Raw genomic sequence first — 135,727 nt, forward strand, 5'->3', positions numbered from 1 at the left:
CTGTTGTATCACACAGCTGCTGACATGAATTCTGCACACCAGGGATATGTCAGAGGCTGGAACTGGTCCATCCAGAGCTAAAGGAAACCCACTTTGGTGGCAGAAGCAAATGCTGCCTCACCTGTAGCCGGTATCCACTGGAGAAAGCCACCACACTAATCCAATGCTGCTGCCAGTTCACGGCGGGGGGGCAGACTGACAACTGCTACGAACCACACCAGAAGCTCTGCAAGCTGGGAATAGCTCACAGCCATGGATCTCCCTTGGCAAGCTGCCTGCAGCCAGGACACCCTTGCTTTTGGGCAGAGCCTGCTGCAGATGCTTGGTTTCCATGCAGAGGAAAAAAAGGTGGCTGGCTCTTGTTGCTGCTGCCATATCCAGTCTTAGGAGCACCACTAAGGTGGTGCCCAGTGCCACCTATTCCCCTTCAATGGGCTGCTGCTGAAGCATAATCATGTTTATGGAGAGTGCTGTCTAACTCCCACCAAGAGACTCCACACTGGATGAGGTATACCCACCCTTCCTTCTCCTTGTCTACATCTGGAAACAGAGACTTCATAGCATGCTCACACACTCCCCAGTGACAATGTGTTTGTCATTGGCAATACAGTCGGTGGCAGAGTAGGAGTCCGATGCTCATTCTGTGTTCAGATGAGAACAGGAACAATATGCAATCCCACTGAGCCCCTCTGCAGAGAGGGTAATTAAAACACCACTGGCTGCAAGGAGGCATGCTAGAAGCTACAGCCCAACCACACTCAATAGCTCATTCCCCTTGAGGCTGGGTAGGTTTCCTGCCAAAACATCCACTCCCTCTCCCCAGAGCTGATGTTCCTAGCCTGGGAAAGGTGAAGCATCATTGCAATTCAGCAGGTTGTGCTGCCAGGGGGGACATGCCAAAGTCACATTTTGTAGCAATGGTTTCCAGCAGGCATTGGCACGTTGCTGTATTTACTGCTGATCCCCCTCTAGCTGTTTCTGTGGAGTCTGAAATGCTTTTCCTTTGATGTAAGGATGCAGGAAACTTAATGCAATGGCAGCACGATGCAACTTGGAAAGCATCCACCCTCTTCTTTCTCACAACAGCTAGCAGGGAGCCCTGGATCCAGACTGCCGGTGGCTCTGATGAAGGGTGCTCACTGGTGATGGAACAGCCTGAAGCAGTGCTCCTTGGTAGGCAGGCAGGCAGGCAGGCAACAGCACAATCACCATCCTGCCCTGGCACAACTCACCTCTGAGCTTCCCCTTCTTATGAGGACAAGAAGCTACACACAGCAGTACGGGGGGGGTGGAGAAGGGTTTAGGGTCCCAACCATTACTGGGAAAGGGGCTGAAGGGGTGGGGGGGAAGGGGAAAAATCACGTGGACTCTTTTTTTAGCCCAACCACTGCTTTTTGCCATTATGGATTTAGTGAGGCTGCCATCTGCTATGTGGGTAATGTCTTCCCACCAATTCCCACAGCAGCCTGATGAAGCTGGGAAGCGTTCCGAAAACAGCAAAGTCAGACCATTTCAACTTGCTATCCCCTGTGTCTGCTATCTAATATTAAATACATTTCCCTGCCCTTCTCAAAAATCAGCAATGGTATTATTGGAACAAGCTGTGTGGGTCCTTGAATTTTGTCCCACGCTAATGAAATCCCATCAGTCAGCCACAAAGCTTGTACATAGCTGAGATTACTGAAGCTCTTGCCTGCAGGTTCTTCCGTGGCACGATGTGAGGGATAATCTGGCATTGTGAATGTATGGTGAATAAATCGAGTTTTATTAAAGAAATCAATACTTTTGGCCTAAATTATGCCTCCTGCCAGGGAGGTAACATTATCACTAGTCCAGGTATTAGTATTCTGCTGAGCTGGCACCTGAAATAGAGCTCATGCTTTGCTAGGCTTTTCAGAAACTTCCATTCAAAACCTCAGAACACGAATATAGTAACTTCAGTGTTTTCCTGGGTTTTTACAGTGCCGCTCCCTAACAACACCAACACCAGCAGCCTGCACTGTGCTTTATCTTTCTAAATGTGTTTAAGATTACTGTGTGTTTCTTTCATTTTTACGGGGTTTAGAGAAAACTCACATCAGACTGAAGCGTTGCATGCAAGACCCTAGGAATGAATGGGAGCTCTCTGCAGGAGTCCAGATCCATCTCCCCAGTGGACCAGGAACACGCTGGGTCCACAAATCTTTGCTGAGCTGGAGAGGGGTCTGAGAGCCTCTGAGTCACAACCCACTGCTCAGTCTCCTTAAAATCCCACTAGCACCCATACTTTCAACAGTGGGCAGCTCCACAGCTGCCTCCATTTTTGCTCAGAGCCCCTAAAGCAAAGCCCACAGGGAAGTGGGACCCTGGAAGACAGATACTGCTCTGCACCTCGGCCCAACTGAGGCATGTTTGGGGCACGCCAGGCACGGGAGGGCTTGCACATCCCCATCTCCCAAATAATTTGTTATTTGCAGCATTGACCTTGGCCACATGAAAACCAGGTTTAAATCCTTGGGCTGCAGCAGGGGTTTGAGCCGCAGCCTCCTATGTGGCGGGAGACAGCCCTGGCTGTCAGGAGGCCATTGGATGTGGTGGGTGGCTCCCCCTCAGCCTCTCCCCACGGTACTGTTGTACTGGGAGAAACAACCTGGATGCAAGGGGAGGGGACCAAATGCTCTACAGCAGGCATGTGGTCAGTGCCCAGCACCCTGCCTCCTCTGCACCCCTCCGCCAGCTGACCAAACCAGCAAGGGTGGGAAAATGGCTCTGCTGCTGTTCCCAGACAGGACCTTTCCAGCCCTAACTTCTGGAGAAAGGGAACTCTGTCAGCAGTGAGAAGTGGTTGCTCAGCATCCCAAACAGCAAGGGGTGCTCACCTCCCCATCAGACCAGACCCTGAGCATTGTGTTATGGCCATCCCTAGGGATGAAGGATGGAGTGTGGCAAGGCATGGCACTCTCCTGGCATGTCTGCACAACTGTGCTTCCCCGCTCAGAAGTAATCTGGGTGATTTACTGACCTCATATCACACTGGGATACGTGGTAGATGTAGCCTAAGCAGTGATGCAACCTGGTGATGCTCAATCTCCCTGTGCAACCCTTTTTGTGAATAACAGTAGATCTTTTAAGTGCTTAAGGTGGGATCAAGAGTTCCTCAGTGTGGGAAACACCTGGGATGCTGCTTAATATTTTCGCGGACCTGTGTTGAAGCACACACTCCCTTGGCCATGATTTAGAACAAAGCAAAGTCTTTAAATTTAAAGTTTAAATTTTCTTTGTTTCTTAGTTTTAAAATTTCGATTGCAGAGAACTCTTCAGTATCAGTCCCTATACCTTAGGAATCAAATATCATGAGGTATAGTATTAAAAAATGAACATTCTATAAAAAGGAAGATCTGGATAGATTTTGAATAAGGTCACAAATCTGACTATTGCTTTCTATGTTGAGAAGCATCACTGATATAAAGACATAGGTCAACAAAGATGAAAATACTTACAGGTTTCAATTATGCTAGCTTAGATCATGTTGTTCATTAGACACCCAAACAGCTACTTCTTATAATCACTAGGCAAATGAAAATTTTGTAAATAATTGTACCCTAGAATTAAAATTTCCTAGAAATAAAATAATTTATAAATATGATCAATGACGAAGAAATCAATGAGCTTGGAAAGCACAGTCTTCTCATACTGAAGGTCTCTGAGATCTGTACTTTGGATTTAAACAGCGGATTCAAAAAAAATCACAGCTCTGGTAATCTCTAGAATTGTCACTCTATTTTCATTGATTTGAATGAATTAATTAAATTTCATTGATCTATCATTGTTCTATTTATGGTAGAATAAATGTATAGCACTCTTGAGATGCATGAATGTTTAGATAAAGATATTAGCTAAACACATTCCCTTCTAGGATAAGGCAAATCCGGGTATAACTGACCATGAATTAATTTTTCACTAGCTGATATTGCATAGAGCTCTCTTGAAAATCCCTTTTACTAGAGGCAAGTTTGGGGGTTGGCCAGTGAGAAATTAACCAAGGTACTACATGAACCACTGCATGGTAGCCGACTTGAAAGTTTGTTAAATGATAAGCTCTGATGCTAGCTGTAAACCATCTTTTGTAATAGGAAAATTAGCTAAATTGTGCTCTTTCAAGAACACAATTAAGGGAGCTCTATCAGTAGCAGCAGTATTTGGATAAAACTAGGTCTGACAAAAATTATATCAGAATATGCCTAAATCCCCTGCAAAGTAAAATCTGGACTATCTAGAATAAACTTTCATAAAATAATAGCAAGGATTACCAGCAGAGCAAGCAGATTGACTCTGCCGTAAGCAGACGTGTGGGACCATGCTTACAAGATCAAATGAGGATATGATAATCCCAAGTGAGTGGAAGGTATTTAGTGGATGTAAAAGGCCTGAGGACACTGATGTACGACAAGTCTTTTGAGAAGTAACTAGGTCAGACAAGCTGCTGATTTACTCAGCTCCTCAAAGCACGGAAAACAACTGTTACATAAAATTATGGCATAGATAAACCCTTGAGAATTTTGTTCTGAGGTGATAAATGTGCTTGGGGTCAATTTCACAAGTGAAGGGAGAACTGGTTTTGTGTAGAGCCTGCTTTCCCATGGCCAAGGAAGCAGAAGAAAACAGAGGCACACTCCTCCACTCACAGAGCTGTAGAAATCAAGAGAGGAAATGAATGGGAGCTGTTAATACAGTTGAATGCTGTTTCTCAGAAACAAACTGTCCTAATTATAAGCTGCTGAGCTCAAAATGGTAGAAACCAGACAAAAAACTGGCAGGCTGCAGGAGCCCAGCTCCTCTCAGGGACCTGGCGTGGTGGTTAGTTGGGAGCTCCTCCCTAGGCCGGTGAGAAGAGGCAACATCTGAGACTTTGGGCAAGTGAGTCGAAAAGAGGAATTTACGGCAGGTGTTAGGCAGGAACACGGGGAGGGATGGGGTCGTGTCAAGAGAATGGTGAGGAGGGTTAAGGGGGCAGTGGGGCTGCTTGGGCAACGGGAGGGATGCTCAGGGTAAGAGTGAAGGAGTGCAGGACAGCAAGGAGGAATGCGGCAGGGTAGGATGCAGGCTTTATCTTTAAAAATTTCTGAACTATGCCCTCAGGAGAGAGAGACAGAAAAGAGATCTTCTGAGAAGAGACAATATGTATGTTTATATATAAAATAAGTATGTGTTTATAGATAATAAATATACAAAACTAAAATATATTGATAGAAATAGTACTTATCAATAGAAATAAAGTAGATGGTGAAAGTTTTCATTCTTGCTTTTGTTGTCCTTTGTTACAAGGCATTATTCCCGAGTGTCACAGTAATGTGTTCCTTAATATCGTTCCAAAAGTAATGGACTTACCAACATACTTATGTCTATCTCTCCTAGTTACCCTGCTTCTGACAGACTGGTTAATTATTAGACATGAGAAAATTAATTCTTGGATGTCAGACTGTCTTTTAGCTCACTTAGCAGTGCCTCACCGCTGAAGAGTGTTTTATTTCATGCCAGCCATGGCCCCTTACTCACAGCGAGAATTTCCTTTCTTTGAGTGTGGTCAGATCTCGCTAGAACTGCAATGCTACTCTCTTCCCTTTGGGAATGTTGCTGTTTATTTTTTATAGTCTGTAGGAAATGTTATCAAAAGGGAAAATCTAATAGCTTTGGAGACTACCTGAGGAGACATGGTAAATAACTTAGCATCATCACACGCAGTTCCCAGCAGGGCTGGGAGCAGGACAGGTTGGGCAAGAGAGCACAGGCATTTCACATAGCAAGCGGAGTCAGCCTGCTCTGACTCACATGCCTCTTACCTGTCTGACTTGGAGAGATCCTCTCCCTTCCTGTAACCTCCAAGCTGTGAAACAACAGTCGCTAATACTTCTGCTTCTCGCTGTGCTCCCTCCCCTCAAAACCTAGACCAAAATTTTTGCTACAGTACGTGAGGTCAGGCTCTTGGTCTTGCTCGTAGTGAACACCACCTCGTTCCACAGGGATTGATCCTGGCTTTGCCTGTGGAGCAGGGCTCCGAGCCGTGCATAAATTGTGCACAACCTGGTCAGTCACAATTCATTGCAAATGAAAAAAGAAAATCATAAACGGGAAGGAAAAAAATCTCAGCGAGTTGTGGCTGCCAGCATGCGGGCTGCAGCACACTGAAAGTACATTTTACGGGAGAAGACAGCTTATCTTTCTCATCGCACGCCTGATGCCTGACGGGGAGGTCGCTTTTAATCTTGCGGTACAGGCGATTTGCCCCCACATACTGGCCACTGGACAACATGGTTGCATGCCACCCATGCTAGCAGTCCTGTGGGACCCGTTTCACGCCTGACCTGCAGCCAGACAGCCCTTTCGCTGTACGGTGCTTGTGCTGGAGGGTCTGTAAGGGGCTGCCTGCACCCGGCTCGGCGGGCTTCACTGCTGCTGCGCGCAAAGAAGTCGTTCCTGTGCTGAAGCAGAGCAGCTTGGCACTTGTACGGGGAATGAGTAGCTGATTTGGTATTTGAGTAATAAAGGGGAGGAGATAAGCCTGCATCTCCCACCTAAACGCAGGGAACCCTATGCATAAACCCAACCCCAGCCAGCCAGCGCGCAACGGCCCTGCGGACTGGGGAAACGGGGCCGCTTTTAAAAAGCGGCTCAAGCACGGAGCTGTTTGCTACAGCATGAACTGGCTGGTGCCGACAGGTCTAATTGCTGGCCTTTTGTGAAAACTATTTAAGTCCTTCCTAACTAGTCCGTGCTGGAGCAATGGCTCAGCGGGGAGCTGCGGTGCCGACTCGTCCCGGGGGTGCCTGCAGGCTCCCGCACGCCCGGGCACCAGCTGCCGCCCCGGCCGCCTTCTCACCTCCAGGGAAGCGTGTGCCTGAGCCCGGCGTGCCCTGCCCTGTGTCCCCGGTGCAGCGCCGTCACCATGCCGCGTCGACCTTACGCGGATGGCGAAGAAGTTTGGAAACGATACGAAAATCCTAAAACCGAGTAAAACCAGGGGCTGGGGTCCCATCCGAGACCGCAGCTGGGGTACCTCCTCTGCCTCCCCGCCTCTCGGGGTGGCTGCAGCAGGGTCGCGCCCCACGCTCCCTCCCACAGCGCTGCAGGGACGGGGGGTCCCTGGGCGCACGCGGCTCCCCGGCCCCCCGCGCTGTCGGGGTCCGGCTCCAGCTGGGACGGGCTCAGGCCCCGCGGGTGGGGCCGAGAGCCGGGCTGGGAGCGGGGCTGGGACGGGCCCGCCACGGCTCCGCCCCGGCTCTTTAAGCCGCTGCGAGGCCACGCCGGGCTGAGACGCGCCGAAGCGAGACGGGCCCTGCGGTGAGTGGCGGGGCGGGCAGCGGGCGGGCACGGCACGGCACGGCACGGCACAGCCGGCCCCGGCCCCGCGGTGCGGGATGGGTCGCGCTGGTCGCTGCTGCCGCCGCCCGAGGCAGCGCCCCCGGGGCCCGGCCCGCCCCCCCGTGCGCGCCGCGGGGCTGCAGGGGCTGCCGGGGGGCGCCGCGGCGGGGCGGGGCGGGTGGCGGGCTGGGGGCGCCCCCTCCCGCCGCGACCGCTTGTGCGGGGCGCGGTGTCCGCACCGGGCGGTGCGGGAGCGGCAGCGGCAGCGGCACGGCCGGGGCTGCCTGCGGGGGCGGGGGGCGCCCAGCTGCGGTGTCCCCGGCGCGGCTCGGCTTGCTGGGCTCGACGGCGCTCGGCTGCCCGCCGGGGGGCTGGGGAAGCGCTCCGGGCGGCCCGCAGCGCCCCGTGTCTGCCCCGGGGCCCGTTCAGGTTTCCTGGCCTTAAACTGGCCGTTCGCTAACGGGCTGGAAGGGACTTGGCAGCCGCCGCGGCTCGGCCCCGGTGCTGCGGGGGGCGCCCGGCGAGCCGCCCTCTCGGCTGGGTACCGGCTCAGCACAAACCAGGTTTTTCTCATTAGAAGGGCAGCGGCTGCCAACAAACCTGCAACCGAAAGTCAGAATTGTTGGTACTGTTGAGTGAGATCATCTGGATGTTTAATTACTGCTCACGAGCTCCTTGAAGGCCTGCCTGAACTAGCCGAGAAGTCTTGAGGGAGCAGGGAGGGAAGGCTTAACGCAGGATGGGGAGACTGGATCTGCCACCTGTGGAGCGCTGGAAGGCGACCTGGGCGGCACGAAGCCCCAGGGCGCTGACAGGAGCGGGCCCTGGGCAGGCGCAGGCTGGGGTGCTGTCCTGCCTGCCGAGCTTTGTCCCCTTCCCCTCGGGTGTCCCCCAGCACCGCCGCTGCAGGTGGCCGGAGAAATACTGCTGTTCTTCCCACACAAGCCATAGTGGGAGTGTTACGGGGAGGGTAAGTGGAAGTATCTTCTGTGGAAGATAGTAAGGTCACCTTCAAGTACTGGCTTCAATTCCTTTTTGCTTTTCACCTCATGAATTCGCAGAGCCCTTATCAGAAGATGTGAACGGCTGATGGTTGCCGATCTCTAATACTTTTGTTTCCCTTGGGAAGAAGGGGTGTGGAGCTGCACCCCGCGCTGCCCGGTATTACATGGGAAATCTGGGGCAAAGCTGGAAACCTGATCCAGGTCCTCAGCTCTAATATGCATGGGAAACTAAATAATTGTTTGCTAACAAATGGTTACAATAACTTAGACTCATAAATGCACAAAAGAACATGAGCGTGGGGTGGTGAGAGGGAAAGACAGAAGTAGTTCTTGCAGTTAATACCATTTACGTTTTAGAAAGCATACAAAGTAGAAAGGAATCTCATCTTTTTTCCTTCCTTTTTTCCCCTCCTTTTTTTTTTTTCTTTCTTTTTTTTTTCCCCCTCCCCAGACCATGCATTCCTTTTCCAAAGCTTTGTGCAGCCTATATTCTCTTTAACTAAGGACGCTCTTTGCCATGATTGATGTCAGCTGCTGTGCGGTAGCACAGCCAAGCACTTGAATAAAAGAAATGGAATCTTAATTTTTAGACTCTACAGTTGTGCCAAGAATGACAAAGGCAAAGTGGGAAATGTCATAAACCTAATTTTATGGGCTTGGTCAGGGTATTAGCGCTAAACCATGGAGAAGTAATGGTGCTAATCCCTTGGAAGTATTAAACAAAGGGATATCTCAGTAATTAGTGTCCGTGTGCAAATGGCACTGCTCAGCCGCTCAGAGGAAGTTTCCTAAGCCTTTGCTTAGGAATGTACCTAAGATGCCCCAATTTAGGTTAATAAACTAATCTTGTTTTCCCACATGCCATGAATGGCTGTCTGCTTGTCTCGGACGAAGCTCTTGTAGCAGCTACTTGGCAGCACGTCTTCCTTGGGAACCATGCGACCTCCCCTGCATCCCTAAAACTGCTGAGCTACTGGTCAGGCTGCTTGGGCAGAAAGCTTGTTTTAGCGGCACTAGCAAGATGGGTCACTGAATTCAGGCTTAGCCAAAGCCGCTGCTCCGAGATGTGATCTGTGGGTCTGCGCTACCTCGCCTGGGGAGTGCGAGGCAGCAGCCTGGCGCCCACGGGACCCCTCGCTGTGCAGCGAGGCCTCTCCCACACGTTGGTGAGAGCCCTTAGAGAAAGGGGGATCTTGAAACAAAGTGCTTCTCTGTGGCTCCCTGTGTTGTGGCAGCACTTTGTTTCTGTTAGCCAGGGGGACAACTGGAGATGGGTAGTCCCCTGCTTCTGGCTCAGAGGGATGAGCAGCGAAGCCAACCGCAGGCAGCAAGTTGTGGGTGTTGTGTAGGGATGCTGTCGTGTGTCTCTTCTCCCTGTCTGGGCAGCATAGGAGAGCTTCTAAGGGTAATCAAAGGTGAGTTGTGCTGACAGACGTCAGAAGCCTCTGACAAATTCCTGCCTGCCTGCCCTGATAGCTGACCCATACCGCAGTGCTGCTGTGGGGAGCCTGCGGGGAGGGAATGGTGCTGCTGGTGGGGTGGGATGGGGTGACAGGTTCCGGTGGGAGAACCTGTGATCCTTGCCCAGAAACCCTGTCTGAAACAAGGGTCAGTAAGGAGCAGGAGAGGTGATGGGGCCTGAGCAGCTCCGCTGGGTTAGACTCGGGGAATTGATAGCCCTCTCTCTCCGTGCCGTTGCCCTCTGTGCTTGGGAGAGGTGGTCCTCTGGTCGTGAGCCACAGGGGAGCGAACCGGCATTAACCAATGGTTTCAAGTCAAGGGCAGTTCAGTGATGACTGGGAGATGAGCCTTCCACAAACCTGCTATGTTAGCTCGTGGTGGTGGTGGGAGGAGGAAAGCCCCAGAGAAGACGAAGGTGGCAGGTAGCGCTCTGCTTGGGGCTTTAACCCAGGATGGTTAATGGGAGAAGCAGGAGGAGCTCACAGTCGAGCTGTGTGGGAAGTGGTGGTGGCAGGAGTGCCGGGGAGCTCTGGAGAGGGAAGCTCAGCTTGAAATGGGAGACTGTTCCCAAGGCTGTAGTTTGACACAAGGGGTGATGGTGTCTGTCCCTCCCCATTAGCCTTCTGAGCATCCGTTGTAAGTAGTATGTGACAGGGACTTTGACTTTTCTTTTAAAGCCGCTGTGATTCTTTGAGCAGTTGGGTTTGGTTCATACACCTGCCTGGTAAAGGTGCAGTCCATGTAATAGTGGTGGGAGTCCCTGGGAAATAATCCCCCTTAAACTTCTTTGAAGTGCAGGCGTGATCTCAAAGGAGTTCAGAATGTCCCTGCAACCCTAGTAAGTGGTTCTCCAGTGAGGTGAACTTTGTCTCGTACTGCATCCTGAATGATAGGGCCTGCAGTAAAACAAAATGCCGTCGTTGGCACAATCGGTTTGCTTCCATCAGATGAGAGTCCCAGTGTTAGTGAAGAATAGAAACTGAAATTGTACCCATCGGGGGGGGGTGGTGGTGGTTTACTCATGGTGCAGTAAAGCCCTGGTGCGTGAAACTGTAATTTGTGCATATCCAGTTTATGTAACTTCCAAAACCCCGGGTAGGGACAGGAGGACACATCTTGTGAAGGCTGTGCCTTTTTTTCTTGCTGTTCAGCAGCAGTGGCCTCTGTTCCTCTTGCCAGTCCATCTGCTTTTACAAATAGCCGTAGAGAGCCTGCCTAAGCCTTTAAGTCTGGTCTGGGCTCTGAAGGGCTGAGAACTTGATCTGAACACAAAAAATTCTCATGCAGTGGAAGGTCAAGTTTTTAAACAGTTGGTGAAATCGCAGGCTTGTGCTCTGGTATGCAAACTTCGCAGACCTGGTTTAAAGGAGCCTGTAACCCCAGCTGTCCTTGAGCTGGGGTGATGGAGGGCACTGTGGTTAACAAACCTTTCCCCTTCTCCCCTCCCATCTGGCTGGGCACGCAGAACCACCATGCCAAACTGGGGAGGCGGCAACAAATGCGGTGCCTGCGGCCGCACTGTCTACCATGCCGAGGAGGTGCAGTGTGACGGGAGGAGCTTCCACCGGTGCTGCTTCCTCTGCAGTAAGTATTCCCCTCCCGCTCCCCTGCAAAACCTCTCCTGGCATAGCTGGGGGTAACACCAGCAAGGTGCTGGTCCACAGGAGACGGTCCAGGCTCAGCTGGCACCTGTGACACACCAGGGATGGCAGAGGCCAGAGATGTCTTTGTCCATTGTGTGCTGGGCTTCATTCCTGCTTCCTCCCCACGTGCTTCCTGGGCCCAGCAGTGCAGAGGGGAGGTACTATCCTGCCTGTCCCGCACGGGAGGGGTGGGATGCGCCTCCCAAAGCAGAGCACATCATGCTTTTCTCCTCCATTTGTCCCCCTCCCAGCCTTCTCCTCTGGAGTCTAAGGGATCTTTAGGATGGGAACCTGGCTTAAATGTTGCTCGTGCGGAGGAAAAAGCCCAGTGCCGAGCCCTGTTTGCACTGATTGGAGCTCAGCTGGACTTCTCCCGGTGGTCCCAGGGCCAGCAGCAGCTGAAGGAACAGTTATCAAACCTGAAGTCCCACGCAGACTGGGACACCAGTGAGCCTGAGCACAGCCGTGTTGTCAGTGCTTCAGCACAGCCAAAAGTCTAGACTTTCTTGGCACAGGGGCCTGTGGTTTATTTCAGATGACAGGAGTCCAAAGGATTATTTTCCAGCCCAACCAACAAGCCCAGTGAGGCATTGAAAATCACTTTCTCTGCTGAAAAGGCCTCTGCTTAGATGAAGGGAACAAAGGGTTGCTGTGAATCGGAGGCTCCTACTTTGCAAACAAACAGCCTGTCTGTCTGAATCGGAGAGTTTTACCTTATTACAAACACGAGGTACTGTTTTGTCCCACTTGCTGGTGTTTAATACCTGTAGGCAGAGCTAGGGGTTTAACTCTTCATATAAGCCCCAGTTAAACTGGCCCTCTCAAACTAGTTTGCTGTTAGTCTGCAGCATAACGTCAGTGCACTGTGCTGGCATGTGAGCCTCAGTGCACCTACGCTCCTTTCCCTTAGCTCTACAGCAGTCACAAAAAAAGATTAGATGTCTCAGCTGCCTCATTTTCAGCCTTTTATGGGAGTTTCTATTAAAAGAAACCTGGGACTTACAGCGAAACAATGGCTCTAGTGTGTCTGAGTATTTGCTTTTCCTTAGTGCATAGTTCTGTTGGAGTTTAAGTCTGTAGGCTTAACAAACATGCATTACTTGATTTACTTATTGGATATTTGTGTCTTATAAAAAGAACTTTGGAGCTAATGAATGCCATAAGCAAAGGTCACTCTGTATTTTGAAGACCTTCTTTTCAAACAAAAAATGCATAAGGCTTTTTCTTTTTTTCTTCCCCAAATTCTTTATCATGGGCATAATGCTGTTGCAGACGGAAAGAGCGTGCCAGTTGGGATATAAAAGGAGTAGGAAATAGTTCTGCCCTCCACTGTAACCTTGAGCAGAGTGCTTACATTGTGCTGAAGGACAATGTAGGAATGCCAGAAAAGCATGGCCTCTCCAGTGACAGCTGTGAAACTGTCCCAACTCTGCCCCAAACCAGCACTGAGGCGAGGGAAAACCTTCAAGGTCATGGGGTTTTTTCCGCAGCCCCACCCTGGCCAAAAGGGCAGGATGAGGGCTCTTCTGCCCTGGTAAGACTTTTGCTTCATACTGTATGGCATCTGTCAAGGGAAACTGCTGACTGCGCTATCTGGGTTTCTGAGCAGCCTCATTCATCAAACCACAGCAAGTTTCCAGGCTTTAAATGTCATGGTCATGAAGAGGTGGGAGGGAATAAAGCCCTTTATAGGGCTAAACATAATTTACTGATTCAAACAACGACCTGCTCCCTCTAATCTCTGGCAGTCCCACAGCCTAACAGGAAGAATTGTGGACAAGGAAACACGTAGCATCACTTCTCACTTGTTTTTTGGCTTACTATGTGTGCCGATGGAAATGGTCCCTTAAGGCAGTGTAACTTCGTGTTTTCCCTCCAGTGGTCTGCCGAAAAAACTTGGACAGCACAACAGTAGCGATTCACGATGCTGAGGTTTACTGCAAATCTTGTTATGGAAAAAAGTATGGCCCGAAAGGTTATGGATACGGCCAAGGAGCAGGCACGCTGAACATGGACAGGGGAGAGAGACTAGGCATCAAGCCTGAGAGGTGAGTGGACTGAGCTGGGCTGTGTGTGACCCTTGCCCTTCAGTACTTTTTTTCAGAGGAGTCTTTCAGGCTAGATTTCGTTTAGTTAACAGAATTATTTGTAGCTTACTATCTGATAAATCCATGTCCTGAAACAGAATTGAGCACTTCCCTGGAAGTAAAAAGGGGCTGGCTCCTCAGGAAGCTAGCTTTTACAGTAGCTTCTTTTTATCCTTTGAAGCATGGCATTTCTCATCTTTGTTTTTGGTTGTTTGTTGGTTCCCCCCCCCCAAGTGTAATTGGATTGTAATTATTGGATAGAGTTGCTGGTAACTTCTCCAGTTTTGCAAAAGTACTGTGTTCTGTACTGCGTGTTGGATGCTGCTCTGTCAGTGTTGTTAAGAACAGCAAGAGGTCATTTAGTAAAAGAGTAAAGACAACAAATGTCCTGTTTCTTTCAGCACACCCTCTCCCCACCGACCCACAACAAATCCAAACACTTCAAAGTTTGCTCAGAAGTTTGGAGGGGCAGAGAAATGCTCTAGGTGTGGTGATTCTGTTTATGCAGCAGAGAAAGTAATAGGAGCTGGAAAGGTAAGGAACTGCGTGTGCTGTTTTGTACCTGCTACATGGACTTTAAAGTGAGCAAGGTACATTATGCGGGTTCCAGTAGGGAACCAGCTATGGGGCAGTTACCCTAAAATTGCATTTCTTAGCATTGGAAATAGTCGTCAATCAACTTAATTGAACAAAAAGCACTTGAAATGCAGGGTGATGAGTGCTCACCTTGGATTTCAGAGGTGAGGCTTCAATAAAATCTTGTCTGTCAAGCCAAATGAGTACCAGAAACTGAAACTGAGTACCAGAGCACTCTCCCCCAAGAACAGGGAACTGTCTTGGGGTGTGCAGCTTATGATGGAGGCTGAATGTTTCAGCAGAAAGGGGATGTTCTCTGAAAAAAACATGTAAAACTGTGTGAGTCTGCCAGCAGTCTGAGTTGCTGCAGAGAGCCAAGATCTGCTCTGAATTGATTAGAGCAAGCCCAACCCTTTTAGAATGCTGCCCTGAGGGTGCTCTATGGAATTCAGGGCTTTGGGCCACTCATGGAAATGAAAATACACTAATCTGTTACTGGTACACTTGAACTGGTTTTTATTGCAGCAGTCATCTATAAACAATACTAACGCAGGCATCTCCAGTTAATGCATTTTTTACCAACTCAGGCATGCTGTGTATTTGAAACTGTGTGTGTTTGGTTTTTTTTTCACCTAGCCGTGGCACAAAAACTGCTTCCGATGTGCCAAGTGTGGAAAAAGCCTAGAATCTACAACCCTAACTGAAAAAGAGGGAGAAATCTATTGTAAAGGTGAGGAAAGAAACAAAGATCATTTGTTTATGGTTCAAGGTGATGTGTTGCAAGGATGGATGCTGAATTTATTCCTGGTATAAGAAACTTTCAGGCTCCCGTCAAGATGCAAGTGCTCTGTAAGTCATAGGAACACAGCTGAGAAATTAAGTATTAATCAAGCTGCTGATGTAGCTCACATTTGCTTCAAGCAAAACAGTACGTACTGAGAAATGCAGCAGCAGCAGCCTGTGCCCTCTGCCTGGGCCAGAGAGCAGATCAGAGTAAGGCAACAAGCTAGGAAGCACCCTGCCGTGCCTTCTTGCGTGGTATCACTCATGGATGTGTACTTGATCCACCCAGTGGTTTGATGGCAACATATGCCTTAACAGATACCTAGCCACGGAACCAATGTACAAATTGCTTTCACAAGGTAGGCTGGGAACTACAAAGATCGAACAGCTGTGGCTGTTGCGTTCGGTCATGGCAGTCACACAGCTTAAAACACTTTTAAGCATTGCTTCTGATGGGATGTTCTGGTGACACAACAGGGAAGCGACTGAGGGCTCGGCCTAGACAGTGCTGTTCTTAATTAACGAGCCAGGAGCCTCAGGTACTACTACATGATCATCTTTCTTGCAGGTTGTTACGCAAAGAACTTTGGCCCCAAGGGATTTGGTTATGGCCAGGGAGCGGGTGCCCTCGTTCATGCCCAGTGAGGGGGCACAGCTCAAAACCCCTCATGGCTCTGCTGAGATCCTGCTACAAGAAACAAGAGAATTTCCTAATTGTTACTAACTACTGTGAAACAGACACTAGTTACTGTAGTGCTTGGGCATATGTGCAGCAGATGATTTTTTTTTTAAAATGAAAAAAAAAAAAGGGCACTGCTTGTTTCCTTGCTTTGTGTATCACACTGTAACATTATTACTGAGTATCAGTTCAATAAAGCTTTGCTTGTTGATATATCCTAAAGCCAAGCGTTACTTATCTTTTATTGCTGTCAAAGCATGTAAGGGGAGCATTTTTGGGGTACTTCAGAGATGCAGGGGGGGAGGTATTGAATCACTTAGGTTGGAAAAGAGCTTTAAGACCACTGAATCCAACTGTAAACCTAGCACAGCTGAGTCCACCACTAAACCCATGTCCCTAAGCACTGCACTGATGCATCTTTTAAATACCTCCAGGGATGGTGATTACACCACATCCCTGGGCAGCCTGTTCCAGTGCTTGACCACCCTTTCAGGGAAGAAATTTTCCCTAATACTCAATCTAAACCTCCCTTGGTACAACTTGAAGCCATTTCCTCTTGACCTATCGCTTGTTACTTAGAAGGGACTGGCTACAGCCTCCTGTCAGGCAGCTGTAGAGAGCAATAGGGTCCCCCCTGAGCCTCCTTTTCTCCAGACTAAACAACCCCAGCTCCCTCAGCTGCTCCTCATAGGACTTGTGCTCCAGACCCTTCACCAGCTTCATCGCCCAAAGCTGTATGATGATATAGACTTGGTGCAGACCTTCACTGTAAGCCCAATGTGACTGAAAGCTGGACATCCATAAGTCATGGCCTTCAGAGGTGAATGACTGTTCTCCAGTATCACAACATTATATGCACGTAAAAAGCAACTAGCAGCTCACTCCACAGAAGTAAATCTTGAAATCTACTGCTGGGTGCAGCGACACAGCTCTGAAAACGATAGCTTGTACATAGCGGTGTGCCTAAGTGGCTGGCTGGCTGCCACACAGTCTCTAGTGAATGGAAAACAAACTTTTTTCACCATAGTATTTTGTGGGATTGCACCTGCTTTGGTATTGAGGTGTTGTTATGCACAGAATTTACTATGCACAATGAGTACTCCAAGACAGCTGCAGATTAATACCATCCCTACTCAGCCATTGACCAAGCTCAGGACCACCACATCAAACTCAGGTTTACGAGCAGCTTTTGATCTTCTCTTGATTGTGCTAGGATATAGTTCCCTGAAGATGGTGGAGGAGCCTCTTGAGGATGGCACCTGACAAGCTAGCTGCAGCCCAACAACAGAGCAGAATAAAATTCTGTCTTTAAATACTCTAGTAGAAAATGTGACTTGAACTCAAGTTGATGAGCAAGGAGTAATAACAATTAAACACCTCAAATGCAGTGTAGGCCAGTCACCAGTTGGGTGAAAGCCATACTAGTCAGGGACCTTGACTCTGCTAATGCAGCTCTTCAGGAACTGCTGCTGATAAAGGTCTATGATTAGGAGACAATTACTTTTGCCTTAGCCAGATCTTGAGCAGAAAACTCACAGAAGAGCTTGGCTTCTTCCAGGGGCTGGAGCAGGTCCCAACACAAGCCTGCAAGGCCTGAGCTGAGAGCACCTGCAACTGCATTTCTTGTGAAACAAATGGGAGCCACCCCCTCACCAGGAGACCCAGGACCAGCCCACCACAAAGGCCTTGTGTGAGAACACGGTACTTAAGCCTAAAACAGTTATGCAAAAATCACCCCTTTAAGACAACTTGCCTTATTTTTCTGCTAGTAACCAGCATCTAGTATAAGCAGTTTCGCTATTTTAATTTTTTTTTTTAAAAAAAAATCTAATTCTGAGTTTCTCGAGCACCTGAAGCAGACCTTCACCAGCGTGCTCAGGCTCTTCTGCAAAGCTCCTTTTCAAAAGCTAAAGGCTTTGTTGCCTAGAATAAGGAGGGGAGGCACACGGTGTCTGGGCAGATGCCTCTTCACAGCACAAACCGTGCCTCAGAGGAGCATCCCTGAGCTCCAGCAGGTTGGTTGTAGGAGCGCCCTTCCACCCCTCCCAGCAAAGGGCATGCCCTTGCACAACAAGGGCTTCACTAGACGTCGACTACATCCATGGGGAGGCACAAGCTCTGTCCCAGTAGCTACAACCCACATGGTGCTCCAGGGTGGAGGGGGAGGTTCAGTTTCAACTCTCATTGTGCCCAACAGAAGTTAGTTAAAGAAAAAATGAGGTTTGAAACTCTGTCTGGTTTGGGAAGCAGGCAGGCCGATACTTTTTTTGGAGAAAAAAACCTTCACAGAGTGCATTTATGGAGATGTATTCAAGGCAGAGAATACTGGAATAAAATGCTAAGCAAGTGGGTCGGTGCAGTCTAAGGCAGAGTTTCAAGCAACATCTGTGACTGCAGTCTGAGGCGGTGAAGCAGTGCAAGCCAAAAGCCTAATTAGAAAAATACTTACTAGTCAAAATAATACACAAAGAGCATTTTGTACAGGTTACAAAGGAACAATGTGGTTCTGAGGAAGGACAGCCAGCTCAAAATGTGAGCCAAGAGCTTGCACAGTTCACAGAGAGGGAAAGATTACAACTGAAAAAGACAACAGTAAGGCAGAAGCAGCACACATTTCAGGTGGGAGTGAGACAGCAACAGCGCAGCCCAGGAAACCTGGGCAGAAACCTTTGGTCCTGCTACTCATACTGGTGATTCCCAATACGCCCCAAACAACAACAAAAACCCCCAACCCCGAAAAAAGTACTTTTCTCCTTTGCCAACTTGGCAGTTGTGCAGGAAGGGTTGATCCCCTCCAACTCTTCCAACCTGAGCAGGGACAGCTCTATCTTACAAGCGGTATCCAGGCCCCAGCAGCCAACAACATGAAGACAATGACCATATTCCCTTTCCATAGCCTTGCCTTGCTACCTGATGGAAGTGCTTCCTCTTCTGAGGAAAAGCATTGTAAAATGCTGAGCGGCACTGTTTGATAGACAGAAACTAAGATAATGCTCCTAACACACTACTGAGCTGATGAAACACCTCCCCATTAGTTGATGTAGCTACTGTAGTGGATCGAATCCCACGACATTAGCAGAGTTGGCAGGTGCAATTTATGCTGACAAAAATGGGCATCTAACACATTACTCATTTACCTATAAAAAGAGAGCTTTAAGTTCCTAGAAAAATGAACTGTAGAAGTGAGTGGAAGTGATGAAAACTGCTAACAACCAAGGGCTTTCATTTCCTGGAGGGAGTCACAGCGATACCTCGCAGCTCCATACTGCTCTACACCTCACTAGCTAACTTAACAACAGAACAATAAAGAAATGAAGGAAAAAAGGAAACTTGTAACCATGAAGACAATATACCAGTCAAGAGAAATGATTACCCTGCACTGAAGTGCTTTCACTTGGGTACTGTCAACTCCTCAGCTGCAGCAAAGCACTGGTGAATAAAAAAACTCAGCCCAGGCTGGAGTAACGCTTTGAGTTAGTCTCGGTTTGGAGCCCTGATTCCAGGAGAGACTGGTTCTCAACAGTACTTTGACTTCATGATCGGGAGATCTTAAGCAGTATCTAGGATTGGAGGCCATATGGATATAGCACTAAGTTTGTAAGATGCTGCAAAAAAATTCAACCTGGAATTAGCAGGTGCAATTTTTACTGATATCCATGCAGCAGCCTAAGGTGGGTAAAATCCAAACACAAGCATTCACAAGTAGGCATTGCTTTCGTAGCAAGAAAAATCTGATTTTACTTAAAGGCAGCTCATGGGAGGTACAAAGGAGTGAACTGTAATCAAGCCATAATGAGGGTGCAGAGGGCAGGTTCCTCCCGAGTAAACAAACCCAGTAACCAGCTTTCAAGTCATCAGGAGCCCACCCATACCTCCCAGGAGCAGCAGCTGCTCTGGTGGAGCACTGCAAATCTCCGACAGAGACCTTCAGCACAGAATGTCTTTTTTAAAAACAGGAAGTACCTTCCCTGATCTTTACCAGACAAGTCAAAGGGTGGTCAGCAGAGGCAAGCTTGGGCCCAGCCTCACCAGAACCATTGCTTGGGGATGGGGAAGGGGAGAAGAGCACCAACAATTCTCAGTGTCAGTATTGAACCCACAACCATCAGAAACCAGAGAGACTTTTTTTTTTCCTCCCCGTTAGGTATGCTCTTACGTCCCAGCCTCATACTTTTAACACATACTGCTGGTTATAAACATCCTGATTAAAGCCCAACTTGGATGGTTACCTTGGTTCTACTCAAAATCTGACCTTCAGCACAGACCAGAAGAGTCAAGGTATTCTGTCTCCTGCAAGCGCAACATAGAAGCACACATCTTGGTCATATCTCCCAGCCTTACCTGGATGTTCTGTTTACCCTTAGAATACCTCAAATGTCATTTAAATATGCACATTTGGCCACCTGAAACATTCCCTAGAAGGAATTTCCCCTTAAGAAACATTACCTTGCAAGCATGTTTTGCACAAAAGAAAGGACTATCTAATTAGTGAATGGTAACTCTATAATTGGTAGTACAAAGGGCTTCACCGAAACCCCGTTCAGTGGTTCACAGGATTTCACACAGGCACAGACCTGGGTACAAACTACCTTTCAGACACCTGTAAATCTTTCCGGAAAGACTTTACTAAAGTAAAATGCAAGATAGCAGCTAGTTTTTCCTGGTGTGGCTTCTGAAACTGGACAGAAACACCACTGTGTGAAATCACATCCCAAGTCAAGACAAACACTGCATCTAAGAGTCAATATTTATTTGATTAATAACTTACAAAATTTAACAGATTTAATTTATGTAAGGAGAGCTAATTTATTAAACATTTTACAGATTTTTTTTTTTTGTTCACAATGTAATACATCAAGATCTCGACAGTATTAAAATAATACTTGGCACAGTTATAAATAAAGAATATACAAAAAAATCCATAGCTTAAAATGTAGCGATGCTGTTTTACACATTAATTAAAAAAAATAATCTGGTGGACATCAAAGAATACAGAAACCTGCAAAGAAACAGCACATGTTTAGGGCCAAGACAAAATTCCCATTTATTCTACCTATGCCAGATTAAGTTAGTCTGATCTGCTGTTGGTCTGGATCAGCTTTGTTAAGTTTCAGAAGCAATGCAGTTTTGGTTCAACAAGTAATTTGTAAGTTTGATAACTTGACAGAAAAATGCTGCATAGTTGGCTCCCCCCTGCGTGATTTTATGATTTTACATCAAACAATTCAGTGTTACTCAAGACAAGTTACATTTTGCACTGGAAACTTCATACATCCCAAATCCATATAGCAAATTAATTTTCACAACTACCTACTATTACCCAAATTCTGCAGGCCTTGAGAGAACTGTCACCAGAGAGCTATTAACAAGTAAATAGTGCAGAACTCACTACATACTACCAAAGATCACCTCTTCTTTTGCAAACATTTTTGACATGGACTGCGTGACAATTCATGGCAGTTAATGCTACTGGGCAACTAAACCCAAAACTTGTATCACATACTGAACTGCTCTCCTGGTGCTAGGCGATGCTTAATAAAGTGTATCAAACTTCAAGTCAGCTGACCCCCAGCAAAAATGTGGGAAAAAAAAAAAAAGAACAAATATGCAGGACATTACTGGTGATTAAAATAAACATTGTAAATTCTTCATGCTTTTTTCTGATTAGAAAAAATAGGAATAACTGATATTAACTGTTTTCACTGAAAGAGAATGTGTCTTCATTAGGATTACAAATTTTGTCTGACAAAAATAGTAAAAGCTTCTTGCCACCCCTACACCCAAACTTCTCCCATTAAAACTGTGTCCAAGACGATGTTGACTTTTCCAGTATTAAACATTCAAGTACTCTAAAGCTGCACTTCTGTAAATCCTGATATCTGGTACTTGCAAACTAAGTGTGTGTCTTGAGATCAATGAACAACTACAGAAAAAATGTTTACTTGCAAATACTGAACATCAACTATTTACAGTTTCACTGCTCCTCTTACTAAGGCAAGGGCCGGGAATACCACTAGATTGCTTTATTACCAGTAATCTGCATATTACAGAAAACGCTAATTTTGCCAAGCATCAAACATGCAGTGAATTTGCAGGGCATAATGCCTATTAACAGCAATATTGAACATCACTAAAAGCTCATTAGATATCTTCCTACACTTTTTTTGGTTGAATAAAATGAAAATGAGCAGCTTTGAATACACTAAACACACCCACAGAGAGAAAACTATTTGATAAATTATTTATATACAGATACACATTCTTTACACTAGTCTCAGACATCTGCTTTCAGGTCCCTCCCCAAACTCCCCTCACAGGTTTCTCGAACCACTGGGTTGCTACAGCACTTAGAAGAGAACTAACCTGATTCTCAGTCTCTCTGTAAACAATAGTTAAGGAAGCAGTGAACAATTCACTATGAGTTTATGAAAACACCATAACAAAAAATCAGTGCATCACATTCAAGAAAAGCCCCTTTGGAATGCAATTTCAGGTCATTCCTTACCTTCCAAACATATCTGTAGCATGAGAACTTAAAAAACCAGAAATTAAGGGTGATTTCCACGTGCCAGTACACCATCATCTTCAGAAGTTGCGTTACATTTTCTGTGTGTGCGTGCTATCAGGGCGATTTTAAATTATTTGTTTTACAGATTGGTTTCCATTATTTTACATCCAAGCAAAGTAAATATTTCAGACAACATTGGGTTTTACTTCTGCAGTTGCATTCAATTTAAAACTGTCTTGTCTTTTTATAACTGAGATATTTGCTTTCACATCTGTGGTTTCCCCCATGCAATTTCTCTTCCAACAGTTCTCCAATTACACTACGCTGTACTGTATGAGGACCAAACCTAATATTAAAACAATGCTAGTTTGTAAGTTGCTTATATTAATTACTTCATAGTAAATGAATTTTTTCCCCTTTCTTCCTGAACATTATATGCTGTGATTAAGTTTTACAGGTGTATCATGCATTTAAACAGGGCTTTAATTTTGACAGAAGAGCTTTCCTTATTTTTGTAATTGTTTATTTCAGACTATATGGTCTCAGAACAGGGTTACTACAAGTATTTAGTTGTACCACTAGCTGGTGGCAAAAACAATCACCATAAAATGTGGGCAAAGTATTTTTTCTCAACATTATCTGACATGCCCTACTGCTAAAACTTAACATGTTACAGGGGATTCCCACCACGTGATGTAACAGTACTGAAAAGCACATTTTTCAATGTACGAAATACTACAGAAAATCTGTATTAAAAAAATCACATTACAGGGACTACAACATAGCAATCAGTGAACTCTGCATCATGAAATTTAGTTTTATACTCTATATTCTTGTTTCAGTGGAATTATATTGGGAAATAAGTTTTTCTGCTTAGCACAACATAACTACTTATGTCAATACTTCAGTAACCTCATGCTCCATTGTGAAAGACCTTAAATAAAAACCCCAGCAACAAATACTGTGAATATGCTGTCGCAAATAATTCTCATGTTAAGAACTGTTAAAATCCCTTTTTGATCTTCCTCCTCTTCCTTATCAGGTTTGGCAGTTTATTCTGTCCATTTTTACTTTTGTTAATAAAATTCTGATGAAGAGAAGGTACCTTATGATTCATCATCAGCCCTACACATAGCATGCTACTCTTCAAGGGATGCGGATTCGAGAGAGAGAGAAAATTTTTCAGGCACCACTCAGATATGATATGCTCACAGGATGAAGGTGGTGCTACACTAGCTGGTAGCCTGATCCTGAAGTTTGATCATATTCTATTGTATACTGCCTTGTCCAGTCCACGATAACAGGCCGAAAAAGACCACAGCATCTGAATTCAAAGAAGTCTATAACGTTCCTTATACATCCATGGCTAAAAACAAACCAAAACCACATGTTAGTAAGCAGTATCACAGCTGATCTAACAAAGTACAACATTTTTCGTCTACCCACAAATCCGATCCTTCACCCTTTAAGTTCCTAACTGTAGAAAACCAATTCAGTTAGGAATTATCTTAGTGCTTGTTGATGAGCGAGTTCTGAAATAAAAGTAGTCACCAGACCTGGACACAAACAAGACGCTAACTTTTTCTCTACTACCTACAAAACCGTATGGAGAAATGTAACATGTTATTGGCGATGCACCATCATGTAGCGTAGCGTGGCAATTCAGATCCCTTTCTAAGGGGTAAGCTGCATTGTACGGATGGATGCAAGGCAAAACAGCATGGCCTGGATGTCTTCCTAGAATAATTTCCATTTTTATTAATATCTATTTCTGCCACACGTACCAATCCACCAGCTGCAAGTCTAAGATCAATTAAGTCCCTAGGCAACACAAATTAAGAAAGCATTATCTGAATTAAACGAACTACTCAAGTGCTTTCCACTGCTGAATCAATTAATTGTCAAATATTTAAGATACCTACATCAAAATTCCAACATGTTGGGTTTTTTAAACTTAATTACACATGGGCTGGATAGATCATGGTTTTCTGGAAGAGAAATTCCTGTTATGACCTGCAAGAGCAAGTCTAAGCAACCACTTGATGTCAATTCTTCATCTGACAGGTGATGCCAAGCAGTTATTTATTATATTAAATATTTATTATATATATTATCTGGTGTTATTTTCAGGAGTCTTTTTTATAACAGCAGCTTCTTCAGTGAAAATAGTTTGTGAATGTGACTTTAGTTTGGAGATCAAACCAGTGGGGTTCTCCTATCCCACGCACCACCCTGTGTTCTTCAGGCAAAATGATTATCTGGTTTTCTTACAACTCTAATCTGTAGGAAGACTGCAACCATACAGAGATGCTTATCTGCATCTTACCAGAAGTTTTGTAAGGAGAGATACTAAAAAAAAAAAAAAAATAAAAATCACACAAACTTCTAGCACAAAAATCAAACTGCAACAATAACACCAATCTTCTGTGTGCCACCTGAAAGAACAGCAGCCCCCAGAGGAGACGCCGCATACACAGCAGGATTGAGACATGCCTCTGTCCTTTCACTGCTCCTTTTGTAACGTGCCCATAACCCACCGACATACCAGCCTCATGCCTTCATTTATTTCCTGCTTTGGCTCCACAAGCTGCTCCGTGCTGCCGTATTCTCATCCCCGTGCTGTTTCACCCCCAAGCACCCCTCTTTCAGCTTGCACCCTCATTACTACAGAAACCAGAATGCCAAGCTACCCTTCACATACTGATAACCAAAAGCCCATGCCTCACCCATGCAACACCCACTTCAGTTCCTGGGGCTGCCTGCTCCCTTCCCCACAAACAGTTTTGCCCATGCCCTTCCTCCCGAGCAGGAAGGAAGTGCTGCCTCTTTTCTCGCGGTAAAGAGAGCAACTGGACAATGCAAATTCAACAGCACATTAAATATTAATCAGGAGAAAGTGCCTGGCGTGAAAGTGAAGATCCAGGTCCACATCGACATCATGCAATAAGCAACCACCTCTGCTTTGGGCATCTGATTTATAAAGAGGATATTTATTTCCCCATAAACACCACAGCAAAATATGACCACTGCTGGAAACCATTCTTTTCTATGTTTATGCATCCCTGTCTACAGTCACTACAAAACATTTATCACTTCCTTTAACTGGACAGAATGTGTTACTGTAAAAATAGCTGACAGATCCAGCATTCCAAGTACTGAAAATACTCTGAAAGTATTTAGCTATGTTCTGTTTCAACAAGCTGCACCATTCAGATGTATGCAAGGCTACAAAAATAAGAAATATGTTTACACTTTAAAACTTACTTGAATGGGCTTTCAATAGATGTGGTTGTAACTTTAAAGTGCTTGTATCTTCTTGCATTCATTCTTTCATTTGTCGTGATACCCAAGCAAGATATCTGAAGACAGAAGAAGAGTAAGCAATTTAGCACATGTAAAAGACATGCAAACAAGTCCTGCATGAGCCAGACCAAAACAAGCCCTAGCATGAGGATCAAATGTATTGTTTAATACTCCTTCTTTTGAAGAAAGAATTTTTGTCTGGGGAAATTACCAGGTCCTGACATAAAACACCATGCAACAGGTGTACCAGACTGTCCAAACAGTTTAATTTTGAAAGTGATCAGAAATAAATCACGATCACTGAATAAACTGTGACTTCTTGGTTCGTAAGAAAGAGATGCCTTTACTACATTGTCAGCTGAAGTGTACTGTAAAAAAAGATTCCAGAGTTACTTTATACAGCATTTGAATGACTTTGGTTTCCTCCTGACACTCTGGTTACAGCTCCAGCAATACATTTTTTCCCATTTATAAATTTGTTGCAGTAACGTAACTTTTCTGTCTGCAAGACAAAAAGATGACAGGAAAAAAACATGGGGTTTTTGTTGTTGTTGTTTTTTCCCTTTTTAGAGAACCATTTGGCCCAAAGATTATTTTCTGTAACAGCTTTCCAGCTATGTTAGCCTAAAAGAGTATCTTAAGCAAAACTGGAGTTTACTGTAACGTGATGTAATTGGAAACAAAAATGTGAGAAGTCCCTTAGCGACCTTGTACTACAGGAAGACAAAATCTTGTAATTCCTAGTGAAATATAAAAAGTCAACTCTGCCGCATGCTACAAAAGCAACATTTTAAAAGTTAAGTTTGGGCTGGCTTGCCTCATTTAGATGTACTTAATATCCTAGTGAAGTTTCATGTCTATGTATATAAACGGACTCTCAGTGGCCAACTTCTGAAGTAGGAAATACAGGTTTTTAATTATTTTTCTTAGATAGTAGTTAGTGTTTTGACAATAACTCTGACCAGTTCAATAACAAGTCCAAATTTTATGATGGAGAGGAAAAGTAAAAGTAGTAAGAGCAGGGGCTACGCAGTTGCAAAATAATCTCTATCAATTTCATTATTATAGCAAGCTCCAAAGATACTTGCCCAGAACAATCCTCAGTTTTCTGTGCATAAAACTCTTGAGAAATTTAGTAATATGACTGTGTGTTTGGTTTTCATTTTTCAAGGATGATTATAAAGAACTCAAATGCTAGGATTATTTTGCTTAATTACACTAACAATACAAAATACTATGAGACTTATTTTTCCAAGTGGCATAGTTCAAAGATTAACAGGAATCCTCAATGGGGAATTTAATGGACAATGATACAAGTATGATGGAAGACTCTCTGGAAAGTTACATGCTTATTCTGCTGAAGTCTGGTGGGTTAGACTGCTTTGAAAGCCACCTGAAATACATGTAGTTACCTCTGCTCATTTGTCTTGGGCAGGAAACACCTCTAAAAGAATGAACAGCTCTCACTGATGCATAGAAGATTTTGAAGTTGATGTATGTTGTAAATGATGAATATTGTAGAGAAAGGAGGAAAACCTTAAATTTCCTGAAAAGTTTTACCTAAACCTTAGAGGATTATTTTTATTTCCAGGATCTCTGGAAAGATTAAATCAGTAAGTCTCATGGTTCATTAATGACAAGTCATACTAAAAGACTTTCAAGTCATACTTGAAAGCTTTCAGTATGACTTGTCTTTCCTTAAAGAGGATAATGAAAAACTTGGGTTTTGTCAAATTACACTACAGTGATGTGACCTCAGATCACACTGAATCAGTGTAAGAAATTACTGCATCCCCTTTGAAGTCACCACCCTCCTTCTGCTAATGACATACTGCATTATTCTAAGTTTGACCCACACATCTTATCCTTTATTAGTCTTCATTGCCCTTCCCTGAGAACGGAAAGCAGGAAGTAGGCATTTCAGCCTCTTGGGGGAAAAAAAAGTGCAAGTGAATGAGAAGCGAACAATGCCTATATCCACAGACAACAGATGCCTGCCTCCTCCAGCGTGGCTGAGACACACTTGGTCTTGCATAATGAACATTAAAATTTAAATGACAGAACTATGTGATATTCTTATGTCGCTCCCAAGACTCAGCATTACAAATGAAGTGCTCTTCCATACCTGATACATCTGACACATGAGTAACACAGCCACCCACATGAAGTGAAAAACACTGTTTAGAAACATCCAAAACATCCACGGAGAACAAGTAGCAATCTGTGTAATATAGGTCCAAAATCCATCCTTTGCGTAACTTGTCTCACAATGGAAACCCCAGTCTACAGAAAAAAAACAAAGTGTCAAAAACAATATAAAAGATTTAAGATATGTTTACCGTACATCAACATGATGCCCACATTAGAATGTACTAAATTAAATAAGAAAATGACAATGTGCCAAAAAATAGTTTTACATGCTCTCTTTTCCTTTCCCAGTGCCATAAATATATAACATATGCACACACTTGGCTGTGATAAAGAAAAAAATTTAGGACAAAACCCCATCATCTTCTAACTTAAAATATCCAATACAGTAAATTATTCATACACAGTTCAATTCCAGCATAAAAATATCCAAAATTCTGATACGCCAGAAATCGGTAAAAATCCATACAAGGAGATAAAGTACTTATAAACAATTTTAAAAAAGCCAAAAAACCACATTTACTCACAAGAGATACATCCATAAATCATCCAGCAGATCATAAAAAGCAGGAAGAACAGGTATCCCATAAAATAGCGATGGTTCCCTGCTCCTAAATTTGCACAACATCAGGGATCAAATTACTACACTTTCATAAGAAAGACAACACTACATCAGAAAGTTTAATTGCTCGCTTAGAAGTACTGCTTAGTATTGTGTACAGAAACATCACTCTCCAATACTAAGCCAATGTTATTTCAAGACAGTGAAATCAGCTAGTTTACTTATGATTTTTTCTTAGACAGCAATGTCTTATTTTCTTCAATTTCTGTCACATTACAGCTGCAATTCACACAAATGCATTTCATCTGTAACCTCTTTCATGAGCTAATAAAATGGATAGACAGTATTTAGGACAATGTTGGTGACAGCTGCAGCAGCGCCCTGAACTGCCAAGAATCACACATCAAAAAATATTTTTAAAATTCCATTTAAAAAATCAGACTACAGAGTTCACTTTCTTAAAAGAAATAGAAATACGAATAAATATACAATCTCCCTTGATAATAAGCAAACTCAAGAAGCTAGCTGAAAATAAAATATCTAACAGAACTTGTAAACCAAACACATGTAACTGAACAGATGAGGCCTAACAACCTGGCTAAAATAATGAATGGGATAAAAAACATTCTACTTAAACCAGAATTTAAATGCAAGAAAATTCAGTTACTAAAAGACTGATTTATTTTTAACATTAACAGAGCTAAAAAGATGCCTCTTATGTGAGTACGTCATAATTCTGAACTACTCAGCTTCCTTCTGTTTGTAAAATATGTCCACTGTTGCAACCTTCCAAGAGCTCTAGGCTGTAAACTAAACCCACAGAGATGATAATGGGCTACAAAAGATTTGGCTGTCATCATCTACCAGCACAGCATTTACTCCTTCATTATGTCAAATGTTTTGCCTGCTAAAACAAGAGCATCCTCTGGAGGCAGAAAATAAAGTGCTTTCAGCAAGTGAACTGAAAGACTATATAAATAAGAGATGAGGAAAAATACACATACAACACAAGCTAGACTAAACACAAGACATTTCCCTGAAAATCAAACAAGTTCCTGCAGACATAAAATATGTTGTAACATTGCCTTCAATCACCTAACAGCATATGAGAAACAGTGCTGGGAATGTCCCTAAGGTATCACTTTCATTTCCAGTCTATACTTCAAAACTGTTACGTTTGAGAAAAGGTATTTTTGTAAAAAACTGAAGTTAAACGGTGTCCTAGGGGTCCATCTGAGAGGCACATGATGAGATGCTACTTTCAGCCGCATCTTCAATGATACTGAACAAAACTCTAGAGGAAATCCATCTGTATTTGGTAAAAACATACATATAGCATTCAAAACCATAAATCCATAAATGAGAGGGGTACAATCTTAGTCATAGGTTAGAAAAAAGACTTTGGGAAAGGAAAGTGGAGAAACTGCCTTTCTTCTGTGTATTAAATAAGATCTGGCAAAACTCAGCACCATTCTCTACAGTTTCACCCTGGACTGGCAGGAACACAGTTATTCTCCACAGTTTAAACAATGCTGTAAGAATTGTTGCTGATTTATTTTATATGGTTGTGCTTATATTATACATAGGTAATAACATAATAAAGATCACTGATTTTTTACTGATGGAGTTATATTGCATGATTTTGATGGTCTGTTTATTTCTTAATTTTCCTACTTTCAGCTCCTTGGAGAAGAATCTTTACTGGGGGGGAAACAGGATCATTATTCTAAACTGTAAACAAATTTCTCACATACACAAGACCTACCTTCTGCATCACTGCTATCAGAACAATAATTCAGTACAATGTCAGCATAACCCACATGACACAATGGTTTAAGATTTGGCTTTAACTCCTTCCATACTGTTACTTCTGTTGCAAGCCTGCAGTTTGTGTTTGAAACGTAACTACAAGTTTAACAAAATCTGTTGGGTTTCATTTTCAAACAACCAACTTTAAGAAGCATAATGCTATTTTGATACTCCATTAAAAGGGTAAGTAGAATCACTTTTGGAGACTTGCTCACTGTAATTTTAAATAAAATCTTGTGGGTAGGATGAAAATAATTTGCCCAATTGTCAATTTATTTTCCAAATAGCTGCACTTCTTATCAACCTCTTCAGAATGGTGAAAATATTCTCTCTCAATGTCTTTATGTGCCAAGATTTATCTCCAAAGGATTTATTTTAGAGTGTCTGTACACGCTCTTACAATATTTCTCAGTCCTATCTTTAGTAAAATTTCTATCCTTCAAACACATTCAGAGGAAGACTACATAAAACATTTCCAAATTCCACCTTTTCAGAAAGGCTCAATTCATGTTTCCCTTTTTGGCAAACATGCCATGAATGCTATTTTAAGAATGGATTCTATTTTGTGATCCTATAATCAAGAGTCACCACGTACCAGTCTGAGAGAAACAGAGAAGCCGTATAAGGTCATTTAGACCATCACTCCCTCCAGTTCAGGGCTGCTCTCATAATGTGATTTCTAATGCTTTTTTCCCAGCATACTTTCAAGCGTCTGAATGTTTACTTTTATGTCCAGTTATCCCAATCTGTACAAGACCACTAGTGGACAGATTTTGCTTTTCCATCACCACTGTTTTTTAAAAAAACATTTCCTCCATATAACTTCATCCCATTACTTGTAGACTCTCCTATTCCATGCAAACTAAGGTCTTTCCTCCCCCTTCTGCTCTTTATGCTTTTCCAGTCACTGATTAAAATGCTGGATCTTTTTGTCCCATTGACAAGTACTCCTCGGCACTCTTGCAAAACAAACTGTCACTAAACACTCTCCAAAACCTCAGAGTCTATGGCCCCCTGCTTGTGTTAACTAAAAGTCTTAGTTCTTCATTGTAGAATGTCTAAAATACTAATCAAAAGTAGCTCAGGTAGTAACATCAGTAGGAAATACAAAATAGAAAGGAGTGATAGAAGTCCATCTCAGGCTTCAGTGATCTTCTATTACAATTCAAATGCCAGCACTGACTATTTTATTCTTGATCATAATACCAACCTACTATGACTATCCATTATTATATATATTTGGAAGGATGGCAACAAAGCATTTATTGGCTGTCAGCTGTCAATGAATCCAGGTCCTAATTCCTCCTCAACTTTAAAGTTACCTCTGCTTGTGTCCTAAAAAAAATAACCCAGTGAAGCAAGATGCACTCAGTTTCTTAGCTGTGAAGTCTTCAGTGCTCCCTGCATAATAAAGGCTTTTGAGTAAGTTTCTCAAAAAGTGTGACACGGAATAGTAGCATTTAGAGACCTTATTCCTGTTCTATACCCATTCCTTTCATCATCACTGGGGAGAATAAATGACTACCTGGGGGGTCAAAAAGAGGCGAATACCTCAATAGGAAGTCATTCTGTATCTAACTGCTATAATCATGACATTTCTGAATACATATACTTTCCCATTAAATTACTGAAAATTATTGGTAAAGAAGAACATTTTTATCCTATGTACTGGATAAAAATCAGTTGTGGGATCAGTACATGCCTTTTCTGCAGACATTAAAAAGCAGTTTAGCTTTGCATCTTTTAATTACTAGAGTTTATGTTAATAAAAATGTATACATAGGAAACAATTAGACACAGAACAATTTTGAGGATGGGCATATAACAGACAATACTAATGAGAATAATGCAGAGAACTGCACATAGAAAAAAGATCAAGCTCAAGACTGAAAATGTTTTCCCTCCTACCAAAAGTCCTCAACAGTTCTTCCTCAGACTTCGGCAGAAGCTAAGTTACTCTTACTGTAAAATGAGAACAGACAGAAACCTGCACAATACCAGTTTCAGAAGTTCTTCCCTTCTTTATCTGTTAAGACATCATATTTTAGCAAATTACTCACCTACACAGTTACCCACCCACGGGCAGTGGTGATCGAACTTTGCTATACATCGATTGCATACACCACAGTGTTTGGACCTCACTGGCTTCCGTATCTGTAACCGTTATTAACATTTGTTTAGAAAAGCAAAAACCACTGACATTTTAAATAGGACACCTCCCCCTCCCCCCATTTAAATTGATTTTGCTATTGTTAACCCTTTAGAGAACTTCAAACATGATGCTAATTTATAAAGCAATCTTGGCACAAACATCTATACAACTGCATTGAAATGACTTTCATGGTATGTTTGTTATATGCAGGATTTTTTTCCCCATACAAAGTTCTCCTGTCACCTCCAGCTATTGAGCTCTGTATAGCAACCAATTTCATTTCAGTCTTTTAACAATGCAAATGTGGAATGAGTGTGAGTTCTACATTTCTGTCAGTATCATTCATAACTGAGCTCTAACATAAACTCTTACAGCTTATTTTCTAAAGACAGGAATGTGACAAGTGGGACTCAGTGGAATGTAAAATGCTAAATTACTCCCAACAATTTTGTTTTAAAAGGTTATGTTTTGAAAGAAATATAAAACGGTAATAAAAAAAGAACCAATAACTAAGTATTTCGAGACATAAATGTATACAAACACACATAGATTTTAAGGTGCCACATCTGTACATAGTTTTCCAGATTCAATTTTGGGAATATTAGCATCATTAATGTTCTACATAGGTCAAAGCATTGTAGTGTAACACTGACAACCTTGATAATTTTATAATTTTATATTTACTAGTTAACTTTCTAAAAAAGAAATAAAAAAGAAACAGCATTACATTTACTATGGTTACTTTTTTTTTCCTTAAGCAGTTGTTTTCTTTCAAATATTTTGTGGTGAAACTAAGTATTAACTAGTCCAAGAAAAATATTTGCTGGCAATTTGGCAAGCTTTATAAAAATTAAGATTCCATTTCCCCCGCCCACCCCCCCCCCCATTACTGCCAAATTGAGAAATACACTTGCTTTTCGAAAAAAATATTTTACTAGAAGCACCACATAAATTTACTGTGAGTTACAGAGGTAGTGGAATGTCATCTGTGATTTTCTTAACTTGTTAGATATATAATCAACCATCTTGGTAGATATACTGGATACTTGGATTTTGACACTAGCAAGTTATTTTCCACAGTAATTTTTTTTCCCCTCTTATTGCAGGTTTTTTGTGTACAGATATATTATTTATTGAAGACAGTGCTTAAAGTAAAGATTACAAATAAATCCTGCCCTTGAAATTGCGCTAAGGCAAAAAATGTGTTCAGTACAGGAACGTCTAATTTTGGCCTAGCATTAAGTCAGTGCTGCAATTGATTATAAAATACACTACCAAGCAGGTACTGCAGAATATACTGAGGTCCAGACTTCCTGTCTCTGCAAGCTCTACTATTGTCTGCAGGGGAAAAAAAAAAAAAAAAAAAAAAAAAAGAAAAAAAAAGAAAAAAAGAAGGAATTTAGAATTTTGCACATAAACAAATGGTGACAACCATTGTAATGGCTGCTTTTCAGAGCCAGGGTTGCGAACTCTATTCATTTCAGGTACTTTCTACACACAGAAACAACTTAAATTCAGCTGAATGTTTTTAAACCTACTTTATTAAACCAGTATTTACATTTACTTCTAAATTAATTTTAGCTTATACTTATTCCTAATCTAGCTAGGTTTAATTAGAGAAAAGCAAGCTTATATTAATTTTGATACATACTTGACTTAGTCATCTGGAATTAAAAGAATTTTTTTTAGTTGCTTATTCCAAAGCTAAAGGCTAATTCTACATTAAACATTTTGAGAAAAATTATGAAAATATGAGAAAGCACTACATTAAGGTAAGACACCTTTTATGTGTTTATACCCCTGAAAACAGATCATTTCACAATTTAGATAGCTGCAATGTAAGAAATCCAAAACATCCACAGACATATGCATCTGCCTGAAGAAGCTGCATTTTACAATTCCCATCCAGTTCTGCAAGGCTATTGTAACCACATTTAACTACTTAAGCAAGCAGATCAAATGAAGTGCGTTTTTGTGCAATTTGCTGAATCCAAATCAAAGTGCAGTTGCTAACTATTCTATTTAATTTAGTCCAGTTGAAGGAGGAGAATTTAGTCTGGAATTTACTTTGGCAAATTTGCAATAACAGAAAGGGAATTTGCAGAGTAAATCTGCACACTAACAACTCAATTGTAACCTACTGGAAAATACAAAAATAATTTAGGCTATTGCAACCACCCTTTTAAAAGGCTCATGTATTTTCATTCCTACATAAGGCTTTAATTTGAAGTAGTCTCATGTCGATCCACACAAGTGTTTTCACAAATGACCATGAAATAGAAGCTGAAAATTTACTTTTGGTGGGATGTGAGCTTCTAGGAAACATAACCCAAACCAACCAACCAAAATGATTCTACTGTTTGTTTAAATTTGTTTAAATTAAAAGCCTGGAAAGTTTTTATAAAATTAACTATCACTTTTCCCGTAATGGGTTATTTGTTTCAGGCAAACCTCTGAAATGTCACATTTTCATTTTCACCCAACTGCTTTTTAAACTTTTTATCTTGAGAATTTAAGTTGCAATTTTATTTTCTTATTTAAAATGACTAAAATGCAACTTTGGACCAGTAAGACTTAAACAGATATTCCAAATGTAAAAAAAAAAAAAAAGAAACCTGGAAGATAAGACTCTTCAACATTTTAGACCTTTTGCTATACAAAAACTTACTGAAATTTTACTGAATAGCAAACTACTCTGACCAACCAGTGGAAAGCTGATGAAGAACAAGTTTCACATATCTCATGGCTTTACCTTTTTCTTTTGTTCTTCCGTGGCTTTGATGATTCCTGGGTCAGATTTCCAGGATTTTCCAAAATTGTAGAAAAGTGCAATGCTATTAGCGAGGAATGGAAGATGTATAAAGAAAAAATTCAAATGTGTTTAAGGTCAAGGAATCTAAAGTTTAAAACCAAGTTTCCTCTTGAAAATATCCATTGATAATTCTGAAAAAAATTTAAATTAATTTTTACAAATGCCTTTAATTCACTGTCTTGTGAATTAACAAAATTCAGTGCTGCTGTAAGAACGCACTCAGTACTCAATATTTTCTACTGCTCAAACTTGAAAACTTCCTTTTCAAAATGCTGTTCTCCATGAGGCACTTGTAAAGCACTTACCCTTCTAAAGATTGAATAATGATAGTTCAGTTTTTGTAATTATTTTCCCTCTGAAATAAATTAAATTCCATGAAATTTATCTTCTGAAAGTATTTCCTGTTTTCACAATAAACATTTCAGTGCCCTATTTATAGACAGACATTTGCCTCTGTCTTCAGTGGCTTGACATTCCCGTTAAGACCACAGAAAAGACTGTTTCTAGCCATAGAAGGAATTGCGCTGCAACGACCACTGTTGCACTGCAATCACGTCTCGAGACTACTAATCTCCAAGAAAGGTAGTCTGAAACCTGGTCCTATTATAAGGCAATACCCATATTTTACATCAATGAGTTATTTTTAACATACTAATACATCTAATACTTACAAAACCACAGGCATTAGTATTCTCTGGAAGCGTTTATAAAAATCAATTACTATATAAAGTCAGAAAATAACCATTAGTTTCAAAATACATTTCCTGTGTTGAATGACTTGCCATGGAATATGCCTAGTCTTACAACACCTGACATTTCTTCACAGAATTAAAACATTTCTTAGCAGTGATGTTGAAAAAACAAGTAATTTGGACATGCCTCTTCCACAAAAGGTGGAAAACTATTTATTCTGGCAAACCTACAAAAGCCATGACCAATTTGACTAAAGATACCTGTCAGCTGTCAGTCATAGCTGCAGGGAGATGCCACATTCGACAAAACTGTGGCAGCAGAAGCCTCTATAGCATTATCTGGGCAAAAAGGACACTTATGGCTCAGGCACAAATCACTGCACACCCACATTACACTATATTCTGAGTAACTTAGATGAATATTTCTCTCTACTTCAGTAGTCATTAGAAGTTTTACTACAATTAAAGTTTTATGTTGTGCATATACATTGCAAAACCCTGCATGTAAGACTTGAAACCAAGCATCTGTACTGAACCGGCATATAACACGTTAAACACAGCAAAAAAAAACACTTTTTGCATGATTTGAAAAAAATCGGATTTTGAAATTAGAATAGATGCTCAAATTCATTCTACTATATATCTACCAGTATATTCTATTGTGTTTGACTATTCTTGGGAAAATGTTTATTGAAATCATTATGTAGTATTAAGAAAAAAATTTACATACATTTACATTGATAAACCAATCTATATGGTACAGTTAGAACAAACATTAAACAAAAACCCCAGCATTTCTATAGAGTAACAGTAAGGATCTCAAATCCTTCTGCACTGCTCTTGTGATGTGACAGAACCCCAAAATATGAATAATCATAAGTAAGGCCTCTTTTTGACTTCTGAAATGCTAACAAAGTCTCACTGTTTATGTGAAGTGTATCCCAAATAACTTTTCCTTTTCCTTCTGTTGAGGGGAGGAATTGGCTGTGAATTTTGAAGTAAAAAATACCGGCAAGTTACATTACAATTTTAATCATATACCTTCTACAGTAGAGTGCTAGTATTAACTGACTAAAGGCTAATTAATCTTTCCTCTAAGAAGCTGTTTCCAGCAAGCTTATAACAGGGGGAAAACCCCACCAGCTGTACTATAACCTAAACATTCAAGCTCTGACTTAAGTATTTATACAATCTAATTTCTTCCTACTTTTCTTCTAAAATTACCTGCTGCCAAGAATAATCTGGTTCAACTTATTTTTATAGCTAGAGAGATTCTATTTTCTTTATTAATACTACAAGCATCACTGGGTGTTTGGCTGCAACAGTGAATTTTTTTTTCATTAAACATACCTTAATCAGACATCTGTTACAAACAAAGGTACAAATGAAAAAAAATTATATGATCCATTACTAATTACTAGACATCATGTCTGGACTGTTAAGAACATAGGGGGAAAGACAATTTATTTCTTAATCCAGTAAAAGGGTTTTTATAACCTTAAAAGTATTGGAATTGTTTTTTTACTGACTAAAATTTGGACAATCCATGCGATAAAGAAGCTGTTCATTTTCTGAGCTTGCCCTTCCCCCATTTTACTCCACAACATACAGAGAGCATGAGACTCCCCACAGAGTCTAAGTTTTGCCTCTACCATGGTTGTGTCAGATAGTGTAAATGACAGTGTAAATGGTGGTGTATAAGGTACTTCTGTGCTGAAGATGGGAGATGTTGGGAGATTACATGAGAAAGCAGAGATGAGCAGTAACTATGTAAATGAATAAAGACAAAGTCAGCAGTATTTTTCATTAGTATCTTCAAAACACATTTATCAGAAGTTTTTGGCAAAACTGGGGAGAAGGGATGAAAACCAACCACACTTTGAAGGAGAAAGGAAAGTTAGAATTGTCTTCCCAGGATATTTCTGGCATCTGATGTAAATAAAACAATTCGAACTGTGGGATTCATCTCACCTACCTTGTATCTACTCAGTATGCCTTCGTACACAACAAAGAAAAAAGCCACATCCAATCTATCTTCAGTAACAAGATCTTTAAATTAAGTCAGAGAAGCAGTGCTCTACAAGTGGCTATTTTTCTCTACTGGCTATTAAAAGAGCTTAAACAACTAACTTCAATGTGGATGTCCACACTAGACATATCTAAAATTATCTTGAATTCCCCTCTGAAGTTTACTTCCAAAAAAATCATAGCAACTTGTATCACAGACATCTCTGAAAAATCCCCCATACGCAAGAAACCCTTGTAGGTTTGCATTAGCTACCAAGTAGGGAATTCCTACTCCAGAGAGAGTGCCTTATTTTGTCCTAACATCCACATTTCCAACTACACAAAGATAAATACATGACAATATTAAGGGCTGCAAAATGCATGATATAGCAGACATTCACATTCTGCCCTGTAACTAATTTGCTGCCTTTTATGAGGTTTCCCCAGTTTGTGAGAGACAAAGCAGAAACACCCATGCAACACTTCCCACTTTAGTACTAATCAATATCCTTTTATTATTAGAACAAGTACAACAGGCTGAAAATTATTCCACAAAACCACTTGCAACCAAAAAGACCATCTCATTTAAAAGAAAATTTAAACCAGACAAGCACCTCACAACCCACGAATGAGGTAAACGTGATTTTCATCCCGAACTGCAGCCTATTTAGAAGGGCACAAACACATGCACCTTCCTGCTGTCACAGCCACATGTCATACAGGAGTCTGAAACCAAGCCAAAATGCACATTATATACCAAGATGCTCCCTTCCACTAACTAGAAATCCAGCAATAAATCCTTTTCTCCTAAAGTGAAAAACCTGCAGCCAGTGTAAGCTGTCGGAGATCAATACATGCTAATGAAGCTATCAATTCATAACTGCTGCACATTTGGATCCAAGAGTCCAGGTCAGTAACAGCAGATAGCTACATGACAAGCCTCATTTGACTAGGCACTTATTAGACAAAAATCCTTTTTTAATCAACTGAAGCTCTGCAAAAGCTCTCCACCTCCATCTTCTATCAAACACAAAAAAAAATCCCTTAGTTTGCAAAAAAAAAAAAATAAATTCACTGACATCTCCGCCACCCTGGAATATTTCTATTTTTTTTTTTAAATTTAGTAGAAGTATTTAGACATGGGAACAGCAGAAGCTCCAGATAGCTGGGTCTGGGGTTTGGATTTTTTGGGTCTTTGGCTCCTCTACAAACATGGCTGTTGGATTCTCTTTTTTGCATACAAGGCTTTTTGCTGTTTTCCTTGAAGGTAACTTTGGTAATATAAATGGGATTTTTTGTTCTTAACTGCTTAACTGTACCAGTTGGCTTGTTGCAGTTTTAAACCACTTTTGTAAGCACTTTGTGAAAGCATGAAAATCAAGAATTCTTACATCCAGTTTTTAAAATGATCCCTAACTGCAAGTGTGCAGTGTTTTTCTTTCATCTAAAACCCATCAATACATGAAGTATATTTGAAAAAAGATAATCAACACAGTATTAGTCAATGATACATTATTTTTAAAATTATAAACCGGCTTTTATCATCTCATTATCTCAGCTTTGCAAGTAGTATCCCATACCAAAAAGCCTAATTAATGAAAACTGCACACCCCCATTTGCACTAAATGGAAGTGGTAGAACCAAAAAACCATACTGTAAGTATTTTGGGTTACAGCAGACCCTGACATCTTAGAAAACCAGAGCAGTATAAGAACCTTCCGACACAACAGGCACTGTTTGTTCAGCTGGAACTGAAAAGACTGCATGAGCAACTAAGGTATGAACTTGGCACACGTGCCCTGAACTTTTACAGGACACGAGAATGTTCTACCTCTAAATGCTAATGAAAAAGAATGAAATGTGAAAATCTAATTTCAAGTAATTGAAAGTGTGCTTTTAAATCTCTCCCCCCCCCCCCCCCCTTAAAAATAAACCTAAATTAAAATACAGTGATATTGTGTGTAGTATTTTTGAGGTATTTCCCTTCTGCTCTGCAAACAGCAGAAGATTAGAATACACCAACCAAACAGGACATAACTGTCCTCAGTTATGGGCAAAATACAGTTAAAGAGAAGCAGCAAAACAGTGGCAGGGAGCATAGGACTATAGACTCATATATACAGAGATCATAACCTCCTCACTCCCAGCAACAATGGGATTTCTATTTTAACAAATATACCAGACTCAGAAGCTGCTGAGAAAAACCTAACAGAATGAAAATATTTATGAATGAAAAAAATGTAGTATGCTAGATTCATTTAAACTGTTTTGAATTTCCTTTCAAGATTGGCCTTGTAGAAGACACATCGTTAAGCCTTGTAATTTATAGATATTTTTCACGTGACCACCCTGAAATTCAAGAAAATGCACTGCTGATCTTCATGTTTGTTTACTCTTCATGATACATTGTTTCGAGTGCCCTTTTCTGTCTCATTAAAGATTAAACCCAGAAGACCAAATGATCTTCCAGACAACTTCAACATAGCTGCAAAAGAAGAAAATTCTTACCTAACACCTGAATATTACAAGTTACACTTGCAGCAGTTAAGACCTTTGTATTATTTTTAATATGAAGATCCAGTAAGGCAATTTGTGATTAAGGTTAGAAACTTTTTTCCTGAGCAAAAGATGGTCAGAATTTGTGAAAACTACCAGGAGAGATTTTATCACTTGACCGTTACAATACTCTGGTCTGCTGTAAGTAATCATATAAAGCTGTAAAAATACAACAATCCTTTCTCCAACCACAATGCTGTGCTTCATGCTATAAAAATAGAGCAGGTATGTAATTTCTTTTTTCCAATAAAGCTACAGGGCAATTTTCCAGAAGTAGTAAAATGAATTCGGAATCTTATTACAAAGACTTCCAATTAAAAATCATCAATTAAAGGAAGATAGCCTCAAGCGCTAAGTCTCTAAAACTTCTCGTCAAAGAACTGTGTCAGCTCTAACGAAAGCAATTAGTAACTGAAGTTTTTAGACTACTACTTCTGTGTGCAGAAAGACTGTTGTGAAGGTTTTGAGGCACCTACCTTAAACTACAGCAGCAGTACAGTATTTTATTGACATCCTGAAGTCAGATTTATTAGGATAGTGAATTGCCTATGGTTACTACTTCTAGTGGACAATGAACATTATTCTGTGACCAAACACCACACACCCCCAAACTTCAACTTATGTTAATCAGAACAGCTAACAGAAATAAAAACCTAAGCAAGTTGGTACAAATATGAAGAAAATACAATCTTCAGGATAAAAAGCTATTTACCAGCCTTAAGGGACAGCTTTCCACATCAAGATAGAGGCCACCATCAAGCAGTGTTGGCTGTGCAGCCATTTTTAATATGGTGAAGGACTTTGATTTCAAGTTGCATATGTTCTCTAGATTTGGTTCAAGCTGATGTTAATGTCAGCATTTTACAGTAGCTCAACATTTGCAACCCACGACATGCAGTAGTTTTAGCAAATATGAGTTTCTAAAGGAAACCTACAAGGTACGGAGAGCTAATATAAGTGAGATGGCGTAGTCACTGTAACTGCCTCAGAAACTTTTGTTTTACTATTTGCCAAAAGTCAGGTTTTCTTAACAAAAAGAACAGAAAAGCAACTTCAGTCTAGAGGCATAACATATTTGACAGTTCTACTCTATTCCATAAAAACTGGAGAATATATATACACACACTTTTAACTACTGCTTTTCAAAATGTTTTTCATATTACTTTTCCATATTCACTTCATAATCGCTTTCCTCATTCTGCAGTTACTAGTAAATGTAATTGAGTAAAACCACAGAAAATAAGTCCAGGCAGAGACTGGGAGTAGGATCACCGTGTCTACATAACTATTTCAAGACACACACATGCTAATATTGATCAAAATGTTTTTATTGTTTTTTTAACAGTGACTAGATTTTCATTTTTACTTTTTTTTCAAATGTCAAATAGCAGTCATCTCCAGTCACACGGAACTGCTATTACTCACAGCAGCACTTCTGTAAATGCTGTCAGAATGGAAGCCAAAGGCAGCATGGAAGCAGGGTCTCCTTTCTGCTCTCAACCCAAAAACATGAAGTTCATTTAGCTAAGGCTGGAGCACATATTAACAAGATGATAAAAGGGTTGCACTGCTATTATCCTATCTCATGGTAATTCCTTTGAGGATGAAAAGAAAACCAGTTTCCAGAAAAGTCAAGCCAAGATCCATCATAAATATTAAGTTAACTTCAACTATTTACAACTATAAGAACTGTTTTAAACATTTAATAAAACACTAAATCTCTACTTTGTTTTCACGGTTATTGTAATTGCAATGCCAAAGGAAGTTGTTTAAAAATTTGAAACTATTTCCTTAAGGTGGGTAACTGACATTCTTCAGTGAAATCTGAATCAATTTCTACCCCTGTGAGTACAAAAAGATGATATCTAGACAGTCAAGACCATAAATAGATGGGTATACACTGAATCTCTAGAATCTACTGTTATTAATGTATACATGTTCAAAGACTGAAAATACAGCTAACAAATGTATCTGAAGTTTGTATGGAATGGATTTTCCAAAATCTTTACAAAGATTTACAAAAATACAAACTATAATGCTAATTCCACTGGAATTGATATGTACCATGAAATTACCTGCTGCTTTTCAGAAAAGCAATGTTTAAGGATGCAGTGAATTACACCTTGTCACCTTAGAGCCAGAATATATTTTATGGAGTTGCTTACATTTCCCCCACTTAAGAAAATAGTAATGCACAGGAATTCTTCAGACTACTGTAAGCCGACTTTGAGGAAAATCATTCAGTTACTGAAGGGAAGCAATAGCATGCACATTTTAAAAGCAATAAAATAATCACCATCAACATAGAAAGCAATGTTTAATGGAGATTGCCATTTTAAAATTTTAGTTTGTTTTCTTACTCATATATGTAGGATATATCTAGGTATTACAACACACTGCTAACATGAAAAAATATTTTTTATTACTATACACACAAAGAAAGGATATCATTCCAAAACCAGAAGAACCATGTCACATACATCCAGAATTTCGTTGCCAAGTATATTCCTAGAGGCAGTGCACTGTGCATGGAGTGATCAAAGAATGACCTGTAAAGCAGGAACAACGTCACATACATTTCAACTCACAAAAATGTAAATCCTGAACTACTGCTTCTGAAAAACACTTGCCATTACAAAACATACTATATGGGATTTGCAAAATATGCCATAAAAACATTTCCTCACTGTTACCTTTCAAGTTCATGAGAAATTCCTGTTTTCAACCCATCCAGAAGAAGGGTCATGACTGAAAGTTATTTAAGTAAAATTTATACATTTGCTTTTGAAGTGTATTGCAAGAATCGGACAAGAAATGTAGAATGAGTAAGTACTCATGCTAAAACTACACTGTGAAAACAGTTAGAAACCTGTGAGATTCCTAGCCTACATGGACAGTGGTTGCAAACCACATTTACTTATGAGATTTCAGGGCTAAAGGTATTTTGGAAACGCATAAAATGAAAATTATCCATTAAAATTACTTCAGCAAGAAAAAAAAGCTTTAGAGACTTCGGTGTTATCAGCCTACATATTTGAAATATTTCAGCTTCTTGAATCTTTTGCTTCTGTTACAGTTGCTAATAGAACATCAGAAAAAAACCCAGATTAATTTATTTCCCATATCACTAGGATTTCCCAACTTCTACGATAGAATGCTCCTACTTTAATAAAGAAAAAAAAATTAAGCCATCAGAATTATTTCCCCCTTCTTATACTCTCACATTTTAAAGACTATTCTGAATAAAGTTGAATATAGTTGAGTCAAAGCAGATGATTAGGTTACTCCATAACCAAGAAAAACTTGCTAATCATATCTAAAGTCACACTCTAAACTTTTAAATTCCTTGAAATAAAAGTTCTTCCACCATCTGCTTAAACATCCTTACACTAATGCATTTTGCTTTTTGTCCTGGTGGTGCTCTCAGGGCTGCCACAGACAAAAGTGTGTGCCAAGTAGTTTTCGTCTCACTCCTTTACTATCTGCAGTAACTGTCTCTTCTCTAATAGAAGTTTCTTAGGTCTTTTGAGAAAATCCTGGAAGGAAGATAAGCTAAGATGGCGAGTAATAATTGAATATACATTTGGACACACAGTAACTACTCAGAAGTGACCTAAATTTCAGCAATTTCTGTGCATTTTTGTGTGTGTGAAAGGAGTAGGGAGGAAAACACAGCTAAGCAGATTTGCTAATATTCAACAGGGAAAGGAAATACTACTAGAACAACAGCAAAGGTTTCATTTAAACCTGGGCTTTGTGAAAAACACTTCAAAAAGTATTTATACTGAACGTTAAGCAAAGGATAAGGATAAGTAAGAATGTTAATCCTGAATACATGCCAGGTAGGTAAAAAAAAATAAAATCTGAGAAAACACAGATCTTAAGAAACTAAGAAATCTTGTCCTTGCTTCCTGAAGGAGGCATGGCTGAGGATTTGCATTGCCAAATAAATTATTTGTGGGAGGAGGTCAGCAAGCTGTACAGCCTCTGAGATGACAAAAAGACTGAACAGATAATCTCCAAGATCCTGCAGAGGCAAAAGTCTGATGACCTCCCATCTCCCTCCTCACATACTAAGTTCACTAAAACTCTATGAGCTTGGTTTAGGGAACAGATATACTTTCTTCTCCTCTTTAAATAGAAAGGAAAGAAAAGCAAGTGGTTCTAAAAAACATGACATTCAATGCCAGAGAAGCAGAAAGCTCCTACGTATGAAGATAGTTAAATTCTTCTATATATGCCACACACCATAATGAAAAGCAAAGGATAGATGAAGTAGTCTAAGGATCTTGAAAATCTGTTGGAACATGCCTGCATGTGTATGTGTGTGCATGTGTACATGTAGGTGCATTTACAGGTAACCACAAACACAACAAAAATTCTTTATGATCAGGTAAAAAACAAAAAAGTTATTAGAAAGCAGCCTTTTTTCTTTAGTCACACCTTTCCACAACAGTAGCAGCTATGAAATCTGACTCCAGCTTCATTTCTCTCTACAAATCTCTTTAGATGCCTTTGGGTATTTCAATGCTAAAAAAACAGGTTTTAATAGCAGACTTGCACATTCTTTCTCTACTCCTTTCTAGTAGCTTTCCCCTTGACTGCTTTCTGCAAAATTCACGCTGATAAGTCTTTGTAGACAGGCATTCAGCACCCTCCTCTGGATAACGACTGAATTTCTGTTCTGCTGTGAGCCTCTATTAGCTCAGTGGTATTCACCCAAGGTAACTCCATTGATATTTGGAAGACAACAGAGCATTACAAGAGCTAAAGCCACACAAGAACTTTCCCAGAAAAGGTAATTAAAAAAAATAACAAAAAAATTAAATGTTGCATGTCAAAAACACACACAAAAAATAGAAATTTAAGGTTATTTATCCAATAAAGATGCCAGCAAAATAATTCTTGTGTGCACATTAAACAGTGTCCTAATAAAACACTTACTTTGAAAGAAACTGCACCATAGCCCAAACGCCACCATACATCAGCCCTTTAATGAGCCAAGAATCAATGTCTAGGTCTGCTATAAACCCAACCAGCCAAATAACTAGGAAAGGAGTTCCCAGCATCACCTTCTGACGGAATTCCTATATAGAAACAAATATCAGTAAGTAACTCTATTTTCAGGAACAGATTGTATAATAAATAATATTCTATAATAAATAGGACAGTCACAAAAAACTTCAATTTTTCAGGAAGCTTGACAAAGGGGGAGGAATTTTTCTCATTTCCTGTATTTACATATCTCCAATGAATGTGTAAGGAAAAAAATCTTCCTAAAGTTTTTAATACATCAGTAATTTATTTTAGAAGAACTGTCTTCTAGAGAGTGCTGTTAATCCAGAATAAAGGTAACTAGCTCTTTTTTAAGAATCTGTCAAAGTATGAACTGCTACAGAGCACATGGTAATCTCAGTGAACTTTCAAGACTGCAGTTATGTAATTGATACAGTCATCCTGAAGTGTCTATGAAGAAAGATAGGGTCTTTTTTGTCTTATATTATGTGCATACAATTATTGATGAAGGCACTGAACTCTTTCCAGATATTCAAGCACAGTCAGAACGCACACATACACACAATGCAATGCACAATTCACTTAAAGTCAATAATCACTACGTTGTTATATTACCACAGCGTTAAAGCACAGGCTGTAGCCAGAGCTTTAATTGCCAAGACGCAATGTATCTTTAAATCTAGAAGTTGTAACAAATCAGTGATAGCAATACTTAATACCCAGCACAACACACTGCCTGGTAAGAAAATATTAACCTTAGGTAACTTATCAAACTATAGGCAGGTAGATAGTTCCTCATGCTAAGAGTAATATGTTACCCTTCATACCCTCATTTCTTGCCTCCTATCTGCACTTTTTATTTTATTTATATTAAATAACAATGTGAGAAGAGAAAGCCTCAACATAAGAGATTCACGTATTACATTATACTACAGAGACTGACTGCTGCTTTCATTCAACAAACACTACATAACTAGAGATGAGATCAGTCACAGTATCTAAAATGCTTCTTTCTTTAGATACTTCAGAGTCAGCTTTGTGAAAATCTTGGGTATCCCCAACAGTACCAGACCACTTGATACCTTCCTAACGTTTAGTTAGCACAAAAACTAAAGGTAATTGTGTGGAGGCTTCTTGCCTCCTGCTTTGAATAAAGCTCTTGGGTTTTGTTTTGTTTTAATTTTGCAAGTACTTTTGTCATAACCAGATGTTTCCTAAAACCAAAATGCAGGGAAACCACAGTACTGAACGGCTTACCTTAAACAAACACCCACCCACCCAAACTAACAGCAGCAGTAATATTGATTTAAGTAAGCATTAAACTACTTCTTACCTTATCAGCTTTTAGTTTTCTCAGAAAGGATGGACTATCATATCCCTTTGCCTGTCTTGCTTCCTGTAGGTGATTGATCATCCAAACGTTTTTCCTCTGTTTTGCAAGATCAAGTGGTGATTCTCCCTGCCAGAAGTATAAAAGTGGGGAAAAAACAATTTAAAAATAAAAGGTATTCAGAGCACTTTTGAAACAGAAGACTGGAAGATGAAAATAATAAATTCTGAATCAGTTTAAGCTAGTTGATGCCAAACATCACTCCTTCCTTTTGGTCTTTTTCACTCTCTCACAACTACACACGTGGACAAGTAGAACATTAAATGTGTGATCCTGACAGTATGTAATGACATAGCAATAATTGTTGCCTTTGGCATAACAAATTTGTTTCACTGTTCTACACACAGTCTACTAGTCTGTAAATGAAAGACTGTGCTTCCCCCTCAGCTATTGACAGGCAGCAGAAATCAAGCAAAGAGCAAGAACTTGCGACCCACTGGATCATGGAAACTCTCCCAGTCTAAAGCCTGACTTCTCAGTTAATTCTCTGTCTTTTTGGCAGAGTGAAGCTACTAATACCATGGAATGTTTCTATAAGGAATTTCTTCCAATAGCTTAATGTTCTTATATTCATCTCAGTCACTGAAGTCCTAGGAAGAAAATGGGAAAAAATAAACTGAATGCTCATGTCCAACTTATTCCAAAACTGAGCTTTTATGCTTAGCTTGTGCTTCACGTACTTTGGGTGCTAAGCCAGAAATGGTCCGTGCTTCCTCTTTCCCTACTTTCAGAGAGGACTGACAAAGCAAAAGAGAGAAACAGAGAGAGATATAGGGGCCAAAGGTGCCTACCAAACCAATTTGATTTTATTGCTTTTTAAACATCTAGGAAGACAGCTAAACAAAAGTTATTGACTGGGTCTAAAATTATAGAGGAGGCAAGAGACAACCAATTGCAGGTACCTCCAGCTTCAGTTTTGCATTTGACTCCTCTCCTCTCTTCTACTGGAGTTAACTCCCCTCCTAAACAAACCATTCATGGAGGCTTGAAAAATGGCTGAATCCTCCATCGCTCGGACCCCTCCTAAAAAAAAAGTGAGACAGGTACCAGAAACTGAAATTACCCAGAAAGGGCAATAATTACTACAGACAGAAGAGATTTCAAAGATTAAAAAGTGCAGTTAGCTACCTATATCCCATAGGAAAACAATGGGAACTGAGTACTTAACTGTCATTTTTGCCCTTGAAATCTTGTTCCAAATCTCTAAAAGGAGAGTAAATAGCACAGACTACAGATTATGAGGTGAAGATTTTTGCTACTTAACAGGATCTCACACTCCCTTCTGTGCGAGAAGTTTAACTAGCAAAATCAGTTTTAAAAAAATAAACTTTTAACTTGGCTTCAAAGTTATTTAGCCAGATGTTTAAGAAACAAATTAAAGTAACTCCATCCTCAACAGAAATGCCTGAAATCGAGCTCTGGTGCCTGCTTCATGATAAATTTAATAGCACCTTGAATTGCTAATATCTGGAATACTCCAGAGATGCTGTTGTTTTAATATCACCTTATATATCCAGACTGTAAATATTACCTGTGGACAAGCAATTCCCTCTGGGAGTTGATCTCCCAAGTAAATCCTGAAGTTGTCTTGGGGTCCGGCTGAGCATCCCTTCCACTAGAGGGCCTTGAGACACCTAGGAACTGCCTAGATAAAAAGATTGAGGGAGCTTTAAAGAAGTCTTTGACTATGTTTCTCATCATCTGGCCATTTTAATATTTTCCTTGTACTCACAGGGATGGTGGATGGCTGACTTGCTTAGAAAGCAAAAAAAAAAAACAACTTAAAATTTGGGAACTTTATCTAGTAACACGCTTAGTTTGCCAGCAAGCAATAAGGCTTCAATAGTACATACTTGACGTGTTTAGATAGAAAGAATAATCTGAAGAGTCATTACCACAGGGAACTTTACATGCAGACTTCCACAGACAAGTCTACAGATACACTGCAAATAACAAAACTACATCTAAAGTCCATTCAATGATTCGTTAACAGGTTAAAAATAAATCTTCCTTAAACCATAAGGGCTCTTTTAGGTCTCTATCACTCTCTAGTAAAAAAGGAGTTTCTGCTTATATTTAAATAAAATGTACAGGTATCCCCACAACCCCCAGTGGTAAGCTGACTCCCTGTGAAATTCTGTCCTCACCTGTCCAATCTTGCGTGGCAAGATGATTTCCTTGAAAAAAAATCAAACAAAAAAACCCCCAAACACCCCACTCTGAGTACTGAAAAGCAGCTTCCAACTCCCAACTGTAATCCAGATGTCAAAAAGGAAAGTATCTTACTACCAAAATAAAAGTAGTATTTTCTTGTACAACATAATATGAAGAGAATAAATAACACAAACAGGACTTGCAGCAAGCTTTATTATAGAGTAAGAATGCTACTCTTCATCTACTTCTCAAACTGTTATGCAACGTAAAATGACCACCTTACTGAGATGACTGGTTTCAATTAGTTCCAAACCTAAGTGACCAGCAGCATGTGCCTTTCTAACACAGACTGCCTAGAGCTGGTAACAACAAGGTCAAAGCTCACACCTAACATTCAGCCACTTCATAACTTGAAAAAGACAAACAGCTTTTAGCTCGTGTATTTCTTTAAGCCTTTGCTGTCTTTCCACCATTCTTGGTCAATTTCATGGGCTATCTGAGAAAAGGACTGCAATAGACAGAGCTGCAGAAATCTGGAAGTGACTGCATCAGAAAGGAGCCTTTCAAAATTCCTTTTATTTCTGGGGAAACATGAGCCAGACACTTAACCAGGTTTTGGCTCAAAGAAAACTTTTTTGCTGAACAGCCAAAGGAGAAGCACAAAACTGAGTTTCTATATACCTAAAAAAAAAATCAACAAATTCTTTTATTTCCTATATGTTTATTATGACCCAAATCAGCATGTTATTTATAAAGCCACTGGCAGGCCGGTAAAACTGCCATTCCTAGAATGATTTTGATCCTCTGAAGATCCTACAAACCTGAGAAGGCATGCAAGAAACCTAGACTTCACTGCAGAAAGCAGGCAGTTGTTAATAAAACCAGGCACATGTCTTCTGGCATGACTGGAAAGATATCATGATCCAGCAAGTTCAAAACCCTATTTTTCTACTGACTGCTGCTGTCTGTCAATAAAGAAGGAAAGACCATGAACTGGTTCAGGCTAGCAGATACTTTTTCATTTGGTCAAACATATGAATTTTTATTACAGGTTTCATAAGAGTCCAGAAACGTATGTAAGGTGGTGACTTTAAAACTCTAATCACACTAATCAGTCTGCCAAGGGAGGCAAGGTATGACACACTGATTTTTTCCCCCCCCCCCAAAAATACCTTAATCTTACCATTAGGTGGCATAGAAAAAAAAACTTTTTCAACCGCTTACAAGTAAGACTAGAAGCACAATTCATCCACACGACTGACCTTACCAACCAGGAATAATTATTACATAGTGACATCAATATATGCAAGAGGTTAGTTGATTCATTTTAAACATGGGAAAAGCCATGCGGTTTTTCTAGTGAGTTTTCATTCATGATCATCAGTATTTCTGATATTCTGAAGTGGATGTAGGACCTAGAAAGCTACTAGCAAAATTTGACTGCATTCTTAAAAAGACTGTTCCATGCTGTTCAAGAAAACAGATGTGTGTATATATATACTTTTTCACCATATTTCTATCACTTGCGGCCAAGCAAAACAGGCCCTGGCCATCTTAATCAGTAGGGGAAAAATGGTGAAAAGTCAAATAAATGTAATTAAGCATTTAATATTTTATAAATGTAGATTTACAGCTGTATCTCCAGTGTAACCACTGTTAGCTCGTCAGTAAAACTCATCAAGTGGAAAATACAAATATTTGAAGAGAAATTGAGTAGAGAATTCTTTTTCTAAAAGTGAATTCTCTGACACCACAGAAGAAACAGCTTGGGTGGTGGAGTGCATCTAATTTGATACACAGAATAGTCTAGAGGCAATGGACAAAAACATGTTCAACAGGCACACCTCTCACTGCTGAAGAAGCTCTTACAGTAAGACTCCAAGTCTATGGCATAAATTCCAACAACTGCTTGGCTAGGGATGGACTCTGTCAGTGCTGAATCTAGATTCATCATTAAGAGGTTCTGGTGGAGTGATCAGGCAACTTAAAAGTTCTGATGCAAAAGAGAGCCCATTTCCTTATTTTACTCCTATTGGTATTTTTAGGCCTCCCAACTTCCTTACTGCCACTGGGAGATATACTAGAGCATTTGTCACCTCTCTGGAAGAGGACAGAGATGTCTCACATCCAACAAACAGGGAGTCACCCCAGAACTTCACTATTAGACATTCAGTCAAATTTCCAATCTTGCATCCAAACGCATGGGTCTTCACGCATGCAGTCTAAACCCCATTCCCATGTATTTGCACATATCCATTGGTAAATTGTTTATATCCTGAAGGTGAAGATTTAGTGCTTATGCATCACTGTTAGGAAAAAGTTATTCCCAAATTAAACATCAGTGGCATGGCTTTTTCTCCGTCTTCATGATCCTACCACACCCACAAATAACAATCTATTACTAAGATTTATCATAAGCTCTGTTATTTCTGCCTGAAACCACTTACAATAAAAAACAGACCAAGTTTTTACCTTTATATTTTGAGCATCAACATTAGCTCCAGCTTCTAACAGAAGACTAATAACTGTAGTATTTCCTGCTAGCACAGCCCAGTGCAATGCTGTGTTTTTATGATATTTGTCTCCAAGATTAACAGAAACATTAAATGTAAGTAGTAACCGGGTTGGATCCACACTAGAAAAGAAAATTCTTGTTAGATCTACAGAAGATAAACTCAAATACATACCGACTTACTGTTAATGAGTTCTATAAAGAACATTAATCAGGTACACTATGTAATTGCAAAGTGACATTTTTTGCTGATGATTATGAGTGGCTCAAACTCCCCTCCCACCAAAGCACAACCACAATTCTCTTGACTTTTCAAGGAGCTCAATAAGACACCTTGTCATGGAATGTCACAAAACACGTTTGTTAATACAATTCTGTTTTCTCATTTACCAAAACCTAACAATATTAACAGATTTGTAAAAGCATGCACACGATTATATACTTGGCAGCTAACAAACAAATTTCAAAACATGCTATATTCCCACTTCCCATTCCAAAAGATGAAAATAAAATAGGATAATAATGTTGGTAATAGTAGGTACTTGTAAAAGCTAACCATTTTTCCTCTCAACAATTGAGGGAGATCGTCCCTTCTAGGCAGGAATCTAATTCAGACAAATTTGCTCTTTGGAGAATTGTTATTCTAAACCAACTTTTGCCAATCATCTCCACAGGAAGATTTACTTTGTAAACGAACACTTCGTATTAAGTGAGTACCTCTGCATAATATCCTCTCTCTTGAGCAGGCTAGGATCAAGTTAATATTTCTTCATAGTTGTGCCTATGGTGCTGTGTTTTGGACTTGTGACCAAAACTGTGTTGATAACTCACCCGTGTTTTAGCTGTCACTGAGCACTGCTTACACAGCATCAATGTCTTTTCTATTTCCCAGACTGCCCCGCCAGCGAGCCGGGTGGGGGTGGGCAAGAAGCTGGGAGGCGACACAGCTGGGACAGCTGACCCCAGCTGACCAAAGGGATGTCCCACACCTTGTAATGTTGTGCTCAGCCATAAAAGGTGGGGGAAGTAGGAGAAAGGGGGACATTTGGAGTTATGCTCTTTGGCTTCCCAAGTAACTGTTTGGTGTGATGGAGCCCTGCTGTCCTGGAGATGGCTAAACATCTGCCTGCCCATGGGAAGTACTGAATTCATTCCTTGTTTTGCATTGCTTGGGCATGCAGCTTTTGCTTTATCTATTAAACTGTCTTTATCTCAACCAGTGAGTTTTCTCACTTTCACACTTCTGATTCTCCTCCCCATTCCACTGGCTGAGCGGGGCTGATTTATCACAATGGGGTTAATTCACAACAATCATAAATGAAGAAAGATAAAGTGGCAGTTGCGGAAAGAACACTGACTAGTTTAAGAAAAAAAATATTAAAAAAATCAAAACAAGTCACTACTATACGCCACCTAGCTAACATCAGGGGAAAGTCAAAACTGCAGCGAGATATTACCTATGTGTTCTGTAAGCTGCCCACATTAAAGGTGTCATTCCATTTTGATCCATCATATCTACATCCTAAAAAAGCAAAAGCAAAAAAAAATTGGTGAGATAAGTAAACATGCTCAAGATCCAGTAGAGACAAGGTTTGCAGTGAGAAGCAGTATTTTAAGACTAACCAACTAGAGAAAAATTAGCAAGATTTAGTACGTAATAAAATAGTATTTAAAAAATGAAAACAGACATAAACACCACTATTGCAAAAAGGTACTCAATCCAATCTATTTTGTAAACTAAGCAACAGTCATGCTGTGTAAGACTAGTCATTTCTATGTTACTATTATTCTTCAACATAAAAGATACATACAGGTGGTGTACTATTGCACTCAAAAGCAGGAAAAAACCAAAATAATGCACCAATATTTAATAAGATACTTGACAAATTAGCATAAATACTATGGCCTGAATCCTACATCCTACTGAATGCTAGCTCCATCTATTTTTCCACCTGCAAGGCAATTTTCCTTAGTTCACTCCATTCCAAAGGTAGTTACATACCTGGATATCAAGTTAATGGATGCTAGAAAATTTTTAATTTTTAAAAAAGCCATTAATAAAAACAACCTACCCAGAAATAAAACTGATCTACAATCAAGTGTTGACTAAACTGATGGCTAAAAATATAAAAAAAATCACCATTATTACACTTAACAGCACATAGCCACAGAATGACAGCACCATCCAGACAATTCTTTCAGATCCATCAGAAAGGCTCTTTACCTAAAGTATTTAGGTATCCTGAGATCCCTGCCTCACTAACATAGAAGTTAGTAATTCCTGAATACATTGAACAGATGAGACTCGAGCACATCTGTCCAAGTTCCACAGACCATCACCAACAAAATTACTCTAAGTTAACTTATAATGCAAGACCTGAACAGTTTTCCTCAGAGGCGAGAGCGCTACGTCAGTATTTACTATGCTACTCCCCGCAGTCCTTAAGTGGGAAACGTTGCTGAAAGTGTTTCAGTAAAGTCTTTTTTTACTACAGAAGCTACGGACAGAAACCCAGAAAATGGATGATGTTGCTTTCCATCACCCCCATAACCTTCTCCTCCACTCCAGTAGTCTGCCAAATGCCCAGTACCCCAGGATCCCTGCTCATGGTGCTGCTACCCTGACCCAGGAAGTTGTTTTCCAGAAAGTCCAATTTAGCTCTTCCAAATAATTGCTTTGAAAACATCCCTAGCCTGCAGATAACTTTACATTTCAGAGCTTTTACTCCGTTGCTTGATTTAAGAAAAAAATCTAAAATATAAAAAGCAGTCGATGGAAAGAAAACCATTACTTTATCATATTGTTTGTTCAGGGGAGAGTTACATGCGTTGAGACCAGGATCCAAGTCTGCTTGCCCACAGTACCTGTATAGATTAGATCCTTTTGAGCCTAGTAGGACCATGCAAATGCTGGCACTCATTTTAACCTCCTGTTGCTGAGATCGTGAAGGAAATTAGAACTACAGCCTAACCTGAAGCTCATTCATCCTTGAGAGGCATGACTTTGATTCACAGGTCCCACTGTGTGAACAACATATTTTGAAGTTTGTACTAATTACTGTAACATGAACAATCACTCTTTCATCTTTACATTTCATATAGAAAAGCAATTCTTCATAACAGCAGGGACCTGATTGCCTGGATGTAAATAAAACGATTCCTTCAGTGATTCCACCTGACAAATCAAAAGTACACTTTGCACACTAGGTGACACTTAGCTAAAAGGAAAAAAAAAAAACCAAAACAACAAACAAGCCATGAGCTCCAGACTATTCCCTGCACATAAATTACCTAGGCAGGCTGCAGTTATTACTCATATTAAGGTACAACATGGGCTGAGGCAGATCCCCTTTCAAAGGAACTTTAAGAAGAACTAACAAAGCACAACAGCCTACACTGACCTTTATTTTGACATTTATTTAGTTGTCATTTACGACACAGGTACTACAATTAGGTTCAGAACAAGGGCAAGTCTATTCTTTGGATATAAGAGAACCTGGTCTCTATAAAGACAAAAAGGCAAAAAAAATTTGCAAGTAGTATATATGGTAAGCCCACACAAGCAAAAGCAGTTCAACTTTCCAAACCCAATTCATGGCATCACAAAGGATGTGGGGGGATTAATGACCTCGTATGTACTTATTAAAGGAAAATAAGAAGTAGAAACATTTATTTCCCTTAGTTTCTGCAGTTCTATGTAGTATAGCTAGAGAGCTATGAGTTTAGGGATTGTTATTACAATGCTATTGATATTACTGTATTTTAAACATAAAAATCAATACATAATTTTAAAGTTGGACTTTCTGAAGTACTGCCAAAAATTACTGTTAAAATTAATTCAAACTTATGGCACGAAAAGGATACAAAAATCATACTTGATAACATTTGGAGGATTCAATAAGAATCATTCTTTTAAAAGTTACTGATAAGGACAGCTGTTTGCAAGATAATAGGTTTTAAAATTTAAAGCAAGTTTCATGTGTTTATGTATGTACACATGTAAAGACACAGCTTCTTTCAGATTGAGGTATTACATGCTCAGCTGAATAGGATAAATATGTATATAAACATGAGGACAAACAAACATTTACAGGGAGATTTCATAATCACAGTAGAATATTTTAAAGGACGTTTATACTTCATTAATGCTATGTTTTAAACAAGTACACACTTGTATAACATCTGCAAGATCTGTCTGGTAACATAAAACCCACATACAATTATACGTAATTTGTGAACAAAATACAAAACTTGTTCCTGATGAAAAAGCATTTCTCTCTAATCATTATCTCTTACAAAACAGCAATTATATATGATCAGTCACTTCTTATGCCTAGCTTACTCTCTAGCATACACTAAATACTTTTTCACCAAACAGTTCTCAGATACAGACTGAATACTGCATGGAGCAATAGTTTGGTTTTTCTCTGCATGTAAAGGCACAAATAATTTTCTGCAACAAATTTAGTATTTGTTTTACACAGACCACAGCCACTGATTCCATAGTCATATTCTATCTGACTCATTGGATCATATCTCACTTGCTGGTTCAAAGAATAAGCAGAATACCAAAGTGTGAACAGCATTAGCAAGACCGTAAAACAAGCGGAGGGCTTTGACTTTTCTATACGGTTTACAAAGTAAATAAAATTTGTGCTTCAGGCACATTTCTGTGGGTGAATAAATCTACAAATTATAATAGAGTGAGTAGCATAAAGGTGAACATGAACATTGGCATACAGAATGAAGGATGGGAGACAACAAGTAATGAGTACATATGCTATACACACTTTACAGATCTAGCAGTAACATAAGAGCCTAGCAAGAAGGTTTTAGGTTGTTTTGGTTTTTGTTATTTAAACACAAAATTAGTAACAGCAATAAATAAAAGTTGCAGACTGAGGTGTAAAAAAAGTCATGACCTATGTCAACTCTTTCATTAGATTCTTTACCCATGTATAACCTGATGATTCTGTGAAGAATTCTAAAATATTTGCTATCATCATCACTGTTAACATTTAAAGATTAAATTAATTAGAACTAAAGAATGTAAAAGAATAACTGCTAGAATTTCCATATACTACACTAGACAGGTGTGAATTAAAGCCAAAGTACTCAGACCACTATCAGAGGAAATTAAGTCTGGCAGGTGGCACATCAATACTGTAGTCTACAATAAAAGACATTGAATTATTTTTATACTTAGTAAGGCAAGTATTTTGCATTTTCTGAATGATAGGTATAGGCTTCAATCATTTTCCTACTCCAATTTTGAGTAGAATCAATTTAAATATTATATTACTTAAAATTTACCTGTCCCTTTGCTATCAGATAAGCAACAATTGAAGTATGTCCAAACTGGGCAGCCAAATGAATACAGCTACATCCTTCTCCATCAATTAGCGACGGATCTGCCCCATATTTCATCAGCTGTACAACCATGGATAAGTGACCCTGTCTAAATGTAACAAAACACAAAAAACAAACAACTGAATAACTACATACAGAAAAACTATTTAAATATGAATATTTTAATACAACAAATATGTTTAGCAGTTAATTATACTAGTGAAGCTTCCACACTTCGACTCATATTTTGAAAACAACTGTCGTGATCTTAGTAAGCATATGAACAAATTCTACGCAGCCAATGGATTCATCACATGCAATTCACTTAAGGGTGTTGTGTACTGCCTAGTCAACAAAACCCCCTAAGTTCTTAGTACAGAAATCTAGTCTACTGTAGTGTCTTCCAATGCACATATGAAACCTACTGTTTTAAGAGATGCCAAACTGGCTACATACTCTCACTTTCTGTGGGGCAGATGGTTTATCCTTCTACTATCAAAAATAGTAGTGAAATAAAAATAGGAAGAAAAAAAAGGAAAACTGAAGGCCTGCACTTCCTCCACATTACATTAAAAGCTTAAGCATCTTTTTGGCATAATGAGCCTAGGTATATCCTTCTTGTAGACACAGTGCCTAACTGTCAGTACAGAGTTTTTGACATGAGCAGAAAGACCTTTTCCATCCGTCAGAAGCAGCTTCAGACAATGCTTCATAGAACAGATTACAGGTACAAACACCAAGAAATTTAATCAAGCTTTTGTACTGTTAACACAGAACTTGAGTATGATCTGTAACAAAAAGAATTGCATAAGCTAAAGCATTTAACAGAGGCTAATGAGCAAGTCTTAATTTTTAGTTAAAAAAAAAATAATCATTTTCATACATTAAATGTTCTAAAAGCTAATTTTCTATGTCACCTTTTACAGTCTACAGTTAAAAATATTAATATGGACAGTGTTCCTTTCTCGCCTATTTCTAGGTGGTTGTCTGAAGGAGCAGCTACTACTCAAAGGTTGTCTTCCATTTTCCCAGCCATTCATCATTCTCAGACCACCTTCTACCACGTAAATCTGATTTTACGTGCATCTTTAAAAAGAATCGACACATGTAATAGAACACTGCAAGGACAATGTCACACAAAATCATCCCAAGCCCCATCTGCACAAATGTCGCTGAACTTCAGGAGACTGACAAAAGAAAGATCTCCAAAATAAGAGTAAACCAAGGTGACTACAGACTCTGATTTTACTTTACTCCTTGTCTTATCATAGCAATCATCTTCCTCTACATTAGAAAGAGTCAAGGCAAAAACTGAACCATATGCTGAAAGCTCCTGTAGCTCAAACATTCCCCATTCACAGTGTGCCCAGTTATCAATGACTGAATTAATTCTTGTACAAAGTACCCTCATAAAATATAGCAATTTCATAAACCAATCAGTAGCAAATTCCAAGCTGAGCAAAAACACAGGAAAAGAAAATTCCAGAAGACTTTTCCCCACCTTGTTGCCCAGTGAAGTGGGGTAGAATTTAAATCTCCTCCAAGCTGATCGACAATAGCACCTTTTGATATATAGTATCTGGAATAACAGAAATAGTAAACATTATTGCTTGTCTTGGATAACATAAATGACACACAGTAAGCATGTTTGATGTTACGCAACACAGACAGTTACAGACCCGAAGACCAGAACCTTTCCTTGCCTTCGTATAACCTTCCTTTTTAGGGGTCACACATGCAATTTTTTGCCTTTTTGATGTGGGTTGGGACAGTAGGGATGCTTCCTACTGTGTTTTAAACATGCTGAGATTTCCTAGTTTGGTTCTAAGGTAAAACAGAGTAATTGCTACATATATTGGTATAAACTGTGCTGCCACAGGAGTATTAAATTAAATGGATCCTTTTAAAATATTGAGGGGTTGCTGCATTAAGAACTCTGAATTATTGGTAAAAGAATATGCTGGCAGAAGACTAGCATATTTAGCTAAATGTTAGCTAAAGACTAGCACATTTGGCCGAATAGCAAAATTATATACAATTCAACTTGCAGCATGTATGGAATAGCCCTGCTGAAGTCATCATTCCAAGAGCTCACACTTAAGTTATGTGTTTAGCCTAGTACTAAGACTTTTATGGACTTCTCAATTGTTACTAATCAAAAGACAAAAACGTCTTGAGTATTTAAAAAATACTTCTAAATGATGGGCTAGAAATTATTTTTCCCTGAAGAACATCCATAAAAAGACAAGCTACTTGTAGAAACAAAACAAGTCACCCATGTTCAACTGCAGCAACTCATATTCATAGTAATTTGTACTGTTTCTGTGAACTGTTTTCCTTGCTTTTTTATATAGGACACTATACTGTCCTTTGTAAAGAAAATGCACAGCTCACAAAGAAATCAATGTTTTTTAAAAACACACCTTCCCAGAAGGTTTCTAGTTTTTCATCCACTACTATACAAGCTAACAGACCTTTGAAAAGTACTATGTAGCTATAGATTCCCAAGTGCTTGCACATTTCAAGTATCTGCACCTGCAGACTTTTTGCTTTCAAAATACGCATCACTATATATGAGTGCTGCTCTCCCACCCACACAAACTGTCCTTCAAATCTTCAGCACTGAGTTTCTGGCACCTCAATTTCCTCTAAGTGTTTCAAGACACAGCAAGAAGAAGGGCAACAAACAGAACACTTTGAAAAACATTACTCTAAGTAACTACCTTCTTGTTCTTTTGTGCTTATTGATTCAGACAGCGCAAACTTCAAAATCAGCCCAAAAGTTACCTTTAGGAACAGAAACTGAAAAATGCATCAGCTATACCTGTCCACACGGAAAACATCTAAAGGAAATGTCCTTTCATACATTTGCTTTAGAGCCACCAGACACAATGAAGTACTTTAGCAGACATGCTGAAGTCATACAAACTCTGGTTTATATGACAAACAAGATCTGCTCTGATGAATGTTGGACAGTCCACTCCGCTGGTCTTCAATACCAAAGGAACAAAATTGCAAAATCTCTGTGCTGAAGTTAAGCTTTTGGATTTCTCAATGAGAACAACCAAAGAAAGTCTTGGTCCCATGTAGGTGAAAAGACGAGACGTACATAAGGTAAAGGGACAATGTAATTTTGTTATTGTGAAGTACAGCTACCAAAGAACAAATTTGAAAAAGACACTGAGAAGCTATTTAGATTGCCTTGTGAAGGAGTTCCCAAGGAAATCATGTCTAAATAAAAGATAACACAGAAATTCACAGTCAAAGCTTGGATCCATCTTGCTGATGTGACAGCCACTCATGGGGAGGTATACAGATTGTCTTCATCCAAACACTGATCCCCACAGGAACACAGAATATGTTGAAATTCTACTGAGCAGCAGCACTGCTTACTGGTTAGTGTGTTTTATTTAGAAAGGAGAACTTGCAATTTGACAACTGGGAAAAGACAAGGTGGCAACCTCCTGCCAGATGGTATACTGAAATAACATTTTATGTTCCCTTAAGGGTGTTCTTAGCCTAAGTTGAGATTTATCACTGTATTTCAGTCTCAGTACACATAAACAGTGAGATTTTTCTGCAAAACCAGACCACACAATCTCTTTGTCTAGGCAGATCTTGCAGAAGGAATTTTCTGCTTTGTGAGAATGTCCCTGGAGAAAGGAGGAACTCTGTGATTCTACTCTCAGTGAGTCATTGAAGCTTCCACACTAGAAGATGCCAGGTGTGCAAGTCCTATTTGAGCAATCTACTGACATTCAAAGTAAGCAGATCTGATAAGAGGTCTCCTTAAGAAGAAAATACTTCCACTGATCTTTACGTTAGGATCACTAAGTCTTTGCCAGATATTTTAAAACTGCCCCAGCTTGCATTCCATGCTTGTGGAATCAAAATGCATGCAGTCACTGTTGCTAGAAGGAGGAAAAGTAGAACAGAAGTTCTTGTATGGAGAAAGTTTGACACAAGGAATGGGGAAATCCAGGCAGTAGGGAACTGCAGAGAGATGAGGCCAATGTTTTAATTTTTACAAAACTGAGCTGAAGAGAGATCAATAGATCAGTGTCATGATGAAAAAAGAATTATGTTTTGTATGTCTGACACTCATCCCCAATCCTATAGAAATAAGAACAGGTGTTTCAGTTTTCCTTATAATGTATCAATGGCTTTCACTGTGATCTATGCTGAATGCGGAAATAGAGTGGAGACTTGTGGAAAGATGTGATAGGATCAAAGCAAAAGAAAACCCCAGAATAATTTCAATCTAAGGAAACAGAATAAACCAGTGTCTCACAAAATAGTGAGAGAGCACTCAGCATGATGGGTGATATAAACTAAAATAAATCAAGACCCCCTGAAGATAGGTGAACTTAGAGCATAAGAACTGCATCAGGAGGAATGAATCTCAGATACATTTAAACACATCAGTAGTCCCATGCACTCTAGTAAACAGCAGGAAGAAAATGCAACACAGTATGTCACAGTGGTAAAGATGCATCAAGAAGGAACACCACCTTTGATATATTGTTGAGGAAAATGAAGAATTAGACACATTAAAGAACATTAAATTATCAGGGCTCACTAATATAACCTGAAAAAGATATAGCTGGTGCAATTAAAGTTATGTTGCATTAAAATTCTGAGAACAAGTTTCCAGCACTCAAACGCAAGTGGAGAGATCTTCCTAACATATAATAAAGACCTAAGTGGAAATTCAGATAGAGATCTAAGCACAGACTTCCATCTACCTGAATGTGACATTTTGATTTTCAACCAATCCTATGTCCAATATAATTGCTACAGCAGGAAATTGTTAGCAACACACTTGGAGGGGACAAAAAAGGTAAAATATACCACAAAATACTCACATGTTAAAGTACTTCTTTCACAAATTTAGCTTCAAAAGAGGACTAACCGGGAACTTAAAATCTGGTCTGATTTTACTCTGTGAATGACAGAAGATCCTCAAGCAAATTTTTCTGGGCAGTTGTATTTGGTTTGTTTTGGTTTCTTTTTTTTTTTTTCTTTTAAAGAAAAAGTAGCAGAATACATAAAATGCTAGTGAACTAAAGCATTAAGTCATAAACAAAAATCACACAGATAGATTCACTGCACTGTGAAGCTAATACAGAAAATACACATACAGAAACGTCATCCACAATACAGGTTTATTTTTCCAAATGCCTTGTGACATTCTGATATTTTCAAATGATGATAGCTGTCTCAAAGCCTTTTACTTTTCGGACCATGTAAAGACATATCCAAAAGATGGAATATCTGTAATGCAAATATGCCTTCCAACAGCTCAAATAAGATGAACAATTCATTGCACATAATTCGTTAAGAATTTGAGATGGATGAAAAAGTGAGCTTGAAATATCATAACTGCTTTTAGATGCTGTACTTTTCTTAAAGAAAAACTGCTATCTGAAAAAAATTATGCATTTCAGTTATTTCAGTTGTAAATTGTAAAATGCTAGCCACAAAGACCCAGGACAACCCTGAAGGAAAACTGAATGAAAAGGAAGAAAACAGTAAGGTCTAAAATGTACTCTCACAAAAAAGGTTATAAAGGTAAGCCAGGGTCCTGCATCACTTCTGCAAGAGGCTCTCTTTTAGCGTGCCAGAAAGCACACGGGTTACCTATCTTATAATGAAAGGAAGATACCAAATGCAGAATTATGGTTTCCATGAAACGCTTCTACCCACAACAGAGACATGAAACCTGTTGTGCTATCTGTTGTGTCTAATAAAAAAATAAAATCTTTCAGAATCACTAAATTATTTCACAGAATTGTTTAGTTTGGAAGGGGCCTTTGGAGATCATCTAGCCCAACCATCCCTGATCAAAGCAGCTAGATGACGTTGGCTAGGACCATGTCCAGTTGGGTTTTGATATCTCCAAGGATGGAGAGTTCTCAGCCTCTACAGGCAACCTGTGCCAGTGCTCAGTCACCCACACAGTAAAATAAGTATTTCCTAATGTTTAGATGGAATTTCATGTGTGTTTCAATTTGTGTCTCCTCTGCCTCTTGTCTGCCCTGGGCACTACTGAAAAAAGTCTGGCTCTTGCCTCCTTTACACCCTCTCATCAGGTGTTTACATACATTGGTAAGATCCCAGGCATTATATATTACCAGATATTATGTTACCAGGTATCTCAGGGACTTGCATACATTGCTACGATCCTCCTTGAGGATCTTACATTGACAAGATAAGTCTTCTCTTCTCTTGACTGTCGTCCAAGCTCTTTCAACCCCCTCTCTAGAGGGGACTAGAACATGTAAGATGTTCTAGTCCCTTAACCATCTTTGAGACCCTGCACTGGACTCACCCCAGTAAGTCCCTATCTTTCCTGCAAAAGGGAACCCACAACTTCACACAGGCATCCAGCTTCAGCAGCTGGACAGGAGGATCACCACACCCTCAACATGCTGGCAATGTTTTTCTTAATGCTGCCCGGTATACCATTGACCGCAAGGCTGCATTGCTGGTTCACCGTTAGCTTCCTATCCCCTAGGGCCCAAAGTTCCTTCTCATCAGATCTAAATTTTTATCTATTTACTTATCTTTATTTAACCTTCCTTTAAGAGAACTGCATCAGGACACATAAAGTCCTTTAAAAACAAGATGAGAAACGTTACCCTGAAATCTTCTAGAAACTTAAGATCTGCTCTGATAAAGGTGCTGGTGATGGACATACATAGGGAGAATGTGCTTAAATGAAGGTTTTGCATTTGTTTTTATGTGTAAGTGTACACATTTACTAATAAGGACTGTTTTGAAAAGTGGACCGATTGAAGACATGACATTTATACCAATTGAAAAGTGAACTGATTGAAGATGTGCAGTTTATGTCAAATATTCTAGAAACCTGCTGATTCAATGATATTTTTTGTGTATTTGGACTTACTTGCATGTACTTAATTCATTGTTTTGTTACAAGTGGAGAACAAAACCCAAACATGTTCTATACACGCTAATGATTTGTAAAACAGCAAGTACTAAGAATTACCCCTTAAGCTATCCATGTTCTGAAGGATAAAAATAGGGTTTAAAACACAGTCTCAAATATTATGTTCCAGATTTTATAAACTGAAAAGCAAAAAACCCTCCAAATCCCACAGCTCCCACTATTAAAGATTTTGTTATTACTTGCAAGGAGAGGTGCTGCAATGTAACCTTTTGTAACAGCTGTGTTTTTAAAATGCAAAGTTATTTAAGTTAGAACTTCTCAAAATGCTGAATGAAGTAGGAATTGCTCCTGGCATCATATTAATCTTTCTTAATCAAACCTTCCACTATCATATCACATCAAACTTTTCCTCTTCAAAAAATAAATTTGGTATTTCAACAAGTATATCATGGTATAAAGAAATTGCATATGCAGCTGAATGGCTGTTCCACAGGTTTATCTCATCAGAGAAGAGTCTGAGCTTGACTTCTGGACATATAACAGGTTTTATTTCTGTTAATTGGGTCATCAAAACATTGCTGCCAAAATGCACATTAGGTATTTTAACTTCTCCCTCCTCCTCCAAATTTCAAAACCAAAACTCGAGATTTTTAAGAGATTTAGTATTATTTAATGCCTTAAAAAAAAAATCAACATTTTTAAGGACATGATTAGTTTATGTAATACATACTTCACCAGATCTATCCTGTTGTTGATTGCAGCCCAGTGGAGAAGCGTTACGTTTTCTTTGTCTGGTTGTCGTACATCATAACCTGCTTCCACCAATTCTCTACATCGTTCGTATATTCCATACCTTGAAGAAGAAAATAAGATTTTTCAAAGCCGCTACCTTAGACACAAATACATTCAGCAAACACCATACTTAGTCACAATCCAAAAGCTTCAACCAAAAGGAAACAAAGAAGAAACTTTACTTTTTACTTATATATGATTACAGATCTCTTGCAACAAGCAGCTTCCACTGGCAGAAGTTTTATTAATAAATTCAAGATTTCACAGAAAACTTGCCTCCACAGAAAACTACACAGCAGAGCAAGGCAAAATATTGATCAATAGTAAACAAAGTGTAAGTAAAACTCTTCTCTTCCCAGGGACTCCACTACATTTGTTTCTCCCATCAGTGTTCTCCTTCCTTTCCATCTCTTGAAGACCAACATAGCTTAGCCAACTGATCTTACAGTATCTTCCTAAAATTCAGCCGATGACAAGATCATTGGGTCAATTACAGATACTAACAGAAGTCAAACACTCCCCATTTTTCTTCTCAGATAACAAATGGCCATCTTCCTGATAAAAGTCAGTACCATTTTCTGTTTTGCACTTTAATAGAAATTAATTCTTTCATTAAAGATGACTGTTAAATGTGAGCTACCTTCATTTGAAAAGAAATTCTGCATATATTTTGAAAGTTGAAACAAATCAGGAAGCATAAATATCACCTAGGCATCTCACGTAGGACTAACTCCACCACTAAATAACAAAGGGCAAGTAAAGATTACATTTCAAAACCTGTACAACCCTAGGGATTTCTCAAGTTTCAAGGAGGAGACCGACGTGTGGGCACACCTTGAAATCAAGGTCAATGCCTGCGACATAAAATTCTGCTCTAGCAGAAGTCAGAACAGTCTCTCAAAGTTGGAATTAAGGCAAGTTTTTCTTACATGGCTTCTATGTTCTACTTTCTGCAGAACAGACAGCCTCAGATTACTTAAGGCCATTTCACACCACTTGATCAGCTTGTGTAACTGATGCAGAGACCTTTTTTCCAGGGTAGTTAATATTCTTTTTCTTTCATGTATTTGAATAGATTCCTCAGGAATGCTTTCCAAACCTATCACAGGTTTGAAGCACATAAAGTAGCTGGTAACTATTAAAAAAGAAGTACTAAATGTAACAGCTTACTTAAAATGTATTGCTTTCAATTTCTTAGGAAAGTTGCATTAGAAATTAAGAAAAATGCTAGAAATTGCTGTCACACCTATAATCTTTCCAGACATTACAAAACATCAGAACAAAGACTTGCATGCAGCACATACTGATTAGCAACAAGCCTGTAAAATTTCGTCCCTCAGACTGAGTAGTAAAGCAACAGTCATGAATAATTTTGACAACAAAGCTTTGGTTTTAATCAGTTGGCGTGGGCGGAAGACGTTTATGAAGACTTTAAAAGTATGCAACCAGCTAAATAAGATTCACATACTCAGACACACATAACTGCCAGGAAAACTGATAAGGGTCTAAAGCCCAGCCAGTTTTGAGGCACACTATCTCCCAAATCCAAGTCTGTATCAGCAGCGTGGCCCTATGAGTGCTTGTTCAAATGGCTTAACATGTACCATTCCTGACTCTTCCCCCTCCCGGCTGAAAGGGCCACTGCGATAGTTAACACTACTAAAGGCAGGTCAGCCAAGAAAGAGTAGTAGAAGAGATGGAGGAAAGAAGGGTATCTGAAAGCAAGACAGCAAATCCTGATCTTACTGCAATGCAACATCACGTTAGCATATTACAACATCTGGAGGTAACCTGGAAAGCGATTCTTATAAAATAACAAAACACACCTTCCTCGACAAGATGTTCTACTCCAGTCAGCTGTTATGATTACCCTTCCTACTGCAGACATGCCTGCTACCTTTATTTAAAGAACTAACTAAAGCCATAACGTAAGAAATTATTGACCTACAGCTCTGCTACTAGGCTTAGTAGTCACCAGCTAAAAAAAGCGTAGTGCCTAAGGCTGAGTTGAGCTAAATCTCATCCTGCTTAAGTAAGTAGTACCACACAGCAAGCAGGAATTATATTACTAAAATACTTAAGTTATTTGAAAGAAACAGAATGTAAAAGGACAATAATGCTAACATCTATGAAGTGTAAGAGTCAATCATGTAAACCTTTCATGTAATGGATTAGGATTTTCCTTACATGTATTAGTTTTGGATAGGATCAAATTAAGCTCCTCCACAGTAGCTCCAATGGCGCTAAATTTTGGATTTGTGAGCAAAACAGTGTTGATAACATGCCTAGATTTTAGCTATTGATGAGCAATGCTTACACAGCGTTACAGAGCATTCTTACACTGTCCTGCCAGCGAGGAGGCTGGGGGTGGACAAGAAGCTGAAAGTGGACACAGCCACGACAACTGACCCTAACTAACTAAAGAGATAACTAAAGAGATTTCACATGACACTGTGCTCAGCAATAAAAGCTGGGGCAAGCAAAAGGAACAGGGGCATTTGGAGTTATGGATTTGTCTTCCCAAGTAACTGTTTGGTATGATGGAGCCCTGCTGTCCTGGAGATGGCTGAACACCTGCCTGCCCATGGGAAGTAGTAAATTCATTCCTTATTTTACTTTGCTTGAACATACAGCTTTTGTTTTCCTTATTAATCTGTCTTTATATCAGTGCATAACTTTTACCCTTCTGGTTCATTTCCCCAACCCACTGGGAGAGAGAGAGAGCGCGAGCAGCTGTGTGGGGCTCAGTAGCCTACTGGGGTTAAACCACAACATTACTATCGGTCAGCTATGGTAAACTGTACAAGTTATTTAGATGAGCATCCTATCAAGTTAACTACACAACACAAAATGAACCTCCTTGAAAGCAGCCACTGACAACCAGTCAAGTTTTTGTTAGACCAGGCTACTAAGATAGGTATAACCAAGCAGCACTGCCCCAGCATGGGGAGGTGTGGCAGGGAGGTGTTCTTTGTGGGTTTGGTGGGGGATTGTTTGAGTGGTTTTTCTATTTTACTTAAAGCAAATTTCTAGTCTTACAGAAAACGTGATGCTGCTTTTTGAAGAACTTGGCTCAAGAGATGTGAAAATGAGAGGTGTGGCAAGCTTGTGAATCGACTCTGCAGCCCACTAAGGCAGAATTCTGTCACCAGTGCCCCTGCATAAGCCCTAATAGGAACCTCTGATTATGCTCCACTGATGTTTACAAATACCACCTCTAGAATTCACCCATACACTGCTGCAAGGTCCTGGGCAAAGACTACTGCATGGGTTCAGATATAACAAGGGGTAGCAGGAAGGGATTCCTTCTCCACGCATAGCATCATAGACTTCCCCTCCCCACCGGAGGGCAAACTGCAAGTCACAGGTACTTCCTATTGCTTGGCCACAAAACAATCATGAACTTCTGCAACACATCAGAAGAGCCTTCCCAGGAAAACAAAACACTTTCCAAAAGTTGAACTGAGAATGAGGTATACAGCAACTTTTTAAGTCACCATCAGTTTGCCTGTTCCCAGCAATTTATTTTGGTATCTTGAACTCAATCATAACTGATTACAAATGATGTAACATGCGAGGTACAATTTATTAAGTCTTCAATTTATTAAATTGTCACATGAGGACTTAAGGATTTAGACAGACAAATCTGTCTGGCAAAAAAGGTTAGGAATTTACAACAATTTGCTCCTCTTCCTGGAAACAGCAGGCTCTCTGCAATTAAATACAACACTGAATCTGATGCAGTTTGGTTTCTTGATAAGCAGCACTCTTCTCCCACATACTACCTACAGTTGTCTTCCATCAATTTGCTGCAGTTGACTTCACCTTGCCTTCTCCCAAACTTCATGACACACTGTTAGATTACAAAATGAGAAAGTCATCTATTTCGGACACTTAGCATACTCATACTTAAAATGTTGTCATAAAGGGCTCTATGGCCTTCCAGAAAGAGGAATGGAGAAAAAGATTCAAATCCTCAAAAGAGACTGATGTATTAACCAAAAAAATTTTCAGCATCTAGGTGAATTCTAGAGGGTGATGCAACAAACATCAATATGGAATAAAATTAAAGCACATTATTGACATTTCCTTGTTCTGAAAGAAATGGGACTATTTCTTCCAGGGCAAAAATACCATTGTGCAAGCTCATTTCTTGCACATAGTCTCTAAATCATAGTCTCTAAGCCATTTCAGTAACTAACCTGTAATGCTTTATTTGTCATTGCAGGTTAAAGATATTCTTAATGTAATACATTCAGAAATAGTATCCTAGAAGCCTTTTTGCATTTTAAGTATGTAATGCATTTTTTAATCTTTTGTCTGCAAGCACATCAACTCTTAGAAATAGACACTGCCAGCTTTACTGCGTGATTAATAAAAAAAATTGGCCACAATACTGGGAAGGAATCTCTCTTCAGCAAGAACATCACCATGCCAACAAACAGTAGGTAAATCACGAGCTCACTCCCTCATCACTGTAACTCCAATCAAAGCTGTTTCAACTGGAAACGCAATTAGCATAAAAATGATCCTTTTTATCTTTGGAAGTCTCATTCCCATAAACTATGGTGGTTAAGTACTAACAAAATCTTTCATACATTCTCATGTTATTTGTGCTAAACAGCAAGACAGTTTTGTCTCCAACAGCAAAAGGGTAACTCAGGAGTTGGTTAATGAACTGTTAACAGTGATGTTGAGAGACAAGAGAAATTGAGCTCTTGCATATGTTTCAAAGCCTTAAATTGTCTAGGCAGTTATGGCTATATTACTGGTGTAGTTAAAAAAAATATAAATCCCACCTCTTCCATGTGAACTTCAGATACATTTCACTTTCAGCAACATAATCAAACTCCATGGGCATAAGTGACCAGGCATAAAGAATGCATACCTGTGTCACAGTCTGCCCATCCTCTCCTGTGAATAGTTGAAGAAAGCCAGAAGTAATTATTACTTTGGCCAACCCTCAACAAATATAATTATTCCATATGTATACTATTTTTTTCTTATCAGTTACTCAATGAATGATGAGAAATAGTGAAGAAAAAAGCATGTTCTCAAACATATCCAACAAATTTTCCTAAGCAAGACTCAGCATATTTCATGCTGCACTATTTCACAATGCACACAACTTCACTCTGAATGATCTCAGTGAATAAAACTAACAGAAAAGTTAGTCTTCTGATAATGAAATTGTAACACTTTGAGCACAAGGAATCAATCTTCCAGAAGTCACAAAAGCAACTGTTAATATCATTAATGTTTAATACCCATGTTCATAATGGTTATTGAACATAATTTCAGCATAGCTGGAATTTACTCAAGTTCACTACAAGCAGAAGCAGCTTATTCAGTCTCAACAGAACTAAAAATCACAATGCAAGGATTACTATGTGTCAGATTTTGTTCTCCTAGTCATAACTGATCATATACTTCTCTACCTGTGGACCTTAGCTACTTTTCCTTAGTTTCATGGCTTGAAGTATTTAAAACAAAACAAAAGGCAGCAACTTTAAGTTACATTAACACGGTACCCTTCCCAAGACATCATATTCAAAGTTACGACTCCAGCCTTGGATGACACAGGGCTACTGGTGCCAGAAAGGATAGAACTAAACATACTCAACATACCTCCATTAAATTTCACTTTTATATCACTAATGACTGACTTAATTTTTTTTTAACAAGACTCCATTTCCGTGCAGCTCTAGAGAGAGCACTGAATGGTATCACAGAGGAACAAAAACAGTACACAGCCCACCTTTTGCTTTTGTAGAGGCAGAAGAAATTCAAAGACTTTCTATGCAGTTATAAATGAAGTATTAGTATGCAATGTTACTCCATTGCAATAGCAAAGGCAAGAATGGATTTTTTTACCACTGCTTTTAAAGAGATTTTCAAATACATATGAGTGGCCTGCTTCCGCTTTCAGGAATGTAACTTTATATGAATGAAACAATTTTGCTATAGCCAAATACAAGATGCCAAGAAATTATACACATATTGTAATCACTGCAAGATGACAGGCTAAGACGCTACTACTTTTAACACTACCTAGATGCCCTTGGACACATTTATAACAAAGCCAGTGCAAAGTGTCCTTTATAGCAATAGATATTAAACCCAAACACAAGTTTCTGCAAAACAAACAGAGATTGTTTTTGGTATAAAACATCTAGGCTCACACATCTGTGGGAGCATTTAACAGAAACATAATGGGGAAAAAATACAAATACTGATAAACTCTGCAAGAGAACATTAGCTGAACCACTCTTTTCTATACAAAGTCTTATTTTTATTCTAAGTGGTCATTAGATTTCTAGCTCAAAGTGTATGAGCACATTAATAGTATTTGATCTATAGTAAGAAGCTAAAGCACACAAACAGTTCAATATGAAACCATGAACAAATACTTCTGGAAAAATGTGCAGAGCTTGCAAGCTCTTATTTTCTCTTGCTGAAAATCATAAAAGCAAATGCACTATTTTAATAACATTGTTTTATTTCTCTGTAATCAAGTGCCAATAAACTCAACATCTCAAAACAGAACTCTACATTCAAACAGCATATACGAAGTATAGTTAAAAACCTTTTCATGCCATTTTTCATCATCATTTTTAAAGTTTAAGAAACTATGTTCCCCATTTTCATGTATGTTGCAACAGTAATAGTTACTTTCACAGGAGAAACTTAATGCAAAACATAAAATGCGGTAACAGCAACAATGTTTAAGAAAAAAATTAAATGACTGACTAGCTACTTATATGGCATGGACAACTGCTTCCTGCCTGGGTTATCACAGATTTAATAGCAAACAATTCTGTGCTACAGCAAAATGCACCTTCTGCCTGTTGAAAAGCCTGCACTTTAAGTGGTCTTACATGAAATGCCAAATAATTTTGGGTGACAGATCAGTTTGACTTTTAATAGTGGAAGATACTCAACATTATTATAGCTGGCTACCAGACCATTCTTGAGATCAACAGAATTACATTTGACTAATTGTAAGCACCCAGCTACTATTTGACTGCATCACACTAAGAAGCCTGTTATATTCTCTTGGGGAAGACTGAGTGCCACCAATCCCATGCTGAATGTCACACATGCCTGGACTGAAAAAACACACCCAAACCAAGAGAATGAAAATATTTCTTACTCTATTTTGCTACATTTTCCTTGAACTTACTGAACTGCTTGGAAAGGGGAGTTTGAGAGACAGATGATCAGCCCTTCTTTACAAAACTTTTTGTAGTATCTTATTCATATTAGCCCCCAACTAAAAAGTAAACAAAGTCAGCAGATATCTTAGTCTAAGTGAATACTGATTTTTGAGGACAAGTGGTAGAGGATAAGATAATTTTTCATTTATATAAAAGAGAGGTTATATTTCTACAAAAGTGAGTTAACTATATCTTTTAATAGGAACTACATAGCTTTTAAATAACACTGAATTAATATATTAGCATGATTATTTTATTGCAAGCCTTATGTTATTTGGTGGGTTTGTTATCTGCCTTAAATTTCAGGGATTTTTCCCTTTAAGACAGCTGTTTTATATAACATGGCCTTCAAATCCTCATAAATACTTACAAAAATGGTGAGTTCTCCCTCTAGTCAGGGAAGTGCTGTCTGGAAGTACCATAACCTGATCACATACTCATGCTGATAGTCCCCCTTCCCTGTGACATTAACCATTAGGGCTATGATACAAAACTATAGTACTCTTTGGTGAGATGTCCTCCTCTCTGTAAATCGTTTCTCACCGTGACTGGAAAGGAACATAACAGGTAATTCAGAACAGCCCTGTTGATTCTTGTTTGAGGAGACCAGAAAATAATTATGACGACTCAACTGAAAGCCTAGATCAGTCTAAATTTGAGGGCTAATGGGGACAAATACATTTTAGGGTTTCAAACATGCATTGAACATACAAGAATGGAAGCAGGTAACCTGTCAAACCACTTCTACTGTTGTATTTCCATGCTTTCAAGCAGCTAGTTTGATGCTTGCCATAATTTTCATTTCTAAAAATCCCTAATATGAGGATTACAAGTTGTAGTATTAAGTATTTACAGCAACAACTGCAGAGTCTGTCATCATCTATTTCAGGAAGTTAAAATCCTCACAAAAAGTGAAGGAAAGTACATACTTCCTAAACCTAAAAGGGGCCTGTGTCACATGCAGAGCTGCAAAGCTGCTTTCAGTTGGAGGAGATGCCTTTTAGGGAAAAAAAGGAAAGAACAATTTTGCTTTAAGAAGAAAAAGACAAATAGCTCAGCAAGATACACAGTAGTTTAAGTATTCAAATTAACAGTACAAGAAAAATAAAAATCTTGCAAAACGATCATCTCAGTTCACTGAAGAAAAGCGACGGTGGTGGTCTCTGAATAGTAAAAACAAGCTAAAAAGTAGCATCATGACAATTCTTCAATGTCTTGTGAGTTAGCATGTACTACGGTACTGTGTAGAAGACAAATGTGTATAACTGATCTTCATTAAGAATGCTATTCTTAAATCTGAACACAGTTTAATCCCACAATTTCAGCAATAAACTCAAGTTTCATAGCAGCACTGAAACTGCAGAACTGGAGACAATGAAGGAAGTTACACAGAGCCACATTCCTTCTAACCTACTGACGTCAACAAACCAATGAAACCCTCATGTTTGCATATCAGTGTTGCCCACTTACCTCTTAATCATCACCTACAGAAAATGAACATCATACCAATAGGAAGAAAACCATATGTTCTCTTGCAGCAAATGACCTATATTTACAACTTAACATAATTCCCCCGCATATTTCCATACAAATCTCATAAATACGTCTTAACGCTAATTTTGTAGAGTTCACTTTTGAAGTCTTCCACCACTGTATCTACAAATAGAGTTCACTTTCCACTTTATGCAAATAAAAAAAAACCATTTTATTGTTTTTTAACTAATACAGACACATACAAGTCCAATACTCAAAAATAAACTTACTGTGTGGCTTTGACAATGTCCCAAGTGCTGTAATCATCAATGTGGCTTTTCCGTCCAAGAGATTCACTATATCCATGGTTGTAATGGCTTTGTGGCTTGATTTCCTAAAAAAAAAAAACTTGTTATTAGAACACCAGCATTTAGTGAACTTTCTTAGAAAAAAAGAAAAAATATTTTAAAAAATAATCTATAAGAAAAACAAAACCAGTATCCAGTTCAGTGTACTATAAATCTACCTAAATCTGAGCATGGTAAGCTGACTGGCCACATTTTTACATTTTGCAAAGCAGGCCACCATATTCCCCAACGCAGATTGCAAACACTTCCAGAAACCACCACTTGTAATACCAGAGTTCTGCCAAATCCTACGCTGGGGTATTTTTATAGAATGTTAACAAAAAATAACAGCAATTTCTTTTTTTGGTTCGGTTTGTGGGTTTTTTCATTTGTTTTTAGAAACACAACATAGCATAGCTAAAAAAAAATAAGCTACTGGCCACAAAATAACAAAATCTCAGTCTGCTACTACAAATAAATACTATACTTCAAATAGCATAGTTAAATACCTTCCAGAAAATAAATAATTGTGAATGACTAATAACAATGACTAGAACCTACTGATACTTTATTGATTCTTCAACTCCAGTCCCAGCTTCAGAGGTGACCTTTGTATGTTTAGCCTATGGGTCTCAAACATAAATGGCACAACCATGACATGCTCTTCACCAGATACAGCTCCCTACAAAGTTAATTCTTTTGAAGGGCAACACTTCAACTGTCACTGCTTCTCTGGATAGCATTTATATTAAAACACTGTATTCACAGATCACCAAGGCAGCAACATACCATTTTTCTTTACAAACTGCATGCATGTGAAAGTCAACACAGCAAGCTGAAATTGAGCAATGAATTCTACACAGCTTCTTAACTGTATTCCATGTTACAAGTACTACAGCTGATTGCCTCTCTAATTCAGCACAGCTACATAAAAAAAATGAGAACTGCAACAGTGAAGCAGAAAAAGAAGCAAGCTCTCTCAAAGTCCTAAAAATGCATTTCAACTGATGTTATTAAAATGTATTATTTACTTGGTCTTCCCCTACATATAATTTCACAGAAGAAATTTTGTTTCTTTAATCTATACATGGAAACACTCTTAAACACCTTATGAAAAGTGTTTAAGATGCCAATTTCCACTTAGTTATTAAAATAAGTGATCAACATTTTCATTATTATAGTTGTTTTTTTTTTAAATAGAGATATCTTGAGTCAAGACAACCATGATATAATACACCTCACCTTAACGAGGATTCAGTCACAAATCTCTACCACCCTCTCTCCCAAGAGGCATACGTTGCCCCACTAGCTTAAAGTGACCAAGAGACATATTAGGGCTAGGGAGACTTCCTATTGCCAAGATGAGCAGGTCTCCCCACTTCTCATGTTCTCCGAGCTGTGCAATAATTTCTGCAAAAGCAGCTGTTGGTCACAATGAGAAGTAACTTCTTACTGTTTCCAGTTGTGGCTAGTCAGCCAAAGTGCTTTCTAGCTACGTGATAATATTAACCAGCTCTCTGTTGACTGCAATGGCTGTTTAAACACCAAGCTGCCATGCAGACAAGTAAACTGCGTTCTGACTCTCTTAACCTGGGACTTACTCATCTTGGCTGTATAAATACAACGCCTTCCCAATAACTGGCTGTTGGCAGTCAAATCAGTCATTACAAATTCTTCTCACTGAAGTTATTTCAAAGGTACTTCTATTCTAAAATTATTGTGTGCATTACCTCTCTCTTTTAGAGAGGTGAAGAAGACTATTTAAGTCTGAAAAGCACATTTAAAATATCTATTTCCAGGTTTCAGCATACTGAAGTGCCACTTAAACAGAAGTCTAAAAACTTACACCATTCATGACCTTGGAGTAAACTATCAAGAAGGCAGTCTAGTTGCAAACCTCAAAACTCTCAGTATTAACTTCAAAACCAAGTAACTTCAGTTGAGCATGTTTGTATTTGTTACATACAATGTAGCTATTTCAAAAAAGGAAAATAAATCAAATTAAGATAAATTCTAATGCATTAAGTACATTTCATAGTACTAAACTGTACTAAAATTAAGTCATTTATATAGCTAGAACATTTACAACATTTTATACACTAAATTTTTTCAATAAATTCAAGTGTTTAGATCTTTAAAAGCAGAACATAGTAACACTGAGAACCAGTGCAGCAAAAGTCTTCATTTTCAAAACAATTTATTCTTATGCATAGACTTCTCTCCAGAAAAATAATTCTTTCAATTTCACATAGTACATGTTTCCTTGACCACAATGCCCTTTTGTGGCATTCGATTTTTCTTTCTAAGCCTGAAAAGACTGACTAGAAGCAATTAAGCCTTGCCAGCCCAGCAGGAAAGTTGCTCTGTTGCCATCTCTACAGGAGAAACAACCTAAAAGTATCACAGGGCATCTGCCGTCATCCACATCCCATGTTACAACCAATTCTTTTCCTATAACAGAAACTGTTTCGCTTTGTCTTTGAAGAAGGCAACTTATTAACCAAACATTTTTTTTTTTTCCCCACCTACTAGATAAGCCAGAGTGTTAGCTGGAGTAAAGATGCTGAAGAAGATACTAGAGGACATTACAAAAAAAAAAAAAAAAAAAAAAGAAGAGAGAATGCTAACTTCATTATTTTGTCCAACGTGATTTTCTCTTTTCCATCAAATCAGGAGAAAAGCAGAACTTATACAATCTCTGTTCACCATTATACCACACAATCGCAGCAGGATTTTACTTACCAAATTGTAATGCTCAGACCTTGAAAAACTATAAAGGACAAGTCAAGTAGGCAGAGGCCAGAACAAAAGAAATTCACTGTCCTGAGAATTCACCTTGATGTGAAGATAGTAGACCAATGTATTTCTTTGCCTTCCGTGGCTGCCAGAAGTGGAAAATAGTCTCTCTTCTTGTTATCTAACAGTTATTAAAAGCAAACTGAGAAACTTGGGTTATTTTTCAGGCAGATGTTAATTTACCAGGGAACACTATTTCTCTTAAGCTGTGTTTCCCTGACCACTTCAAGCAGACAAACCAGCCTTCTGTTGTTCCCTTGAGTCCATACGAGCCAGTCAAGAGAGATGCCCATTTACTAGCAGTGTAAATTTATGTCCGCCTGAAGTGACCATGAAACCACAGCCTTGTGATACTAATGCTTTCACAAAAAAGTTGACAGGAACACAGCAATCTCTTAGGTATTAACTATTAACCATGTAAATTCAAAAAAGTGAGAGATTATATTCCTTAGCCCCTCCTACAGTTTTTCTACTACTTTTACTAAGGACTTGAAGGCAATGACAGTACCCTTAATTTCATTTAAAAAATATGTATTTCAATCTCCTTTCATATTGATAGCATCTCTGGACTACTCTTTTTACACTGAAATGTTCAAATTTTGTTACATTAATGCAAAGCAGCTGAAATTATGAAAAAGTCAGATTTGAGATGAAAGCAAATGAGTAAGCAAACAGTTCTCTCCCTTTTTCCCCCAGTACATACATTAGCAGCTACAATCCATCTGTTTAAAGACTCACAAGTATAAACTGAAAGTGAACTCTATGTTTCCTGATTTACTAAGAAGTTAAGTTTGTATTTTACATTTAAGAACAGTTGAAACAATCCCTAAAATCCTGAAACATATACGGACATCACAACCTCCAACACCATACAACAGACTCTCCTAAACACAGTGTGAACTGTGGAAAAATGGATGACTTTAGATTTGCTTGAAAAGAAGATGCAAATACTGCTCATTTTGGAAGTAAATAATTTAAGACAAATTCCAGGAAAGCATATCAAATCTGAATCTTCACACAAACCAGTCAGCTTTCTGCAGTCCGGACACAGACTCCCAAGCTTAGAGTCAAAATTTATTACTTAATATTATTTATGCAACTTGACAGTTGCATGTTGGCTTATAGTAGCATGCTGGCTACTATTGGTGCCATTCTACAGGATATAACTCTTACCTGGCATTGTAAGTGCCTAGTTTATGACTGATCCACAGAGTAATTTTTGGGTTCCTAAGTCAATAAGCTGCCAGGAATGAAGACAGAAGAGAACCTGTATTTTGTGAATCACAGTAATACCTGACTCACCTGGTGATACATGATTTGGACCAAGTCACTGCAAACAATGTTCTTACACACTGCACTTGACTGACAAGACAAAATATAAGATAGCCTGAAGTAGGAGACCATCATAAGACCTACAATACATGAATCCAAAACAGATATGAGCTCAAGGTGTTATCTCAGAGTCTACTGAAGACAGCTAAAAAACACTTCCCTTGAACCTTCAACTTTTGATTTTGCAGTCCCTATCACAGCCTTAGGCATTTCAGAGATCAATTTGATTACTTACGTCTGTGCTTGCAAAGCCTACTGGTTTGGTTAAACATCAACATAGCAGGAAACGAAAATTGTTGTATTCAACATGATTAACCTTCCCCCAGATGTCATGGCTTGTGATATACCAATATCTAGTCAACAGAACTCAACTGCTAGCTCCCTCTGCTTTTATAAAGACTATATATACACCAATGGAAAAAAACAGAAATCATATTTGAAAATTGAAAGTGCAAAGCTCTCCTAGCCATTCTATTCACAACACTGAAACACAAAAGCACATTCTTAAAACTCACAAATTCAAATTATGTCCTTTTTAAAGAAAAAAATCTGCAATTGAAAATCAGTTTCTAATACAATAATACAGCAAATAAATGTTTTCTGAAGCATCTGTTGCTCAAATGAGAAAAGAGTAAACAAATTATTTGTATCTATCCAGCCAGGGGTCAAGTTCTGCCAAGTACCTCTGCAGTTATTTGGAAAGTAAGAATCAGAAAAAAAACCAAACAAACAGTATGGCAATTGTTTCATTTGACTATGTGCTACACCGTTGCAAACATAACCCTAAAGTAGAGAAGCTCTTCAAATACCATTGTGGTAATTCCTCCATCACAAGGACTGCAACAGTATATTAAACTATTAAGTTTGCAACAAGGACTCAGTACCACAACACACCATTTAAAAGTGAAAGAGCAAGCCTAAGTATGCAAGGATTTCAATCTAGTCAATAAAACTTGTTTAGACATCAAAACTCCTCCTAAGCCCGTACATGCTTGCGCATATTCACTCATTACAAGTTAAGTAAACAAGATGGCTCAGAATAAAACCATGCCAAATCTTTAAAACTAGCAAACATTTACCTTTTCCACCACTTCCTCTGGCAAGTTTTATATTTTTAAATGTTTAGCATAGCAACTTATAAACCTGCCATTTAAAAAGCTGTGAATATAAATCACAATCTCTCTGTATACGCACTGATAACAAATACAATGCTTTCAACACAGCCACACAACCATGCAGTGCTGCCACGACAAGTGTGGGCCTTGCCATAAGTCAGCAGCAGGCTACCTGAACACAGCTGCCTGTACCCAGGCATCCCATGTCCTGCTCAGCCCCGCTAGGACCGACTGCAGGGGCGTGATGTCAGGGGAGTTTGCCCAGTGCTAGTCATTCTGCATCAGCAGCTAAGCTAGATAGAAAGCATAGGTACAACATTCAGACAGCATCTATTTTTGGACTTTAACAGAAGATTAAAACACAAAATACAGATTACTCCTCCAACCTGCTAGAGAGAAAGCTCTGCTTAGAAGTCCTATACTGACCAAGATTGCTTGCCCAGCATTATTAAAGGAACACGAATAAGCATTTTAAAAAGCGAAAAATAATTATTTTTATCATGTTTACATCATGCCTTTCACAGAACTTTGTGCACTGTCAGTTTCACTGTCACCATTTGGCTTTTAAGTTCTCACCAAAAATAGGAAAGAATTAATCTCCTCTAAATGCACACCCCCTCACAGAAATTCTAGGAGAATAGTTTAAATCCTTAGAACTACTATGATTTTTTCCAAACATATGACAGATTGCTAATAAAGTCACAACGTAACATTGAGCCTAGAACATACACCACATTCACAAATGGCTTCAACAATATTGAAGTGTTATTTTTCCTTTTATGATGAAAACATTTATTCCAGGGAAATTTAATTTCACAACTATGATCCACTGTTAAAAACCACTAACAGCAAATTCAAAGATGAAAAGTCAACTGAAATCCAAATGCATTTATTTTTTGATATTTTGATCTCCACTGACAACAGTTCCTCCCCAGCTGCAAGTCAGGTAACCCAAACAGAGAGCAGAGGCCCTAATCTCCCTAATTTACAATAAGCAGGTTGCAAACACTAAATCTCTGCTTACTTCATCCTGTTTCAAGAAGCCAATTCCAAGCTTGATTTGAGCCAAATTAGCAGTTTACCATTGCTAAAAGAGAAAGGTCATTTCTCTGCCCACTCTCCCCCATGGCTCTTGGCTCCGTGCTCCTGTTGTCTAACTCAAGCTAGCTGTGGTACAGTGAGCCCACTCAATTAATTGTGGGGCAGGGGCATGGGGGGTGCAGAGAGGAGGAATTAAACAAGAAACAGAAAAACCCGATTCTTTTACAAGGACAGCAGGTTGAATCTGTTTTTCCTCCAAAAAGACTGGCTCCAGGGCCATTGGTAGAAGTAAAGCAAGTAAAGAGAATTAGCATGAACATTAAGCAAGTAAAGAGAATTAGCATGAACATTTTGGCAGCTGCCAATTGTTAATTTGACTAAATCATGGAACAACACACTCCAGCTTTTAAATATTCAAGGAAGTCAAGCTTACAGGATGAAGAAAATTATGCTATTTCTAGAAACTGGTAGAGTTGGTTGGCTTTAGAAGGTTGCAACAGACAGATTTTACTTATTTATAAAAATCAAATTTGGTTCTCCATTTAGTGCCAGGGGTCACTCTTTCTCGATGAGCTTCCCACTTCAGTGACTATCCTTTGACAGTGCCCTAATCACTCATCTGCATCTGTGACTAGTTCATCATTACTCATTAGTCACAGAATGTGCAGATTGCTTGCACAGATATGTAAGTAATGCAGGGTAGGAAAACTTGGAAGAGTGAGAGTAAGGCTAAAAAAACCGATAAAAGTTGTTTTGGAAAAAAGAAACAACACAGTAAAGGAGAAAAGCGAACATCCTCTGGAAAACAGGACCAATAAGATAGGGAAACAGAAGATAAAGCAAAATATGAAAAACTGCCAAAGGAAAAAGGGAAGTGCAGAAGAGAGGGGAACAAAAAGCAAGTACAGCTTCCAAGAACGAGCACTAACAATACCAGTATTCCCAATCACTTCTCAAAACCAAATGTCCAAGTAAAGTTATGCTCATTTCCCCTCAATGCTCAAATCTTTTAATCTTTTCCAATAAAAAAGCCAAAATGAAAAATGCTTAAGGAGAATTCTGAGAAAAGTATTCATAGAAAAAAATTATGAAATCATATATGAAAGAATATGACCAAAACTGAATTATTCTGAGATCGCCGTTTCATAATTCGCAATTATATATAGCAGGAGGATATGAATAGGTCAATATGCCTGCTTGGACATAAGGAAGGGAAGAAAATACTGCTGCTTACAGCTGCTACACATGGCTCTGGTAGGCATTAACAGATGGCTAGGACTGCTTTTCCTTTAATGTTATGCAATATTGCTGCAAGGAAGCAATACCACGATCAAAGTCAGACATTCAAATTCTGAATGATGACCAAGATAATTGACACTTGAAGAGAAAATACTAAGAATTTCTAAAAATAAAAATGTAGTAATAAAAGCATCACCTTCTATAAATTATTGCATACCATTGCCTTTGTTTCTTAATGAAAAGAGAAGAATATTTTTTTTTTTGATGACTATACTATTTCCATACCTGGCTATAGCTGAAAGAATCATGATAAAATCAGAAGTGACTGCAACTATTTCAAAGCAGCTTAACAATAAAATAATCCTTACGTGTGTTATATTTGACAGGGATTACTGAAGGTTAATATTAAAGAATTACCCTCCATTTGATTTCTCTGTTCTTCATTTGACAGAATATAGTGCTTTTTAGTAAACTTTCCCAGTTTTCCTCCTACTTTTTTTAAAGTGCAAGAATCTATACAGATTTATTTATAGTAATATGCATATTATAAACACCCACATTAGTTTATACACACTTAAACACTAGCCACTCATGCACTAGCATTAATAGAATAATGCTCCCAAAATAAGGACAAGCAAATACATTTAATGCATTCCTAAAAAAGATACTGCTGGTATTTATTTTGGCATTTTTAACTTAGAAGTTCCTCTTCTAAAGCTTATGGTAACTTTCCTGCCCCTACCCCTTCACCTAATTCTGCAACACAAAGTCACAGAAACAGAGGCTAAAGTGATCATGTATTAATTTTAGAGATGATCACATTAAATTCTTTACAGACTTGAAAATAGCAGCTTTTTCTTCTCTAGAAACAGCAGTAAATTTAGGATAAAATCAGTGAAACAGCTAAGCTGACTAACTGTTGACTGTCTTCAAGTGGCAGCTGCCTGAACCTTCTCACACTCAAGTGAAGTCCTAGCCAGAAAAAAAAAAATGAAATAAAAAAATCTGCAGGGCTGTACAGGTCCACAAGTTTGAGGAGCCAGAGCTTTCAGCAGCTATGAGCTGTTAAGATTGTCTGAACTCAGATGATGCATATACACCTTCAATTTAGCTAATACATGCCAGAAAACTTCCATCTATACCAATTACATTCTCCATGAAAAAAGTGCACAATACCAATTATCTTAACTGGCCATATTATACATTAAAAAACACTGAACTGTTTGGGTTGCAATTATATACTGTCTGAGTTGCCTTACTTTGACCTTTACAATTTATGCTGGAATTGTCCCTGCCCCCTATTATAGCATTAAATTACATAAATTGAGTATGACATGACAAACCCCCCTTCCATTCAATGCCAATTCTGTCGCCATTTTCCATTACTTTTCACAATTGACAGCATCCCATGAAGTCTGTTTGGTTTCCCCTCTTTAATTTTTTGGCCTATTTGCATGGTTTCTTGACGTGCCAAATGAAAAGATGCATTTATGAAAATCCCTGGAGAAGCCAATCATAGAATGGAAAAAACCCCATACCTAATACTCTGATTTTTTTGTGAAAGCAAGTCACAGTTTAAGTCTACAATCCTTTCTTTAAAAAGCAGCAAAATAGATTGAGAAAAGCCTCAAACATGGTAAAGTAGTCCTTTTGCTGATACTGAGTTCCACCCACAAGCAACAGAGAGAATAATCCTGCATACTTGCCAATGTAGATCTGATTTTTTTACATGAGTTAGAGATGCTCAACTAGAGCCCTTTACCCAGCCACTTTATACAAAGGTCAGAGAACATGTGAATTAAAGCATAGCTGGTAATGAGCAAGTTTTATTTCTTCAAAGCAAGCATCCACAACCAATGGACAGCTTTCTAGTCATTTACTTACAGACGATGCTAAATTGAACAGTGTTATGCTTTAGGAAGCAACAGCTTCACAAGTAGGCTTTTCAGAAGGCCTTGTATTTGCACACAGTGTCAGCAACAAGTGTTATTTAAAACAGCTGCATTTGACTAGCATTTGTAATGGTTAAAAAAAATGGAAAGCTTAAAATGCTATGGTTTAAAATTTACTTGAAAGTTTTGTTTTAGTCAGCAACTTACATTAACATGTACATACATCCTTTTGGCTCTCTTTTCAAGGAGTCTTACCTTGTGTTCTCAGCCAAAATCTCAGGATTTCAACAGAAATAAAAATGGGGCTTTTTTCCCCAAGTGGTTTAAACAGGTCTAGGTCTCAAGAGTATATGAGCTTACACAAGTCTCAACATTAAAAAAAAAAATCCCCGAGACATCTAGCACTAGTAGGAAGTCATCATGAGATAAAACTTATAACCAGTTATGCATTTCACTGTTTTAAAGTGCTAAACATCAAAAATACATACTTAGGTGCATCTAGCTCAATCCTGATCCTCAGCTACTTGGAGAAAAAAAAAAAAAAAAACAACCACTCCTCAAAATTCCCAGAAAAGGATATTCTGAAAATTCTTTTCCAAAGATCAAGGTTCTTGATTCAATTTTCAAACCTGGTAACATCACGTACTCAACAAAAAGTATAATGAAAGTTCTGCTTTATTCATCAAGTATTTGCCAAAGCCACTCTCAAATGTAAATTATGCTCCTTAGTGAGTTTACAGCTAATTCATCTCCGAGGAACAGCAAAAAAATTACATCAAGTATTAGAGGACTGGCAAGTGCACATGACAGAATGAACCGTCAGCCTAGCTATGGACCCTCTTTTCTCCTTGGCCGATACAGAAAAAAAGAAAGCTAGTATAAGCTGCACTCGGTCTTCACAGAAAACTTCAGTTTCCCATTCCTACCACAACCTGAACCAGCAAATGGACCTTCAAATCAACAGCCAACTAAGCAAATTCTCATTCCCACTTTGGATAAACACAGGCTGGTTCATCTACCACAACTAGGAAGTGCATAAAAGGTGCTTCTAGTCATGCTGATAGTTGATTTTCTGCAGCATATCAAACAGCTTAGTAAATCTGTGGTATAAATAGGACTGTTCTAAACTGTCAGACAACTCCTAACCTTCCAAACTGGTCACACCAGCTCACCCTCTACTTTCTATCAGTACTGTAGTGCACTTGATCCTACAATGGATTAGGCATAGTGAACTGGCAGAAAGTGATTCACAAGTTTGTTTTTTTTTTATTGGATGCATTTTCTACAGATCTAGTTCCCTGAACTGGTTTATCCTGGGACCAGACCAGCATCACTGGCAGACACATGCAGCTGGAAGTGTTTAAAGGTAGGTTTCACAACCACCTTAGGTCAAGTTAAAACTGATGTGCCATCAGAAGGAGCGGTCACACTCACAGTCCTGGCTGCACATTCTTGGTTACCTCTTACAAGTTCTCACAACAGCACAGTAATGGTTTCAGTTAGATCAGGTCATACACTCACAAAGCAAGAAGTATTCCAGTTCACCTACTGGCCACACAACTGCAAGAGCTAGTCCCAGGAAGGGTAAGGGACCGTGTCTGGGCTCCACTGTGGTTTTAGACCATGTTTTTTAACATGTGATTGAGTTTAAAAAAACATCACAACCTTCAAAACCGGCAGTTCAAGTGTTTTCAAAGCACACTCTGATGTCCTTCCTCTCTTGCTACTGCGCTCCCCCCTTCCTAAGTCATCCCTTGATCTTGAACAGCATTCCAAGCTCTGACCACAGCATTCCCACTACCCTCCAATTTTGGTACCTCCCCCCTTACAGGGACAATTAAGGAAACACTTCTGAAGACCTCACGTCATCCTACAAGTGTAGGAAGAAACTACTAGATTTCAAAATTGCACAGGACAAATTGTAGTCTAACGTTACACCACGTACTACTGGGCATGACAGACCTGAAGGTTTTCAATTCAGCCAGACTCCCTCTGACTTCAGAAAAAGCCTCAACTTTGTTCTACAGTCTCATTTGTAACAGACCCCAGTGTCTCTCCCAACTACAAGGACACTGTGAAAGTCAAATCTTTATCTTGTACTGTCTTTGAAAAGCAGCAGAGGACAGCATGCCTGCTGAAATACCAATTACTGATGCCACTCCCATTGAAACATGTCAGTATCACTGGCAATACTACCCAGTTTTCAAGCCAACAGCAAACAAACATTTTCCTCTTTAATTCTGTAAACTGGATTCTGCAAAGTTAAAATGTAACCCTCTTCCACATTTATAATGTCTCACTACGTTCCTAAGCAAGCAGGTAAACACAGTGAAATAAACACTTGTTGAAAAACTGAAAATGTGTGAAAACTGGGAGAAATAAAAGTCTGTGTTTAACAAGTAAAAGCAAACTAAGCCAACACAAATTCAGGTCAAACAAGACATTTATCACTGATGCTTTAAGAGGGCCTGTTTCAGAAAGCGAAAAATCCACTACTGTCCAAATCAGAAGAAAATACATTAAAAAAATAGAACTGTTTACAGTTTTTCAAGTGTTTTCAAGATGCCTGAGAAGCCATAATGCTACCACTGAGAAAAAGCCCAGAGTGACGAAAATCTGCATACAAGGGAAGTGAAAACAACTGGAAAAAAAAAAAAAAAAAACCAACAACAACAAACCACCAGCAAGAGAAGCATTGACAATGAGTGTCACAAATTAGAAAAATATGGCCAACTGAAAGGCAAAAGGACACAAGACATTCCTATCCCCAGAAGGGCAAGCAGCATCCTAACAACAAAAGAAATGGACAAAAATTGTCAAGATTACAACATAAGAATGATAGAACTGTCAATAACAACAGAAAGCCTCAAAATCTGAAAATGTTCAATAAGTACAGAACAAAAACACCAGGAAAAAGCCAGAACATTTAAATCATATACTGTTGCCATGACAAAATGCTTTCTTATGTAACAACAAATATTATTAAGCTTCTTTAAAGTACAGGTTGTTTAGGTCAACTATGTAGTCCAAAAGATTCAAATACTGTTCTTCATTAAGCATGAAGAAACTCCAGTGATCTGGATAAAAAATATGGGTTATAAACATTCACCATTTTAAGTTGTTTCTGGCTTTTCCAAGTTTGACACAGAATTAACAAAAAAGCAAAGACTAGTAAGGCTAAGTACCATGACTTCACAGAATAATAAACCCAGCACTTGCCGTTTATACAGAAGTAGTAATGGTCAAACACATTTAATGTATGAAGTGGTTGATTTAGTATTGTTGATACTTTGATTAAGAAATTAGAATATAAAGTTAACGTAGTCTATCCTGTATGTATTAAAAACTAGAAGTCAACAAGCTTTATTCTTACGATTCTTTTTGTGACTATTACACATACTGTCCTAGTTAAGGACCACGTTGGCTAAAAAACTCTCTCTTGCGCTTTTCAGTAGCTCATGTTTTTAAAACCTCAGGGGAGTGTCAATACAAAAATATTATTGAGAGGACACTATGCATCCTACAGAGCTTGGATTTTTACCCCACCCTACTTCATGCTTGGCTGCAACTCAAGAGTAGAGGTAACTTACATTGTGGGGGAAGGAAGGGGGACAAATAATACCTGATACTATGTAGCTTATATTACTTGGGGAAGGTTGGGACAGGCCAGGATAAGGTTTTTTAAATACCAACAAAAGCAAAGTCTTATCTAAATGCAGATCCATCCTGGTAACTATCCAGAAAGCATTGACAAGAATTGGAGGTGAGTATTATCAGGGCACTAGCTTCCAGTGTGCAGTTCCCAGCAAGACCAGTAGAATGGTCTACACATACGGAGAATGCCAAGTAAGAATGTGGAAGTTGCTTTACTACTGCAATTGGCCCTAGTGTAGCTACTAGAACAGTGCTCTGTTCTCAAGTTCGCCAATACAGCAGCTATTGAACTCAGAGCAATGCCATGAAAACACTGGAAGAATGAAAGAACACAACTTTAACGACAGACTCAAAAGGATCAGCAGGACTGCAGACCATAACATCAGTGTAGGGATCCGACAACCATCAGCATATTAAATAAATACAGACAGACCTATATTTGGATAGATCTCTCTCAAGATGTAATGAATGGAAACAAATTAAATTGAGACTAGAAATAAGTTTGAGTCTTAGACAAATTAATTTGGGGGCAACTTTTCCAGCCACACCATACTATCTGTTGCTATAGGATTTTATTTTCTCTTTTACTTTAGAAGTAGTATCCCAGCTATAAAAGAATTAGTTCATTAAAAAAACCTCAATGCCTGTTATTAGAAGGTTGGATTACATCTGCAGTCCCCTCTGGCCTCAAACTATGAAACTAATAACCATGACAGACAAAGCAAGACAGAAACTTCAATATCAAACACGCTAATTTGCCTGAGACTTCATGGTTCCGACCTTCTTTTTAAATAATACAATAAAAAAAATAACTGATCTTTGAATGAGCTCACAAATGTAAACTTAGTCCCCGAAGTGATCTTGACTAAACTACAGATTAAATCTCATACCTTTACAGGACTATTAAGAACAATCTGCACCCCAACACAGCCTACCAGTATCAATAGAAATCCACAGGGAACAGTCAGACTGTAAAATCAAGCTTTTCACTGATACTTCAAACAGAAGAAACTAGACCTAAAGTTATCTACAGTAAGTTTACCTATTTTCTTCACACCACCACCAAGGAATACAAGGAGGTATTTTGCTTCTAACTTCCTAGGTAGTTACAAATTGAACCACAGGGAGAGAAACAAAGATAAAAATGAAGGCTTTGAGCTGGGATAATTCCTGACAGAATCCATCACCCTTAAAATTTTCATCCAACTTTGCAGGAAGATTTTTCTCTGACTTCAGAGTAAGTCAAAGAAAAAAAAGAAAAAAACCCACAACCCCCCCAAAAAAATCCCCCAAACCCCTACTTCCACAGTCAAGACTTTTCTAATGCCAAAAGAGATCTGTAACAATCAGTAACTTCCATCTCTCTCAAACATATCGCACACAACCTAACAACATTAGTGAATGCACTACACAGCAGTAACAAAAGAGATCTTCCACCCTAGTAACAGTTCTTACCATTTAGGAAGAGATGCAGCCCTGAACAGATGAAATACCTTAGAAGTTCAGGCTGTATTAGGTCACACACCAAGAATATTTTCCAAACAAACAGGAGCAGTACAAACACAATCCACTTCCCGAAGATCACACACACGCTACATTTCAAAATAAAACATCCAAGCCTACAGTCACCTACCCAGTTCAAGAAGTTGTTCTTGTTTAGAAGATCCAAGGAATTTATAGTCAGAAGGCCTATTAAAATAATTTAGTCAAAGGACAAGTATGAGTTGCATTCCCATACTAGGGCTACACTGTATAAATGGAAGCAGTACTTGCCATTGTAACTGTCACCAGAAACCTGAACACTGGGAGATGGAAACCACCAAAACTACTTAGTCCAGTGTTACTGTTCCATCCTAGGGTACTCTGCATCTCTTACAATGGAGCAACCATATCACACTGTAGGGCAGTCAATGCCCTGCCCACCCCAAGATCTATACCCAAAAGGACCCCCTCTCCTCGGTCATCTATGTACTCTGCAATCCTAGAATTCATGTATATAAAAGAGGCGGTAGATCACTCACAAAATCAGTCACTTCAACACAGTCTACACTCCTTCATATTCATGGATTTGAAACACCACCCAATTATCCACATGCAGAATTCAAAAGCTTGCATTTGGTCTCTAGAAAGACATCCAAACTCAAGCTGAAAACATCAAGAGCTTGAATATCCTTCTTCGTTACAATGATTACTCACCCTCACCATTCACTGCTTGCACCTTTCAATTTGATCCCATTCAGCTTCACTTTCCAGCCTTGGATGTTGTTAAGTATAAACTGAATAAAGCACTGCATCTCAGTAAGAAAGTATTTGCATGAGGAAAAAAGGTGCTCCTCACTATGATACAGTGAAAGGCTTGAAAAACCCTGTTCATGTTAAGGCATCGCTAAAATAATTCTTAACTCTTTTCAATACTCTTCATTGTTTAACAATGACTTTTAAAGACAAAACTTCATCCTTAATGTTACCACATACTTAGCCAAAAATAATCTCCTTGTTCCTAATCAGTAAACCACCTTTAAAAAAATATTCAAGGAATACATTACAATTTTTTTTAATCAAAGCATTATACTGGGAGCTTCTGCTGAACTGCCTGTTCATATTTATACCCTACCAGTCAATAAATTTCAGGATACAATCCTATGTCTATGTTCCTTATCTTCAATGCACTACTTTGAATATGGCTGCTATAAGGTGCACTTTGTCCTACTAGCGTAATTTCACATGAATTCTAGATGTTTTTTTACAATTGTGCTGTCCTTCCGGCATAGTACCTACCCATCTCTTCACCTGCAAGTTTTATTAATGGCAATTTTGTTATCACTTCCAAATCATTCACGGAGAACGGGGGGTGGGAATAAAAAATATTCAGTCTAAAAGATTAACTTTTCTAAGACTTTCAGGAACAATGACGTTCAGGAATAGTTCTCTCCAGCAACTATTTCCAAAATATATCAGTTACCCAGCAGCTCTCCATCCATTTATCATATACTGTAAGATGATTCTATTAGTATTATACAAGCAATTGACATTATTTGTTGTACTTCAGCACTAAAATGGTATTTGTATGCTTTGCTGTTCCACTAGTAAACTTATAATGATGCTATTAGCAAACAGTGGGATCTACACTGTCATAGTAAACTGAACTTGTGATAAGAAGAAAGAATAAGTGTCCTTTGAAACAAGAGTCTACTATATGTTTGGCTTGCTTTCAGGTGGGAGAGAGGGAGAGGCCCACAAACTCAGTCAGCAAGACACCACACCAAAAGCAGCCCCCCACCACCAGTTTCATAAAGCATGCATGTTTTCAGCAGTGTTTCTACCTCTTCTTACCAAAATTCCTTGAAACACTTTAAGCTGTGCCTTTCACAAATAAACATGTCTTCCAGCACGCCAGTACTTCACTAATTTTTCACTATTTCCAAGAACATCTTTCCTGCAACATTAATACTGTGTTCATAATATCTCATGGTAAAATGCAAAGCCATAATGCCCGCATAAAAAATACTTTCCTTCAAAAAAAGCCCATCAAAAAACTTTGAAAGTAATTCAGATTAGTCAAAATAAAGAGACAGTAAGAAGCAAACATCTCATTAAAAAAAAAAGCACAGAAAAAATATCTGAAAGATGCATGACACAAATAACAGTAGCATAAAACATAAGAAACTGGGAAAGATTTTGACAGTCCTATAAAAAGCATCAGTTTTATATGTATACAAATGTAAGAATGGATTACATGCTCCAACGTCACTACTTACATAAGGACATGGTGCTACTTTCTTAAAAAGGGGAAATCACCAAGTATTAAGACCCCTGACCTTCAAAAATGACTGAACATAGAGGTACTACGTTGTTTAGTGGACAAGTCTATAATGATACAGCTCTGCTGCGGTACAAAATCCTCAAGCTTTTAACAGACACTCCAGAAATACTCACTTAACAGCCAGTTTCACCACCAACATTAGAAACATCCTTCTCTTTTAAAGCTTATCGGCACAAAGAGATTTTAAGAACTACAGGAACACCCACTGAAATCTGTGTAAATACTACCCTGAGAATAAGATATAGTTAGATACTCAGCATTTCTAGAAAAATCAAATTAAAAACCCTCAAGACTAGTTAGACGAGCGATATTTATTGCATATTAAAAGATTCAGGTTGGTATTACAGCACACAACATGTATTAACTTCCTCATTTTTTGTACACACTCGACTTTATACACCAAAGGAACAGCATAAAATTCTGTCAGATTGCTTAACTACTGAAAATCACCAAATTAAATTGCAATATTTTTGTTCACTACATAGTAATTACTCAAAGCTGATTTAAGAAACACAATCTTTTAAAACACAATGGTTTCCTAACAGCCTGTAGATGCTTTTCACTCCAGTTTATAGTTTTAGACTGCCCATCTAGAGTTTCTACAAGTTAAGAACATTTTCTTTCAAAGAACATCAACATCCAACAGTCTGGATCATTACTGAAGACTTCTGTCACTTCTGGAAAACATCAGACACTGCAAGTGAGGATACTTCTCTGGTTAGTCTGGTGAAACGTAGCAACAGTCTTCGCACACCACTTAAAATATCCAAAAAAACCACAAAACCCACCAACAACTACAAAATCAAGAAACTTATTTGGGGTGCGCTGCCTTGCTACTTAACCTTCAGAACAGACAGGTCTATTTTAAAATCATAAGTGAGTAAATTCTGGAGAGGTAGAGTGGGTAGGATACACAATCGTGTGTAAAGACCTACAGAGCCCCTTCAGTCATCATGAAAACCCGAAGTGTCATTAAGACGTTGTTTAAGCAAAAAAAGAGTACCATCTGTTTAGCAAAACTGGAGCCTGACATATGCACTAATCTTTCTGCAGGCTGAAAAAACAATCCTTACAATCCTTAACGTATCAGGAGAAAAGTCTGCACGTAGAAGACTTCTCTAAACTGTCTGAAGTATGCTTCAAAGCATTCATACTAGTCCTCAAGAATGCACACACACTGTTGACAAAGGCGGGTGGCACAAAACAAGGGTAAAAACATGAAACAAAACGACCTCTACATGTTACCTGTAAACATTCCTACCGCCGCCTGGCCAACAGATTGGAAAAAACGGACCGTTTGCTTCCAAAATACCGCCCCCCCCCCCCCCCCCCCGGCCACTCAGGGAGCGCTGGGCCGGATGGGACTAGGCCAGTGCCAGCAAAACACAAGAGATAACATTATTCCTCCTCCTCCGAACCGCTTCCCCCGGGCTGCTGAGCAGCAGCCCCCGCCGGGGCGGCGGAGACGGGCGCCGAGCCCGGCTGGGCACCGAGTGCTGCGGCTCTGGGACGCGGTGCCGCGGCACCACCCCGGGGCGGCTCTGCCCGCGGAGCAGCGGCTGGGTGGCGGCGGGCCGGGGTCGGGCGGGCCCCCACCGCCCTACTCCCCCCCCCGGCCCAGGGTCGGCCGGGTCCGCCGCCGCCAGGGAGGCCGCCGTAACAGGGCCCGCGGCGGGCCTTGCCCCGCTCCCCGCCACCGGCACCCGCAACCTTCTCCCCGCCTAGCCGCTCTCTGCCGCGACCCGGCCCGGCCCAGCCCAGCCCAGCCCACCCCGGCCCGCCGCCGCCGTGCACACCCAGGCCGGCGGCGGGGGGCGGCGGCGCACCTCCCGCCCTCCGCGCACCCCGCCCGCTCGCCTGACCCCGGCCGCGCCCTGAACCCGTGCACGCCGCCGCCGCCGCCGCCGCCGCCGCCACCGCCGCCCGGCGGGGTGCCCTCACCTCCGGGTGCAGGATGGGGACGCAGCCCGCTTCTTTCTCGTACTCCTCCAGAGGCGCCGCCATCTTGGTGGGAGCCCGGCGCCCGCTGCATGCCGGGTAATGCGCGCGCGCCCGCCGCGCTTCCCCCCCTCACGGCAGGCGCGCGCGCGCGCACCGCCCCCTGGCGCCCCCGGCGGGGGAAGGGCGCGCAGCCGCGGGGCGGAGCGGGGCCGGTGAGGGGGCGCGGGGGGGGAGGCCCGGCACTGCCCCCCCCGGCCGCCCTGCAGCGCCCGCGCCGCCCGGCCGCCGGAGCTCGGCCGCTCCCCGGCGGCTTCGGCAAGGGCGGTGCCGGGGAGCCGCCTCCGCTGGGAGCTACGGGCGGCGGCGCGACGGCGCTAACGGGCCTCGGGGCCCCGGCGGCGGCCTGGGGACGAGCCTGCGGGCGGGTTTCCAGCCCGAGGGCCGCAGCTGGCGGATAACTGGCACGGCCCGGCGTCCGCCCCCTGCTCCCCGGGAGGCGCGGAGAGCTGGGGAGCGCTCCCTGATCCTCTGCCCGCCTGCCTTCCCACCGCCGGGCAGGACCCGCCGCTCCGCGCAGCGCGGCCCTGGGCGGCCCCGGCCCCCGCAGGCTGGGGGCTGCAGGCCGCTCGGGGCCCCGGAACGGCTGCCGTGAGGCAGGCAGCCGCCGACCGAAGAGAAATCAAATTTTTTGCTAGCAACTTTGTTTAGAGAAGCATGTTACTCTTTGGAGATACCGGTATCAATGCTCCTGAATGAATATTTAGTATAATTTAGGTTTTGAGAGATAGTTTAGCTTAGATTAAATTCATTATAATCTGGAATGAGAGCAAAAGGCGAGGTCCCCTGTACATTTAATGTGGATTTGGCTACAGGCTAAGCAAAGTCTGTCAGCTTGCTTTGGAAGTTTTATTCATGCCTACTAGGTAGCAAAGAGAGCGTGGGAAAAAGCCAGGAGAGTTTTTATAAGGTTTTCACTCTCGGCTGCAGGAACGTTTGAAACCCCCTAACAGTTCAGAGGACGCTTGGAAGGGATTCATTCCAACCGTTTGTACCCAACTGAACCGGTGATTTCTTACATCCTGTCACACGCACTACCCAGATGGCCAAGCTATCTGCTGCAGATTCAGGGGTCAAAGTACATCGTGCAGGAAAAGAGGCTTGGTTCTGTTTAGGTTGTCATTTCTGTTCTTATAAGCTGTGTAATGCACAAGCAGCCAAGATTAGGAGCCCTAAAGCTCTTTATTTCAAGCCTTTTTTTTTATAAATTGCATTTTTATAAAAAATGGTTTTGCAATTACAGAATGTTATCACTGGTTTGACTGCTGCTTTATGTTGTTGTATCTCTAGTGCTCTCATTTGCCTTTGTGAGAAAAGGACCTTTTGATAATACATTTTGTTGTACCATAATACATTAAGCTCATAAGCCTAAAACCTCACAATGATACTCTCTTCATTACTTTTTCCTATCTCATGCAAAATGTAACAGAGAAGCACTAATAAAATCTGACTACAGCATTATTAAAATGTTAAACCATAAACATTTTTTTCTGTATAAATATATTTAAGCTTAAATTTGTCAAGAAGAAAAATGACATAGGATTTAGAAACTGGGGGTGTGAAACAGGTCTCAAAGCACAGACTTGAAACCATAAGGTACTGAAGTGCTAAAAGAGCAGAACAAGACAGAGTATACAGGAGAGGATCTTTTTTTAACTGTGTATAATATTAAATGCAGCAGGGCTTAGATGTAATATGCAATCTGATTTGCCTAAAGAAGAAGGGTTTCAACTTCCTGCAAACCCCAGAAATAGAAATCCTATTAATCGTGACAGTTCTACGCTCATATTTATAATAAAAGTGATGAAATAACCAAAAATCTATGCAGATTATTATTCCTTGCAAGTCTAAAAAAGCTATGCTCATCCCGTGGCTCTGAACTGGATTGTAAACACATACCCTGACATCTGTCTAGGTATTTATACCCTGTTCTTCACAGGTCTACGCATTTTGAAACCAGTTCTGTTCTCAGAGACATCTGTACAGAGATTTTTTTGCCATTACACTTGAGGTCTCATCTGCGTATATAGTTCATATTATACCCTTCTTCAGAACCGAGTGTCCCTTTTACCGCCGAGTAACGGCATAACTAGAATATGGGAGTGTGCTAAGGTGTGTGCATTAGAGCTCTTTATTCAAAACCTGGTGGTGGTTCAGAAGTTAGAAAGCTTTCCATGTCTCAAGCGTTCCCTGTCCACTCCTAATCTGTAACATGATTGCTTGGAAACATTGTTCTTTGCTGTCTTAGGTTGTCATTACAGACAGGTTAACATCTATGCAGAGTAAGTGAACACAGTTACCAACCTAACAATCTGCTTCGATAACAAAGCTTGCACCTATTTTCCACAGATATAAGGGCTGTAAGGTTAGATGTTTTTCTGGACTCTGCCAAAAATTCATTGTCTGACCTTGAACAATTACCTTACTCCTCTATGTTTTATTTTGCTCATTTGTAAATCAAATACCACGGCACCTAATTCAAAGGGGTACTCTGAGAATTTATTATCATTGCAGAGCAATTTAAGGCTTTCACATTAAAGATGCCTTGTAAATGCCAGGAATTGTTGCTGATCAATGGCAGAAAATGCTCTTCTGCGTGGTTGCATTGAATTGTCAATAGCTGATGTGTGAAGTATTTTCTGTATCGACCAAATAAGTTTTATCCAGTGCTACTTACTAGGCAAGCCATAGGGACAGGTCTATAATATCGGCTAAACAGTGCATGCACTAGAAAATGGGTTTAGATTCTAGTCTGGCAAAAGCAAAACACAATTCACCCATACCACAGACACACAGATTTCCTTCCCTTTGTCTTGCTTTACGATAATCACCATGAAAAAGGGCACAAGGTCTAGATGCCTTTTAATTTTCAGGTAAGCCAAAACACAGCTTAACTGGGAAGCAGCACAAACTCTTACGATTCTCAGTTCTGCAGCACGAATTTTACCTTTTCTAACAAACTATTTGGATAAAAACCCCACCTTTGGCAGAAACAAGACATATTTATAGAATACATATCCATACACTCTGTTCAGGACTAGGTATGACTGTGCAGCTATTTTAGCTCTTACCTTCCACTGAACTGTGAAATGTGACAGTGAAATAAAAAACATTTAACATACATGTTTTAGTAGTAGTTTTGTATTATGGTGTTACCACTTAACTAAAAGTGTAAGTAAATAATGTTCACCTTTGCAACTAAATATTGCGATTAGAGATAAGTATTTGCTCTCACGGCAGGCCAAAACTTAAAGTGAGAATATTGGAGTGTCTTAGTCCAAAAATAGGTGCTAAGTCAAAAATACCCTACTTAACTCTACAAGAATGAATATCTTTAGAAAAGCTGTGTTTTGCCTTGTCCTTCACTTTTCATACATAGTTTTCATTAACCCCATTCTAATTAATACATCATGAGATTGATTTGCCACCATACTGAGGCCTCTGAAATTTTCCCTTGCATAGTCACCCAAAAAAATGACTTCACTGTCAGGGGCTAAAATATCTGGGGAAGCTATATCATGTTCCTGTTCTCTGAGTATGCTTGCAAAGGAGCTATGATGAATTATTGTTCACTATCTACACTGCATTTCCTAATCTTGTTACTGTTTGAGCCATGTGTTTTCTGTATTGGAAATGACACCCATCCATCTAAATGCGTCTACCAAAATAGAAAATGTGTCATTCTGTTTGGGTTTATCCATGTCTATGCTTTCAGCCTGCATTCACTCCTAGATGGAGAACACCCAATTCTCACATAGTTTGGACCAGTTTGGGTGCCTGAAAGCTTGTGAGTTTGGGTGACTGAAACCCCCCAGGTGGCCTCCCCTCCGGTCTGTTCCAGCTGCTGGTTCTTGGAAGCATTTCCATAAGATGCTTCTGCAGGGCAAACTACTGCAGCATTACCATATTTCTGAGTGTTTAAGTATGCAATGGGCTCAGAAACATACTCTTCTTTAAAGGTTGTGTAGGCTTTTCTTCTCTGGTGGTGGGGAGGCAGTATTATTTTATTGTCCTAACATCTGTCTGGTTGAAGCTCACCCCCTAAACTGTGACAGCACACCTCATACACTGCACCTCCATCGATGTCTCCCGTTTCTGGTTTGGCTATTGGAAGGCAAACCTATCAGCAACAGTGAAACTTGCTTCACTAATTTCATCTTAATCCCATGCTGTACTTACTCACTAGGTCTTCTCTCAGCATAACAGGAAACAACCAGAGGGAAAATTCAGGTGAAACTAGCTAGCCACTTTCAGCAACAGGGAGAGGTTCACAAATGACCTTCCTCCATCCAATGTGAACAAAACTGGAGAAAAAAACCATGCTGATAGACCCTTTTTCTTTTTGAAGAGAGGTGTCTCTACTGTATGACTGTAGCTGATACATGATCATGACACCATTATTGGGTTTCCTTTCATACCTTATAATTAAGGTAGGCTGTGATGCACCAAAATGTACAGTTCAACAATTTAGAGAAAAATATTTAAACTAATGACAAGCAGCTCTTCCCCTGTACTGGGCAAGGGGTGATACCTAAAGTCAAGCTAGAACCAGTTTTTATAAGGACAATCCAGGTCAGAGAGCCAGACAATATTCTTACACCAGTTTTATAGCGACGTGTTTCTGAATTTCAGTGGTGGTCATCTTGATGTACATTTTTCTGAAGAAGAGGAAAGACAGACACAGTGTCTATTTATACCATCCCTTACTATTTATCAAATACCATTGTATATCATGCCAAGCAATTTAAATACCGTACAGTATCAGCAATACTCCTAAAGGACAGGTGAAAAAATGTTGCAAAAATCCCAGCTGAACTGTAATGTCTGGGTGCTTGCTCAGCTGTTGTAACCTGGAGTGTACACAGCATGGGCTAATAACTAAAAGGGAAAGCCACCTTCTTCCTTACTCCTCCTGAATAAATCTTTGTGGGGGAAAGCTTATTTTGATGGGATAGCAAGCCATAATATTGTCTGCTGGTCTGAAAATTATAGGTGTTTTGCAGCATTATTAGTATGGAACAGGATGAATCTGCCCAAGGAAATCTTCTATTTTGCTATAAAACCTCTTGCTCCCTTGAAAATACTCCAGTAGGTGGCTAGTTTTAAAAGAGGCCCAATGATGAAATTGAGATTGGAAAAATAATATGTTTTTGCTATTTCACTCTTCATTTTCCTAGGGTGAACAAACTCTCCGTTTGGCTATTGGAAGCTGGAAATGCCCTTGCAGTGGTGAAAGATGTCACCCTTTTCATTTAAAGGGAGCCTTTTCTATGTGCAGTTTCCCACAGTGTGATTGGACCCCAAATCTCTATATTAAATTAAATGCAGGGAGCTTTCCCCATAAAGTTATTAAAATATAATGCTGATGAAATAAACACAAATAGAAAGCAGTGACAAATTGCAAGATGCTAAGCATGTATTAAAAAAAAATTATATCTATGGAATCCTAAATGTCTTAATTAGCGTTGTGATTTCAAACAGTAAGGAGTTCAGCCTGTCCATGCAACGTCTCTTTAGCTTTTAGCTAGCTTCTTTTAGTCACTTTCTATTCCTTTCATATAATTTTCCGGTGCATATTATTTAGTATTTGAACACAGTCAGAGAGGTGAGCACTAAATGTAGGCTGCCATTAAGCATAGCACCCTTGCTTTTAGGTTTTTGGTGGCTTTGTCATTTTGTTTTGTATTTCTTTTCTGCCAGAATATTCTTACTGTTTGCAAATATGTATAGTCCTTGAATGACATAAAACAATCATTTTATTTCCCTAGGTGATTATCTTTGCTGATGCAATTCCACATGCTGAAAAAATCTGCACTGGTTCATAGAGTTAAAAGTACAGAAAATGAGTGGGTTTATCTAACATGACTTTTCATGCCCACTTTTTTCCCTTTAAGATGATGCACTTTATTCCCACTCATTGTGTTTTCAATATCTGATCTTGATACCATATCATACTCATGGATGACTTTGCTGTTATATCTAACGTCAAAGCACCATCTCTTCTTTCTTTGTTCAAAGTTGTGTTCTTTGTTCAAAGTTGCTGTTACTTAGTGTTCTTGCTCGCTACTTAGACTGGACAGATCTAATAGGTCTACTCAAATATTTTTTAACTCACCTGAGTCTGTCTCCTTCGAGTATCTCTCTAGACCACTTTCATTAGCACATCCAGGAACATGTCACATGTACCAGTTTGTTCTGCTTTATCTGTCTGTGCTCATTCTTTGGGGAAACCTGGGACTACTGTGATTCAGCTGATGCTGGATTATGCTCCTTATTTATTTATAAGGGAAGATGAATAGACTGAATCTGAAGACTGGAATACACTTTATGAACCTTTTCCTTTCTATTTTTGTTTTCATTGTCCATTGGTTCTCCCACACCTCTCTTTGCATCCACTGGGCTGATAATTCTAGCTGCCTTTGGAGAAGGTGCAGAACATGTCCGAAGAGTGGATTTTTGAAACACAGGCAGCTGCTGAGGTGGGAGCTCACTGCCAAACTGAAACCTCATAACAAACCAATAAAATCAAATTAATAGTCATTCCACTACTTTAAAAAGATATTAATGAGAATGAAGGAATACCTATTCAACTATGGTGTCCTTTTATGGAAATATCGTCTCATCAGGAATTGAGGTTGAAGCAGGCTGAATGATAAAATAAGGAAAAAAATCAGTTAGGAGTTACCATCTTTGGATGAAAGCCAATACATGAACTCTTTTTGGTACTTCATATCAAATGAAGTAAATATTTTCCCTGTTTAGTTCTAAATCAAGCTCGGAGAAGCATGGTAGAGTAGTACCGTTCCCCTTTATAAACGAAAATTTGCTAGCTGAATTCAAGTAATTTTCAGTAATTAAGGTGGTGTCCACACATATAGTAATAAGACACTCATACAAATAGCATGATCATAGAATACTTCTGTGTTATAATCCTCTTCAGGAACTGTAGTCATTATGGTCACCATAGTGGACATCTAGAGACCATTACCAGGGGCAGCGTATTGCTAGAGATGGACCTGCTCATGCATTGAGAATGAAAAGTTGTTTGCATTCATGTAAGAGGAGAAAAAAGTAATAGCACAGGAACAATAGATAAAACAAGGAAACTTTTATCAAAAGTAGTAAGAAAGAAAACGAAAGATTAAAACCAGAAAGCTTCTGATAGTAAGAAAGCAAGGCAAGGCAAGGTGAGTCCAGATGGAAGGGACTTACAATGACTGTCTAGTCCAATTACCTGACCACTTCAGGGCTATCCATTTGCTTTTCATGGGAGATGTTTTATTTCTTTATGGTGTTTTTTTTTTGTAGAAGACAATTAATTGGCTGTTTGAAGTACTTAAAGCATGTTATGTAGGTATTTTAGATTTATTATATTATTGGAATTAAGGACAGACAAAATAAGCCAACAGCACTCATGACAAGCTTTTAAAATTGTGACTGGTAATGTTGCATGAATTACCATCTTATTTAGGTTTTTGCTGAATTTCTGATGAATTAATAACCATTGCACACAGGCAAGTACTCTGTGCATAGGAGCTGACATTAACTAGGCTGTGCTTCAACAGGAAAGAGTGGTAGCTCCAAAAGACATCTGCCCTTGACTAAGGAAGGGTACATAGGAAGCATCAATCTCTTTTACTGACTCATTGATACAGTTTGGGAAAAAAATGGATATGGTTTTACTTTTTTTTTTTCTTCATTAGATTCATATAATGACTGCCAGAATATTGAGGCTACTAAATGAAAAAATAGTCCCCACAATTAGGCTTTAAAACAATTAAGTAAAATATAGCAAACATTCAGGGGACTTGGATGAAAATGGCCAATCTGGACTGCAAACTCAAACGTGTATTACTAATATTCAGTAGACGATGTTAAACATTACGCTGCATGATGAAATTTTAATTATTTTAAGAAAGAAAACTGAGCTTCAGAAAGTTGCATGTTTAGGTGGTGTGCTTGGAAATCACTAAAGACAGTGAAGTGTACAGGAGGTGTATAGGCAGTATAATCAATTCTAGGAGCTGTAAGAAATGAACCAATGGCATCGTTTCTACAATAAATGCAGGACAGCTGAGCTGTCACTTTAAAGCTGATGGCCCTGTTGTGCAGCTCTAATCTGCTGTGCAAAGATCTGGGTTAGGAGAGGATGGAAATCTACAGAGGCACTATTCCAAGTCTGCCTTTCTGAGCTTGCAGATGAAAATCAAAAACCATTCCTGATCAGAAACATCGCAAAATGTGGGCAATGTAGATAATTCCAGAAATAGGTGGATGATTCTAACCTCTTTCACGATTCCTTTCTCAAAAAAAAAAAAAAAAAAAAAGGCTCTAGATGCTAAGACATTTTCAAGGCAATGACTGTGTTATCTCCCTTCAGTCAAAATAGCATAGATGATTCCTACAGCTTGATGAGACAGACATCCCTTGAATTGCTGCGAAGTTTAAGACTCTCAGTCCCTATTCTCAAAAGTGCCACCACTTGAGAGATTTAACAGCATTCTAACTGCACATCTTGGTGGTAATAGGAAGTGGCAAGACCTGGGAACCTGCAGGATCAGGACCTTGGTCACCTTGGGCTTCATTTACTGCCGACACTTTTCAGTGGTCCTAAAAAAAAGAAAAAAGGCTCACTCGCACTTTAATACAGTGGAACTAAAAGGTTTGGCACACAGAGTGGTATTTAATAGATGGGTGTATAGCTTGGATTTAAGACTGTTACAAATGGTCACATATTATATGATAACAAAAAAGTAAGCAGTTTATTATATCACAGCCTGCTGCTGCTAACTTACGAGGTATCAGCATTTGCTAGAAGCACATACATGCTTCCAGCCTGTCTTGGAAACAAATGACAAAACATATCCATAGGGAATGTTGCACCATAAAATTGAATTTTAATAGAGCAGGAGGAGGCTGACAGCAAAAATAATCAATTTCATCTGCGAAGTTGCAGGTCAGCATATTGCGACGGAGAATATTCTGGCTATTGCGTCGATGTGAGCTCCCCTGTGTAACAGTGACCCAGTCCCTGCCAGTCTCAGAGGGAGAAGGGGTAATTCCATGCACGTAAAATGAAACTTAATATAGACCTAGTAGCCATATGCTTAGTTTCTTATGACAGTCTTCATTTTTCCTGACTGCCCGTGTCTGGTGTTCTCAGTTCTTAACCCCGTAACTCTTCCTAGCACCATGCCCCAGGGCTTCCACAGCTCCAGGCAAAGGAGCGGAGCTGCTGCTGCCTGGGCACCCAGTGGGCCAGTGGAGGGGGGCATCCAAGGGGTACCAGGGCACCCTAGTCCTGGCATCAGGCACCACCCTGGGGACTATTTATTGAATAGATCTATTAAATCCTCTCTTCTCACTTCATGTTTCCTTTTCCCTCACAACTGTGTGTTGAATATTGTCCTACCGTTCCTGCCCAAGGTAGTCTACTGAAGCAGGCTGAAAAATAGATATACGCAATCCTAAATTATAACCCGCACGTGCAGGCAATTATCAGCCATCACAGCGTTGGTTCTGCCTCTCACACAATATTAAAAGAAAAAAAGGAAAAAAAAAGAGAGAGAAATGAACCCAACAAAACTCCTAAAAGCCTCTCCATCCATTACTGTGGTGAGAAGACACAGGCGGTGTTCTGTGGGATGGAGCAGAGCACAGATTGCCCCAGCACAGGCTGACCTGAGCCGGAGCATCCCTCTGGTGCAGCACAGAGCTGCTGTGTTGATTGCGTGGCAGAAGTAACTGAGCAGCACTTCTGCAGATGCAAGCTGGATAATACCCTAAGGCTCCCAGCTCTGGGATTAGCAGAGCTGGCTCATGTGAACCCAGCTCAGGGTTAGGACCATGCAGAGCCAGCTGTGCACATCGTCAGAGGTGCACGTCAGAAGCAAGCTCCAAGGATTTTTACAACATTGCTTTTACAAGAGAGACAGCAAATCAAAACAGATCTTCAATATAAAGGAGAATATGAAGAGACTTCAGACACATGCAGAGGCACCACACAGGTGCACAACTCCCAGCAGGCTACGTTGTATAAGCATTGTGCTGTTTGGTTGGAAACTGCACTAGTGCTCAGTTTGCCCTTTGCAAATGTTCATTTCCTATCCTAAAACCTGTGTAGATCCAGACAGAAGGCAGCGCAGAAATTGAAAATGCAGTGAATGGAACTGACTGCAACTGTGTTATTCTTAAAAAAAAAAAAAAAAAAAAAAAAAAAAAAAAAAAAAAGCAGCAATACAGGAAGGCCCACAACATACCTATAGTCATCTAACACTGAAGGCTAGTTCTCATCAGACTTGAGCACTTCAAACCTATACCTGTGAGCATCTTTCTTACCAAGACATGGGTTTTCCTACACACAGGTAGTTGCCAGAATTGGAAAGTAGACAGTTACCAACCCTTGCAAGAAACTGGGGGTGGTGAGGTGGTGGTGGAGGGGAGAGGGAAACCAGTGAATTTGAAAAATTAAATATTTTACTATTGACCATGAATATTTTTCTCCTTCTCAAATTCGTTACCTGGCAAGAATGAAGCTTCTCGGTGTTTTCTGGGGAGAGAGGGGGTTAGTGGAGGTGCTGGCCCAACTTCTGCCACGCACGTTAAATAGATAAAAGCCAGTTTCTCTGGCTGGTGGGAAAGACCCTACCTACTGCCTGTGAAAGGTATAGCACTATGCAGACATCAGCTCAACGGGCACTGCGTTAGGATGGGGGAGTACGTGAGTGACCCGAATGGAGACTACTGCCTGTGGCTCCCCTGGGGAGGGATATCACTCCACCCTCTCACTCCGCTGAGTGCCATTTTTAAAAATGGCCTTGGCTCCGAAATAATGTAGGTGCTTCTGAAGATAATACATTTGTGCAAAAGGATGTTGGCTTGAATTCATGTGCATTTGTTCTGTAGCGGTATTTCAAGTGCTTGTCAAAGACATGGGGAAGAAGGTGTTGAGAATTACAGAATCAATAAATGAAATAAACTTGGTAGCAATAGCCTCAAACTATGGGACTTTTGCAAATATAAATACAACACTTTTTTACCAAAATCAGAAAAATCACTGTAGGGATTAGCCTTTTAGTGAAAATCCTAATGCTGCTGTCTTACATGCTTGAGTAAGGACCCAACAGACAGAGCTATGTTAAGAAAGTCTATCGTGATAGTCTTACCATTTAATTTCTCAAACTGTTGATGTCTTCCAGGTTCTCTGTCTTCTCCTTTGATCCCACAGTATGTCAGCAGTCTATAGCCTTGGCAAGTTGGCTACTTCATAACAGCCAGCTGGTAGGACATCTCCCAAATACTGAAACTGAGAAGTCTAGCCTGATACCTTCACATGCTGTCCATTTATTTCATGAATACATGTATTCCTTAAAATATGTTTGAAAATGCTCACTATATGAATGAAATCTATGATGTGCAATGCTTCTAAGAAGTCTCATATGTCTATGACACTGCTACTGCAATGACTGGAGGAAAGACAATTTTTTCCTGCTATATTTTCAGGATTCCCATTTTCAAATACAATCTTAAGAAGAATGGAAAGTGAAGGCTGGAATGGAAAGTTAGACTTCATATTAATTAGATAGCTAATTAATGAATTTGACATCTGTGTATGAAAGCTAGGAATATGTTCCTGTGTTGCTTTGCTTTGGAAAATGTGGTGCACAATGGACAGATCTGCAGTATCATATTCTGGGGGCAGCATTAACATGCTTCTTCATTTGTGATCTTCCAGGGGTGGCGGGGGGGTTAAGGCCACCTATGGTGGGTGAAATTTTTCAGTATACGAAGAGGACGAGTTAATAGGCATGGGCAGAAAGAACAGCCAAAATATGAAAGTTTGCAAAACTATCTGCCATCCAGTAGCTTGTTATTCTGCAGTAAAGAGGGTGTGTAAGAGATGAGCCTGGACACTCTGATGCCTCTTAACAGAGGAAAAAGAGATAGGTGTTCTGTTTATCTGCCACGAATCAAGAAGAAGGAGGTCAGCAGGAACATGAAGTGAATTTTTATGAGAATGTTGGACATCAAAAACTGCTCTCTCACTTGCCTAGATTATCACTTCAGCTCTTCTTTCTGTATTTATGTTTTTGACTTCTAGTGGGAACAATTAAGAAGAAACAATGAGCCTCTGCCATCCTGACATAAAATCTGCAATAAAATCTAGCCTGTGGAAGAAAAGCTTAGAATCCATCAGGGAGAAAATACATCCTCCTGATAATTGTTTAGCAATGGCAGAGCATTGAGGACACTCCGAGGATATGAGGCATGAGATTATAGATCTAATAAAAATGCCTGTAAGATGGAAAGTAATGGAGATGTTTTAGAATACATTCAGCAGCCATGAACTGACACAATAGGACAAAAAAAATATCAGTCTGCTTGAAAAAACAGAACCAGCAGCCTTGCAGTGTTCCCTTCAAGGACAATAGTGGGTTTTATTTTTTCTGTACTATACCTTGGAGGAGTTTCCAGTTTTTAAAGTACAGTAGTGCCAGAGCAGGTTCTGTCAAACATGAATAATTGAATTTGAACGGAAATGCAGACTCTCAAAATACAACTGAAGGCTTTGGAAAGCACTCAGCGAAAATATATGGGCTAGGTTCACTACTCCTGGTCTCATTTATATCCCTAAACTTGGCCTATCTCCACTGAGATCAGTGAAGTTCTGCTGGTGCAAAACTTCAGCAAAAATAGCTGTGAATCAAGTCCAGTATTTGGAAGGGTCATCTCTTAAAAGAAAGGGGCAGTGGGTATCTGTGCAAGCACTGACGTAGACAGCATGATTCCATGAATATCAATGGATTTACTTAAGACTTCCATCAGTCAATGCTCTGAGATCAGAGTCTGCTCTTCCCATTTGCTCCAGTGACACATTATAACTCTATGTTTGTGCTTATTGCGTTAGACACTAATGAACCTCAACACTGTCTCCAAGGGCATGGTGCAGATTACTGAAACCTAATGTCTTTCGAAATTGTTCCTTCCTTGAAGAGCTCATCTATGGAGCAAAGCCAGGAGCTGCCCTGTGCCAGTAGCCTTGTCTTAAGTTGCCAGCAGTCTCAACACATATGTTGAGGAATAAAATGAGGAACAGACTAAGACAAGGTGCAAAATTAAAGGGTGGACTATAGGGGGTTGGGGGGGGGCACGTGAGAAAGCAGAAAAAGACCCTTAAGTGGAAAGAAAAGAATGTGAGTCAGTAAAACTTTGGAGAAAAGAAAGAAAATGACAGACAAAGACACCATTAAAACAGGCAGTAAAAGACAGAGAAAGAAAGGTGTTAAAGAAGCAAAAGAAGGGTGGCTGGGGAAAGAATAGGGCATTTCTTACTCGTGATCTCTTGAAACATTTTTTTCTTTTTCATCAAGTGTTGGTTAGTCTAAAGGCACTGCTCTTTAATTTTTGAGCTGTACTAAATCCTCTCCCATGGAATGTACACAGCCTGTATGCTGGGGTAAGGGAACAAGGAAGCCATGAGTTCTCATGCGTCTGGAGTGGAATACTAACCATAATAATTTCTTTCTCCATGATTAAGCAGTATATGACTTTTAGCTTAGCTGACTTTGAAATGTCAAGAATAGCATCAAGGCTTTGGCTTGTTTCTAGTGTTCACAAATTCCAGGCACTCAGAAATGGAAAAGAATTTATTTTCTTCCCCAGGGCTTTGCACAGAAAGGATATTTCCAAAAACAATGCATACAGAATTAGAAGATCAGACAACAGAACCTCCTTTTTACCCAAGCAGCTACTATTAAAACTGAAGACTGTGCACAGTGTGCCATTACTGCCATTACCTGAGAAGTGCATGTTTAAGAGCAGCCTTACCTCCCCATGTAAGCCTTTGAAAATAAAGCCTCATGCAAGACAATTCCTCTTATGTATCTATGTCTGCATTTCTTACTCTCCCACACTAGGAGAGCAAAACCTATTTATTTAAAGTACTGTTTACTCCTGCTGGCTAGTCCTTATTTCACCAGTGCTGGATGATACCCGGTAAGTGGTTTAAGACACTTGAGATGCAGAAAACATCCTGTCCCATCCAGAAAAAGGCCTGTGCGCTTGCCTGATTTGAAAAGCCATTGATTATTGATGACTCAGGGTCACCAGGAACAGAAATCAATGCTGCATGCCACTAGAAGGCTAATCATCATGTCCCACCTTGCAAAGATGTACAGCAGTTTGTTTTCTAGGCTCAGTGGTTCATGAGATTTTGAAGGTAAAAATCACATTACTTTCACTAACATCCTCTCTGCTTGCATGGCTTCACTGGTTCTGACCCATTTTAAATGACTGCTGCCTTCAAGCAATTTATGTTTGACACAATGCCATGTTTCATCTAAAAACACATAAACACAGCTTCCAAGCTATTTGAAGCACTCATCTCCAACTCTAGCACCTTGTGGAAATATTGTGGAGTTGAAAGATATGGGTGAGAACTATCAGAACAGTAAAGTTTCAAAGGATTGTATCGTTAACCATATTCAATTATTTTGGAAATATTCTGTTTAGGCTGTTAAGTAGTCTCATAAGCAGATAGAGAAGCATATATCTAAAAAAGAGAAGACTGAAGAGCAGCAGACAAACAGGAAAATGAGGCAGAAAGGGGGATACATGATCTCTCTGAGCTTGCAGGGGGTAAGGCAGAAGGTGGGTCTGGGAAGGAGCCTCTGGGTCATTGAACCCAACTCCCTGCAATCACACTCTGACAGCATCGACATTAGGCTCAGATGGATCCTCGGAGTATCTGCTCCCCCACCTAAATCTCATATCATAAAGCAGTCTCTGAGAACATGTAACAATTCCAAAACCATTAGCACAAAAAGCAAAAAGCCTCAAAAATTACACCATGGCATCACTTTAGAGAGAACAGAAGAGATGCACAGCACTGCCATTAGCTGAAACATCCCTGAAGAATTTCTAGCAGATGGACCCTGCACTGTGCCCCGCAGGAAAGCAAAAGCAGCTCAGCTTCTGCCAATCTGACATAAAGGAAAAACTTAATCCTCAAATAAACCCCAAATCTGGCAATTAGTTTTGCCCTGGAAATGTGAGCAAGATATGGCAGCCAGCAACCTGAGAAGCTTGTCAGATAGTGATCCTGACCTGCCTCTGATTGTGGCCAGTCTATTACATGTCAGAGAAAGTGGATCCACAGGCCTCTCTCTCTGCCCATCCCTGGCACTGCAATTGCCAAATGTCCCCTAGAATAGAGGATATCAGGAATAAGGAGCTCAATTGTTGTGTTGTATACAAGATATTGCTTTCCCTCATTTGTGCCCTGCTTTTCTGCTCAAGGCCAGACCCAAAAGCTGCAGCACTCCCAGAAGCCTGGCAAGAAAGTGGGAGATTTGTGCATCAGTCCCAAAATCCTGGCCTTGTCACATGACCGATGCAGTGACTACCATACCGTCCCTGCGCCCGACCCAGGGCCTGTATCCCTTCCCCCATCACCTAAGTGACCATTCTGGGGCAGAGGAACTTCCTACTAGAGCCCTCTGCAACCTATATTTTAACAGTAAAGCACACCAACCCTACCTAGGAGTTTCCTAATGCTGGGTATCAAAACCTACCTTGCATATGAACCCTGGTCAACCGGGGCAGGGCTATACATAAAACCAGTGAAATAAAGCAAGCCTAGACCTAATTTACCCTCTCCTTCTATGAACAGCCACAGTCTTTGGGATTCAATGTGTAAAACTGAAATCATAAACTTAAACTCTGTCTTCACCTTAGGCCATCACACCCTGCCAGTCTGGAACTCAAATCTCTCCAAGTAGCTGATCCTGGTGTTCACCCAGAACCCAGTCCAAAGACCATGCAGCTCAAAAGCTAGTCTCCTCTCTAACTGGCAACAGCCCTTCTCCAACAGCTCTAGCTCCAACTGCAGCTAAATTCTAGCCAGATAACCTTTGACAGTAGCTAAAAAGGCCAGACTGCCTTTCCAGTTCCCTAAATTTGAAAATATGAAACTTGAGACTCAAACAGTCCAGCCTGATTCTAGGCTGCTTTCTGCTTCCCTAACTGTTGGTGTTCCAAAAAGGCCAAGAAAGAGAAGGTCATTGGTCATAATTACAGATAAAGAGAAGTAGGATCAGTCCATAAAAAATCCATTTTTCCAACTGCACGTGCAGTAAAATGCTAGCCCTTTTTAATGGAGCTAGTTTTTTCACTTGTAAGGAACAGCTCAAGTAAGTCTATCTTAGACCTAAGTTGCAGTCACTACTCAAGGTGAAGTATCCCCCCAGTAACTGAACCACAGGCAAGGACAATGCTGTAGGAGAGGCTGGTTTTATTATAAAGACTTGAAAAGTTCATCTTTTTATCTCAAAAATGTCAAAGAATATAAAGCTATAATTTCATTTAACTTCCTCTGTTCAGTTTTGAACTGTTTCACCATCCTATCTCCAAGTAACTTGCTTGTCATCAAATAAATGTACGTGGCCTCTTTAGACTGTTTGCTTCATCAAATTCACCACGTAAATTTACTGAGTTGTCTTAACATAGCCATAGGGCAGTCAGTACCGCGTTATCCCACTGGGGAACAGTATATAGCACCAGCACGTATTTAACACCAGTTGTGAATCTAGTAAATCCCACAGCCCCAGTTGGAGGTAGCCCAGTTCCACCAGTGCTGCGTTTTAAAGAGACATGTATGTTTGCTTAGGGGAAAGAGAGCAAGGGAAAATTGATGGCATGGACAAAGAAGGTGATGCCATACTTCCTCAAGGACTTTTGTGACTTGCTCCCCCCAGACAATGATTTCCCCCCAGAAGGACCACAGAAAGAAATGTGCATTGAAAAGCCTGCTAGATGTACTGCCTTGTCACTGAATGAAGAAGAAAATCTAAGCAAGGTTTTAACAGGCAAAGAATGGGGCTGAATGTGAAAGGAGTAAGTTGTAGCCTGAAAGTGAAACTCTCTGTCTTAATACACTCTGGAGGACTAGAATAAGTGCTTTCTAATTAGCTTTCATTTCACTTGGCATATTTATGGCTGTCGCTGCACGAGCAGACCAAAATAGGAGGCTTTTTATTAAAGGGTCTCCAGAGAGAAACATCCAAACCTGCCAGCAACCATGTTTCAGAGGTTTAACCTCTCTAACCTTTACGGTTCAGTTAAAGTTCTTCCTCCACACATGCCACATACATCATTTTGCCGAGTGAACTGTAACCTTGACTTAGGTAAATACTTGCTCTATTAAACATGCAATTGCGTTACTTTTTATTTGTGGCTACCTTTTATCTGATTTGCTCATAAAAGTTGCCTAATTATATAAAGACATGGTAACAGAAATGCGAAACCTAGCCATTGAGTTACAGCAACCGGATGCGGCAAGCAGACGCCGTGTTCATGACCAGAAGCCCACTGTACATCCCCCAGTTAACTCGGCGAGGCGTGCGGCACTACGCTCTGGTCGTCTGACCCAAGCTGTGCTGCACAGATTTGGCTGCAGGGTAAACTTAGTGGTTGATTGTACTGGAGGAGCCTGCAGGCAGCTCCAGCTCGGCACCCACAATCACACCACCTGCATGTCCTCACCTTAATCAGAAACTGCAGCAACAAGTTCTTCTGTGAACATCCTTTCTATCTTTCTATCTGGCAGTAGAAATGATGAATAGAGTTGTTTTCTTTTAAGAAAATCCTGAAAAAGCTCAAATTACAAAAAAAAAAAAGAAAAAGAAAAAGAAAAAAAAGTTGTGTAACTCCTCCATGGATGGGATCTGGACGCCTGTCTGAAGATGAAAATTCAGCATCACCAGCATCTGAAAGGATGAGATTATCTATACTACCCTCTTTATATAATGTTGATGATAATAAACATTTTAAACAGTAACTTGTCAGAGTCTAAATGCCTTTCTTACTGGGATTGTAACAAACCAGTACCTCCTGGTGCAAAGCAGCAGTTAGGAAGGCAGGATCCAAGTCTTTAACTCTTCTTTATGTGCAGGACTGGTGTCATTGTTCCTTTAGTTTTCCCCTCAAAGGGAGCTTAATCAGACTGGAAAAACTATCTCTTGGTTGAAATACTTCTTCCTCATCAACTGGGAGAACCGTCCGGTTTGACTCCCATACTCCTGATTTTGGTGGCTTTTGCCTTGTTCCTTCCAATACAGGTGGTTGAGACTTCCAATATGACTCTATCAATCTCTCTCTCTCTCTCTTACCCCCCACCCCCCCTTAAGGTTTAGTGTCACTTGATTCTAACAAAGAATTTTCAGGTCACAAACCTCCATGTCACCGACCTCCTAGCCACCCAGCCTAGCAGTGCTTGTCTGACAGACCATCGCTTCTCCATGGATGTTCATCTTGGCCACTCAAATGCTTCTTGAGCATGGGCTAGCTGCTAAGCAAATGAGGCAGCTCCATGTTTTACCCTCAGAGTGAACACTTTTTGGCCTGTTTCTTTTCCTGTTCTCCACTGAACTGGAATACACAGATGTTAGCTATTTGTATCTGGCACTAATTAACACATACCACCCATCAGAGTTGCTAAACATAACCTTGTTTTTATCCTGTGGAAGGATTCAATGATTTTGCCCCATGTAGGTGCTGTGCCTGCCTTCCAGATTGTTCCTTCATTTTCTCCTTTGGTAAAGCATCATCTTTTTTATCATTTGCTTTCAGTCAGAAAATCCCTAGGGAATCCCTCAGACATTTCTTCAGACGTCTCCCTTGTGTCTATAAAGCACCATGGAGCGTGACGTACCGGTACTGGCTTGGAGTCAGCTGAAGGGAGCACGGATCCCTTCCTGATGTACTCGCTCAGCTAATTAGCTCTGCTGAGAAACCAGAGACATTAAATGCCAGGAAAATGGCACAGTGATGCCGCTACCTTGTTTCCAACACCTAAATTGTGCATTGTGCATTTTTATTCCCTAGGCTCCTACCCTTTTTCTGCTCACACACCCGGTTTGAGCAATTGTGTATGAGAACATGTTTTGAGTATTGCCACTATACTAATTATTCCCAAACCTGTCCCTCTACACTGGACATCTCTTTCTCCAAAATGAAATCCTGCTTTTCTCTGGTTTCGGGTTGTGGTTTTTTTCTCCATATCTCTTCATGGATTGTCCACAGTACAAACTTACTCAAAGTAAAATACACTTTTCTTCTTTTGCATGTCCTCATGATGAACATCCTGAGTTATCTGACAAGAAAATGAAGACAGATCATTAATGCTTTTCTACTGCTTATGTTCAAGCAAAGGGGAAATGGAAATGCTTACAAAGTATTACTGAACAATAAACTCAAAAAATATTTTTGTTCAGTGGTGACTCAATAAAAAAGAAATTATAATTGATACGTGATATCTAGATAAGAAAAAAAATCCTTAAACTGTGGAAGAAAATGAATGTAATGAAAATGCAAATGCTCAGAATCCATATGTAATTAATATATCATTATTCATACAGGGTAAATATTTTTCACTTAAACAAGAAGTTTCAGCATTTCATTGCAAGAATTGGGCAAAATCCAAATTGCTTATTGACAAGCTGCACTAACTGTGAACAAATGAGAGACGAAAGATTTTAGTTTGTCATTCATGATATAGTCTGAAAACACACAGTGAATCATTCTCAAGTAAGCCCTCTGCTAACTAAAGCAAAAAGGGAAATCTAGCCTCTATTTCCTTAAAATAATAATTTAAAAAGTGCCTAGAACTTTTATCTTTGGCGCTGGTTTAGTGCTTAATACTAGTTCTACGGGTCTCAGAGATTAAAGTTTGCTTCCTTGCAACAAGGAATTATTAGGGGAGCATGAAGATTAATTTTTGGGGGAAAGAAAGGGAAATGGGTTTCAGGAAAGATTATTTGTTTTGTAAAGTGAAACAAGCAATGAAAAGATTGAGCAAACTTTGGATCTCAGTATTTAAATTAAATGTGTCTGTCAGCATGCAGTTTGGGAAATAACCTCGCCATTGAAGTTAAATCCCACTACTAACAGTTCTGGCAAAACTGGTTGAGATGGATCTGTGAGACACAGAAGCAGAGAGAGAACCTGTGTGAACACAGGGTCAAGCTGCCTGGTGGTGAGGTCCCCATACACAGGGGGCTGCTCGGTGTGGAGATTATATTGCTGCTGCCTGCCTTTGGCAGTGAAAAAACATGATCAAGGAAAGGAAGCACCCTTGTATTGATGAGTTACACCATCTTATGCTACCTAAATCTTAGCATGACCATGTATCTGCATGCAATAATGAGTGACTTCCCTTTATTTTTGCTGTCAAAAACCAGGTTGCTGCTATCAGATGTCCCTTAGGCTGATACCGAAGGACCTTTAGTAATAATTTTACCAAATAATTTACTTTTTTCTTTTTTAAAGGAGATAGAACACAGGGACTTGGTCATGCTGTTGCACGCATAAGCCTGGTGTGATTGTGTACATACATACACACATGTATGTTGGCATACACAGACACACACAGAGACACACACACAGGCTCCTCTGTATTTTGATAAATGCTTTGGCTACCATAGTGAGGATGAGCCAGAGATACCCAAGTGCATTAAAGGTAACATCTGAATCAAATCTAGCCTTCCAGTCCTCCACTTTGCTAATTATGATCTTTTAAATTGCACATTTGAGGTGAATTGCCTTAAAAGTACTTGGGGGGGGGGGGGGCGGGGGGAAGCAGTGGTGTATGGTGTGGTAGTAATGTTCCATTAAAGCTATTATCTCAAGTCTTAGAGTAATTTTTTTTTTATTATTATTTTTTTTTGTGTAGACCATTTCATTATAGTTCAAAAGCAATTGTCTACCCAGGTTATGGTAATTGTGTTGATAGTCATTAACTATGCCATATGGAATTGTATTTATTAATGAAGTGCAATCCTGTAAACAACACAGACGTAGCTCATGAATACTGTATACTTACCTGGGGTCTTGGTTTGAGATATTCCCCAGCTGACAGTGAAAAATGGACGTTATCCTAGATGTAACCCCACTGAAGTAATGTACCACAGATAATCGCACTCTTTCATGTATTAAGGGAATTGGAAACAGTTTACTGAAACTGATCTAAAGAATATGCAAGTCCAAAAAAACTGATGTGCTTTCAAAGCTGTGTCATTGATTCTTGTAATGGTCTTGGACTCCAAATAATTTTCGCTGTACGCTCTAAAGCATTTCCAGTCTGAATACTGTTGTTAAAATGCCAAGGATTTCTTCAGAAACTCATTTGCTATTTTGCTTGTTGTATTAGATAGACTAGGGCATAAACATTTGCATGCCCTGGTAAAGGAGAAAATTGGAAAAGCTAGCACCATCCTGCAGAGGATCTGCAACACAGGGTTTAAATTAAAAAATATATAGATGATGTTTCTCAGACACCTCTAAAAACTCCTCAGTGGGGCCAGACAAGTACGCAGGTTGTTGACAGTTACAGTTAGAAGAAACCGACTGTATTTCTAACAAATGTGGCAATAAAAGCATCTTTTATTAGCTATCTACAAATAAGCTCGGTTTCTATATATGACCCAGTAGAGAGGGATTTTCTGCCAAGATTATAAAATCATAGACTAAGTCAAGCTAGAAGGGACCTCTGGAGGTCACCTAGTCCAGTTGCCTGTTCAAAGAAGGTATGGCTAGAGCAGATTGTTCAGAGTCCCATCAGGTTTTGAACACCTCCAAGGATGGAGAGTCCATAACCTTTCCCCATGCCCGGCTGCCCTCACCCGCAGCCTCAGAGTCAAGATTTTCAAAGCCTCTGGGTGACTGTAGCCTTTCTGTGTTACTGTGCTAGTGTGAAGAACTGTGAATGTCATCTTACACCCAGCAGTCTCTACAAAACCAGAGAAATCCCCTGTGACGCAGTGAGTGGAGCTGGCTTGGTCCTGTATCACCTGTCTCAGCAGTGCACCAGCTGCTGATGCAGCACTTTGAGACTCTAGGTAGCTGCTGTACTTCAGGGTAGTGGCAGGGACTGCTCCTGAGGAAGGCAGGTGCATACAAGGCAGAACCACCATTGTTCTCACGCTGACATTTTTGCTAACAAAATTAAGGTAGAAAAACGAAGCCAGATATTGTTAATGGAGATTTTGAAAAAAGAAAGCTTTAAGAAACACATGACTTTGCAACCTTCTTTGTAGCACAAAGAAGTATTTGTATAAGCTTTGGAAGTAGCTTAATAATTACATTTATCCAGTGCCTTAATATTAAAATACAAACACGGGGTTTATAAATACATAAATACAAATATACAAATACAATGTACAAAATATAAATATATAAGTACAGTGTCCAATATTTATATCCTGCTTTTCATTCTCAAGACTTTGGCTCTTTTGCCTTAGTACATATAGACAAGGAAAACCTTAATAAAATGATCCAAACTCCTAACTGATCATTTCTGCTGAGGATGTGAGTTCATGGGCGCTCATTTCCATGTAGCATCACAAAAATCTCAACAGTTATAGTGGCCCTTTACAGCTGAAGAATGCTTTCTGTTCTGGTATACATTTCCCCAGGAACACGGTGGACACTGATCATGCAGGGGCAGAGGACCTGTAGAAGGGCTTCCAGGGACTTCACTTCTCTGTGCCTACAGCAAACCTGCTGACTCCCAAACTGCTTTCCAACAGCTGATAAGACTTGATCTTTGCATGGCTTCACACACCAGCGCTTTTCCTCTTGCGCCTGGGTGCTGACAAGAAAAGTCGCTAATTCTGGAGATTAACTCAGCTCCTGGCACAAGGAATTGAACATGGTTCTCTCTACTGGTTATCCCATGTGGCTGAATGATCTGGTCTCACTGGCTGATACTAGCCTCCCAGTCCCAAACTGTCCTCTTAAGAAGTGAGCCTGGGTAACAGCTTAAATCTGGAGGAGTGGTGCCAACATCTCATGCTTTCTCTATATATTAAGCAGCTCCATCCAGTGCTCAGCACGGTTTGTATCAGCACAGATCTATCTGGCTCCACCTCAGGGGATGAAAATGGGCTGTGGCAGGCCTCGGTATCGCCAGTACTGAGCAACAGCGGGAACTGTAGTGGCAGCTGAGCAGTCACTGACCTGGGCATTCAGCTTGTTCCCTATGCAGCATGTGCTGGTCTGATCGCATGATGCACACGGGTCAGGGAAGACATGAGTGCAGCTTCTGCTGAAGAGGCCAAGGGCAAGAAAGAGCAAAGGGCTACGGCAAACTATTGCACGATGGTAGCTGTGGGAAACTGCGCTTAGCAGGAATGAGCAGCCTGTCTCATCTGGATCACAAACCCCAGCTCCGCAGTGCATGGGCCCAAGCCAGTCCACACCACCTGGCTCAGGAATGAGGGCTAGCTCGCTGGTGTGGGTATCACAACCAATCTAGCCAAAAGCCTAGTAGCTTTGATTCTTTCCTTCCCTCTGCTACCCTGCACTGTTTTATTATTGCATCCACTGCCTCACTAGACTTTTCCAAAGGGCTGCTTCTCTGCTGCAGGCACCGCTAACAGCCTCATGCCAGTCACTGCACAAGAACTGCTTCCTTGCCTGCTGAGTCAGGACAGATGGCAGGAAGGAACACAGCAAAGAAGCTAATGAGGCTGGGGAACAGAGGGAGGACAAAATACCCAGTGGCTTAAAAAATATCCAATTAATATTTTAAGAAAGGAAAACAGTGTTTGTGAATTGGAGAGGGCTATTTTACTTCTCCCAGCTTTCCCACCTATTTCACTTGCAGAGATACTTTTGCTGGCACGTCTGTTCCAAGCAGCTGGACTGGCCTTGCAGAACAGCTCTCCTGACGCGTACAGCACTGTCAAACTCCTGCTGGCATCAGTCTCTTGAGCATCTCTTTCCTAATTCTCCATCAGCCGTATCTTTCCTTCCTTTATTATCTTACCTGTGGTCGTACACGGAGCTCAGCAGCTAGCTGGAGAGGTCTCTCCCAGCTTGCTGACATTCTCAGCCACAGGGAGCATTTCTTGGCTTTTACCCACCCAAGAAAGTTCTCCCGTTGATATTTTATCAACTCTGGAAGGAGCAATAACATTCTGCCGGTTATTGGCAAAACTAAGCTTGACAGTTCATCCCACCTGCCCTGCAGTTCCTACAGCATGAGACGGAAACATCCCCTGGTGAAAAAGAAGTCCCTACAGGCACTACATTTAAAGCTGTGTTTTAATTGACTGAGTTATCAGATTGTGTTGAACCGCAACAGTGATAGTTGTGGGAGAAGGGAGGGTTTTGAGCAGATACTGCTGTAGTAAAACAAGTTGCATATGACACTGTGTGAATGAGTACAAAGTATAAGTTCAGTTCTCCACCAGTTAAGAGAGATGATCAAGACTAAAAGCCATCACTGCAAGACTGCTGTCTCCCAGGCTGTCTTTTGAAATATTCCAGATGAATGGCTCCGGCATCACCTCATGCAGTGTGACTTCTCTGCCAGATTAGCTACCCAGTATTTAATTAATAACTTTTCCTTCTCCAGCCTTTTTGTCTTTGCTTCATTTGTTTAATATTAATTCAATTTATCCACTCTTACTTACCTTCATCACACTTTTGCTCCTTTAGGAAGAAGGGTTCACCATGAGTTCTTAAACAAAATGCCAGAGCATTGTATTTGTTAAGATTAATAAATTACTTCTGTGAACTGCTCTCCACAGGATTTCTATGGTGCTAAGGACGTCCTGTCTGCCAAACACTGTAGCACAGGCCAAGATGCATCACAGATAAGCCAAAATCATCCATTTATTGAGAATTAATCAATAATGAAATATTTGACAGCACAAAGCTAAAGTTGCCTAAGTAGTATTTTGTACCCTTCCAGAAAGATAAAGCAAAACTCAGACTCAGAAAATTGGGAAAACAAGAATTAAATGTAAAGTCCTAAATCTGATAACTCATCCAGACTCCTGCTTCAGCGTAAGAGGAACTTATGGAACACTAGACAAATAGAGGCCCCAGTTCTTTGCACAGTTACATCAACAGATTATGCCTGCTCCCTTCAAACAGCAGCATCATGCTGTCATAAAACCAGTTTCATGTTGGTTAGTTTGATAAATATCCTTTCCAGCAAACATTCATTTTGAGTAAATCTGCAATTGAACTGTTCTTTCTATCATCTTTGCTAAGTAAATACCGTTAAGTTTTGCTCCTTATTGAGCACAGGCTTGATTTTACCTGTTGAACGGTAAATTGGCCCAGCTCTACCCCAGCTTGCAGTGACCAGCAAACTGGACTTGAAGCTTTCCTCCAAGCCATAGACTGCCATAGGAGATCCTGCCAAGCTCACATTATCTCCCTGTGTAATTACAGCTTTTTAGTTCAGTGGGGTGTGATTAGCTCAAGCTGTAACTCATTTAGTGCACTATAATTACAGTGCACTTGGCTTCACAGTTAGTTTTGACCTAGAAAGGGTGCATTCCTGGGGTTATTTTTAACAATCTGTTGGCAGTGCTCATAGGTATTACCAAACCTCACAACAAAAACATCTGAAATTTGACAGGCACTTGACAGTCTCATTATTGGCTGCCAGTGTCAAACATGTCTAGATATTCCTGAATATTCTGCATGTTGGTTTCATTTGTGTGTCTTTACCTGTCATTTCAAGGCTGTCTCTTCTTTTAGCAACAGACACCCAGTGAAACAAATCTCATGTAAACGGTCTAATAGACCAAAGTGTCTAGAAAGGGTTCTATTTCAAAAAAAAAAAAAAAAAAGTGCATTTATTTATTAACTATGAGTTTGTTAATTTCTGATTAGAATTATCAAAAAGATAAACATGCAGTAAGTGCTGGAGTTATAAAAGGCAGTAAAAAATACAAGCTGTGCACGGGAAAAGTCTCATTTTATGATGGGGAATTATACCTTAGTGCAATTAGGGCAGCAGATGCTTAATGACTGGCCTAAAAAAGAATAAATACAGCTTCCACTAGAAATCTTTTATGGCAATTTGCCATTATAGATATGTATAAAAGAAAGAGCAACAGTAAAGCCACCCTCAAAGTTTTGTCCTTCATTTTTTGAATGTTTTTTTTTTTTTTTTAAACAGTTTATTTTGAATTAATGTTACTAGGTATTATTGCATCAATTTTACCACCCCTGTGTAGAAAAGCTGTCAATTCATTTATGTTATGGTGGTGGCTTGGTGATGCAAAACTTTGCCTGCCAGTCACATAGAATAATCTCTCTTCTGTTTTTTTTCTGAGTTAAACAGAGTCTTCCTGAAAATCTCTCTCCCATGTGTTGCTTTCACCAGGTATTTCTGGACATATGAATGCTAATAAACTACTTCTGCAGGAACAGAGTTGCTTTTCATCTACTAGGAAAGCAGGAAACTATAGAGGAAAACCAAAACTAAACTGGTTATTTCTTTGATCAGTAAGGAAGGACTACTTTCCATTCAAAATAGTCTGGATGATTGGCCAATGTTTTTAAATCACACATAATTAAGCACAATGGCCTGCAATATTGTGAAATCTTGGTATAACCTTCCATTGGTATTTTATGCCTTCAGGTGGCAGAAAGGGATGCAGAAAAGCAGCGCTGGTACAGATGTAACAGAGAACAGCCCGTAGTGTAGTGTGTAACAGACAGACTACGCTACTGTCGCAGAAAACAAACCTTTCCACTTTGATGACATCAAGAATATCCTTGCTCTGCAAGAAGCGATGCTGATAATCAGTTTTGTTAACTGATTATTTATTACTAACTGATATGATATTAATGAACACCCTGACGTGGCAGGATGTTCCTATCAGGCAGGAGTAGCAGAAGAACCCAGAAGTGTACCTGCTTGCAAGAAGTGGCTGCCACGCACAGAACAGGCAGATTTTTCTCAGCAGCGAGTTAACTTCACTCTTTTGTGTGCAAGGCTGAGCTCTCTGAATTGCTCTGAAGTTCCTCTGCTACTTACACCTTGCTGTTCTGGTCTTTTGGTCCAGAGGCCTCCAAGGCACGCCCAGACAAGGCACAGAGAAACGCCTTCCTCACTGGATGATGGCGTCCCAGCACATTAGCAGGGCACTGCTTGTGTGTGAACTGCGGATTACAAAGCCAAGCCCCTGCACTTTCTTGCACAGAGAAATTGAAAGAAAACTATCAGTCAGGCCTACCGAGGGAATCTGAAAGAGATGAAACCCAAGGACCTTCAAGAACTCCTTTTCTTTAGGCTCTGCATGCCCGTGCATATCATACAGCCTCTGCAGCTAACGAACATAAACGATGCTGGTTAAAAGTGACTGGAACCTAATGTAATCCTTCTAAAGTGACATTATTATAAATGGCAACTGTGGGAAAGGGATTCATTTACCATCCATGATAAATACAGTGGTTATTCTTTACACATAATGATGCTATTCTTACATGTCCCAAAGGGTTGTGTAATTCTAACAAAAGCTTCTGCTGCTCTAGCCCAGGGTGGCTGGGATTTCAGAAAGTTTTCCCAAGGTCTCTTGTGGTTTAATGTGCATGTTATTAGAAGCCCAAGTCTGCCGCCGTTTGCCATGCTGAGAAATATCATGGGCAGTCAGGACAAAGGAAAATTTGGTAATGGAAACCTTATAACTTGACAGACTTGACTCAAAGTAAAAAATATATTAACCCCTTCTTTTTGTCCTCTCTGCATACTGGGTGCCTTTCATTTTTCCCCTGTCACTTTTCTAAGCCATTATTTCACAGATTCACTTTCTACAACCAGGACAGGAACTCTGATTATAGAAGCAGTTAGTTCTTCATGACACATTGCCCAGATGATTTTATTAATAAGGCTCCTGCAAAAGAAAAAAAAAATTGTTCAGAAAAGGAGTGTTTCCTTCTAAGCAGAGAGTGGGGCATTTGTCGTGAGCTAGTTATTAAAACAACGATGTGCATTAATACAGGCAGATTCACCCATTAGGTGACATTTTAATGATGGTGGCATTTCAATGATTTTAGTAAAACTTACTTATTATTGTTGGTATTTTTATTATTTTGTAGTGGTATTTCAACTGTCCTAGCTACCAAGTTAAAAACAAAAATTAAAATAATCTTTTGTATTAGAATTCCAAAGATGTACTCTTCAAAGAACATGGATTTAAATATGAGTTGTGTCTTTGTCCAAGGTGCTGCACTAATGTCAGCAGAATTTTTGCTAGAGTGAGGTCAGCTTTTCAAATGTTTAGGACATTTCTAGAGAAGTGGTTTCTGCAATTCAGCTGCTGGGGTAGCAAAGCAGAATGTAAGCAACTTGACTTAAGACCATTTTGGACAAGTTGACCAGAGTAAATAGCCCTTCTTCTAGCAGTGTTCACATACTTGTCTACCAGGACACCGACAGAAAAAAAAAGATAAGAAAAGAACTGGATACTTCAGTCTGCCTGTTAAAGCTGGACCAGCATGCAGCAAAGATGAGGGCTTCCAGGGCAGGGAAACCAGGGAACAAGAGGCAACATGAACCTGCAGCCCAGTGAAAAGAAGACTTGACTTGATTGGGAACAAGGATAGGAAAGGGTGGGAAATCCACCTTGCCTTTCTCTCCTCACTAGGCTATGTGCAAGCTCTTCCTTGTCCCCAAAATGTTGGATTTCCTTCTTTGCTGTGCCCCTCTAGAAGTTGGAATAGGGAAGGAGGGTACCCAAAAAGTCGGGTTAGGTGCCTGAGAGAAAAGGGAGTCCACCTCAGCATTAGGAGAGAGCTGGGATTCAGGGACACCCCCGGCAGTATGCTTTCTTTGTGGTTATGTTTCCCTCAGCCCATCTTACCAGCACACAAGCTTGCTTTCATTCCATTTCTGATTCACCACACAGAGAGAAGAGGTTCCTAACTTCTGGGTATGGATTCGAGGATCTGCCTCCAGCAATAAAGTTTTGTGGATCCAAATCAGTAAGAAGAATTACATCAAAGATGACATACTGATTAGTTACTGGGGTGTCAGGAGCAATTTGCATGCCCTTTGGCCACCTGCCATATGTAACACTGCATCAAGACCCTCTTAACATTTAGCAATTACTGACAGCAGTGCTCACCCACCTGAGAACAAAGGATCATCTCAGACCATCCCAGTCTGTTCTATTTCCCACATTTCTTTTGCTTTGTGTGTATACACATATATATTGCACTTATAAGGGAGGCAAGAGCCTAGCACATCTGCTCACAAGCTCATTCCTTTTTCTTTGACACTCTTCTGGAATACATTCCAGCTCCTTACCCCACTTTAACTGACTGGAGTAACGAACAGTCTTATTCAACATTTGGGCTGTTCTCTGCTTTGTGTTTTGCTTCTTAATGAGCTGAAAGGATCAAATTATTAGTATGAACTTGCTTCAGTAGGTGGTCTGGCTATCCGTACTTTCAAGCACTGCTTTACTGGTGCCAATTACAGACATTCTTTTAATTTGCTTTCCTTGCCAGAGTCAGTGTCCCACTGCCTGAGGGTTTCTTACAGTTTCCATGAATATTTCCCTTTCCAGTGGTTCTGACCCAAATGTGCCCTCCTCTTTAGGAGTATTCAAACATCTTCATTAAATCACCCTGATCATTCTCTGGCTTCCTTCAGTGTGACATAGGAGGTCTCTTTCCCCGTCACACAGAGAGAGAATGAGAGCCGAAGGACTTGCTTCTCTTGCTTTGCTTTAGGGAAGTGCAGGTTCCTACACAGTTCAGACGTGCGTTTTGCAGGGCTCAAAAAATTAACTGCACCACAGTGAGAGAATGGGAGTTGATAAACCTACCCCCCAATAAGAATCACAAATGTAAGGCAATGAAAAGAATGAAAAGCACAGGTCCTTTTGTCAGCCTACGATTTGAAGTGTCTTCTAATTTCACTTTCCATCTTTAAATACTTGGTCTGTCTATGGAAATACCAAAAATTCAGAAAGAGTTAAAAGTTACTGAGACACACACATTGCTCCCTCTCTATTTACAGAATGATATAACAGCATCCAGTAGATTCTGGTGATTTAAACCAGTTTCAGTGGTGTTAGGTCCACCGTAGATGCTATAATCTATGCAAAACATTCAGTGCCCAGTGAAAATACACAGTCATAATAAAGCCCAAACAAATAAGTAGTTTTCTTTTTTTAAAAAAAAACAACAAACACAAACAAACCACCAAAGAAAGGAAAACATTTTCATATAGTTCTACAGTCTGAAATGAGATTTTGATTACAGGGTGTGGGGCTAGACAGAGCAAGACTAGGAATATTAAATACATACAACTTCTGCTGCTCGAGTAACTTGGTCTTCAGTTTTCAGTCAAGGAGAAAATATTAGTAGAAGATGCTGCTGCTTAAGCATAACAAACCTGGATATATCATTTGTTAAAGCCTAGAAAGGTCATTCAGGGATCTGCTGAGAGCTACGTTGCTCTTTATTAAAGTGGATAACGCACGCAAATTCTAGCCCCATCTGTACTGGACATCCAGAGATTAATATAGGATTGCAGCATTATAGTTGTTATTGTAAAGCCTTTCCTCCAAAGAGAAAAGAGCTTCAAAGTCATTAATAAATGAGACCATTCGGTATTCCTCTGAAAGAAGCTTTGTAAAGATGAAGCACAGAAGCAGCAGCAAAAAGCCTCCTCCGAGTTTCTGCTTGTGTTGAAAGGTGTGGTGGAGCTGTGTGTCCATTTGTGGTTTCTCACAGAGGCCTTTTATTAGCAGCAAACAAAACACAGTGGCTGCAGAAAAAGGTGCTGTGCTCCTGTATCTTTTCACAACAGGAACACGACTACTTTTGAAACCTCATTTTTGACCTTGGGCTGTATGGAGAGCTCTGTCTGTCTCTGTTCTCCTCAGTGCCAGGCAATGCTGTGCTCCTCACATCCTGAAGCACACATCTCTGGCCAAAGAGTTGGACCTGGCACAAGGAACAAAGTCTGTGCCAGCTTCTAGGCAGCATAAACTGTATCGTTTTGGCAAGTCGGTGGTGAAACCAGAAACAATCTCATTTCTCTTCCACTTTTCTTCCACACTGGCACAATTAACTGAGATGGTCACTGAGGAAAACATATTTGAGAATGCCAAGGCTTTATGCAGTACAGCTCTGTCTCCAGAGTAGTCAACGGATGGGCAGCAAGGATAAATTTTCTTTTGGTCTAACTCACAGTACAGGAGAGTGCCTAATCAGATAGTTATTTGCTAAAGAGTCCATTTTCACTTCTTTGTTCTTTCCTTTTCATTCTTCTCTTCCATTTCTGCAGTTAATTTTTTTCAGTCTTTCTGCAAGAGCTCTACAGAAGAAGAGTAACGAAGCTACCTGTATCCTGTTAATTGAACTCCCTTCCTTTATTTGTTGCGCCTGGAGTACTCTGAAGTGAAGGGAGAATTTTGATTATTTTATTAATGGCTGAACATTACCACTTCCTCTGCATTGCCAATACCATGCAAGAAATCATAGGTATAACTGTCCTACAGCAACAATTAGTGTAGGAAGCTGGAGGACAAATTCTTGTAGAAGGAGAAGATACGTATGTGGTACAGTCTTGTAGGCATGTAGGAAGTTGCTGTTTCTGGTTTTAAAGCTGGCCTGTAGAACTTCATGACAGCTCTTGTCTGTCTTCACGTTCATTTTGTTTATCCACTGTCAGTCTCATATTTTAAGTTACTTTGCTGTTCTCTTCCTTCTGCTCCCTCAATATCCAGATGTTTCAAGCAATGTTTTTGCAGGTCTAGTTTCTTGCTACTCTATCTTCTGTTTCTTGTCTCCCCTACTTTCTAATTTCCATTACTAGCTAATTATTGTGAGTTTTGCTTCCATTCTATTTGGAAAGCAATTGTTGGCCTTTCAGTGTCACAATGTGGTTTCTTTTCCTTAGGAGAACTTCCTTTTTCTTGCATTCCAGACTCTTTTTTTCAAAGTACCTGAAACAGTTAAATCCCTTACCCTTATCCAGCATTATACAGGTCCCAGTATTTTGTTTGTACTATTCCAACAACTCCCTGCTCCAATCTTCTTTCTAGGTGCCTTTTCACCACTCTCTATCACCTTCCCATCACTCTGTGCTGTACTCCAGGTCTTGTCCCATTGCTGCCAGAATGAGCACTGAAAATCCCTGAGAGACAGGCTTATTGCTGTCAGCTGTATTGTCAAGTACCACAAAGTCTGCATCAGCCAGAAGCAGCTGATGCCGGGCTTTTAGTCTCTGCATCTCAGCTTGGGCAACATATGCGCTTACTGCGGATCAGATTTCCTGGGAAAATGGGTACCAAACTCTGATAAGCCTTTAGGGAGTGCACATTAACTGAGCTACTACAGCATTTTCAAAAATGTTCTATTGTCAGGAGACAAGGAAATAGCAAATTTCTGACATGAGGGCATTCCCTTGATAAATATCAGCTTCCACCTCTAAAGCAGGAAGGCAGTAGAGAACTTTTTTTAATATGGACCAAACCCATATTTCCCATTACTCTTGTCAGAAATTTATCCTGCTGAGTTTTGAAGTACTGTTGAAATTGTTTAAATTTTAGTGCTTTGACCACAAAGGAATAGAGTGCTTCTCCAGGCAGCATCAAACTGGTTCCTGTGCCCCAAGCTGGTCACATCAAATGCTCTGCCTGCATTGCTGGTCCCTGGCTGGCGTACACTAGTTTCTCAAGGCTGGTGCCAGCCTACCTAATGCAAGCTGGTATATACGGCAACTCTATACTCTCTCCAGCTGTCATGCAGACAGAGGGAACAATCTTTTTTGCCATGGAGTCAAGTAAGGCTGTCAGGATGGGGAATTCCTGCGTGACCAGCAAGGTGGCAGCAAAATAGTCTCCATGCCCTCCTAGCACTGGTAGCCATCCTTCCTAAGTCCAGCTGGATGGAAGGGTCCTTTCAGTGAAGGACATGCTCACCTGGATGTTTGCATCAGCCGAAGGAGACTTGAGATCACTGTGAAGGGCCAGATTATTACCCAGAGAGATACTGACTCAAATTCACTGCAACATTCAGTGCTGTGTCAATGCAGCACAAGATTCATAATACAACCCTACCACACCACTTTCAGCTCTGCTCTCTTAAGAGTTTTGCTCTCCTCTGCTCTTGCTTTTTCACCTTTTTGGCTTCTGCAAGTGGGGATGGGTGTCTCCCTCTCCCTTTATCCCTCTGTCCTTCCTATCATTAGACTATACCAGCCTCTCAGACTCGCTCATAAAGCAGCTCTCTCCTTCACAGAGATACGGTTCCCGATGCCATCCCATCACTTCAACACAATCACACAATATCCTAACTCCTGCAGTCATTTACAGAGAAAAGTAACATTAGGAAATAACTGCTTGGCTGTTTATTGATGCAACTTAGTACTTGGGGGAAAATAAGCACTCCAATGCTGCTTTCTGTGTGTCATCAACAATTTCTCTATGAAACCTGGATATGTGACTCTAGTTGTGACAGAGAAGCAGATGTGAAAAGGAAGTATGGCAACATCCTCCAGTGTCCCACCATATGGCTGGTATAGAACTAAGGTGAAGCACTGAGGAAAAGAGTGCCTGTATGGAAACCATAAACTACCAAAGTGCATCCATGGCTGAAAGATTAATAAATTCTAAGACTGTGTCCCAGCCCTGAGGAAAGATCACTAAATCAATAGAAACTATTTCTTTTTTTGGGTATTATTCCCAAGTCACTCCCTCTGCTAGCTCTGAAAGCTTCTTCCTGTCTCCAAACTTATTACATCATCCCCAGCACAAGAAACATCCCCCCCTCGATTCTCCATTTCCCCTGCATCTTGCAGAGAGGTCGACTGTGCTCACAGCTTCAGTCCTGAGCAACAGAGAGGATAGCCAGACATCTTGCAGATAGTTATGCCCAGAGGACGTGGCAAACTCACTTTCGCCCTTCCTCCTTCTCCTTATTCCTACGTTGCACAGCAGTAAATTGCTTTTTATTGGCAGGGTCAGCTGCTCTGACCAGCAAGCAGATCGAAGTGGAATCCAAGGCTCTGCCCTCTGCCAGCTACAAATGGTGAGGGGAATCATATTAACAGCTGTGGACACCCAGGTGTCAGGTCCCAGTGGCACTTTTCAGGCTGTACGTGAGCTTCCCATTTCCCAGGTTAAGTATATGGCTCCAGCCACGGTCTAACTCTGAGTCTAACCCTAATCTGCAGGGCTCTGAAACCGTTAATTCCTGGTGCCTGCCTGCCAGCTCCCAGCAGCACCAGCACACAGCAGAAGGCTCCAAATGTTGCTCTTGCTGTCAGTGAAAGCAGCAAAATCTTCTGGGGCATATTAGTGCTGCTGTAGGTGAGAAGGCAACAGATGGAAAATAGGCTTAGAAGCTCTGGGGACATCCATGATGCTCCAGGGACTGCAGATGGCTGGGAATGATCACAGTAAAAGCAGCAGTAACATCATTCAGGGCCTCTTACCTTACTAGAGCCAAAGGAGCAACTTGGCCGCCTTGTAAACAGTGCCCATGACAGATGGTTGAATATCTATCTATCTGTTCTGAAGTTGAAATTGCTATTACAGGGAAATATTATGGCAAACTGAATTCTGCTAATCCACAAATTCTAAACCTGCACAAAAGATACACAGTAAGGTTCCCTCAGAAACCAAAAAGCATAAATAAAACCTACACATCTGTAGAGACAAATTAGTACTGCCTTACCCTTATCTAATCTGGCTTATTAGAAGAACAATAAAAAAATGACAGCTGATCTTTTAAGTTACTTTCTCTTTTCCACCGTCCTTGATTTTTAAATGAATGCATGAATCCATGCAGAACCACACTGGATTCAGTCCTCTCCTACTACCTTCATGAAGAGAGGGGGGAAAGTTCTCCAGTCATCACCCTATTTCAAACTGTGGTTCTATTAAGAGAACAGAGACAGAAGCATTACCTTTTGTTGCAGGGTTTCACAGCTGGGCCGCAATTTGAGGAAGGCACAGAAGCTGGTAAGAGAGCAGGGGACAGCACTCTGCTTGCTGAGTTATCTCATCAGCTCCAGCAGGCTGTCTTGTCTTGCAGAACAGAACACTATACAAGAAAGGTGCAAGAACTGGACCCTGAAAAAAAGGTATTTGACCACATATTTCTGTAGTTGAAAAACATTTCCTTTATTTATCATACAAATCAAGCAACACAAAAAAAGACAACTTCGGCAGAAGTTAATGAGTACCTGATAACTAGTTGCTTCCCAGTGGCTCAGGAAACCCTTCTAACCTGGGCCATTCTATGATTCTATATTCTAAGTTTCTAAACTCTCAAACAGCAATTTCAACAACAAAATGGAAATTACAGACAAAAGCCTTGTATCACAAAGGAAAGCTGTTCTTGCTTTGCAAAGGTTCACTTCTCCAAATCCAGATGTGTTCTGTGATCCTATCACTCTGCTTTTGTGAGCAGAGGTGAAAGAACTCCACTGAGAAAATGAGTGCAGTGGTTTTACTAGTTAAATCAGAATAAAGTAACATGGAAATCCACTTAATATAGTTAGCATATGTTAGAAAAAAAATATCTATCCTACTTCTACAGATTACTCCTGCACATAGTTGTTTACGAGGAAGGTAGTAGGCCTACATCTATTTTGCAGCTTTAGATTTGTACCAGTACAGTTATAGTGGTTGAACACATTAAAATGAATAAAGAAAAATGAAAAAAAATCAAGCCTACCTAATCTACCATTTTAACAAGAATGAATGTTTATTCTTAGCAAACCTGAAATGCAGCATTTGGTAGAAGATGAGATCTCAGGAGTTATTTCAAAGTTTAGCTAAAAGGGTATATTTAGATAAAGAGGTCATGCTTACAGTCCATCTTCCTAGCAATCATTCTAACTCTTCTGTATTGTACCTGAGCACCTAACAAAGACAAAGTTCTCCAAAGAATATATCCTTATCTCTTGAGGGCATTGTACCCAATTTGCAGGTAGAAAGCTGAAAAACTGGCTGATGAGTGACTTGTCAAAATATTTACAGGGAATATCCGTATTGCTGCCTGGAGTTTAAATGTTGCTGCCTTACCTACAAGCTCCTTCACAACATAGTGGTAAATAAGGACTTAAATAAGACCTATAACAAAATTTTATTTCTTCACATTGTTTAAATAATTTACTAGAGTAAGTAACATAGCAAAGTATCATAAGAGTAGCCATATGGGGTCAGATCAAAGGTCTATCCAGCCCAGTATCCTACCTCCAACAGTGGCTGAAAACAGACATTGGGAAGTCACCCAGAAGGGCTCAGATCATTGGAAAAGTTCATACTCAAAAGCTGAAATATCCTTCTACTTGGCACATTTTCTTATCTGATCTCCCTAAACTGTATGTCACAGCTATATGGAAAAACACCCTGTGGTAATATACATAATATATTATGTATATAACATAAATATTATGGACAAGCTATGATAATTCACCTGTAGTTTAAACCCAAGCTACATGGACTGCTGCTAGCAGTTCTGCCAGGTAACTTCCAAATCTCTTCCAGCAGCTTTGGCTGTCTACTGAACTCTTTAAGTCCACCAAATTTTTTAGGAATCTGCAAGTCAAAAAAGGCTGGAGGCTGCCTTAGAGACTAGGTTTCCAGTGATTCTTCTCGCTGTTGCCTGTTTGTAGCTGAGAAAATCCTACCATCTGCTGGAGAGAAGAAGATCTGCTCTGGTTCCTGCAGCTGTAATTATCCATCTTCCTGCACCTCCTGTGCTCTTATCTCATTTTTATTTCAGTACTTTTGTTTTGTTTTGTTTTAAATTGAAGCTGATTTAATGTGTGCACAATTATATGAGTAAGTCATTTTGTGTGTGTACACATGCTGATAGCTCGGACGTTCACTCTATCCTTTAACTCCCACTGCTGTCTTGCAGTGAGGCAAACACAGCCTTTTACTTCATTCATGGCAATTAGAAGCTTCACGTGGAAGGAAAAAAGCTTACTTCAGCATATTTTTATTACTTCTTGAGGTATGAGGTGACTTGATCTAGTATGTTTCTGAAAAGCAGGCTTTTCTCGCTGATGAGACCAAAATATAAACAAATTATTCTAATGGTAGCACTCCAGTCCAGTCCAGCTCTTTCCTTATTACTTTGCAATTTCCCAGTAGGTTACTCCCAGGAAGCAAGACCGACAATCCTACCTGTGCCTTTGTCTGGGAACAGAAACAGCTTGCGTCAGCTCTTCAAATCCTGGTCAGTATTGCGGGTGGACTAAGCTGCTTGCACAAAGCACTCGTCACAGTAGATACTTTTTCACACTTTGAGGCCATCTAAGCATGAAAACAAAGGGAAGCCCCTGCTTCAAGGTTTGCCCACCATTTCTTCTTCAAGCACACAGCAAACACAGCACTACCCCATGCACTACTTTCCCTTGCAGTGAAAGGGATACTGTGGAAGACTAACGTGGTCTGACTGCTTTTAGGAAACAAGATATCTCACCCAGAATCCAGCTCTTTGGGGCCCTTTTTACAGTCAGCTTTCTTCAAGACCCCAACTCGGTACAGAGCATGTGCCCATTACATATTTAAAGCATGGTAACAAGCTTCTCCGTCTGTCCTGCCAGCCTGGTATCTGTTTCAACAGAGTTCAGGTTATCTGAAGAAAAATCACATTATGGTTACTCCCCTGTCTTTGTTAATGCATTAAATTCCACGCCTTTATTAAAGAAAACAGAAGGCCAGCATACTTGTCATCCCTAGCACATGGTGTTTACATCCTGCTTGAAACACAGGACACTGGTTCTTACATGCAAGCACACATACATGCCTACAAACCTGTTCATGCATCCTGACTCCAACGGCCAGGGGTTTGATGGATGCATTGGTAGGAGCCAGAGCGATAGTTATGGCCCTCTTAGACTTCTCCAGTAGCACCACCCTGACTCCGACAGCAAGCCCAAGAGCAAAGACACCAGGATTGCATTCTTGGATGGGTCTGCTGGGGTCACATGGAGCTTGGTTGTATCACGGTGTCCTGGTTTCAGCTGGGATAGGGTTAATTTTCTTCTTAGAAGCTGGTGCCCTGCTGTGTTTGGGATTTGGTGTGAGAACAAGGTTAATGGCACACTGATGGGTTTGGCTGCTGCTGGGTGATGCTTATACCAAGTCATGGACTTTTCAGTTTCTCAGGCCCTGCCAGCAAGAGGGCTGGAGGGGCATGGAAAACTGGGAGGGGACACAGCCAGGACAGGTGACCCAAACTGACCAAAGGGATGTTCTATACCATGTAACATCATGCTGAATATATAAACTGGGGGGGGGTTGGCCGGGGCCTGCTGCTTGCTGCTTTGGGACTGGCTGGGCATCGATCAGCAGGTGACAAGCAGCTGTACTGTGCATCACTTGTTTTCTTTCCTCCCTTTCCTTTGGATTTTGTTCCTCTCCCCTTCTCCCTCCTTTTCATTATAATTGCTGTTATTATTGTTTCTATTTTATTTTATTTTATTTCAATTATTAAATTATTCTTATCTCAACCCATGAGTTTTACATTCCTTCCTGATTTTCCTCCCCATCCCTTGGTGGGTTGGGGGGTGGGGAGTGAGCAAGCAGCCCTGTGGTACTTAGCTACTGGCTGGGGTTAAACCATGACACACAAACCTTTATTGCAACTGTACCTACCCTTTTACCCATGTAAATCCTGTTAGCATTTTCTCTTTCAGCTAACCCTAGCTTTTGTGCTACAATGCAGCATAACAAAACCCAGCAGTAAGCCAGGCAGACAGAGAATTTTTTTGCCTCATTCTCCATCAGTTTCACTGCTTTAGGCCCAAAATTTGACTCCAAAGTCTGACATATATCTATTTAGACTCCCAGTTTTTAAACACTATTTATAATGACATACAATCTAAAGAGTTCAACTCTTCCATAACTCTGCAAGTCACAGCTTGAAAAAAAATATTATTTTACTCTTTCTACCATGTGTAAAGTAAGGAAACCAAAAGCAAAGTAACCCCTATTTTGAACACTGTTATTTTCCTTTGGTTGTCTGCAGTAACACCATCAGAAGAAACAGAATGATTTATGGCCTAATATATAGCTGTCTGCATTATGAAACAGTAAAATAAAAAGGAGCACATAAAAATGCAGGAAGGTAGCAAAGGTGTACTTGATCTCATATATTATTTATATCATCTAGTACATAAAAAACCCAGTAGGTTTCTCTCTGTAGTCTGTGCATCTTATACCTAGAATAATACTACAAAATCATGTAAAAGGACCTTTGTCTAACAATCAAAAATCTTTTCTATGAAAAGATGAAAATCCATTCAGCCCTCAGCTTGTTCCTTCCTGTACAGTCAGCAAAAATGAAGGAAAAAGGTGTGTTCTGCAGTGTATCCAAAGACTGAATAATCTAACTCTGACAGATCATTGAACTCTCAGGACATTTTCTACATAAAGAAAGTCAAGTACAAGCTGGCAGGGCTTTGGGAGATTCTGTTACAAAGCTACAGTCTGGAGTGGTAGTTGCAAGATGCACGTCCACTGATTTCTGTTCTGTGCATTTGCAGCAATCCAACAGGTACCATAAACTTCAGCCTTACTAAAATGTGTTGGGTGTTAGGCAGGACATTTTTCTTGTTGTAAGCTTGTTTCCACTGCTGTAGATTGTAGTTTGCTTTCATGATACAACTAGAAGGGAATATAATGCTTGAATTTTTTTATGTTTTATGTTCTAATGGAAATAGATTCTTCTGATCTAAAGTCACACACAGCTTTGAAAAAAATGCTAGAAAAATATTGTTTGCACCAAAATCAGTCCCTTGGTTTAGCAGGTAGGCTAAACAAGAACATCATAGGTTTTTTCAGGGAGTGCCAGAAAGCAATATTGTAAATAATTTAACTTGCATCTAGTTATTAGGTGCTACTGTATTGCAAGGAGATGCAGGAAAGATGTAAAAATAAGAAAACTGGAACAATTAGAACAGCTAAATCTTATGATGTTTGAGTAACAGAGTGAGGACAGAAAACACACACTAGAACTGTGCCTGCAGATACATCTCTATCACTTCAGCTAAATTATGACTTAAATTGGTTTATTTAATGTGACACCCCTATACAGCAACCCATGCTATTTTATCAGTTATTTGTTTGGATAAGCAGCTTGAGAAAAATCAACTTAAAGCAACTTAGGGCTTTTTGCTTGCACTGGTATACATATTGGCTTGCACTGGTATAATTAAACAATTTCTAAAAATGTCATTGAATTCTGTGTATGGATAAGACTTGAAATACCTCAGTGGATAGTGCTTGATCAAAATAGCAAAAAGTACTCGTGGGGAATCCACTGCTATCAGTTCCATCATTCTGGAAAACAAGGTTAAAGAAAAAATCACTTTTTCTCATATGTCTGTGAGTGAAACAACTGTAAACATATCCTTGGTTTATAGCTGTTTGATACCTCTTGCTCCTTGAGACACCTAGGAATCTCAACACCACTCACGTTTATGCATGCAGGGCCATACGTCCCCCAAGACTGACATTAGAAGAACATCAGTGTTTGAGAAATGCAGTAAGAGCCAAGAAGTGACCAAGAGAAGGGTGTCTGTGCTGATTAATTTCATCACGTGCATGTGGTAAGATGCAGTCTTCGTCCAGTACAATCATACTTTAGGATCAGAACTCCTGCCTGATACAGTGAAGAGGATGTACCTGCCCTGGGGATAAGCAAACAGTGAGCACAACTAAGTAAAGTAACAAAAGTGCCTTCCGAAATCAAAACGGGTATTTTTAAAGGTAACATATGCTAGTAAGAACAGCTGGAAATGTTCATTCAGTTTCCAAATCATGTTCAGAATCATTAAAAATTTATAAAGCTTTTTTAGAAAGCTTTTTAATTAGGAAAAAATCACACCCATCAGGAGAAATGAGAATTCTCACCAGAGCCCACCCTTACCAAACCAGCAAGTCTCTCACAGGGACTCAGTTTGGCCTTGCTCCATCTGTAGATGTCTTCCCCTCACCCACAAGGTCTTCTGCTCCCAAACCCTCAGGGTTTCTGTTCACTCTATTTTTTCCCTATAGCCTTTTCTCTCTCAGACTGCATCATCCCATAGAGCTCGCTCTCTGTAGCTGAGATAATTTTAGGTACTTTCTTTACCTGGTGTCTTGCACCCCACCCTCCAAGTAAAAATTTCTTTGAACAAAACTCAACACCAATCTGCACAACCAATCTGCATTTAATGTCATTTATTCTAGACATGACTGTAGAAATCCAGGCCAAAGCCTAAAATACCAAACAAGCAGCATGAAATTAGCTTCCTGTTGCAAGCAATGGAGTAAGAAGCCGTGAACTCTTTTTTTCCTGACAGTATGTTATTCATAGCATGCAGTCAAGCACAGGGGTGACTGCAAGTAACTCCAGGCCAAACAGAATGATGGTGAAATCTGTCAGGATATGAGCTCATCATCACTCCCTCTCACTGTAAAGCACAGAAAAATAGGGAATGAGGATTTCCTGCCTGATACCCCAGGCTTCCAAATAGCCTGTTCTCTACCTTGATAAGAGTACAAAATAAAGCAGGCATTTCTTCCTGCAATGGAGAGGGTCAAGTTCAGTGTCTTGTGCTTTTTGGCAAAACCTTTGCAGTTTGGAATGAGTTTCCCTGCCACCTCTAAATGAGTTATAATGCCCAAGGTGCTGAAGAAAATAGCAGGCAGATGGAGCTAGGGATTTATGCATCATCAGGAACAGAGGATAAGTGAGACTTTATAGGAACCATCTGCAGCTTTATACTTTGATCCCACAGTCCATTCATTATATTTGGGCTTGACAGCAGCAAGAGGATCCTTCAGTACACAAGCAGCAGTGAACTATAAAGTGTAGCAAAATCAGTTGTAATGAAGATTTTGAGCTCCCGGGGAAGAGTAGCTTACCTCAGTCTTTTGCTGAAGAAGAAAGCTCCTGCTGAAGATACCCCAGTGTATCACTCACAGACATACTAGTCTTTTCAGGGTAAAGTTTTCCTCCGTTTGAGAAACAAAGTCATAAATCCCGGCATTCTTATCCTCTGTAACTTGGGTCAAATCCTTCAACTTTCTACTTCAAAAGAGGAAATTTTATTTAGCTCATATGGATACTCTGAGGACATTATACAGTGCATATTACTTTGAGAGGCCACATTGTAGGACATATGAAGCATGCATTTCAAAACTGTTTTTCTTATGCACAGTAAGGATGGGTCCAAATTGTAGTAATTCAGACAAGGCTCATAGTGTACCAAAACACTGTGTTATTTAGACTTGGAGTTCAGGGTCAGGTCTACCTCCTGTGAACAGACGCTGTTCATACTTTAGAAAATACTCGATGAAAAGTGAAATTAGGAAAAAATACAAACATTAGTTTTTATATAACAGTATGCTGATGTGTTAGATCTGGAAAAAATAATCAAATGAGATCTCCTGAGTGCTCACAAGTGTTTTAAGGTTCTTTTTGTCCATCCACACAGTGAAATTTGTCATAGCATTCTTTCCCAAAAATAGTACACTTTTAACTACCTTCTTACATGGGAAATGTAGAAAGGGTAAAAAGACTACAAAGGAGAAATCCCATCACATTCAGAATAAGGATAAAATCCTGTCCCCACTGAATTTAATCAGAAGTTTGACAGGGTTCCTATTTTAGCACTTTGGGATGGAAAGTTTTGACAATGTCCTTTTGTTATCCCTCAGCCCCTGGCCCATGGGTCTGGGTAAGCAATATTATATTCTGTACTTAAAATATGAAGAGGGCTATCGTGGTGTATCCCTACGGCTCTTGAATACTACAGGCTGGAAAGCACTGAAATGAATGTGGAAATTTATGAGAGGCATTTTGCCCCATAATTCAATACACAAAGGGAGGACCCAGAGCTGAAGCACCTCTTCACCGATATAGACAAATCTTCACTGACATCTTGAAAAATCCTGAGCAAGCTGGGACAGTCCTGACATTGAGGAAATGAGAAAAGGAGGAAGTCTAGACATTATGGCATTACTATGCCAGCTTAGCAAGAAAAAAAATAGCATATACTTTTAGTACTAATGGTAAACTGATCTCTGAGATTGTCCTTCACCTGAGGTCTCTGTAAGGGAAGTGACAGAAGGAAAAAACTTTGTGCCTCAGGGCTTTAGATGAAGATCGCCTAAGCAAGCAAGGCTTTTTCGCAACCAGTCACCACCCTCACAGAGTGGTGTCGCAACTAATAACTAATGTTTTCTGTACTACACAATTTGCAGAGATAGAAGAAAGCAGGTCTTGCAAGAACTTTCTCTGAAGAAAAACCAAGACTTCTGAGGCAACCCCAACCTTGGCTACCACTTGACTACATTATTTTTTACAAGTGCGTGCCCTAACAGGGCCAGAGTACCTGGAATTGTTCTGCCTTGATTTTGGTTTGTACTACATGGGGCCATACGTTGCGGAAAGGTTTGCTAAGAGGCAGCCTCTACTCCATCATCAATATACCGATGGCTGCTTTTAGCAAACGCAAGAGTTGTATCTGATTGAAGGGAGAGGAAGGTATTTAGAGACAGAAGCATGTAAGTACACCTGGATTTGGTTTGGATGCATTGATAGCATTTCAGAATTTTTCAGTTTAACATTTTTTAAAGGCAACATTTTATTTTTAAAATTTTTTTGTATGTATATGACTAGTGGTATCAATAATCCTACCAACAGCCTGCCTAGCCGTTTTTGCAGTACCATACAAACCCATGGATTTGCCAGAAGGAAAAGGTGTTTACCGCCTCTGTT

General features: G+C 40.1%; 2 protein-coding genes and 1 long non-coding RNA gene across 5 annotated transcripts; 1 reads left to right on the forward strand and 2 right to left on the reverse strand.

Annotated features, from left to right (window-relative positions):
• The first annotated feature begins 7,196 nt into the window (after positions 1-7,196).
• On the forward strand, positions 7,197-15,793 carry CSRP2 (cysteine and glycine rich protein 2). The gene is made up of 6 exons (XM_037390145.1): positions 7,197-7,317; positions 11,269-11,387; positions 13,326-13,494; positions 13,935-14,067; positions 14,746-14,839; positions 15,461-15,793. The coding sequence occupies exons 2-6, from the start codon at positions 11,276-11,278 to the stop codon at positions 15,535-15,537; spliced, it is 585 nt and encodes a 194-aa protein (XP_037246042.1). The 5' UTR covers positions 7,197-7,317; positions 11,269-11,275; the 3' UTR covers positions 15,538-15,793.
• A 4,511-nt stretch (positions 15,794-20,304) lies between these two features.
• ZDHHC17 (zinc finger DHHC-type palmitoyltransferase 17) lies at positions 20,305-92,248 on the reverse strand. 3 transcript variants are annotated; one of them, XR_005104367.1, is made up of 18 exons: positions 92,117-92,247; positions 73,227-73,330; positions 64,185-64,307; positions 58,043-58,120; positions 56,506-56,650; positions 52,650-52,714; positions 51,153-51,315; positions 46,470-46,595; positions 45,065-45,207; positions 42,569-42,669; positions 34,806-34,930; positions 33,329-33,391; positions 31,962-32,055; positions 28,058-28,141; positions 27,508-27,665; positions 25,344-25,438; positions 22,077-23,445; positions 20,307-20,570 (listed from the first exon to the last, which is right to left on the reverse strand). XR_005104367.1 is itself a non-coding variant. In XM_037388343.1 (17 exons), exons 1-17 carry the CDS (start codon positions 92,177-92,179, stop codon positions 23,307-23,309), a joined length of 1,869 nt encoding a protein of 622 aa, XP_037244240.1. In that variant the 5' UTR covers positions 92,180-92,247; the 3' UTR covers positions 20,305-23,306. The 3 variants fall into 3 exon arrangements, 2 of the variants coding, with proteins under 2 accessions (XP_037244240.1, XP_037244241.1); XM_037388343.1 differs by having other exon boundaries at positions 20,305-23,445; XM_037388344.1 differs by lacking the exon at positions 22,077-23,445 and having other exon boundaries at positions 92,117-92,248.
• LOC119148340 lies at positions 67,826-71,668 on the reverse strand. Its single transcript, XR_005104368.1, has 2 exons — positions 69,046-71,668; positions 67,826-68,099 (listed from the first exon to the last, which is right to left on the reverse strand). It is a non-coding gene; the product is annotated as an uncharacterized LOC119148340 (long non-coding RNA).
• Positions 92,249-135,727: the final 43,479 nt, after the last annotated feature.

This window comes from Falco rusticolus, chromosome 5 (genome assembly GCF_015220075.1).
Source record: "Falco rusticolus isolate bFalRus1 chromosome 5, bFalRus1.pri, whole genome shotgun sequence".
Taxonomy (NCBI): Eukaryota; Metazoa; Chordata; class Aves; order Falconiformes; family Falconidae; genus Falco; species Falco rusticolus.

Excerpts from the sequence above, each read along its gene's own strand:
- CSRP2 (XM_037390145.1), top strand. The coding sequence starts at position 11,276 with ATGCCAAACTGGGGAGGCGGCAACAAATGCGGTGCCTGCGGCCGCACT. Across the intron at positions 13,495-13,934 it reads CTAGGCATCAAGCCTGAGAG|CACACCCTCTCCCCACCGAC; the intron begins GTGAGTGGACTG and ends TGTTTCTTTCAG. Across the intron at positions 14,840-15,460 it reads GGGAGAAATCTATTGTAAAG|GTTGTTACGCAAAGAACTTT; the intron begins GTGAGGAAAGAA and ends TCTTTCTTGCAG.
- ZDHHC17 (XM_037388343.1), bottom strand. The coding sequence starts at position 92,179 with ATGGCGGCGCCTCTGGAGGAGTACGAGAAAGAAGCGGGCTGCGTCCCC. Across the intron at positions 46,596-51,152 it reads TTGATGCTCAAAATATAAAG|GGAGAATCACCACTTGATCT; the intron begins GTAAAAACTTGG and ends TACTTCTGGCAG. Across the intron at positions 45,208-46,469 it reads GAAAACTAAAAGCTGATAAG|GAATTCCGTCAGAAGGTGAT; the intron begins GTAAGAAGTAGT and ends GTTTCTATATAG.